This window comes from Myiozetetes cayanensis, unplaced genomic scaffold (assembly GCF_022539395.1).
Source record: "Myiozetetes cayanensis isolate MyiCay16 unplaced genomic scaffold, myiCay2020 scf19, whole genome shotgun sequence".
NCBI classification, from domain to species: domain Eukaryota; kingdom Metazoa; phylum Chordata; class Aves; order Passeriformes; family Tyrannidae; genus Myiozetetes; species Myiozetetes cayanensis.
This window is the reverse complement of record NW_026087400.1, coordinates 13018296-13160163: the sequence shown is the minus strand read 5'-3', so window position 1 is coordinate 13160163 and position 141868 is coordinate 13018296. Positions and strand designations below refer to the sequence as shown.

General features: G+C 51.6%; 2 protein-coding genes across 2 annotated transcripts; one reads left to right on the top strand and one right to left on the bottom strand.

The window, feature by feature from the left end:
- The first annotated feature begins 9770 nt into the window (after positions 1–9770).
- Positions 9771–20151, top strand: EIF2S2 (eukaryotic translation initiation factor 2 subunit beta). The gene is made up of 9 exons (XM_050314149.1): positions 9771–9937; positions 13670–13853; positions 14745–14848; positions 15756–15891; positions 16192–16292; positions 16682–16830; positions 17649–17705; positions 18096–18181; positions 19679–20151. The coding sequence occupies exons 1-9, from the start codon at positions 9923–9925 to the stop codon at positions 19852–19854; spliced, it is 1008 nt and encodes a 335-aa protein (XP_050170106.1). The 5' UTR covers positions 9771–9922; the 3' UTR covers positions 19855–20151.
- A 7825-nt stretch (positions 20152–27976) lies between these two features.
- RALY (RALY heterogeneous nuclear ribonucleoprotein) lies at positions 27977–135619 on the bottom strand. Its single transcript, XM_050314150.1, has 10 exons — positions 135491–135619; positions 95299–95387; positions 44604–44868; positions 38931–39003; positions 34207–34254; positions 33842–34002; positions 32564–32677; positions 31891–32036; positions 29918–29966; positions 27977–29680 (listed from the first exon to the last, which is right to left on the bottom strand). Exons 3-9 carry the CDS (start codon positions 44857–44859, stop codon positions 29922–29924), a joined length of 843 nt encoding a protein of 280 aa, XP_050170107.1. The 5' UTR covers positions 44860–44868; positions 95299–95387; positions 135491–135619; the 3' UTR covers positions 27977–29680; positions 29918–29921.
- Positions 135620–141868: the final 6249 nt, after the last annotated feature.

Genomic DNA, 141868 nt, shown 5'->3' with positions numbered 1-141868 from the left:
CTGTGCCATCAACACCTCAGAGTCTCAGTGTTTCCTTCTGGCTCCCCATTTCTAAAGGCCAAGGAGCCTTTGAGAGTTAGGATTGCCTGTGTGATATCAGCATTTGAAAATAAGATCAAAGAATCAAACATTACTTTGGGCTATTTGATTCTTAAATAATTCACAGTCTCTTAAATAAATCAATATATAAATGATATATTATTATACATTATATTATCATATATAAATATACAGACATAATAGATAATTAATATTACTATAATACAAATATAAATAATATCTACAATTAAAATATAATAAATATAGTAAGAATATAAATATAAATTATATCTATATAAATTATATATAGATATATAAAAATAACAATATCACAGTGAACCTTAAACAATTCACAGTATTCTTACTGCCAGACTGATGAAAAAGAAGTTCAGCAACTGAACTTCAGGGTGTTGGAGGCAACAGCAACTTTATAGCATTTCTACTATTTTTATGGCAGATTTATTGGATTGGGCCTAAAGTCAAGTGCTTAGAAATTTAGGTGACAGAAAGATAAGAGAAATATCTGCATTCACAGATCTGTGCCTGTGTGACAGGTTAGAAGTGGATCTAATTGCTTTTGCTTTCTTCAAGGACTTTTTTGGAATTCCAGAACCCTGATGCAATTTGGGTTTGTCAACACCAAAAACCTGCTGTTGATTCATACTTCCAGTTATCCAACAGGTGTGTGTCAACTTCCAGTTAAGGGGCTGCAATTAGAAAATTATCTACACATGTCCATGTGTATCCACTTGCTCCCTGTATTTGGCTGATCACAACTTGTGACAGAAGGTGGCATTTCCACCAGATCTGGAAAAGGTTGTTTAATGCTCTTGTATCATTCCCAGACTTATCTCTGACATTTTTATCCACGTGCCACTTTCTGAAATATAGACATGGAACGGAGTGTTTCCTGGCAACTAAGGTAGGATTTACTCCTTGTTTAAATAGATGAATTGAAATGTTGTGTACACATGGATCAAACCTATTGACAACGTTTCCAGAGTGAGACGCAATTAAAGAATTGCAGCAATGCCTTAAATTCCTTTGATCTCGATTAACCCTCAAGTGCAGGGAAGTCTGAAGTGAAAAAAAGTGATGCCTCTGCAAATGTGAGTCTTGCAGGCGGTTTCTGCACCTCTGTAAGAGGAGAAAGGGCTGGTGGAGACAGGGAATGTTGATCATGTGCAAAGGCAGAGTCCTCTGCTCCTGTGTGTGCAGGAGGAGCTGAACATGAACCATGTTCTCAGCTTTCAGGACCAAACCCACTTCCACCTGCTCTTTTTCAGCCACATGTAGAGCTTGTCCAGGGTGTGTCTTCATTTTCCTGCCTTTTTTAATACACAAACTTTTCCTCTCTTTCTCCTCCTCTCTTCCACCTATATTGAAAATGGTACCTATCAAAAGCTCTGTCTGCATATTGCTTTATTCTCAAATGGATTTTTCTGTGATTTTTGCCATGCAGTGCAATAGGAGGGACAGAATCAGTGACAATTTGTGGTTTAGGCCTCCAGGGAGCTCCCAGGCAGGCTCTGCATTGTGGTTACCACAGCAGGGAGGCAGAAATCTGGCTATAAAGCTAAGTGACAAGGGCTACACTTCCCAATCCAAGCATTTCTCTCACCCTGGACAGAGTGTTCACCTTAAAGGACACTCTGTGGGGTTATCCAGGGAGAAAGTTTGGAACACTGAGCTGTGACAGAGGGGAGGTGGGCTCTCTACACCCACAGCTTTGGGTGGATTTCGAGTACCTGGTTTGTTCAGTAACTGTTGAAAATGCCTGCAAACACCATGTTCAAAAGAGCAAAGAGTGGGAGACAGGCAGGAGAAGAACAAGGTCCTGCCTTACCCCCTTCCTCTAAAACAGTGTTTGAACTTTCCTTTGCATGGAATGCACACGCGGCTTCAACCCCAAACCTCTGCACCAGCTGCTGCTGGCAGACCTGAAGGGAGAGCTGCTCTGGAAAAAAAACCTGCCCTGAGCTCTACCACGAGCCGCTGTGCCCGCTCTTATCCCCTTTCCCAAAAGGGGTGCGGCACAAAGGGAAAACCCCGCTCCATCAGCCCACGGGTTCTGTGCCTGTGCCGCGGGGGATCCACGGGGAATCCACGGGGAATGTCGGGCACAGTGGGTTTCCCTGGCGGGACCCTCGCTCCAGGCCCCGCGGAATTCCCTGTGCCAGGATCCCCTGTGCCAGGATCCCCTGTCCCGGGATGTCCTTTCCCGGGATCGGGGCAGTCCCCTTGGAATTCCTGAGAGAGCGCGCGCCCTCTGGCGGCGCCGGCGGGGTCTGCGCCTTCCCTTGGGATTCCCCTATGGAACGGATGGATCGCCGGGATCGGGAGCGCTCCGAGGGAGGACACCCCGTCCCTTTGGCACTACGGGCTGTGCCCGTCTCTCTGGGGGCAGGGGCAGGGACTGTTGTGCTCGTGGCTCTTGCCATGCAGCCTCCTCACTGAACAACCCACAGGGATCACGGAATCCTAGAATGGTTTGGGTTGGAAGGGCATTTAAAGATCATTATCATTCCAACCCCCTGCCAAGGCAGGGACACCTTCCACTAGCCCAGGATGCTCCAAGCCCCGTCCAACCTGGCCTTGGACACTGCCAGGGATCCAGGAGCAGCCACAGCTTCCCTGGGCAACCTGTGCCAGCGCCTGCCCACCTTCACATCTAAGAATTCCTTCCCAATATCTCATCTAGTCCTGCCCTCTGGCAGTGGGAAGCCATTCCCTGTGTCCTGTCCCTCCACCCCTTGTCCCAAGTCCCTCTCCAGCTCTCCTGGAGCCCCTTTAGGCCCTGGAAGGGGCTCTCAGGTCTCCCTGGATCCTTCTCTCCTCCAGGTGAGCACCCCCAGCTCTCCCAGCCTGGCTCCAGAGCAGAGGAGCTCCAGCCCTTGGAGCATCTCCGTGGCCTCCTCTGGACTTGCTCCAGCAGCTCCATGCCCTTCTCACTGCGGGCCCCCAGAGCTGGAGGCAGCTCTACAGGTGGGGTCTCACAGGAGCTGGGTCGAGGAGGACAATCCCCTGCCCTGCCCTGCTGCCCCCTCTGCTCTGGATCCAGCCTGGAACATGTGTGGCTTTCAGGGCCGTGGGTGCACATTGCCAGGCCATGCCCAGCTTTTGGTCCACCAGAGTGGGGAGTTTCCAGAGCACTTGAAGCAGCTCTGGAGATGTGTTTTGTGAGACAAGACTTGTGCTCCAGCATCTGTGCTCTGATTACTTCAGGCCACCCAACCTTTCCAATCCCATAATAAACCTCAATACAACCCATCCTTTTGTTAATCTGTGCATGGAGATCATTGTCTGTGACACAAACAGCTGAGCAGATAGAAAAGCTCACATGCAAAAGGGTGATGGACATTTGGTGTTCAATGTGCAAGGGACATCCCAGCCCTCAGGGCATGAAGTGGAGGGAAGAGAACAATCATTGTATTTCCTGATTTACAGATTATTTGGAACTGGATACTGGAAAAGGTTCAGAGAATAACCCAGTCCAGGAAGAAAATGGTATGAAGTGGGAGTGATGATCACCTTGTTCTCTTTACAGATAACTGTAACTAGAGTTTTCTCCTGTAAGATCCCAGCCTTTGGCTTATTACTCTCCTGAGATGTTGACTGCCATGATGTTCAGCTTTGGGCTATAACTGCCACCCTTTTTTATGCTGCTTTTGTTTCTCTTTTTCTCCAATAGCCCCAAAGTGGCTATCTAATTTAAACCCATTGCTTAAAAATGTGCCATGAGGCTCAAACCTCTGACTTTGTGTGCATTTTCATGTCACTGCAGCCCATTGTAATATTCCCTTAATTGTTTTAGGTTGTTTGAGAGTGATTCTATTCTTTAATCTGGTTGGAAACAATGCAGGATCCTTTTTAGAGTGCAAAATGGATTTTTGGATGATTAATTATGGGACACTCCAGTTCCTGACACATAACTTAATGGTGCTCTGGGAGTCATTTTCCATTTTTCTCTCCAAACACTGGTGAACAATCTGTCTACAAAGAAAGTGAGTGCAGGATCTATTTTATTATTATTATTATTATTTAATAACAGAAATCTGGAAAAAGACAAAACCCAGCAGATAAATGGGGAAGGAGATAATGAGAGTGAATGGAGCACACCATAAGCACTGTGATGTTTTTGTGAGTATTGTGACAAAAAGGAGTCAGGATGGATTTGGAGGATGGGTTTGGAGTGATGAGGATTTCACATCCTGGGTGGATAAAAGCACGGGGAAAGGCAGGAAGAAGAAAACTTGCTCTGAGCCTGAATGATGCTGGACTGTGGGCTGGGAGAAGCCTCAAAACCAGGCCTTTTGACCACCTGCTGGATCCCTTTGGGAAGAGCTTTCCTCACTGTAGGAACACGCTGATTAAAATGCCAATTTGGCCTTTCAAAAAGCTGCGTTGTGGAAGCAAAACCACGGGGAGGGTGTGAAACCCTTGCAGCTGTTCCTGTTCTGCACAGGCAGAATTCCATCCCTCCTGCCCTTCCCAGCTGGGCTTTGGGCTGGGCAGGAGATCTCTGTCCTCACTGACAGGTCAGTCCAGCACCTCCTCACAGGGGTCTTGCTTGTCTGGGCCGCTTTTGCAGAAAGTCTCCTTTTCCAAACCACCACTTTCTTCTCCAAACCTACTTCACCCCTGCCCTGAGCTTCTCCAGCAGCTCAGATCGGTTTGCTCCTGATTTCATATGGGTCCTTGCTGCTGTTTCACTCTTTTCTGGTGGAAACAGGGCTACAATTCTCTCTTACAGATATTTAAGCAGAGGGCAGTGGTTAAATCTGTGTGAGGAGTTTACAGCCAGCTGTTGACACTGTTAATTCCACAGCAATCTTTAGGCTAAACATTTGACAATCAAATTACTGACTGGGAGCAGAATTCAGTGCAATGAATAGACTTTTATTTAAAACTAACTGATACCAAACTTTAAGCAAAATCTACTTTAAAACTCAGTGTTCATGTGCCTTACACCAACACTCCTGAAGAGTGAACATCACTCTGTGCACAAAGAGATGTTTGACCATCATCCAGAATGGAATCCTTCCTTTTGCTCCCCAGGAAATCCCACAAACACAGCTGAGATGGAACAGCCATGCACCATTCTATAATTTCATTTTATGTCATAGCTACTTAAGATAGATGTGAAGTCTTGAGGTTTTGGCACTGGGTGATGCTTCAGCACCACAGGGAGCTCTAGAACAGGGCTCAGAATTCAGCAAGGCAAATTCACCAGGTATTTGTCTGGAGGGCTGGGAATACTCAGAGGGAAGACACACTCAAAGCCTCCACAGGAGTGTTTCCCATGACTGTGATTTTCCCTGGGCCATTCCCCCAAATTCAAGGTTGCATTTGAAGTTTATTTATCCCAGGCTGTGATTGCTCATCCCTGGAACTTGGGTTACTGCACAACCCTTCCAGTGCACTCAAGTTCTGAGCTTTAAGGATCAGAGTTTTAGTTACTGAAGTTGAAATTCTACTTGACATGCTGCCACATATGCCTCTGCTTTAATATGTCACCATTGTTGCTCACCAACAAAACGAAGAAACCTTTTAATCTGGATGTTTCTGCAAGCTCTTCAACCCAGACTGTGCTTTTCTCACAAAAACTCACGTAGGGTTTTTTTTTCCCCCAAAGATACAAGTTTGGTCTCTGCCAAATGTCATTATCAACTAATGCACCAGCACCCTTCGGTTTCTGGAACTTGTTTAATTCACAAGGAGAGCACAGAAGAAAACAGAACAGGAAAGTTCTGCATCCTGAACAGTCTGTTAGCATAGGAGAGGGAAAAATTGATAAAAGGTGATGTCCCCAGCATGCCTTTGATGTTGTGTGTCTGTAGCCAGGAGCTTCAAAGACACTGTTTTGGTTTCTATTGGGACATCAGGTCATAAGTCCAGCACTTCTGGCAGCTCCCACCAGCTTTTTCACTGAGGTTTTCCAAACACTGTGTATCATGAACAACATTATTTGCCCAGGGGGAGGGAATCTCAGGGGCTTTGACCATTGAATATCTCAGGGTGTTTGTCACCGATAATACACATGGGCCCCAAGGATTACTGACAAAGAAAAGAGGGAAACTTGCTCTAGAATGTGTTAACAGGTGTGTTAAAAATGAGGCATTAGGGGAATTACCCAGTTCTGTTTGGTACTGCCCAGGATCTGATGAGAGTGCCCAAAACTGGGCACCAAACTGCAGGACTGGGTACAGAAGTGACTGAGGTGCAGGAGACAGCAATGCAAATGAGAACAAAAAGGTTGGAGGGGCTGGATTTACAGCTTTTGAGAAAGAAAGCTGGGGGACAAGACAAGAAGGGCACAGTGGTATTCCAAAGGCCTGTGGGTTACCACACAGGGAACAGTGAGCTTGTGTGTCCTCAGGGACAACCACAACAGGCACTGGGTTAAGTCACAGAGAGAAAGGTGAAGAAGTTTTGTTGTCAGGCACTTGCAGAGGGAATCTCTGTCCATGGTGGTTTTAAGAACAGTGTAGAAACACCGAATTGGGGATGATACAAAAATATCACTACAGCGTTTCAGGACAGGAGGCTGGGCAAAGTGAGCTCTGGGCAGTGGGGAGGGTGTCGTGGCAGTGCCAGCACAGCCATCAGCAATCCCTGTGCTCATGCCAGGGAAAAGTGTCCCAATGTGAACAGTCTCATGTGACAGGCAGAGCAAAGCAAACACCTGCAGCAAAAGAAGGAAGAAGAATTTGGTGGGAGACCGTTTTATGTATTACAGCAACACCCAACATTGAGTGTTGATCAACAGCTGATCAACAGCATCTTCTCGCTGGTGACCAGGAACAGGAGTCAAGGGAATGGCTGGAGCTGTGTCAGGGCAGGGTCAGGTTGGATCTCAGGAAAAGGTTCTTCCCCTAGAGGGCTGGGATTGCTGTTTGTTGGGTCCCCCCCTTGCTCGTGCTTGGCTTCCACCCCAGGTGTCTCCAAATGAACTCTGAGTAATTGCTGGGATAAGGAAAAGCTCCTTTCCCAATGAGCCTCCTCCAAATGGAAGAGGTTCCACGGCCATGACCTGGTGTAGCTCCTCTGCTGAGTTTCCCAGGGGTAGGGATGGACCTGTTGGGTCACAGACTCCACCAGGTTTCAGCTCTGACCAAGGAGTGCAGTTTGTGCTCTCGGCAGCCTTTTATTGCTGCGTTATCCTGGAGATGGGAACGTGCAGCAGAACCTACCCTGGCTGCTCACAGCCCAGCTCTCCTGCTGCTCTGAAGCTTTTACATTTAAACAGTGAGGAAATTGTTGAGGGAAGAGGGAATAAATAACTTTTCTTTGCCCCCCAGCTGCCCTGTGCCTGCCACAGCCCAGCTCTCTGGAGGGAACCTCCAGCTCTGCTCCCTGGCTGTGAGGAATGGAGTGCTCTTATTTACCTCCCATAAATGGTCCCCTGACTGACAGACAGTTCCTGCCATCAGCACAATGGCTTTGGAAAGCACATTTCTGCAGATGCACAGGTTGTTTGGTCATCTGTATCCCTGGGATTCGCAAGCTGAGCCCAAAAGTGGGAGAGGGTCAGAGGATGGGATCCATCTGTTTTTTAAAAGCACACAGCAAGGCAAGAACTCGAGCTATTACCTGTAAAACAGGCACAGCACAAGGCCTGCTGTGACTCAAAATTGTGATTACCTACATAGTTCCCTGAGCTGTTTGTGCTAAAAAATGCTCTGGAGAAAGCTGTGCTTGGATATGGGATTTCCATTTTCATGGGATGTTTGTAATTGAGCTGGTTGGGTCTGGGGAAGGACCAGAGTGTAGAAAGGGGGAGTTTGAAACTGTCCCTAGCCAAGGACATGGTTGGATGTGTCGTGTGCTTTGGATCTCAGGGAAAGGTTCTTCCCCCAGAGGGTGGTTGGCACTGAACAGGCTCCCCAGGGCAGTGGGCACAGCCCCAAGGCTGCCAGAGCTCCAGGAGGGTTTGGACAACGCTCTGAGGGACAGGGTGGGATTGCTGGGGTGTCTGTGCAGGGCCAGGAGTTGGACTGGATGGTAGGGGAAGACAAAGATAAATGATACAGTGTGAAGAAACTCCCACAAGTTTACACCATGTGATGGGAAGTTACGGCCTCCAAGAATCCAAAGGGTCTGGAAATATCAAAATGTAAAACACCCTGTAATAACAATGTTTGGGCCGATGGCTCTGCCCGCTTTAACACTAAATCTTGCATGAAATGGATGACCTTTAAATTTCACAGTTGGTTGGGAGGCAGGATTTTAACACTTTGTAGTAAATAACTCTTGTCGTCAGTGCCATATTTTTTTATTAGGAAGCAGTAGGGAAATGGAAGGAGGAAGGTGCCCCTGCCCATGGCAGGGGGTAGAAACTCGATGATTTTAAGGTGCCTTCCAACCCAAACCACTCTGTGATTGTATGGCTAAGGGACTGGAGTACCTGACTGAGAAGCTGAGAGAGCCTAGGTTGCTAAACCTAGAAAGAGGAGGCTCAGGGGAATCATGTTGATACATACAGAAGGGTTAAACAAGACAGAGCCAGGTTCTTCTGGGTGAAGGGAGAAGGGGCAGCAGACACAGGCAGAAACACAGGAAATTCTGCTTAAAAACAGAAAAAAGTTTTTTATTGTGAAGATAGAAGAAGTCACCCAAGGAGGTTGTGGTGTCCCCATCCTTGGAGATGCTCAAAACCCAGCAGAAGGTCCTGAGCAACCTGTTCCTTCTGCTCCTGTGGGCAAGGATGTTGGACCAGACACTTTCCAGAGTCCTTCCCTACTCCCACAGGTCCCCAGTCCTGGGGAAGGAAGGAAGATGTGATGTGCTGTTGCTTACCTACTTCTGCCTCAGTACTTTCTCTTTCTGTCACCTTTATCGCTTATGCACTGCAACACAGAGAAGTTTCAGAAGGTGCTTTTTGTTACAAGTTAGTTTAAGAATTTAGACAACTCAATTCCAATTAAACATTGATAAATTTATTAAGCAAGTGATAATAAAGCAAAGACAGCGCTGGGTGGCCTGGAGGGCAAGTGCCCTGCCCGAGACACACACTGAAATCTAGTAAATGTCCCTTTTATACATTTCGAAGTCCCAGGTTTTGAATGTAAATAAATCTGCTTTGTGGCTTGAGTTCATGGCTCCTTGCTGAGTGATCACCTGGGATTTGTCAAAGATGAAAGCTGCAGTCCTTACCAGTTGTAAATTCCACCGATACTGATACTTGTTTAGCAGGATGTCTGCAATTATTTTTACTGACACTTGCTTGATTAGCAAGCTGTCTGTGAAACTTATCTTGTTTAATTACAACAAAAAGTTTCTGACTCCCTCATACACATAAGATTTTATGAACAAAGTTAACCCTTCTATTACACACTGAACTGCAAAAATCCCCGTGTTTCAGAGCTTGGCCGGTGGCAAGCGCAGAGTGATGCGCTTCGCCTGGGGAGCCTGATGAGGGAGGGAGAAAGGCGGGCGATGCGACGGGCACAGAGGGCGAGCACGGCAGCCCCTGCGGCTCCGCGTCCCAGCGCGGGACACCGTGCCGGTGAGCACAGACGCTCGCATTAATGCCGCACCGCTGCACTCCCAGCCCGGTTTCCCCCCGGGGGCTGCGGGATGTGCGAGCAGGGTACGAGAGTCCCTCCATCCCGCCCTCCATCCCGCGCCCCCTCAGCGCCCCCTCAGCGTTCCCGCCGCCGCCGCCGCGCGTGCGCAGCGCGGGCCCCGCACACCCCACACACACACACACGGTCACGCACGCGCAGGCGCGGGCGGGCGGGGCGGGCGCGCGGCGCTGATGCAAGAGCCGAGCTCGGAGTGACCCCCGCGGAGCGACCGACAGACGGACAGACAGACAGACAGACCCGCCGACCGACCCCCGGCCTCCCTCACACACACACCACCCACCCCGGCCGCCGACATGTCCGGCGACGAGGTGAGAAGCCGCCCCGGGCCTGCGCCGCCGCAGCCGCCGCCACCGCCGCCATGTGGGCGCCGGGCCTGAGGCCTGAGCGGGCGCGGCCTCCGCCCCGAGCGGGGCCGGCACGGGGGTCCCACCGGGACGGGCGGAGGAACCGCGGCTGTGGGAAGGGGGCCGCGGGTGCTGGGAAGGCCTGGTGCTCCCCCGGGGGCCGCCCCTGGCGGGGGGAGGCCGGAGAGGGAGGCGGAGGGCCCCGCCAGCGCTGCTCGTTGTGTTCCGTGCCCTCCTGCCGTGTAGCCAGTTCACTTAGCCCCGTCTGTGGAGCTTTAAATCTCGGTCTTTAACCCAGAGAACTAAAAAGCTCCGTCGTAACAAGCGGTAACTTCAGGCTTTCCGGGTGTGCTGGTGCTGGCTCGGACACACTTCCAGGGGAGCTGATTCGTTTGTCTTTGAGAAATTCTTCAGGTGGTGTAGGTGCCGTGTGTTGGCACCTTCACTGGCCTCGTTTGCCTCGCGTTCGTGGGGAAAAGGCCCTTTTTACGTGTCTGAGGTGATGGGTGACTGTGTGGCCTGGGCTACCCTGGCTGGATCCATGAGATGGACTCATCCATGAGATGGATTCTGCTCCCGAGCTTGTGTCAGGAGCTTGGAGACAGGCGGGTCATAATTTGCCCTTCGTAATAAAGAAGAAAAATTACTAATACTTTTAAAAGGAGCCACGGCTGGCTTAGTCAGCTGCTTTAACATCCAGAATGAATATGGTGCGTTTCTGTGCCCCGTGTGTGGTTGGAGCTGCAGTTGTGATGGCTGGGCTGTGCTTTGCGCTCAACAATCCTTGCATCAGGTGCTTCCTGACTCAGGTGATCCCAGGACCACGGAGTTCATATGGAGTGCCCTGCTTTGGGTGCAGTTTAAGTGTCAGTAAGACTCTTTTTCTTGCATAACGAATTTTTTTTTGGCATTGAGGTGACTCCTGCGATCTGTAGGACAGTGAAGTTACCTCTGTGGGTCACTTTATGTGTCAGACTGACGGAAAATAAAGATTACAGCAGGTAACACAGTTGAACCTGAAGAACTCAGAGTTGGCAGTTCAGGTACTGTGAGTCCCTGTGCCTTCCCAAGCTTCTGCAGCTCTGGTTGTTGGGAGCAGGATGGTTTGGTATTGATGATAAGTTGGTGAAACTTTTTGAAGCCGACAAAGTTGAGGAGGGTGAAGACAAATCACCCTCCTTGGGAGGATTGGCACAAATTGGCACCTTGAACTGGTGTAGATGGTACAAACTTTGTAGTATTGAACTGTAGCTTAACATTTTCAGGGCTGTGAAGAAACGAAGCTCCCTGGCAGGAGCATCACTGGGTGCTGCCCAGAGCTGTGGCACAGCAGGGGCAGCACAGGCCTGGTCTGTGAGGGGAGTCACTCTGTTAACATCTGGTTTGGTTTATTAAAGATCCCCCAATGTGTATAATCCCAGCCAATAATGTTAAAGGTTGATGTGTTTTGAGAAGATTTAGGTGCTGATTGGGCTTAGTAATTTTGCATCTCATCGCAGACATACATCAGTGTAGTGTCAGGGTTCCTGAGCTCTCCTGAGCAGGGCAGGGTTGATGTTTGCTTCCCATGTCTGTGTTTTCTCAAAAGAGGAAATGGGATTAATTTGTGACTTCCCCAGCATTTGCCACTGTCACAGCAGTTCAGGGTAACCTCAGCTTCTGTCTTGACAATTGTATTTGGACTACGAATCTTTGATAATTTTCCCCCTCTGTTCTTTCACTTGCTGATTTCTGTCAGTTGGGGTTTTGACTGTAGGCATTTGAAATAAGGAGCAGGTACGTGGAGCTGGAAGTGAGAAAGAACCATTTGGTCTACAGGGGAGAAAACCCCAGATGGGAATTTGGCTCTGAGAGCAGAAACAGGATGGGAATTTAAAACCTTTTTGCACAGGAAGAGCATTGATGTTTGGTGTGTTTGGACTGGCGGCTGCAGTTCCTTCAGTAAGAAACCTCCAACTTAAATGGCGTCATAACTAACAAAACACACGGAGTAGAGAAAAGGAACAAAGAAAGTTCTGAACAATCCAGCTCAGAGAGCCCAGACATGGAGTGCCCTGGTTGTCAGGCCAGTTCATTTATATCATGACTTGTTTAAGCCTGTGTGACCTAAGGCTCTGCTTAGTACTAGTCAAAGCTCTTGATGAACAAAACATTTCAGGCACAGGCCTTGCATCCCTTTCCTGTGACAGGTGGCCTGTTACGAGTAAATCTTGGGTTTGCAGAAGCTTGGCTCGCCCTGGCTGGCGTGGCCCCTCAGAGCAGTGCCCTGCCCAAGGCCAGTGCCTGTTTTTAGTGCTGGAAAGCCACTCTCCTGCATCCAGGAGTCGTCCTTGAGTGTTGACTTGACTTTAGTGTGGTTGGGCTGAAGTCACAGTCTGTCTGTGCAGATACAAGAGATCCTTTGTGGTGGTTCAGGGTGAAACGTGTCTTTCCCTTCACAAAGGGAAGAGTGATTTGAGTTTCCTTCTTAGAAACTCTTACATCTGATCTTATGTTTGCTCCTCATGAGGAAACAAAAACCTCTTCAGTCTTGCAAAGCATCTTCATGGAAATGAGTCAGCCGTTGTGCCTGTTCCCAAAGCTGTGGGCTCTGCTGCTGGAGCAGCTTTCCTTGTGTCCCAGCAGGCTGGGGAGGTTGCAGACAGTGTAACCAGTTGGACATACTCAGCGATTTCTGTGCATTACATCAGCATGATTCACAGCAGTGTCTGAGGAAGCATCAGAGGAAAGCCCTCTGGCAGAACTCTTCAGAAGATCCTTCTAGCACAGTGTGTCCAACTGAAGACACTCTTGAGCAGCGTGAAAGCCTCGGTGTTCCATATATACAGACACTTCTGGGATGCTGTGCTTCACACACCCCTGTGTGCAGTTCCCTGCCTTTATGGAACATGTGCTTTGCAGAAATTTGGCAGAACTCTGGAGAAAGTCTTAACTTTAAGAGTGTCTAAAGTTGTCTGTTGTGTTAAATCCACATTGTGGTGTGACTGTATGGACAGATGTGAGTGACAGAGCTGGCCAACAGCTGTGATGTCAACTTGCACTGAGATGACAAAAGTTAGAAGCATTAATGTGTTACGTTAATTAAAGCAGGAATGGAAAACTGGAGAGCTGGTGTGTAAAACACCTCAGGTCTGCAGATGATGAATAGGTTAAAAGTGAATCTCTGAGGTCAGTGCCTTCCTCACAGTCAGACTAGGGGAATTAAGCTGCTTTGCTGGCTAAAGAGCTCATTGACAGCTTTTAATCCCTTGTGTCTGAGGTTCAGTCTCTCACTCTGGGGGGGAAGAGCTCAGACCTTTGCCATTCCATCGTGTTGGGAGCTGATGCAGGTCTGTGTCACCAGCCCCACGTAGGTTTGCCCCTAGGCCAGAGTGTTCTTGTTAGGAGAGTTATTGCCAGATCCTGCCTTTAATCAATCTGGAAGTGAACGTGTCTCCCACGTGGAAGTGACTCCTGATCAGACTCTGTGCTATAGATGGGCTTCAATCTAATACTGATAACTAAACTAGATGGCAGGAAACTTGGACTACAGGAAAAGTAGCAGAAGCTGTAAACTGTCTAGCAGGTCTTCCCTTGCAACTGATAAACAGCTGAGATTGAAGCCAAGGAACAGTTTGGGAAACTGAGGGAATCGTGAGAGAAATAAGTAGTGGGAGGTGATTATTGTGCAGCTAAGGAACTCTTTGACTTTTCCAGATGATTTTCGACCCTACTATGAGCAAGAAGAAGAAGAAAAAGAAGAAGCCCTTTATGTTGGATGAGGAAGGAGGAGGAGATACACAAACAGAGGAGACTCAGCAATCAGAAACAAAGGAAGTTGAACCAGAGCCAACAGAAGACAAAGATGTGGAAGCAGATGAAGAAGACAGCAGGAAGAAAGGTAAGATGAACTCTCCACGGTGACATTTTGAGACTACAAGCCCTGTGTCAAGAGTTTGGCGTCCCAGGGTGTAATTCCAGAGCCCTGGTTTGTTCTCAGTAATCTCTGCTACCTGTTTGGAGGGCACATTTCCCTCCTGCTTGAAGTCACGTTCACAGACATCCACCAAGCTCCCAGTGCTTATGTAATTTTCATTTTCCTGACTCAAACAGTCTTTTTGTGTGAGGCAATGAAAAGTGATTCTCCAAAATAGCCAGGGTGAAGTTTTAAATGGTCCACAAGCAGTAACTCCACAATTACGGTTCTTTCTCACTAGAACAATTAAGCAGTAGGGTGAATAACAGAAATGTGGTTTAAAAGGTTTCTGGTTTTTGGATAAGTGGGAATGTGATAACTGGAGTGTTCTTTGGAATCTTTCAGGAAATAAGTGTGTGATTGTGTACATAAGCTCACTTTTTAAATTGAGGCCAATGGCATTTCAAGATGACCCGATTCAGGGAGTTCTGTTCACTTATATCCAGTTTGTTGGTAAAATTGGCTCCTGCTGTAGACCAAAGAAACTATACCTTCCTCCTACAGTTTTCTTCTCGTTTTTTCCAAGCATCTGTAATGACAAAAGTGACTTAATTTCTCTTCTACAATAAAAAGAAAGATTAAACATTTACAAATCAGAATATGCAGTTAGAAGATGCAGAAACTGAAACAGTACTGAGGTATTTGGGGTCAGAGGGGAATGATCTCTTAGAAACCTGGAGGATATCCATACAGATCATTGCTCATGTCTTACTGGAATGTTTTAAAGATTTGGATATAAATTAGAAAACCTTAATGTCTGAACTGTTTCTTCAGTTATACCGTTTTAATCAATCTTTTGATTTTTTTTTTTTTCAGATACAACAGATGACTTGGATGACTTAAATTTCTTCAATCAAAAGAAAAAGAAGAAAAAAACAAAAAAGATATTTGATATAGATGAAGCAGAAGAAGGTGTAAAGGTTTGTTTCCATAGCTAGGCCATCCTGACTATTGTGAAAACTTTCTTGCTTTCATTTTCTCAGGGTTGGCAGTGCAGGAGTTGCTTCAAATCTGTTGTTTTCATGCTGGAGCTTTACCTATCTTTCACATCAGCAGGTTCTGATGAACATGTTGCTCAGCACCTGACTGCTCTGCACAATGAGCAGTAATTCTGCAGTCTATAGTAAGGGCTGATTTGCCTCCAGGTTGATTTTCTTTTGGGGTTAGAGGAGTAAATGGGTGTCAGAAGCCACGCACAGAACAGTGCTCCAAAGGCCAGCCCTGCAAATGAAGTGCACGTACCTGCCAAGAACTCTGCTTTCCCTCTGGTGTTGTCTTTAGGGAGGATTGGCTCCTGTGCCGTGTTCCAGAAGGTGTAGGAGATATTTTTACCCTTCTGGAGTTTTATTCCAAGTGGTGTTTTTGTATCACATGTCTGTCACTGGCAAGCCCGGAGAGGACAGAGCAATGTTACATGTGAACCTCCACTTCAGCTCCTGCCCTTTGGGGAAGCAAATGTCCTTCTCATCTGCCCCAGACAGACAAAATGCTTGCTCTGTGTTCTCCCCACTGTGGTAATAAGTTGGAGTAGCTGTGGGAAGCACAGCTTTGCCTGCTGTGGAGGATGTTTAGTTCCCTTGAACCCTCAAATGGCTGTTGCCTTGAAGTGTAGCATGACCTTGCCCTTGAGGTTAGACCAGAAGGTAAAAATCTGGCCCTGCTTGTGGTGGAAGTGCAGGACTGTCTTCAACACCCTTAATTCCATTGTTAGCTGTTGAGCTGCAGGGCTGTGGTGGATTTTACCAGTGTGCCCCTCGGGGTGTTTGTGGTGCTGTGCAGGGGGCATTGGTGATTAATACTCTGAACTGTGGTCCTGTTTCTTTGCAGGAATTGAAAATTGAAGGAGATGTGCCAGAGGCAGCAGAACCTGAAGATGATCTTGATATCATGCTGGGCAATAAAAAGAAGAAAAAGAAGAATGTGAAGTTTCCAGATGAAGATGAGATAATGGAGAAGGAGGAAGGTAGAAGTATAACCTAGCTCAGTGAGGTGCTGAAAGGGAGATGTGGTCCATCTTGTAGGTGAATAAGTTCTGTTCAAGTGCTTTTTTGTTCCAAAAGTCACTTTATTACCTTTACTATTTATCAGAAAAACTTCCTGTATGAGTTTCCTATAAGTGCTGGTGTCCCTTGTAGACAAACAGAGAAGATTGAGTCCACACCTTAGTGGAATCTTGGTTGATGTCCCTTTTAGAAATGTTGTAAGCACAAAGTTAAACAGTGTTTCTTTTGTTTTAATGAATCCCAAAAACCTTTCTTCACAGCATTTGAGGATGAAGACAGCAAAAAAGACGATGGAATTTCTTTCAGCCTTCAGTCAGGACCTGCGTGGGCAGGCTCAGAAAGGGACTACACATACGATGAGGTAACATTCCAAAGGCTTCTAAAAAACATCAGTGGAGCCACATTCTGCCTGTTTGTAACCTAAAGGACTTGTACTCAGGGGGTCAGGAACAGAAAAACAACAAAGCACCTGTTCTATCACAGTTAATTACCATCTGGGGCAATACTGGGGATAGTGCTGACACCTCTGCAGATGGGCTGAGGTTGCTGATAGTTGTGAAGCAAACCCTGGGGGACTCACTGTTCAGGTTTTGCATTTATCAGGGCACTTGAAGTGTGTTCCAGAGCACGTGATGGGCAGAGACAGCGAGATACTCACTGGGAATGCTGTTCTAGGGGGTTTTGGGAGCGAGGTGCTGCTTCACTTGAGAAATTCAGGCTGCTCATGGCTGTGAACCCCTTCTCTTGCAGCTGCTCAATAGAGTTTTTAACATCATGCGGGAAAAAAACCCGGACATGGTGGCTGGAGAAAAACGGAAATTTGTCATGAAGCCCCCCCAGGTTGTGAGAGTAGGGACCAAGAAAACATCTTTTGTCAACTTTACAGATATCTGCAAATTGTAAGTGTGCTCTTCGGGTTTCCCGGGAATAGCAGATGGATTCTGTGCTTGTGGCTGGGGTGTTGAAGGGATGTTTTCTGGCAAATCAGAAGTGAAGCTATTTTAGTCATTACCTCTGCATTTCTCTGGGAGAAGATATTTATGAAAATGATTACAGAGATAATTTCTTATTTTATACTTACATTAGGAAAGTGGCAGGGCTGCTACATGTAACTTTGGGAGTTCATTGGCCTTTATCAAGTCTGGTCACCAGTGATATTTATTTGCAAGTGTTGAGCAGGAGGGTGGGGAAAGTTCTTTCTAATTTGAGCTGACTACAAATACTCTTCTCTTGGTGAATGGTGTGGAGTCCAGTAATGTTTTCCCACTGTTTTCTGCAGCGCTTTCTATGTCTTAATTATGTCTTGTGAAGGCAGTTGTGTTCTTTGTGAGCACTTCTGGGCATGCAGCTCTGATTGGTTTCATGTGTGTGCCAGAAAACAGTCCTGCTGAAATCCCCCTGCAGATCTGGGCAGTGCACTAAAGGGGATTTTTAGTGCTAGCTACTAACACTTTTTTCAGGGGATGGGAGGGTAAGAATGGAAAATCTCAAACAGAAAACTTATTTTCAGTACTTGCTGTAATTGCTTTGGGGGGGAACGGTGGAGGGTTTCTTTGTGTGGACTGGTCAGGTTTCTTGTGTCCTTGGTCACTGCCTTTGGTGCAGACCCTCTGGCACTGCCCCCTTTTAGACCTGGTAATTTTCCCCTGCCATTCCTGTGTAAATACCAGATTCCTCTGAAGGGGGAAGGTTAAACCTACTCTTCCTTTATTTTCAGATTACATCGTCAGCCCAAACATCTCCTGGCATTTTTGTTGGCAGAATTGGGTACAAGGTAAGGCTGCTGGGCTGTGTTTTATAATGATATCTAACAAATGTCCATTTGATTGGGCTTTGGAGTCTCTGCTGCTCCAGATGACTTAAAAAATCAGAAACCAGAATGTGAAACAACATTCCACTTACTCCATTAGAATGTTTAGAAGATGATCTTCTGATTAGGAAGTTTAGCTATGCTGGGGTTTGCTTTTGCTTGGGGAAAACTTCCTGCAGGACTTTGAATGCCTTCACAATTGTGCATTTTCTTCCCCCAAAGTAATTCAGTCTCACTCTTCCCTTGAAGAGCAAACACACACTTATCTCGCTGGGTGTTCGTGACCTGTTTTGACACTTCACATCTTCTGCAAAACAACTGATTAATTTTTTTTTTTCTTTTCTTTAAAATTAGTGGCTCAATAGATGGTAACAACCAACTTGTAATCAAAGGAAGATTCCAGCAAAAACAGATAGAAAATGTCTTGAGAAGATATATCAGTAAGTAGAATTCCCTTTTCCACTGCAGATTTCTCTCAGGCCCACGTGGATGGGCACAGTGGACATTCCGGGCTGAGAAGCCACAACTTTGCTTTATGCAATATGGAATTATTTATGGAATAATTCAAATGCTGGTGGCTCTACCAGGGTTACAGTAACCACATGTGTCATACCCTGTCCTGCATTAAAACATGCCAAGGAAAACAGAGCGTTGCTTGTTTTCGTTTCTTGGCTGGGATGAGGACTATGGCAAACACCAGGGATTGTTAATTTACAAGTCTGCTGTGCACATTAATTAGCAGATGCAGACTGTGTGTCGCTGCTGGGCAGAGGACTCATGTCCAGATTACATGTTAAAAAATATTTAGTGCTGTGTCTGCCCCAGAGTTGCTGACACCTGGGAATGCTGCTCCAGCAGAGGAACTGAGGGAACAACAGTTTTAACAGCTTTAACTGGTTATTATTTTGAAAATGCCAGTGTGAGTGTGATGCCTTAAAACACATATAGACCTTTCAGCTACCCACCCTTTGTACCAAATTTTTGAAATACTGTTTAATATTTCCTGTCAAGGATTTCAGTAAAGATTTTCAGCAGGGCAGGGAACATCTTGTTTGTAGAGAATGTACCTAGAAAGGACACATTGCTTGATATAACCCAGTCAAAACTACTCAGAGAGGACCCAGAGGCCTTGAATAAGCAGCTACTGTTCTAAAATTGTAAGGCCTGTGCTGTGTGGGGGGCAATGTGTGTGTTGTGCCCTTAAGGAACTGCTCTTTGCCTTTCTATATTTAAAATTGTCCAGAGAATGTTTTCTTCACTTTAGGTAACAAGTGCATAATGTACCACATGAAACCTCATCTTAATTAACCTGGCAATTGGGGGGCAACTTTTAGGTTTTCATAGCAAGCCCTTCTGAATTAGCAGATACATTTGAAGTGTTTCAAGACAACTCTTCAAAGGCTGAAGAAGTGGTGACTTGTCTGCATTATCTTTTAATTGCTCTTTGCCTTTTTATACTCAAAACTGCTTTAATTGAAGAACTGCTCTTTACCTTTGTATACTCAAAACTGTCCAGAGAATTTTTTCTTAGAGTTTAGGTAACAAGTGCATCCCATGCCATATGAAACCTCATCTCTATTAACCTGGCAACTGGGGGGGGGCAACTTTTAGGTTTCCATAGCAAGCCCTTCTGACTTAGTAGATGGATTTGAACAGTGTTTCAAGACTAAAGGCTGAAGAAGTGGTGACTTGTCTGCATTAACTCTTCACTGCACTTTACCTTTCTCTACTCGAAATTGTGCAGAGAGATTTTTTTTTTCCCTTAGATTTTAGGTGACAATGAAACCTCATCTTAATTAATTTGGGAACTGGGGGGGAAGGGCAAGTTTTAGGCTTTCCCTTCTGAGTCAGCAGATGTGTTTGAACAGGGGCTTTGGGACTAAAGGCTCAGCAGGTGTGCAGGTGGTTTTAACTGCCCCTCTGTCCCTCCCCTGCAGAGGAGTACGTCACCTGCCACACGTGCCGCTCCCCAGACACCATCCTGCAGAAGGACACCAGGTTATACTTCCTGCAGTGCGAGACCTGCCACTCCCGCTGCTCCGTCGCCAGCATCAAAACAGGCTTCCAGGCTGTCACAGGCAAGAGAGCCCAGCTCCGTGCCAAAGCTAATTAGTCTGCTAATCACCACTGGATTGTGCGCAGCGTTCTGGGGAGGTGGCAGCTGGACAGGTTTCCAGGAGCGGATCAAGCGTTCGTGTTAAAACGAGATTGTAAAAACCGCGAGAAATTGGGCTTTTGGTTGGTTGGGCTGTGAAACCCTTACAAGATGCAGATCCTCAAGCTGTTCACATACATTTGCTCATTGAATATATTTTACCAACTGTAAGGAACGTGATGGGAAAGGAGGTGCTTTTTAATCCGTTCAGACTTCTGTAAAACACGAGATAAATTAAAGATACTATAACAGTGAGTGTCTTGGATTTGGATTTTTCCTTCAGTTTCCTCTCTAAACACTGGTGGGAATGGTTGGTTGTGTTGTTGTTCTGCAAGATCATGTCACTGAACTGTGTCCAAAACCCAGAATGAAGATTAAGGTAGAGGTTATTTTGCTTTTCCCTAACCAGCTGATTTTTAGTTAGGCTGTCATTAAACAGAGAAACCGGTCCCAGAGTCCCAGGGCTGTGCCAGCATGAGACCTGCTCGTGCTTTTACACCCATGGGTGTAAAAGACAGGCACAGCAGGACAGGGTACTGCTTCCTTAGGCAAAAAGTAGCTCTGGGAGGATTCAGACACCAGGTCGATGCTGAATCTTAACACAGAATCAGTAAACTGTACAATAAATTTTCATAGTGTCATAGTACTAAAGTTTGCAATTTCTAATAGAGAAATGTTTATATTTCTGAAGTCCTGCACTCTTCATCACTTTAAAATGAATCTAAATGCAGCAAAAAACCATAAAATGTAGGTCTAAATGTCATTGTGTGGTGGCTGCAACCCAGTCTTCTATAAATCTTGGATTTACAGAAGATGCTGCCAAGTAGTTTTTGAGTTCCAAATTAGCACATTTTGGATCATCCTGAGCACTTCCCTCTGCTCACAGTCTGTCAGGAATCTCGAGGGGACACACTCAGTGCTGTCCCTGCTGGTCTTCCCAGTGCTGTAGAAGTTTTGTCACAGCTGTCAAGTTCAAAGATGCACGTGGGGAGTGAAGTCCCTGCTGGGGACCTTAAGGGGGGTCAGTTGTCACTTGATTGCCAAAATACCACAGGGTGAGGGAAGGGTGTCACGGCTCAGGGCCCCGGGCAGGTGAGCACAGCAGCCTCCTCCCCAGGGAAAATGCTCATTCTGGATGCAATTCCTCCAAAATCAGGAACTTGAAGGGTTTGTACTAAGCTATAACCTTTGTTAATACAGAGCACAGCCTTGCTGGGAAGTCACTCACTTGCTATTTGAAAACTTGACAGCACTGTAAGGCAAAAATCAAGGGTTTATGGTTGGTTTCTTTAAAAGCATTTTGAATTTCAAGTGAGCTATAACAATGTTGGATGTATCTTAAAGTGAATAAAGCCAGGATCAGTGCCTCTTGTAACATTATTGTTGTATTCTTGTTTCTTCCTCTTGTTTCCACTCCTCCTGCTGGGAGTAACACTTTTTGGAGAAGTGCTAGCTGCCTCTTTGTTTTGGTGACTTGCTGTTGGGACACACTGAAATAGCAGAAGAAAAATGGTACTTTCTGTTTGTAATAACTTGCTTTTTCCTGGGTCAAATAACACACTTAAAAGCAGACACAGCGTGGCTGCTGTATTTTAGTGCACTAAATACAAAGTTTGACTTCAGTATAATTGGCTCAAAAAATCCAAGTTAACAAAGGAATAAATAATTGTTCAAACCCCTTACTTTTGAGCTCTGGCTTGCAAGGAGAGCTTTATAGATGCATTTTATACATGGATTTTGAGTCTGCATGAAATCCTGATGACTAACATTGGAGTGCAACACATTGAGTGCAGACTCTGGGATAACCAGGAAACGTCATTTCTAGGAGCAGATACCAGCTGGGCTTTATTTTTTATTAGAAAAACCTTCTTCCATTGTCCATTCCAAAAGTGGTGTGTGAACACAGATGCCTCTTGCTGCCTGGAAAGCTGATGTGAGCTTGAAGGGTGGAGGCAAAAAAAGGAGTTTGTGCTTGGGCCAGCTCAGAGAAAGCAGCTTAAGGATGGAGTTCTGTGGAGGGGGTGGCTGTGTTTGCCCCGGCTCTGCCTGCAGGCATCTTTTGGGAGGCACACAGACCTGTGTTCCTCCACTGGATTTTTTTCTCTGAGCTGGGAATTGGCTGTGAGGAGATGTGGGAGGCAGATTTTTAGGTACTGGGGTGCAGGATGTGTGAGCAGGGGGGCTCACAAAGGGCTGGGCTGCTTCTCTCCGTGACTTCTGCCACGCCCAGCTGTCCTGCACCTTACCCAGTTAGTCTGAGCTTTGTAGATCTGTTCCAGCAGTAAAAGTGAAACACATCTTCCAGTCCAGGACAGAGAAATCTGGGTCTTGTCAGTGGATTTCCCGGGAGAACTTCACAAAAGAAGTCTTGTTGTGGTCAGTCAGCCTCAATACCTGATACCCTTGTAAGAATAATCTCTATACACCCCCCTTCTGCCAGGTAAATGCTTTTGTCTGCCGTGGAGTCAGAGGGTTGTGACTCAGGGTCGGGGGGCCTTGCTCAGGTCACTGAAATAAGGGGTGAATGAAAACATTTCCTGGCCTGGTTCAGCACAAACAGTGGGATCAGCTGCCCTCCTGGGCCTCTGTCCCGCTGAAATAACTGCTGGATAGCACCAAAATAAGGGAGAACGAGCTTTTGCTGGAAGCTTCTGGCCACAGAGCAAGGATTTAATCAACCTCTAGAACCAGAAATGGTGTAAAGGAGGAGCGTTTTCCAAAATGTTTCCATTGAGGGCGGGGCATTCCTGGTGGTTCCCAGGCATTGTGTGCTGTGTCCTCCAGGCAGGGGCACCACACCCCGAGATCCCTGGCTTGTGTCAGCCGGGGGGAGCTTGTCAGGGAGGCTTGGGCACCCGGGAATGTGAGCAAGGAGAAGAACAAGCAGATTTTCTAGGCTGCTGCAACCAGGATGGGGTTTGTCGGGAATTGCAGGGGGTGTGATGGTGTCTGGGGGTGAGGGGGGACAGAAACAGAAACAGCAGGAAAGCTCTGAAAGTCCAGAAAATAAGAAGTTGAGTGTGATTCTGACAGCTAAAGATCATCAGAACTTACCTGTTACTCTTTCCCATAACATTTCTCCAGCTCTCTGTTCTGCCCCTCTGCTCAGTTTTTTTCCTAGAGGTTTATTCCAGATCACTGGAAGTGAGAGGCTGAGCTTTGAGACACAACTGAAAGCAGATGTTGAACAGAAAGCAGCAGCTGTACAAGAACTACCCGTTCAGAGACAGCAAACTGCAAAGCCACACCAGCTTCCAAAAGAATTGGTTTTGCTTTTCTTCCTCCTAAAGAGAAACATCTTCCCCCGAGACAAACAGGTTCAAGGGCTCTTGCTGATCTTTCACATGTACTATTTCATCTGTACAAGCCTTTGGCTTGAAGGGACCTCACCCAGCTCCAGTCCCTGGGCTAAAAAATCTTTGGTTATTTCAGCTGTTTTATTATTCATTATTGTGAATTATTTCAGCTTTTTCTTTATTTTAAGTATTCCAAAGGGGAAGACAGGGAAGTGCCTCCTGAGGCAGTTCAGCCAGCCTTAGTTTTTTTAGAAAGAGCTTGGGGAGACACTGCTCTTACTGTAACCACAGATGAATATAGATAAACTCTACATCCATATTCACACAGGTGTCACACACTGTCCTTTCTCATCTGATCTCTCTAAAACCACGGCTGAGCCTGTGCTGTCAGTGCCTGCCCCAAGCCCAAGGGAGCAGCCACAGCTCTTTATCCAGAAGTAGAAATTCCAGCTGCCCCTGGAAACAGGTTGCTGCCTGATAAACCAATAAAATTGGCTTTTCCTGGCAGGAGGAGAAATACTTTCTTCCCTTCCCTTCTGCTTGTGTCTCAGAGACCAGGCCCACTCCTTAATGCTCGTTGTTGCAAACAAGGGCATGGTTCTGAAATTATCAGTCATTGTTTTCCACCTGGGTTAATAGGCATTTTTCAATGGAATACCCAGCAGAAATGTGTGGAACCTGTTGCATGGGCTCTCTGGGCTCACAGGGCTTTTGGGCTTTGTAACAGAGGCAGCTTCCTTAGTTCTCCATTCTGCAGTAAAGCAAATTAGTTTGAAACCCTCTGTTTCTTCCCCCAGCCCTGCTTTGGGTAATTATCCCATTGTTTTCATGTATTTCTCTCTCCCACGTGGAAGCATTTCACTGGGGGTGGAGCAGGTCCTTGTGATTGTCACCAGTGTCAGGTGACATGGCTGGATCACAGAATCCCAAAATGGTTTGGGTTGGAAGGGACCTTAAAGCTCATCTCATTCCACCCCCTCCCATGGGCAGGGACACCTTCCACCAGCCCAGGTTGCTCCAAACCCCATCCAACCTGGCCTTGGACATTCCCAGGGATCCAGGGGCAGCCACAGCTTCTCTGGGCAACCTGTGCCAGGGCCTGCCCACCCTCCCAGGGAAGGATTCCTTCCCAATATCCCATCTAACCCTGCCCTCTGGCAGTGGGAAGCCATTCCCCCTTGTCCTGTCACTCCAGGCCATGTCCAAGGTCCCTCTCCAGTTTTCTTGCAGGATCTTGGTGCTTCCAACATGGCTTTACAGTCCTCTGCTGATAATACGAATTTTTATTTAGAAAGGAAAAGGGAGATTCCTTGCCTTCGTTACAGGGAGAGCAGTCAGATGTGAATAATTTTGAGAATTAGGCACAGAGGGCAAGTAAAGAATTTCCTGTTACTTTTTGTCTTGTGGACTGCAGTGCTTCTGTACTGCTCTCTGCCCCCAGAGCCTGTTCCAGGCCTTGTGCTGTGTTTTTGTTTGGCACTAAAATAACCTTTTTTCTTTTTTTTTTTCCACCACGCACGTGAAAAAATTAAAATGGAGCTTAAAACACTTTTCTTTGCTGCCTTGTCCCCACACTTCCCAACACCCTCAGACAGCAGAGGGAGGAGGAATTGCTTTCTCTGCTCCTCTGAAGGAGCTGTGCAGTCACCTCTGGGGGTGCTGATTTAGGCTTTGGGCTGTGGGTGCTGTTGAGGTTTCCCTGTTGGTTGGGCTCTTTGGGGCTGGCTGGCTGGGGGGTGGATCTCCAGTATGTTCTGTCCATGACTGTTTAGAATTCCAGGCCTTCTCCACTGTCCCAATCCATTTGAGCTGTGGCCACAGAGCTCCTCCCGAGCTGGCCAAAATCAAGGCTGCCTTGGCCTTTTGGGATGAAGTGGAATCTTCTGAGCAGGGGCTGAGCTGGAGCACAGGGTGAACATCAGGAGGGGATGTCCCAGCTGAGCTGCCAGGCCTGTCCTCCTGGCCCTGAGTGGCTCAGGATCATCCAGCAGGAGGGAGCTCCAGGCACACACACAGGGAGTGTTGCACCAGTGTGGCTCTGCCCCCCATCCTGCCTGGGCTGCCCCCCCTGCACCCTGAGCCTGGCACAGAAAATGATCCACCTGAAATGTCCCCTGCACCCTGAGCCTGGCACAGAAAATGATCCACCTGAAATGTCCCCTGCACCCTGAGCCTGGCACAGAAAATGATCCACCTGAAATGTCCCCCGTGAGAAGGTGCTGAACTGGAGTGTTATAAAGTGTTTTCTTGCTAAACTGGAGCAGCACAGCCATGGACTCCTGGCTGAGTCCTCTCAGCATCACTGGCCCTGTCCTGGGTGTGTTTTCCTGGCAGAGGACGGATGGACTCCACCAGGAGCCCTTGGGGTTCTCGACTGCATCTCTGAATGTTTCTGAAACTTTCTTGAGAAGAGGAAAAAGATGGAATTAAATTTCCTGCAGATAACAGAAGGACAATGCAGGAAGGATATAACCACTGTCCCAGAGACAGCAACTGGCTCTTACAAATTCCCCAGAGAATGGTCCTGTTTGAGCTGCAGTAACTGAAGTGTTTCCAAAGCACTTATGGACTGGAACTGTGATGCTTATTGAAGTCAATGGAAGTTATTAAACCAGTGGAAGCTTTTGTTACATCTCCTGGCTCAGACTGAATGATTACAGGCGTTCTGGCCCCACAGAGTGTCTTTCCATGTCCAGAAGCACATGAAAGGAGGATCTGGGGATGGAGTAACCCTGCTCTGTTGCTCTGAGAGCCCAGAGCAGCGTGTGAAAAGCAGAGCACCAAAGCTCCCTGCACATCTGCCCATCCCATCCAGAGCAGCACATCCAAGCCCAGAGTGTGCTGGCCACCCCAGACACTCCATGTTTCCTTTGCTGAGGTGCAGGAGTGGCAGTGGGGTTGGAGACTTTGAGTTTTGTTTCCAGCCAAGCCCACGCTGCTCCTGCCACCCAACACTGGTGGGACGGCGACGAGCAGAGCAGCAAACGTGGGACTCAGGAGAGGTCCAGGACACTTGGTAAGGGGATCTTCCCTCTGTGGGGTGCTGGAGAAAGCCTTTAACAAAGGCTGCTTTTTTTTTTTCCCCCAGTTCACCCCGTGGAAATGTGTGTATGTTCAGCTCTGCTGCTCCGTTCCTGTGGGTCGCTTTAATTCAGAATATGCAGATGTGGCATTGACTGCTGCCTGGGGGGATGTTCTGGGGAGAATGGACTGGCCCAACCCTTGTCTTCCCACACCCCAACAAGGCAGGGAGGATTACAGGGAGTGACTCTGTGGGGACACTGGCCCATAGAAAAGGAGGTTGGATGCAGATGGGGTGGGACCCCTTTACATGCCTTGAAGAGCTAATGGGATCTGACACATCCCTTTGTGCTGGGGATATTTAAAGGCCTTGGGGAGGACCACACATCTTTCTGTGGGCCAGGACAATCCTAAAGGCTCAGGAGCTGCCTGTCCCTATGTGCTAAAAGATGAGATGACGGGAAAGAAAACAGGCCTGGCTGAACATTTGGCTGGAACTGAGTTAAAAAGGAGATTTTTTGACCCTTGGAAAAAGGGCCAGGCAGCTCAGGAGGGCTACAAGGGTGTCTGGAGTTATGCAGGGACAAAATTAGAAGGGTCAACTAGAACTTAATCTGGTTACTGCCATAAAAGAACAAAAAATCCTGCTGTAAATACATCAGCAACAAAAGGAGGGCTGAGCATCTCCATCCTTTATGGGGTGCAGGTGGGGGATGGTCTCTTTTCCCAGATAACAAGAAAGAAAGAAAGAAAAAGAAAGAAAGAGAGGGAGGGAAGGAAGGAAGGAAGGAAGCTGATTCATGGCCTGAAGGTGTGAAGGGGGTGTGTGTGTGTCCCCTTTCCCACCCACTGCTGCACCCTCACATCCCATGTGGATCCCTCTGGATGGTACAGAACCCATGAGCACCAAAACCCCAGAACTCATTTCACTGAGGCTCCACCTACAGCCAAGTTAATGACCATAGGGGGGCTGCCTAGGAGCTTCCAAAGTCCCTTGCTCTCCCCCCAAAATAATTAACAACATCAATCCAGTTGTTCACTGGGAGACCTTGGCTCTAACAGCCTGAAGTTGGAGTGACCCAGCCCCAGCCTCCAGGCACTGCCCCACAACCACCCTGAGCTGGGCACCTGGCTCATCAGAGCTCAGGTAGGGCTGATTTTCATGTTCTTTAGAGCCATTTTGGCTTTTGTTTGTTTGTTTTTTCCTCCCTCCCCCATTTCCTCCTTCCCCTTGCAATGCTGCTGCTTTCCTCTTCTTGAAGTGAACTGGTGACTGAGGGCAGGATGGATGGACAGGTGGGTGGATGGAGGGATGGATGGACAGGTGGGTGGATGGAGGGATGATCAAACATCCTCAGACTCACCAGGATCTCCACAAGCTGCAATAGGCAGCTTTGCCCTCCAGTGCTGGGTGACAGCTCAGACCAGGCTCAGCAGAAAACCTTTTAGGACTCAAAACCTGCCTTGTGCAAACTGGAACAGCAGCCAGATTTTTCCAGTCTGTTATGGAGCTGGACCAGTGCAAAGTCCAGAGATTAAAGGCCTGGATTTGTCCCCTGCTCTGCTGCATCCAAGGAGTTCCTGAGCCTCCAGAGCCCTCATGGACCCAGATGTTTTGCTCAGCCCAGTGGGATATACCTTGTGTAGGGGAAAACAAATCCTGTGGGCAGAGCTGAGGCTTAGAAAGGAGAAGACTTGTCTGAAGTAGAAGAAAAAAAAGAGCGTTTGTGTGTGAGACAGAGAGAGAAGAGAGGGAAAGCAAATTAGATTTCTTTCTTTTATTATACAGGGTCGTATGTACAAGGTCACCTTTCTCCCAAACATCAGCATCACAGTCAGTTCATAGCAAAAACTGCAACTCATCTCTCCAGGCCTAGAAAACAGCTCTACAAGGCTCAGGACAACAGTGGAGACTGGACAGGAACCGGCACAGGGAGGGGACAGCTCTGTTATCCCTCTGATCCCTCACCAAACATTCCAAACTCAGGAACGCAACTCAAACCTTGTGCTTCGCTCCAGGGTGGCCCTGGTGGGGTGGTGGGGGTGTTGGGTGCTGCCCCCAGGCCTGTTTTCCCCTTCATCCTTCAGAGATGCCGTGGATGAGGTTGGAGCACTCGGAAGGACCCGGGGCCATGCGTGGTGTGGGAGGGTCTGACCCAGGAGAAGGGGTGGACACCGGGCTGGAGTCAAAGCACTGGGTGTGGGGGTGTGTTTTGGAAGGGAAGGAGGTGGGCAGGACACATCAGATCTGAATAAAGTGCTGCAGTGAGTTTCAGCCCCATCTACCCCAGGAAAACCGGGTAAGCCCAAGAAGGAGGAGGAGAAAGGCTGAGAGCTCTTGGGGTGCTGCGGCACGAGGGGGCTCCCCCCGAGGAGCCACCCGAGGGCCGTGCAGCCCCTGCTCACGGCCAGGGCACGGCTGGGGAGCAGCTGGATGGACTCTGGGGAGCAGGGGAGGTGCTTGCACACCCACGTGCACTGTGCTGTCCCCAGGGGCTGTCACACTGCACGGACCCCTCGGGCTGTGACAGAGCAGGAGCTGTTGGAGCTCTCCCGACGTGCCAGGTCGGTGTGAGATGGGGCAGGAGGAGCTGGGGGCTCCCCAGGGGAGGGGCTGATGTCTCTGGCACTGGGCTGCAGAAGTGGGTGCTCTCCATCCCTCCCAGGGAGCAGCTGGTCCAAGCAAAGGGTCTCACCCACATCCCCCCCCTCCCCTCACTCTGCAGAGACTCGCTCAGCCTTCACACGGTGCCTTCCCAGGGGAGAACGAGGACACCAAACCACTGAAGGTGACGTTGGCTTTGTTCCTCCTGCTGGGGATCACTTGCTTTCCTGCAGCTTCCTCTCCCCTTCCCTCTTCAAGCAGCTTCCAGAGCACAGCACGAGCTCCAGCTCCGACTCCTTCCCGCCTGGAAGTGCCTGTGGACCCACGGCGGTTCACGGGGCAAGAGAGCCGTGACAGGAGGGGACTGTTCTGGAGGACAGCTCACCCCACACCCTCCTCCTCACCAGGATCCCCAGTGCAAGAACACAAACCATCCACACTGAGACAGTACTTCTCCCTCAGTCAGGAAATGCTCTGGCTCTCACCTCACACGGGGAAAAACGTCTGCACTGGGCTGGGCTGAGCCCTCCCTGCTCTCCTGCAAACCCCTCGGACTCCCTGGGGACACAGCTCTCCTGTTCTCCAGTCTGGGGTGGCTCTGGGCTGTGCAGGTTTGGCTCCTGCCTCCTCTGGCTGCAGAGCTCCCAATCCATTGCAGGGGGAGTGGGGATTCGCTGGGATGATGAGATTTCCTTGTCTTTGCTTTACAGATGGATGGAAGATGTCGGGCCATGTTTCTCCTTTTGGATGCCAGGTAGAGATGACAGCAGCACTTCCGTTCAGCTTGCCTTGCTCAACGTGCCAGGACAGGGTTTAGCCTCGTGCTTTCCTCACACAGTTGCTCACTGCTGTTCTGAGAGGGCTGCAAGGAGAGAAGGGGGAGGGACATCATTGTCCTTGAACCCCAAAGATTTGGCATTTAGGACAGGGAGTGAGGGGCTGGCCAGTGACCCAGCTGAGCAGCCAAGCTCCCTGCTCCAAAAACACAGAGGATCAGTGGGAAAGAGCATCTTCTGAAGCAGCAACCCCCACCCCAACACGCACAGAACGAGAGCTCTTGCTCAGAACGAGCCCCCAGACAGCGGGGTGGGAGCTGTACCTGGTTACTGTAGTCTGGCATCCTCCACATCTGTGTAATGGCTGTTCTCCTGCAGGGAAAAGGGAACCAGAAACAGGCAGTCACCACCTGGGTGTGTTCTGGAGGGGAGGGAGGTGGGCAGGACACCTCAGATCTGAATAAAGCGCTGCCTGAGTTTCAGTCCCATCTATCCCAGGAAAAGGGGATAAACCCAGGAAGGAGGAACACTCTAAAGTGCTCCAATGCCTGAGCACCCTTTCAAGGAAGAAATTTTCCCTAATATCCCATCTAAACCTCCCCCTGGTGCAGCCTGAGGCTGTTTCCTCTCATCCTGTCCCTTGTTCCCAGGGAGCAGAGCCTGAGCCCCCCCAGCTCCCCCCTCCTGTCAGGGAGTTGCAGAGCCAGAAGGTCCCCCCTGAGCCTCCTTTTCTCCAGGCTGAGCCCCCCCAGCTCCTTCAGCCCCTCAGACTTGTGCTGCTAAGCCAAAACTGCACCAGCACAGCAGAAAATCTATGAATCAGCCACTTTATGCTGCACTTATCAACTATTTTCCACAACTAAATTCACTGCTGAGAGCTCAATATTTAACAAGTGCATTTGGATTGGTGGTCCAAAAAAAACCCTTTGGCTTTGAGGGGCAGGGGTGTTACAGGAGAGGAGTCAGAGGTCCCTCACACAGAGCTGATGGAGCAGAGCCAGAGGGATTTCAGGCACCCATGAGGGCACCATGGCCATGGACAGCAGGTGGTGATGGCCACAGGGATGTGTGTGAGCCAAAGAGGTGTGGGATAAGGGAGTCACTCCCCAGGAACTGGGAAGACTCCAGAGCTGTTGAGTGTTGTAAGGTCAGGAGCACACTCTAAAGGCTGGCTCTGGTGAGCTGCCTCTCAGTGACTGAGACCCTCACACGACCTGCACGCACTGACCTGCCCCAGGAGAGCACCTGGGAGCCTGTCTGATGTTGGCAGGGAAATATTTCTGGTCTCAAAGCCACTTCAGGACCAGAGAGTTACAGAAAACAGAGATGCAAGGGAGCTGAAACAGTCATCCTGTTCATCTCTTAATGAAGACCAGCTCTTCCCAAACCATTGCCAGCAGATGTCTGTCCACTGTTTTCTTATCCCAACAATGGCAGAGAAGTCCACATTTTTTGTTGACAGGCCGTGTGCTGCTTTATCATCATTAACATCAGCAAGTTACTCCTTAATTTCTCCCATCTGTTTCCCTTGATGTAATTCAAACCTGGCCTTCCTTATCCAACTGGCACAGAGCTTGTGCCTTTCTTCTTCCAGTGCCTGTCCTGATGTCTCCCTGTATGGCCCTGCCATACCCAAACATGGAATGACAGGACAAGGGGGAATGGCTTCCCACTGCCAGAGGGCAGGGTTTGATGGGATACTGGGAAGGAATCCTTCCCTGGGAGGGTGGGGAGGCCCTGGCACAGGTTGCTCAGAAAAGCTGTGGCTGTCCCTGGATCCCTGGAAGTGTCCAAGGCCAGGTTGGAGAGGGCTTGGAGCAACCTGGGCTGGTGGAAGGTGTCCCTGCCCGTGGCAGTGGGTGGAACTGGAGGGTCTTTCAGATCCCTCCTGTGATTCCATGGCTGTCTGGTCAGATGGAAGGGCACTGCAAATGCACACAGTCAGGAGAGTGCAGTTAATTTACCACGGTCTGTCTTTGCCACGTGTTTAAATCCACCCAAGAATTACTTGGGAGCAGAGCAATTTGGTTTAAACAATCACTACTTGTGAAATCAAGGATAAATGTGGTTTGAATCTCAAGAGCCAAGCATGTTTCTTCAGCATGTCCACACACATTTGCAAGGGCAGCAGAACAGTTTGGAGGAACGAGCTGAGAACAATCATGGGATTTACAGACACCAATTTCTTTTGAGGAAGGGAAAACTATTTTTCCTGGGGATTTAGCAAGTTCCAGTAAAACTGTGGTCCACTACAAACGCCTCTGGCTGGGAGGAGGCATCATCCAAGCCCTCTTACCAGTTCATCTTCACACTCATCCCGTGCAAGACCCTCCTCCTCCCCCTCGTCCCCGTTGAGCGGCTCCTCTGTGTTGGCCTCGGCCTCCGACGCCGTGTCCTCCTGGGACACTTCACTTTTGCTGCTCTCAGCCTTCTTCCGAACCTCTGAGGGGAAAAAAGCACTGGGATCAGGGGCTGGGGGCACTGCCAGAGCTTGGGCACATCAATGCAGAGGGATCAGGGGCTGGGGGCACTGCCAGAGCCTGGGCACATCAATGCAGAGGGCTCCCAAATTCCCTTGGTGGGGGGTAAATAATGAACTCAGGGTTTTTTCTGCAAATGGAAGTTTTGCTGATTTTGAGGAAACTGCCCCAGAGACCTTGGAAAGAGCAGAGCAGGTTCTACATCACTCCAGGGAGTGTGGGAGCCAGGTAGGATGGGATAGGCTAGGCTAAGACAGAGTAGAGTAGAACAGAATAATAGCAAAAAAAGAAAACTAAGCAAATACAAACCATACGACTAAAGAACAAAAAAGCCTCCTAATTTTAAACCCCAAGTCCATAATTTGGGGAATTTTGGTATGTAATTATGGCTTGTGCTTCTAGCCTGGATTCTTGGGGCTGCCCCTTCACTGATGCTCTGAGCTGTGCTGCTCAGGGCTGGCCCCACAGGCACCCCCACACCCCACTGACCTGCAGACAGCTTCTGTTCCTCTGCAATCTGCTCCAGCCGGCCCAGCAGAGCATCAATGTTGGACTTGATCTGTGTCAGCTCAGTTTTGATTGTCTGCAGCTCACTGCTCTTCACTTGGAGGGAGGAAGGGAGTTAAAAAAAAGGCCTTCAGTGCCCTGCAGAGCACCCGCAGAGCCCGCCCTCACCCCCTGGCCCAGGGTTACAGATGTGGAGGAACCACAACTGCTGAGCAGGGCAAAAACACGGGGGGGAACCCCACACTGGAGACATGCTCCTCAGTCCCTGCTGCCTGCTGGGGGTGCAGGGGGCTGTATGCACCCAAAAAAGCCTGTGAGTCTGCTGCCCAGGCAGCTTGTGGAGACTGACACCAGGCTTTGGCCTAACCCTTCCCCAGATTCTTTGGGGTGAAGGCTTTCCCTGGGAGCACCCTGCCCGTGGATGGGTGCCTGGGGCCAGGGGGTCCATGTGCACACCCACAGAATCTCAGAATCACACAATCAACCAGGTTGGAAAAGACCTCCGAGATCATCAAGTCCAACCCCAGCACCACCCTGACAATCAGCCCATGGCACTGATGCCACATCCAGTCTCTTCTTAAAAACTCCAGGGATGGTGAATCCACCTCTTCCCTGGGCGGCCCATTCCAATGGCTGAGCCCTCTCTGTAAAGGATTTCTTCCCAATATCCAACCTAAACCTCCCCTGGCACAGCTTAGACCGAGCCCTCTTGTCCTGCTGCTGGTTCCTGGGAGAAGAGACCAAACCCCCCTGGCTCCCCCCTCCTGTCAGGAGTTGCAGAGAGTGCTGAGGTCTCCCCTGAGCCTCCTCCTCTCCAGGCTCAACAACCCCAGCTCCCTCAGCCTCTCCTCACAGCACTTGTGCTCCAGTCCCTTCCCCAGCCTCGTTGCTCTTCTCTGCCCCTGCTCCAGCCCCTCCATGTCCTTCCTGAGCTGAGGGCCCAGAGCTGGACACAGCACTCCAGGGGTGGCCTCCCCAGCGCTGAGTGCAGGGCAAGAATCACTCCCTGCTCCTGCTGCCACTGATCCTGAGCCAGGCCAGGAGCCCTTGGCCCTCTTGGCCCCCTGGGCACACTCTGGCTCCTGTTCAGCTCCTGTCCCTCCACACTCCCAGCTCCCTTCCTGCCTGGCTGCTCTCCAGCCACTCTGTCCCAGCCCGGGGGGCTGCCGGGGGTTGTTGTGGCCAAAGGGCAGGACCTGGCACTTGGCCTGGTTGATCCCCACTCCTCTGGGGCATCTTCCATCCCCCTGCCACACTCACACTTGAGCTTGGCCGAGCTGTTGGCGATGGCGGCCGACCTGGCGAAGAGCTTGACGGGCAGCGAGGCCTTCACGCGCCGCACGAGCGGGATGGTGACCCGGGGCCTCTTCACAGGGACCACCCTGGGCACGGGGGACACTCTGCCCCGGTACTCGAAGAGCCTGGAGTTGGGGGGAAGGATGGAGGGGGTGAAGCAGCCCTGCGGCACCCCCAGCCCCGCCCCAACACCCAGCTGGTGGTGCTGGTGGACATCCAGGGCACAGCCTGGCCAGCAGACCCCACCCTGCACCCACCTCCCTCCCCAGACTGCAGGGAAGGTCTTACCCCACAGAACCCCCTCCCTGGGCTGACCCTCCCCTGCTCACCTGTCGTAGAAGTCGTCTCTGTAATAGTCGTAGTCGAAGTCGTAGCCGCTGCAGAGACAGTGAGGGGAGCACAGGTTCATTAATGCTGGGCATTCATCAGCACTGCTCCCTCACTGCCTGCTCAGCACCCCCAGCAACAGAAAGGATGACGAAATGGCTCCCCCTCCATAAAGGGGAGAGCAGAGACCTGGGCTGAGCCCAGGAGGAAGATTTAGGGGGGCTTAAGGCACTGGAGAGAGGGGTGATGGCAGCAGAGTGTTAATCTGGTTCTCTCAAGGTGTGCAGGGAGAGAAGTCAGGAAGGATATTAATTTAACATCTTTGCTTTCGAAGGTGTTTAAACCTCTCCTACCCCCAGCCAGATAATGCCCACAGCCAATTTTCTTAAATCTGAGCTGCATTTTAACCCAAAGTCCGCACATTTCCCACTCCCTGGACACCCAGTAGCTGGTTTTCCCTCCTGCTGCAGCTGTTTTTTTCCCAAGGCAGCACAGAGCAGGTGGTCTGAGCCGCTCTGGGGCTGTGGATGCCCCAGCTGCCCCATTTCCCTGCTGTGCTGAGGCTCTCAGTCAGCCTGGGCAGGTCAGGAGTGATGCTGACAGTTCCCCCTCGCAGCCCCTGAAAACAGACAGCCTGTCCTGCTTCCTGAAACTCCTTGAACTGGCTTGTGAAAACAATCTATTGGGAAGAGAGATTGATGGGAAAAAGGAAGGACTCTGAGCCAGGAGGATCTGGGATGGGCAGAGGGAAGGATGAGCACTCAGGTGTGTAGCTGAGAGTAAATTTGGTGTCCAGCATCTAAAGAAGAAGTGACAAGAAGAACATGTGGCTGGCTTGAAAGGCTGGTGGGAAGTGTGGCTTGGACCAGGAATTCCGGGCTAAACCCAAGGAGTCTGGGCTTCCCATCCACTGCTGAGTTTCAGGTAGTGGCTGATTTCTTAAATGGGATTTTTCCATGTTCCTTGGATGCTCCTTGGGTTCCCCAGACAGCTGTGGCACACGTGGAGACTCAGTGTGTGCCTCAGGGGGCCTTGAGCACAGTGTGGGTGGTTGGACACACCAGGGCTCCTCTGGGGCCCCCGAGCTGGTGTGAGGGGTTAAGGACGAGGCATGTGCACCTACTGCCTCCTCTGGGGTTTGCTGCCACCACCACAGCCTGCCAGGGACTCCTTACAGATCTGGACCTTCCCCCTGAGCAGCTGCTGCCCACGGCATTCATGGCTGGGGGGAGGGCAGATGTGACCATGGGGGTGTTATCACCACCACCCTTCCCAATCCAATTGAGTTTCTGATGACAAATAGCCATTTCTGACAGCCTTACAGGCAAAAATTTCAAATTCCTTTCAGTCTTGGTGCCCTCCCCTTCTGACCCGAGTCGGGGCCAACATTTCTGCTGGGCTCAGAGGAATACCCTGCAGCCTCAGTCCCGACCACTGCATGATGTTTGTTCATTCCCTCTTCTGAATTGCAAGGGGAAGGTTAATTCTCCTGCTGGGAAAAACCCCAGCTGTTTGTGTGGCTGAGGAGATGGGCAGCATGGAACGAGATGGGTCTTCATGAGGTTTCTGTGACCGGTAACCTGATTTTCTTTCTAACCTCGGATGAAACCTGGAGATACAGAAAATCTCCAAGAAAGCAGCCTGCCAATCTATCCTGATCACCAAAGATGTTTGGCTCCAGTCCTGTTTGAATCCAATAAACACAGAATACCATCAAAATAGGAAGTCATTTGACAGGAAAATTGAACCAGGATGGTTCTACATTGTCAGACTCCCTCTCTTCAATTTTTTCCCCCTCCTTAGAATCACTCAAACGAAATTGCTGCAATTTTGTAATATTTTCAATCCTGACAGGCTCTGGTGAAGTGTTTTTGACTTACTGCAGCAATGCCTTGGAGCCAATGTTCTCTGTAGCCACAGGCAAGAGAAAACAGTGGCATCTCTCCATAATCAGTGTCTTTATTCCCAGCAGAAACCCCTTCCCTGGGGAGTGGTTCATGTTAGGAAGTTCTCTGTGGCTTGGAGACCACGAGGCAGCTTTAGGGCATTTGTTCATAAACAGCACAAACCTTGGGGGATATTTGGCAAGATTCTGAAATGGCCACATTCCTTTCTCCTGACCCCATTCACACTCCAGGAGCTTTTCCTCCAAGTTTTTGCTCCCCAGGGAAGCCCCATCCTGGTTGGGAAACTCCAACCCCATCCCAGGGGCACTGCCCTGCTGCTGCCAGCGCTGTCCTGGGCAAAGCCTGGCATCTGGGAATGAGGAATGAAGCCCTGAACAGGGCAGACACCCTCCATCTCTCCATCACTGACCCTGCCCTGTGTTTGGGCACCTCCACCTCACTCCCAGGCTCAGCTCCAGCACCAACAGGATAAATCCTGGCCTCAAATACCTGCAGATCCAACCTGGTGTGGACTGGAGAAGGATGGAGAAGCCTGAAAGCTCAGGTGAACTCCCCAAGACTGGTCAAACAGCAGTTTGCTGGATGAAGTGGCCAATGAACCCTGTAAATGTTATTCCCTATTTCCATGGAGAATGTGGGACCAAAGAGGGCAGCCTTGCATTTTCCTGCTGGAATCACTCCTGGGCCAGCTCTGCAGTGTGTTTAGAGAGGCAGTGGAGGGGTCACCCCATGCCTGGACTGCAGAACATCTGGGGGTGCAAAGCACCAGGGTGGGAGGAACTGGCCTGAGTTTCTGTGGGATTGGAGACAATTCCACCTGCTTCAAAGGGAATTAGGGGCATAATTATCCTGGGGAGCTGGTCCTGACTTCCCAAAACACTGATCCCAGCCTCTGGCAGTCATGCTTCAGTACCTGCTGACCACGGGACAACCTTCAGGGAAGGCAGCAGGCTGGAATAAGGGAATAATAATAAGGGAGTAATAAGGGAATAAGTGTGTGGCTGTTTGACCCTGCTATAAAATCCCAGTCAGTCATGGTTTAACAGACAATGCCAGGGAGGCAGTGCCTGGATGCTTTAAGCTGCACCTTTGGAATCAGGCTTTGAGCACAGGGCAGCTCTTCCAGCACGAATCCAGGAAAACTCCCGTGCCGTGTTTAACACAGCATTTCTATAAATGATGCTGCTGTGATTTTTTTTTTTGAAGTCTAACATTTAGAAAAATGGATGGTGGTTCAGGAAGCTGTAACCACATCTCCCTGCAAACCTGCATTCCCTGCTTCCTGGGGGACATGGGAAGTTCTGCTAGTCCAGATGGCAAAGTTTAAATCTGACAGCCAGTCTGGGATGAAATATTGCTGGTGCTCAGAGCAGTGCAGTTCTCTGGCCCATCTTTTAGCATATCCATATTTGTGGGAGGGAACAAACATTCTCCTGCTTGCTCTCTCTCAGCAGCCTGGAAGTCTGGAATACTGGGCATTCCACAGACAGGGATTAGAGCTCCAGGCATGGGTGAGCAGGGAATGAAATGCTCGTTAGTACAAGATGGATGGAAGGAGCTGATGTGTGTTCTGGCCCAGCCCCACCTGAGCTGGGCATGTGCTGTACAAACAGCCAGATCTGTGTCACCTCTGTTTCCATCAGTGTGGGGAATGCACAGCCTCACTCCCCTCAGGTGGGAATCCAGAGGGCCACGTCCTGCTGAAGGTCCAAACTGGCCCAGGGTGGGAGGCAAAATGTCCCTGAAAGCTGCCAAGTCTCAGCTGAGACTTGTGGAAGGTCTCCACACCCTGTGGGTGGTGGGAGGGCTTCTGGGGCTCAGGAGGGTCTGTCTGTGCCAGAACAGTGTTGTCACCACCAAGGGTTGCCATTCCACAGCTCACCACATGGCTGAGTCTGAACTGTGGCTTCTCCTCATCCCTCTTTTTTTTTCCTCCTTTTTGTATAAAAAACCCTGCAGTTCTCTCATGATTTCCCTTTTTACTACACCCACCTATAACCCTGATACTAATTTTAATCTTTCCTTCCCAAAGTCACACCTTCTGCCTCCTGACTCAGCTCCCCAGTCTCCACACCACGAGGCTGGCATCAAAACAATGAGAATTTATAAATAAAGCACATTTGGGGATCTTGTTATTTGGTTTTGGGTTCTTGAACCTGCAGGGCACTCTTCAAATACCTTTTCAAGTTTTCCCCTCTGCAACCACAGGAGCAAAAAACTTAACGAGCTTCTCCCACACTCCCCTGACTCCAGTCTGGGGCTTAAATGAAAATCTTCACTTTTTGTGAAAATTGCGGTGAAGTCTCAAGAGCTGAAGGCTCATTTTGACATCTGTAATGTTCTACCTCCCCCACAGACCTGCTCCACGTCCCATTTGTGCCTCACATTCCCTTGATCCCTTGGTCACTGTTCCTCAATCCAGGCTCCCTTGGGGCTTCCCCTGGACACCTCAAGGGCTTCCCACTTTCTTCTTTTCTTCTCTTCCTTTCTCTGTCTTGGTGCTCCTCTTTCAAGGCCTCTGATGTGGGGAAAGCAGGTCCTGCCCACCCTTTCCAACCAGCTCCAGGACCCTGCCCAGGCAGAGTCCCAGCACACCACAAGGGTTGGCCAACCCTGGGGCAGCCACTGCTGCCTTGTGCTGGTTCTCCTCCCCTCAGCCAAGCCCTGAGGGCACTGCAAAGCACCAGGAGCACCTGGGAGGAGCCCTGGAGGAGCCCTGGATGTCCCAGGTGCTGGGATGGGGAGCAGGGAGCTCAGGGCAGGGGGCAAAGACCAACCTGGAGACTTTATCGAAGGGAGGTGATGTGGTGGAGACCTACCTGTACAAGGCAGAGGCTGCTCTCTTGAGCCCTTTGGGTCTGTTGGGTTTGGGTTCCCCAGCCATGTTGATATCTGCAAGGAAGGGACACACAGCTGTGACATGGCCCTGCTCACCTGCATCCACCCTGGCCACGCAGAGGCTCCTCCACACCTCCCACCCCATTTCCACCCGCTTTTTGGCACGTCTGGGGGCCTGCTGGACCTCCACAAGAAAGCAAAATCTTGCATTTGGAAAAACCTCCTCCTTTTCCTTCACAAAGCCAACGACCGGTCACTCTGCAGTCAAGGCCCTGCCCGTGCTCTGATCCACACCCAGGGTCAGAACAAGGTTCTGGGGAGAACTTGGTGCTGCTGTGATAAAGCACAGACAACATATAAACCTGCTGCACCTTGATGACTGCTGGCAACCCACCCCTGGCTCCTTCTGGAAGGACCAGGAAAGCTCAGCAGGAGCCAGGAGGGCACTGCTGGGGGTTGGGCTGTGGTGAAAGCTCATCTCAAAGGAGCATCTTCCACCAGAGGAGGGGAGAGTGAGCTCCTCTAATCCACTGAGGGCATTTCTCCCCTTGGTCTCAGAGCCAGACATTTCTGACATGAGAATAAACACGACAATAATTGGAGAGAGACATTTTACAAAGGTAAGGAGTGACAGGACAAGGGGGAATGGCTTCAAACTGAAAGAGAGTAGGTTTAGATTAGAGATTAGGAAGAAATTCTTTGCTGTGAGGGTGGTGAGGGACTTGGGTTGGAAGGGACCTTCTCCTAAAGCTCATCCAGTTCCACCCCCTGCCATGGGCAGGGACACCTTCCACCAGCCCAGGTTGCTCCAAGCCCCGTCCAACCTTGCCTTGGACACTTCCAAGGATCCAGGGGCAGCCACAGCTTCTCTGGGCAACCTGTGTCAGTGCCTGCCCACCCTCCCAGGGAAGTGTTTCTTCAGCAATCCTTGACTTCTGCCACCTGCAGCTTACGGAATATCCAAACAGCTTTTAGCACATCAGGCCATTTAAACTTCCTTTTTTTTCATGCTGCCTGGAGGCACTTTATGGAGAAATGTGGACAGGCTGGTCCACACACCAAAAATAAAGCCCCTGCAAAGTGATCCCAAGGAACATTCTTCTGACTTTTTGTTATTAACCAAGAAAATCACCTTCGGGAGCAGCAGGGAACTGCAGCACTGCTGGAACGAGCTGAGCAGGAGGAGGAGCACGGTGGGACACGGCTCTGGAGGAGCACAGACACGCTCCCACTGCCCAAATGCCTTGTGCAATTCCTTGGGCTGCCTGTCAGGGTCTGCCAAGAGACCACTGAGGCTGGAGCTCAGGCTGTTTCTGAGGCTGGAGCTCACACGGGGTGCTGGGGTGTCACTCAGCCCTCACACCGAGTGCTCCTCTGGGACGTTCTGCTCACAGTGTGTGTTTTCCTTGCTGCCCCTCTGTCCTTCCATCCTCCCATTCCCAGTGCTCAGGGGGGTGCAGGAGAGCTGAGCTGAACGCTGACAAGGCTGTACATGGCCCTGTACAGGGCAGGGCCATGGCCAACTGCTGCCAGTGTGACATCACACACACCATCACCTTCCCGAGCCTGCTGAGCCACACAGCGCTGCTGGCAGGGCTGTTTGCTGGGAGGGAGAGAGGAATGGAGTCTCCCTTCGTGCATCCCAGAACCCTGGCCAGCCCCAGCTCCCTGGCTGGGAACCCTTCCTGCTGTCAGGGTGCATCTTGCCAGCTGCCACTCACTTCTCTGGTGAGCTGGGGAGGTAATTACAGCACCAGGCTGATCAACACCTTCAGGGGAGAGGCAGTGAAAGCCCAAAGCTGCAGAAGGACAACTGCTGGTCCCCACTGCTGCCAAGAACCCTGTGGAGCCTTCACAGCCACTTGCAGCCAGAGCAGGGCACTCGTCCTCTCAGCTCTAGTGGTGATGGGCACTCAGATCCCCCAGGATTCCCCTGCTAGTGAAAAGGGAGAGACAAGAGCTCAGCCTTCACATCACCCAGGCCAGATTTTGCATACCATTCCCTTTCTGGTTCCCTCCTCTGCATCCCTGAATCCATCTGCCCACCCAAAGGCACTGCTGATCCCTCCTGCTCATATCCAGGCACTTGTTCCCACAGTAAATGGGGAGGTTGTGCTTTGTCCAGCCAGCGTGGCAGGCTGAGGGGATGGTGTGGGTCCAGCTCCCAGTGCAGAGCTCCCCCCAGCAATGGCACCTGCCTCCTGCAGTGACTGGGGGGTCTGGGAGCATCTGCAGAAGGCACAGAGGTCGCCAGGACCTGCCTGGCAGAGCAGTCCATGTCCCAGCACAGGAGGGGCTGCAGCTGTGGTTTCAAACACCCCCGTTTGTGATGCTTTCAGCAACTTGTCAACCCTTTAAAATGCAAGTTTGACTGCTTTGCTGGTGACAAAGGAAGAAGAGTAAGGAAAACCAAAGAATAAATGGCAGAACTGTTCCTAAAGCCCTGAGAGCTGCCCTGGGGAGATGTGAGCCAGGAGGAGGCTGCTTGCTCTGCTCATTCACTCTGGGCCGTGCTGGAAACTGTCACCTGAGGGACACGGGGTGGCACTGGGGACAGGTGACCTTGCACACCAACAAGCTGCTGCCCCTGTGCAGGTTGGGGATGCTTTGCCCCTACCCCAGGCCCTGGAGCCAGGCTGTCCCACTGTGGGGGCCACGATGCCCCCTGAGCCCCTGTCACACCAAATGCAGCCTGGCAGGGCAGGTTCCACAGTAACACGTGGCTGAAGCTCACCCTGCTCAACTCACTGGCTGGGGCTGCCAGGGCACGAAGTTCACCCTCCTGCTGCCCACCTGGGCAGGGGACTTTGACCATCACCTCAAAGGACCCCCAAACCCTGCCATGAACAGAAGCAGGGACAGCCTCTTCAGCCAGTCCCATCCTGTCCTCCCCCTCCATGCATGACCATCACTCCCCCTTTTGGGGGGAGACTTTCAACCCTGATTTTCCAGCCACACTGCTCAGCCCTTCTCTGCTGGGTTCTCCTGGAAGGGGAATATCCCAGTGTTTACACTCCCCCATGGGCAGCAAGGGGAAGCCTGCTGGGCTCTTCAGTGGCAAGAGTGGCCCATGAAGGGAAGGTAGATGAAAGGGAGCTGAATTTCCACCTTGTCCAGGACATGTAGAGGACACCCAGCTCTAATACAGTCCCTTGCCTTGGTATGCCAGAGCTCTGGGACCAGCACTGAGAGCAGAGAGAGGTTCCTATCACTGCAAACCTTTCATCTCTCTCTTCAGCTAAATGGGCAAGTGCTGCCTGTCTCCTGTACCTCTGTGGAGCATCACAAGGAGCTCCTTTTCCCCCCCAGGCCCTCCCCATCCTACCTACAGGCTGCACATGTGGGCACCACCCGGGCTGGCAGCATCCCTGGAGCTTGTGCTTGGCCTGGGCTGCAGCTCCACTCTCTGGACCATTAGAGAAGTGGAAAGAAGTTTCTCCTCTCCAGATAAACCCCAGCTGAGGCAGCACATTGTTTCACACATCAGCTCGAGCAGGAAACCTCTCATTTCAGACCGCTGTGCCAGAAGCAAGGTGGGAATGGGCTGCAAATTGCTTTCCCTGGTGCCCAGTGGCCACTGCCTGCTTGGAAATCACCTTTTTTCATTAAAAATATTGTCTCCAGTTCCAATTCTCAGCTTGGAGCTGGTGACAAGAGCTTCTCAGCATGAGACACGTCAGAGCAATATGCAAAGCAGGGTTGCAGCTGGGAGCAGCCCGGGGGCTTTGCTTGGTAGTTCTTATCCCACAGCAGTGCAGCGTGGGGGGAAGTTCTCTCATTTAACACCAGCTGGCTAAAGTTAGGCTGAGCTGGGCCCAGTCAGATTGTCACCTTCCTGACAGGCTAAGGGTAGGGCCTGGTCCAGGAAGGGAATCACTGAAACATGGAATGGTTTGGGTTGGAAGGGACCTTAAAAAACATCTCATTCCACCCCCTGCCATGGGCAGGGACAGCTTCCACCAGCCCAGGTGGCTCCAAGCCCTGTCCAACCTGGCCTTGGACACTTGCAGGGACCAGGGGCAGCCACAACTTCTCTGGGCAACCTGTGCCAGGGCCTGCCCACCCTCACAGGGGAAAATTTCTTCTTAATATCCCCTCTAACCCTCTACTGTCAGTTTGAAGCCATTCCCCTTGTCCTTTCTTTGATACCACGCAATGTCTTTTTCCCACCCATCAGTTCCAGGACAAGGACATGGGAAGATCCAGAACTGTGCTTTAGCTTCCACAATCACAGCTCACACACAACTTTTTGGGCCACAGTGTCAAAGCCCTGAGGGCCCTGATGTGCCTGACTGGTCATGAGTGGCTTCATTTCTGACCCCATTCCACACGGGAGCCTTTGGCCCCTGCCTGGGTGGTGGTTTTGGAGTGCTGGTCTCCAGCTCTGCCCCAGCCATGGATCCTGCTGGCCCTGCCCCAGACCTGCCTTGTCACCAGGGCCCTGCTCACCTCACTGGACACCATCTGCAGGTCCACGTCCAAGCTGGACCTGGGATGGCCATCCCTTGAGCACCCCCTGTGGAACTGGGGAACAGGATGTGCTACCCTGATATAGGCCTGGAGTCCAATCAGAGAATGCCAACAGTGCCAGCTCTCTGTGCTGAGTTACTGCTGGTGCCATGGGGCTGTTTTTGGCATTGACTCGTGCTAAGACCAGCCTGCTTCACCAAACTCCAAACACACACCCTGCTGCTTGAACTTGGATGTGACAGATCAGATGGTGGCTGGCCTGGAAGTTTGTGACTGGCAGTCAATCAGTTTATACCATAAAAGTCCAGTCCCCTGTCACACAGGCAGGTTCTTCCACCAGAGCCCTTCCTGGGGTGTGTGAGTGGAGATTCCTCCCTTGGGTGGGGATCCCCCCCAAGGACACTCCTCGAGGTTGAGAGAAAGGATCTCCCCAGAAACACTGGTCTGGGTGAGTTACATCAAATCCCCACTTAATAATTATTTCTGTTTGCCAGCTTTAATATAATTGCTTCAGTAATTGCTTCAATATAGTACACTGTCCTATCTTATCTTTCTACTGCTGGTTTTAGCTTTTATATCGTGTGGTAAATAATTCTGATCTTTTGTCTGATCACTTGTAATGATAAATGATTCATTTTATATAAATGCTCTCATTTTGCCAGTCATTAAAACCTGCGGGACAAAAGTGGTTCAATCCTATCTCTGTAATTCCTTAAATTCAAAATGTTGACGTAACTCTGCAACTCCCTGACAGGAGTTTGTAGCCAGGTGGGGGTGGGGCTCTGATCTCAGGCAACCAGCAGTAGGGCAAGAGGGCACAGCTTAAGCTGGGGGTTGGACATTAGGAAGAAGTTCTTTCCAGAGTGCTCAGCCATTGGAACGGGCTGCCCAGGGAGGGGGTGGATTCACCATCCCTGGAGGTGTTTAAGGTGAGACTGGACGTGCCATCAGTGCCATGGGCTGGGTGACAAGGCGGTGTCGGGTCAAAGGCTGGACTTGACGACCTCACAGAGGTCCTTTCCAACCCAGCTGATTCCGTGCTAAACCTGAGGCTGCGACTGCATCGCAACCACAGCCCGGCTCCTCTCCGGGAAGGAGCCCAGAACGCATTATTTCATCCACGGGACAACCCACCCACGCTGCCCACCCCGGGGCACCCCGAAGCGGGGGAAGGAGCTACTCACCCAGGGTCTGTCCGGCCAGGATGCGGCCGTTCTCGCCCAGCACGGCGGCGCGCGCGTGCCTCTCGTTGGAGTACTGCACGAAGGCGTAGCCCTTGTGCACGGAGCAGCCCACCACCCGCCCGTACTTGGAGAAGATGGTCTCCACGTCCGACTTCTTCACCACGGCCGTGTTGAGGTTGCCGATGAACACCCGCGAGTTGATGGACTTGGGGTCATTCTTGTTCGTGATGTTGCTCGTCTGCACCTTCAGGGACATCTTGGACGCCTGGAAGAGGGAGTTGGGGAGTCAGGGAGAGGCCGTGCCAAGGGAAGTGCCAGGGTCTCACAGAAAGGGGTGGGGGACAAATCTCTCAGTGAGTCTGGAGTGAGGGAGCCAGCTCCTCAACTTCAGCTGGTCTTCATCTAGCCTCAACTTCAACCAGCTCTTCAACAGCAGAGGGATCCCACCTCCAGGGAAATCCACCTCTGGGGGATCCCACCTCCAGGGGATCCCACCTCCAGGGGATCCCACCTCCAGGGAAATCCACCTCTGGGGGATCCCTCCTGGCACAGTCAGTTCTAAACTCTAGCTGGAAACCAGCTGATGAGGTTGACACCTGGCTGGTCCTGCGCAGGGCTAGGAGTTGGACCCCACTGCATCCCGTCCAGCTCAGGGTACTCTATGATTCTAAGGCTGTTTTTAGGGGAGAAAACAAGATTTAAATAAATTTTACCTCTTTAATGCCATTATACAAAAGCTTTTGCCTCCCTATACCGAATTACAATTCAAAGAGCTGCTCTTTTTGAAGCAGTTTGCATCCAGCACCTTGGTTCATGCCCACTTTTCCAGCCTTTCCCCTGCCACCACCTCCCAGTACGGCCCAACTCTCCCCACACACAGGCACAGCCTCGTCCCCACAGGTCCCCTCTTTACACCTGGAAGAGGTCTCGGGTTTTCTGGATGCAAACAAACAGATCAGAGCGGTGAAGCAGCCCCTGTGCTCCTGAGTGGTACCTGCACTGCACTGCCCGGGCTCTGAGCTGGGTTTTGTGCTTCAAACAGGAGGTGTCACTGTTAGCCTGGAAACCACCGAGCCATCAGCCAGATCAGCCGGGAGCCACTCCAACCCCCTCCCGTGGCTGCACGGCACAAACCTCCAAGTTTCTTGCCTCGAGTGGCTCACGGGCAGCCCCTGAGAACAGGTTTCCCCTCTGAGGACTGAGGACCAAGAGACAAGGCTGGCAGCTGTGTGGAACCAAAGCCAGGCTGGCTGCTCTCAGGCTGCCTGCCCCGACTCCTGCAGCAAAACCCACAGCTGGCCAAGGAGAGCAGCTTCATTTCCATCTTCCAGGCACAGGGGCACGCTTTGGGATCGCTGTTGTGCTGCAGACACGGCGTGTGGGATCTACTTGGGATCCAGGCAGGATGCACACGGAGGTGCTGCTCCTCCCCATCCCCTTCCAGCAGCACCCACCAAGGGCAACGCCACCAGGGTGCCCCCAACTTCTGGGGGTCCCCAAGCCTGGCACGGGGGATGCACTGCTACCACGGAGTGCCCTCCCTGGTGATCCCCAGCGTCTGCCCTGGCACTGGGCAGAGCTACAGCCCTGCCTGCCTTTGGGGTTTTGGCTCTGTGGGCTCAAAGCCCAAGTCTGAGCTGGGGACAGTGGCAGCTGCCTGACTGGATGGTGCAGCCCCTGTGGGCCCTGTCACCCTGTGCCTAAGCCCTGGCAAGCTCTGCTTGCCCACAGCCCAGCCTGCCCGAGGCACTGACACCACAAGTCAGTTAGTGCTGAGCCTAAACCAGAGTTACCTTTCCTATACTTCCCACCTGGCAGGCAGAGCCTGGGAAAGAGTCACGATATTCTGAGACTGCATCCAACACTTCCCAAAAACCCCAGCCCTCCTTCTTCCTTGTCCTCTCCTGCACAGACCTTCCCCACAGGATTTCTGTCTCCTCTTAAGCCTATTTGGGGGCAGAACATCATCAGGGCAGCCCCATTTCGGCTCCTCAGGCGATGGATGTTCTTCCTTGGGATACCCAGCAGGGGTTGCTCCTGCCCACAGTCCCGTTTTGCCCGAGGGCACCTGTACCCACCCAGACAAGCAGCAGCGTGTCTGGGCTCGGCACCTCTGGCTGTGTATTCCCGGAATTGGGAACTTCAGTCCAGGACAGAGACAAGGCAGGAGACTCCCCCACCCCACGGGCTTGGAGCCCACCTGGGGAGCCACAGGATGCTGTGACAGCAACTCCACCACTGAGCTCTGCACAGCCCAGATCCACGTGCACACCCCCACCTTTTCCATCTGGGAGCACAAAGACCTGGACACTCCATCCTTCTTATCCCTTAGAACCAGACCATCCAGAGCACTGGAGACACTTGGCAAGTCTGAGCCTCAGTGTGAGGATGAGACTCCACAATAAATCTCCTCTGGCTCCAGCCCGGGTGACTCCATTAACCTGCCACTGAGACTGGAAATAATCTTCCTGCTAAATCCAATCAAACAAAGAGTTAGGCTTTGTCTGAGTTCTGGCTTCTTGCATCTTCCCTTTTGCACTTATGGATTAGAAGAGCCAGAGACTTTTATTACTTTCAAAACAATTCCTGGCAGACAGAGTGTTCCTAAAAACACAGGGAAAAAGAGCCAAAGGACAGGACTTTTAAAGGAATCGAAGTGACTTCAACTCTCAACCTTTGGCAAGTGGTGCCCAACCTCTTCAGGTTGCTCCAACTTCCAAACCATAAATCCACCTTTGTTGAATGGTCTCTATTTTAATTTATTTAAGCCCAAATCCTTCCCAATGACTGATCAGGCCCAGCCAGGTGTCATCCACAGCTGCCTGAAGCTCTGCCCAGCTGTTTGCAGCTGCAAACTCCAGTTCCATCAGGGCTGAGCTCCTTAAGCCTGTGTGGGAGGGATGTGGGTTAAGCTGCCTCTGTGCATGGGACAGAACAGGCTGGCTGGAGGATTCAGGTAGGATGGGGGTATAAAAGTGTGTTTTCCCCCAGATCTGGTGGGCTGTGTGTCCCCTCTCAGTGGGTGCAGCATGAGCCAGCCCTGCAGCTGCCCATGGACAGGTTTGCTTTACAGACCCAGATGAACTTGAAGCGTTTCTCAGGTGGGCACGAAGGTACCAGATGGACCTTTGGATGCAGAAAGACATCTCCTAAGGCATCTCCCAAGGTAAAACCTTGGCTGCCATGGAGGTGTGGGGGGGGGGTGAAAGAGAACCTGCACCTCTCCAGGCCCCTGCTGCCCATCCCCACCTCCTTCTGGCTCCTGTGACCTTCCCACCTGCTCCCTGCAGCTGGACCGGAACATGCTGTGCTTGTTCCCTGGGTGGTCTTGCTACCCCAGGGACACAGCAGACCTGCTGTGACCCCCTGGCCATCCCTGCCCTGGGGGTTCAGGGGTGTCACAGCGAGTGTGGTGTCTCTCCTGTGCTGCCTCCACCTGGGATGCTCAGTCCCAACCATCCCATGAAAGCCTTTGAGGCTGGAGATGAGAGAAGTGACTTTCACCCCTGGTTGCAGGGAGGGGTGATGGGTTGGGAGATCAGCACCCCCTTCCTCAGCACAGCCCTCCCTTGGGAGCCCCGCTGGCTCCGGGGCCACGCCAGGACACGGCAGGAGCTGTGCCTGGGGCTGATGACGATGGGATGGGGCCACCAGATGGCAAAGCCAAGGTCAGGCAAGGTGAGGGCTGTGCTGCTGGGAAGGGCTTGGGAAGGAGCCAGTGGGAACCCGCCGCCTCTGCAGATGGGACGCTCTCCCAGGGCCATCTGCCCACACACTGCTGCCCCTGCACAGGCAGGGATTTGGCAGGCAGGGCTGGGAAGGCCAAGGCTGGGGCAGCTGGGGCTCTGGGTTTCCAGCACGGCACTGCTCTGAGCTTTTGGGGTCTCCCAGCTAACAAGTGCCTGCCCAAGTCTCACTTTGCACCTTATAAACCCCTCTGTGTTCAAACACCCTGTGCAAAGGGCTCTTCTGCTGCTCATGCCAGCCCAGCATTCCCTGGAGGAAACAGCCTCCCACTCATTTCTGATTCCTCTCACTCACAACACTCATTTTACACCACTTCTTGCCCCCCCACCGTAAAAACTGGAGAAGGACATTTTAATCATCACAGTTAACAGTTCATATTCCTCCCCACTGCATTCCAGGGCACTCTGTGCTGTGTCCAGATTAAATCCACCACCACTTAGTGTGCCCTCCATGGGAAACAGCCCAGCTCTCCAGCTGTGGAACAGTGTCCTCTCCAGCCATCAGAACTTTGATAGGCCATGGAAAAAGCTCATCTCATTCAATCCCCTGCCATGGGCAGGGACACCTTCCACCAGCCCAGGTTGCTCCAAGGCCTGTCCAACATGTCTTGGACACTTCCAGGGATCCAGGGGCAGCCACAGCTTCTCTGGACAAGCTGTTTTCTGACTGAAACAGTCCTCTGAGCTGAAAAAAGGCAGTTTTAAAGAGAAACATGTCCAGCTGCAAGACAGAGGGACTCCCCTGATGGCACTGCACAGCCCCACCGACAGCACAGAGCTGCACATGCACTCAGAATCACGGCTCCCAGCAGCTCCAGTGCCAATCATCTTCCCCCCAGAGAGCCCTGAGTAATTTGGTAGTGAGTCCCCAAACAGCAGAGCCGGGCTCTGAAGTGCTGGTTTAATAACCAACACAAACCCTGCAATCTTTTTAATAACTTCTGAGTCCCCGAGTCCTGCACGGACACCCGGAGGGCTCAGCCCTCCTCCCGGAGAGCAGGAGGACCCTGCTCACTGCTGAGCTTCAATAAATGGAGGAAAGTGGAAGAAAACCAGCTCTTGGCTTTTCTGGGGAGAACAGCTTCGATTCTACCAGACATGACTGTTAAAGGACCAGGAAGTTACTGAAAAAAGGGCACAGACAAAGATGTCACAATCACTAGGCTGGTTCTGCAGCACCAGGCCTGTCTTCTGGGGAAATCTCTGCTGTGCTGAGAGCTGGAGATGAGCTCAGCAGGAGCCAGACCAGCTGGGTCTGAAGCTGTGGGGTCCCTTGGCAAAGCTTGTTCCCCCTGTAAAGTGCAACCAGGCCCATCCCAGTGAGGGAGGATCCTTTCACTGCACAGAGTGGTCCTTGAGTGCTGTTTTGGGCTCTCCCCTCTCCCATCAGACAAGGGAGCTTCTTGGGCATGGACTGGGAATTTTTCCAAACACTTCCCAGGGCTCCACCTTGCAGATCACAGAATCATTAGGGTTGCAAAAGACCTCTAAGAACGCCAAGTCCAACCATAAACCCAGCACCACCCCCATGCTCACCACTAAACCGTGTTCCAGCTGCTAGTCCAACACTTCCAGCAATGGTGACTCTACCACTGCCCTGGGCAGCCTGTCCCAATGCTTGACAACCCTTTCCATCAGGAATTATTTCCTAACATCCAATCTAAGCCTTTCCTGGCACTACTTGAGGCCATGAGGCTCCCACCTGGCTAAGCCCAGGCGTGTCCCGGTTCAAGTTTCATCAGTTTTATCAGTTTTATCAGGTTTTATCAGGTTTTACCAGTCCCTGCAGAGGCCCCTCCCGAGCAGGCAGCTCACCTGAGCCCAGTTTCAGCCCAGTTTCCAGCCTGTTTTTTCCTTGGAAGAATGAAATCTTGTTAGCACCTGACCTGAAGGGAGATGCCAGCACTGTCACAGCCCACCAGGACAGAGGTAGCGGTGCCTCTGCACCCTCTGGGAGAACATCCAGACATTCCTGCCTTTGCAAACTCCTGTGGAACTGGGACTGTTTATAACTGACCTCAGTGCCTGCTCCACCGAGCACTCAGCTCCCAGTTCATGGGGTGAGTGAGGGGGGAGCTGCTCCCCACCCTGTTCCCCTTCCCCTGCTCGGGTGGAGGCTGCACCATCCCCTGCACTCAGGCTGCCTGTGAGCAGAACTGGCTCCCTCACAGTCCCCCCTCAGCTCTCCATCTCGCTGTGCAGAGTCTCCCCTCTTTAATTTTTGACTAAAACAAGTCATTTTGAACTGGAGAGATCCTGCCAATCCTTTGAAAACCTGGCTCTGGTTTCAATTTCAGTGCAGCTGAAATCCTTCATGAAGGAGCCATAAATAATCAATAGCTGTTGTAATAAGTATTTAATCAGCTGTTAAAGGTGCAATGGTCACAAAGTCTATCAGGTCAGCACATAGTTTATAGCTGTGGCTCGTTACCATCTGCCCAACATATTATCCATGCCTGCAGAAGCTTAAAAATCTATTCATTAGAGCTTTAAATCCTTCCTAATAAGTGTGATAAAGGGATGACCTAGAGCTGGACACTGAGATCCATCCAGGCAGCCCTTGGAGCAGCCCTGCTCCTCACCCTGTGTGTCTCCACAGATCTGGGGCTCCCTCCACCTGCTGCACAGCTCATGTGTGGGGTCATGCTGGAGCTGCTCCTCTACATCCCCTTTGGAGGTAGAGAATTATGGAATGGTTTGAGTTGGAAAGGACCTTTAAAGACTGACTTATTCCACCGTCTGCCACAGGCAGAGACACCTTCCACTAGCCCAGGCTGCTCCAAGCCCCACCCAACCTGGCCTTGGACATTTCCAGGGATGAGGAATCCACCACCTCCACCTGCTTGACAAGGCCAAAGTCTCTCTTTGGGCCACATCAGACCAACACTGTCCCAGCAGCAGAGCAAGGGGACAGTGAGGAGCACCCCAAGTCCCCCTGAGCCCCAGTCCTGCCCTGCAGCTCAGAGCTGAATCCCTCTGAAAACCAGGATGTCTGTCATCCCCTGATGAGGGTGCTCATGCAGGTGTCAACCTTGGGGGGTTCAATTTGTGTCTCCATTCCCACACTACCAAAACTGCATCTAAAACATGGGAGTCCTGACAGGATGTGAGGTCAAAAAAGAAACCCCACTGCCAGCACTGAGCTAGAAGCAAGAATTAAGGCATCTTTTGAAGCCTACAGGGATCAACTCCCTGGGCTTCACCCTGTGAGAAGGAGCTCCTCAGCAGTTCCTTGACTGTCTGCTTGAACATGGTCTCCCCACTCACACTGAACTCTTCTGGACTCTCCTCTTCCATGAAAACATATTTTAAATTAAGGTACTTTCCTCCTAAAAGCCCACCCCAACTAAGATCGTCCTCTGACTGCAACTGTGCAACAAGTGGAGTTTTCAGGAGTCTCTGCTTCGAATCGCCTCGGAAATCTCTCGTGAACAGACCAACATTCTTTTTGACAGCAGCAAAATAAATTTTAAAGGTCAATTGAATCAGATAAGCCCAGTCTGGCAGCCCTTTCAGATGCAGAATTCCACGGATAACATTTAGGTTATGTTCGAGAACAGAAACTGAATTCTTTGGAGGAAAGACTATTTAAAAGAAAAAAAGAAGAGAAGAGAATGAAAAGGAAGCAGCAATTAAATAGAATATCATCTGTACTCCCACTGGTGCAAAACCTGATGATTACCTACAGGGTGATGGACAATGCTACATGTATTAATCTAATTAAAGGCCTTTTTTACAGGCATCAGAAGCCAGCTCATTAGTGTGTTACTGAGATGCTCATTAATGGCTGGCCATGGCTAATTTCTTGAGAATTATTCTTTAATTCTTTATCATTCCCAGCCTAACAGGAAAACACAATGTTTCCATGCCCCCCCCCCCTACACAGTGGAGACAGGTTCTCATCAGCTGCCCATTGACTTGATGTTCCTTAATGAACAACCCTCCCCAGCAGCCCAATTGTTGTTCTAACAGCAAATGATTTATTTATGAGGAGAAACAAGTGAAGTTTCTGGGAACTTTCTCAGCTGTTATTAATGAACTGCCACTGTTCTGCTGCTTTCAGCATCTCCTGCAGGAGACAGGGAGGAGATGGAGGGGTGGGAGAGCAGGGCCACAGAGGGAGTGTGGCCACAGAGGAGCCTCCTGTGCTCTCCTCCCCATCCCAAAGCCCTCTGGCCGTGTCCAAGGGCCCTCCCAGGCTCCAGTGCTGGGCCATGTCCCACCTTACCCAGGGCACCACGCAGGGTCCCGTGGGAAGGACGTGTGGATCCCTTAGCACGGGGGCAACACTGAACTAGAGGGAAAATCTGGGCTCCAGGAGGGACCCCATTCCATGCTGCCAACCCACCAGCAGCTGATTTAATCCAGGGCTACCCAGCTCCTGAGGAGGAGCTGCTGCAGGTGGAGCTCTGCTGATGCAATTCTTACTGAGCTCTGCTGGTGTCTTAATGGATCACAGAACCACCAGGGTTGGACAAGACCTCAAAGATCATCGAGTCCAACCACCAGCAGTCCTGCTCTGGGATGCCACGGCTTCTTTAACACCCCAGTGCTGCTGTTCCCACCCAAACTGGAGCTGCTCATCCCCCAGGCTGGGTGGGGCCAGCCCTGCCTCTTCCAAGCCAGGAGGGCTCTGGCTGGTTCTTCTCAGTGACCTGAGCAGAAATCAGGATTTCCATGTCACCACTTGCTTCCTGCCCCCCGGGGATTTTAGCAAAGCCCCAACCACCAGGAGACCCAGGAAAATCATGAGCTGAGGATCCCAGGAGAGCACATCAAAGGGGTCCCTGGGACCCAGCCCAGAGACTGCTCCTCCAAGATGCTTGTCCATGTTTTCCAAACCACCTGACTGTCCTCTCACTTGCTAAAGGACTCCACATCATGGGTGTCACCAAAGCCAGGCACTCCCAGAGACCCGGCTGGTGGCAGCGGGAGCAGGACATGGGATGAGGAGCCTTAGGGAGCACAGCAAAGAGGAAGCTGCAGGTCCTCGGCACAGCAACCCTCAATTCTTCACCAGCTGAGGGGTTGGACATCCTCCTTTCCTCTCTTTGAGTTCATTATCAGCTGTTTGCCTCTCAGAATTATTTCAGACACATTCAGTAGGAGAATGACATAAAGGATTAAGACACAAATCCCTGCAGAGCTGTTGGGATGTGGCTCCCACTTCACTTGAGGTGGGATTTGCTGAGGTTTGGTGATCTGAATGCCACCTCTGAAGCACCTCAGATGGGGTGCAGCCCGCAGGGATGGGGGAGGGAGACCTGGAAAGCAGCTGAGCTGCTCCAGGTGCCAACTCAAGACCTGTGCTGGCAGCCATTCCTTTTCCTCCTGGAAAACAACAAATCCTGCTCCCCATCCACTGCTCTGTGCCTCTCCAGCTCTCTGTGGATGCAAGGACTAAAGGCAAGCCTGGCTTTGTGGAGGGCACAGCTGCTCCTGGGTGCTGTGCCACCCTCCAGACTGATGGTCTGGGGATTTCCCACCGACGTCAGCGGGCGCTGGCCCAAAGCCAGGGATGAAGGAACGTCATCTGTGCTCTCACTCTCCATCAGTATCATCCTGTCAGTCGTGCATACCGTGATGTGGGACGGCTCAGGACTGCCAGCACTCTTGGGACTCCCGTTTTCATCCCTTCACGCCCTGCCAGGCCTTCTGTGGGACAGCATCACCCTTCCCTTCCCACAAAAGGGGCTAAAGACACAGACCCCCTTTTTAACACAGCAAGATTGGTAGCCCATCACTGTTTGTTGATTATGGTCATGCTTTTCTGTAAATGAAGTTTAGAAGTCATTAAAAGATTTGTCAGCTGTGACTTATGAGCCCTTCTTGCCAGAGGGGGGTCAAGCAGTGACAAATCCCCTCCAGGGCCCTCTCATCTGTTAAGTGTGAGGAGTTGCCACATTCCAATCACCAGGGACCCACCTAATCCCTACACAAAAAGCAACTGAAATATCCCCACAGCTGCTGGAACCATCAGAGCTGGGGGGGGTCCCTGCCACAGCACCAGGCTGAGGGACACAGGGACAACAGACACTTTGCATGTGGCTTTATCCATGTTCATGAAGCCTTGGACCCACCTTTGGGGAGGAGGAGCATCTCCTGGCTGAAAGGGCTGCAGGAGCTGAGGGCTGGGGCCAGGGGACACGACCAGCCAGCATCCCCCCTCCTGAGGAGGAGGATGAAGCATGGAGAGCCCCCATTTGCCAGGAGAGCAGCTGGTGTTGTCCATGGCACCAGAGTCAGGGCCACCTTTGTCACCCCATCCAGCAGTGTTGCCATGGCCTGTTGGCTCTGCTCTGGGATGGGGGATGCTCCCCACGAGGCATCCACCTAGAGCCAAATTTTCCTGCCAGTGCTGGCCCCAAGCACTGCCTGGCTCTGTGAGGACCCTGCAGCTCCTCACCAACACAGGCTGCTCGACCTCGCCCTTCCCATGGGATGCTGAACAGCTTCCCTGCACCAGGCAGGCACTCCTTCTGCTCCCACTCACACCAGGCTCCCAAACACCCCAGGGAAGCCAGGCTACCAGCCCTGAGTCCTGGCTGGAAGGTGGAAGCTCTCCAGGCCTCTGCAGCACCCCCCCAGTGTGGGGGTTACAGCAAAGTGGGTGCCTCTCAGCATCTCCCAGGCTCTCCCACCCCTGGGGAAGGGCACACTCCACATGTCAGACTGCCTGGGGGATGTCAGGGGACACTGCAGAGCTGCTTGTTAACACAACAGCTTATAAAATCAATTAGATCACATTAAATGGCAATTTGGCCCTCATCACACGGCCTCCTCTGCGAGAGGGGTAATGGCCCATGGACATTTACTGCCTGTTTGGCCTTAATTTGTTGGGCCTGGTGGAGGGAGCGTTCACAGTGGCAAACCTTGCTTTTCCCAGACAACAAAATGTGTCACTAAAACCTTTGAGATCTTCTCTCCAAGCTTTCCTCTAGCAGAGCCCACTGAGGTGTCCTGGAGGAGCCACACCACAGCAGGGACGTGGCACTGCAGTCGTGGGGCTGCCACCCTGGACCAGATGGCTGTGTCAGGAGCTCCGTGTGCTGCATCTGGCAGTGGCCAACACCCCACCACTGCCTGGAACACCAGCAGAGGTGACAAAGAGCAGCCTTTGGGTCCCCTGTGTGTGCCTGACATCCTCATGCCCCGAGGCTGATTATCCTTCATTCCCCCTCACTGCCCATGCACAGGAAGCACTGAGGCATTAACCCTATTTTATCCTATTTAACCCCATCAAAGCTGATCTTTCATCAGTAAAAGTGGCTGCCTTGGGACTGTGCCTCCCACCACTGATCCACAGACCTTTGAGGCCTCCCCCAGGACTTACAGCTCTGTTTGCTTTCCTGGCTGTGAGCAGGACCAGACCTATCTGGAAACAGCTGCTCCACACTTATTCATTTTAACAGTAGCAGTCATTGGAAAAGCAAAAGAAGAAGAATGATTTCATTTTCATAACCTTGAGTTCCCCCTGCCCTGCTTGGATGAGTTTGCCTCCCTTATTTCCATCCCCCAGGAATGCAGACACCACGTTGCTCCAGAGCTCGCCGGGTGCTGGAGGCTTGGGCTCAGCTCTCAGGTGCCCAGGGCTTGTTCCAGTGTGATGGATGATGAACCTCACAGGGAATCTCCTCGTGACCCTCATGGAGCAACCCTGAGCAGCCATCCCACACTGGCCTCCCCTGTGAGTGCTCATCTGCAAGTGCTAAATGAGCTGCCCGTGAGCTGTGTCCTGCTGTCCCCTCCTCATCATAAATAACGAGGGGGCTCCTGGCACTGCTGTGCCCACAGCCCAGAGCCAGCACTGGCTCTCTCAGGAACGGGAGCTGAGGAAGCTGAATGGGGAATTTGAGGTGGTTTATGAAACTTTGTGGTTCACTGGGCTGGGGTTTCAGCCGTTCCCTCATCTTCCCCTTTGCCAGGGTGCTGGTTGTGCATGGGAACACACACTGATACAGCCCCAGCATGGCACCCACAAACCCCTGTGACCCACTGAATGCTCTGGTGAGAGTCTGGCCCTGGGAAAGGCAAGGAGGCTTTATAATGTTATGCATTTATATTTTATAAAGGAGTCAGACATGCCAACACCTCCCTACATCCCATGGTTATTGCTTAGGAGCTCACTACTGCACAACACCAACACCAGAGACAGAGAAAGCAAGGAAATTCCATTTTGAAGTGTTTCCCTAAGCCCCCTCCACCCACAAGACTTTGATTCTGTTAGGTCACAGTGCCAGCTGCTTGGTTCTTTGCAGGTGGAGCCTGTAGTGGCAGCATTTGGCACTCCCACTTAATGACTGTACTGGGAACCCCCGGGGGACCAGCACTTTCTCCTGGCACCAGGGGATGCTGTGAAACCCGTCTGGATTTTGCAAACCACAACTCCCACAGTGCCTCTGCAGTGGAGAACAGCAAAGGTCCCCCAAGCACTTTAGAATCTTAAAATCACAGAATTATTTGGGTTGGAAAAGCCCCCTAAGATCACTGAGTTCAATCCTTAACCCAACAGTGCCAAGTTCACCACTAAACCACGTCCCTCAGACGTGGCAGGGATAAAGAGAAAAGGATGTTTATTTTAAAAAATGCTCATTGTTTTAAAAAACAAACTAGTGAAGAGGGTGAGGGAGGGAAAGACCTGCTGAAAGAACTGCTGAGTTCATGGGGTTGGCCAGAACTCTCTCCCTCAGCTGGTGTGAGGCAGCTCTGGATTTCTGGAAGAGGCCAGATGGGTTCAGGAGACTCATCATCACCTACTGAATGTGTTGGCCCTGAGGGAACTGGTCCCCCAGAGAGACCCCCTGGCTGAAGATGTCCCACCCATGGGAACATCCTGCAGCTCCACGTGCTCAGTGCCCCGTGGGAGTGTTGGCCATTCAAAACATTTGCTTTCCAACGGGAGAATTCCCAAAGCTGTGTTTATCTTCCTGGTTTTGCAGAGGTGTTTCCCACGTGAGTGGGGAGGAGTAAATCTCCCCGCAGCCACTTCCTAAAAGTTATTTAATTTCTTGTCTCTGTGCCTCACACAGCTTTTGTCTCTGTGACTGGCTGCCAGTTTGGAAGCACAGCTGAGACTGGGAGGGCTCTGCATGAAGGGTGGTGATCCTGGAAACCCCACCCTTTGGGACACCTTACATGGGAACTCCGGGAGAAATCCCCTTTCTTTCACTATGACCTGCAACCTCCCCATGCCACAGCCCACAGGAGCTGCTTTTTGGGTTCAAGACAAAGTCACAAAGATTTCATGGCTGTGAATCACCCAAAAAGCCACCTGTAAACGCAGATGGTGACATTTTTTATCTGCTAAAGATAAAATCGGTAGGACCACTAAAGCCAGTCACCTCACACACACCTTGTGAAGTCAAGAGAGATCACTTTACAGTCAGACCCCAGGCTGGGTTTACAGAGGTAGTAAGATCATCAATAATCTTAAGACTCCTTTGAGATGTTTGACTTAGGGCACATGTTTTCACCACTGAATCTGAACAGTAAAACATCAGCTTGGAGGAAGACTGGGCTAAGGAGGGAAGTGCCCAGCCAGCCCCACCTGTGAGGCACCTGCTTTTGGGAAAGAGAAGCTCTGGAAAAAATACCAGAACTTCTGAGCAGAAGCTACGTGACTGAGCCATGGATGAGCCCATTCCTGCCACCCTCACATTTCAGGTCTTTCCTTTAGAGTTAGTTATCCACCTGGGCAACAAAACACCTCTGGAAATTGCACTGTTCTCTCTGTTGATCAGTTTGAGCCTCTGGGAAATGAGATGTAGCTGAAGGAGGAGGAGATGGGCAAAAACCAACATGAAATAGGTCCAGACGTAGAAATTGCAGCCAAGCCCAAATTTGGCCACCCTGATGCTCTGCACAGATTGTGCCTCGAGTTTGTCCCACGAAGTTTGTCACCTGCCAAGGGCAGCACGGCAGAACTGTCCCTGTCCCTGTCCCTGTCCCTGTCCCCTGTCCCTGTCCCTGGTGCTGTGCAGTGAAGGAGGCAGATGGTCCCTCCCAAATGTGCTGTGGTGGAGATGGCTAAAACCCCCAGAAGGTGGGAGAGGAAAGGGTTTAGAAAGAGATCCCTTTCTTCTTAACCAGCTTTCAGCTCATGGAACCGTTATCCCACCCTCTGGGCACTGCCCTGCCCTGATCTCCCTCCCTCAGCTGGGTAAAGTGTCACCTCGGAGTCACCCGGAGCACGGAGCAGGAGGGCATTACACAGGAATTTGGTGAGATCCCCACACCTTTACAAAGCTCCCTGCTGCCTGAACCTCTCCTGACTAGGAAGATTAAAGGGATTAGAAGCTTATAAATGATGAGGCAGGGAAGTGAGGGGCTTTAGAAAATACCGAGGTCTTAATTTACAACGGGTGTTTAAAAATGAATAGAGTGAGGATTTTTTTTCCTACAGAAAAGTGGGAAAATTTTATCCTGAAGCAAGGTGATTTGACCAGTAAAATGCTCAGCCCATCCCATGTGGAAGTACTAATATATATTTTAGATAGTGCAGAGACAAAGCATCTCTCCTCTGCTTCTTTGTAAATGAGGTGAAGAGAGTGAATGGGGGTATGAGGATGGCAGAGAACATGGTTTTATAAAATAAAATAAAATAAAGCACTGCTAGAGTAAAGCTGGGAAGAACGTTTCCAGATGAGTAGTTCATTGACTAAAAATTGTATTTTGGGGTAGGCTGAACACTACTCTCAAAGCATGCCAAAAGTCCCACTGGAGCTCTTGCAGAAGGAATAAAGTGCAGATATCTTGTTTTCACAGACATATGGGCAGTGTTTTAGTTCAGCACTGGCAACACCTGCCAAGCTCTCTCCTTCCTTCCTTTCACCCTCATCCCTGTCCCTGGGAGGGTTGTGCTTTTCCCACATTATCTGGTAGCTTGGGCCAGGTAAATATGCAGCCCTGGTTAACCCAAAATTTAACCGAGCCTGTAAAAAGCAAGTGGTGGGAAGAACTCTTGGAGACTTTCCAAAGTGGGGTTTACAAGTCAGGAATATGTTCCTCCCTCTCCATTCTCCTCAGGCACAGGGAAGGGGAGAGAAGGGCCCTGCACAGACACCCCAACAATCCCACCCTGTCCCTCAGAGCGTTGTCCAAACCCTCCTGGAGCTCTGGCAGCCTTGGGGCTGTGCCCACTGCCCTGGGGAGCCTGTTCAGTGCCAACCACCCTCTGGGGGAAGAACCTTTCCCTGAGATCCAACCTGAGCCTGCCCTGACACAGCTCCAGCCGTTCCCTGGGTGCTGTCCCTGCTCACAGGGAGCAGAGATTGGAGCTGCCCCTCAGGAGGAGCTGCAGCCCCCAGTGAGGTCTGACCTCAGCCTCCTCTCCTCCAGGCTGAACACATCAAGTGACCTCAGCTGCTCCTCATTTGGCCCCTCCAGAGCCCTCACCATCTCCGTGGGTTTTGTAGAGACCATCTCCAAATGCCCAGCAACACTGCACACACTGCAGCACCTCTGACAAGCCCCTCAGGCCAAGCACTGAAGGCAATTCACAGCCAGACCCCTCCCTGCAGCCCTGCTGAGACAGCCCCAACCTCTGGGGGCATCTGCTGTGCTTGTGCCTCATATGTCATAGAACCACACACTGGTTTGGGTTGGGAGGGACCCTAAAGCCCATCCAGTCCCACCCCTGCCATGGGCAGGGACACCTTCTCCTATCCCAGGTGGCTCCAAGCCCCGTCCAACCTGGCCTGGGACACTTGCAGGGATCCAGGGGCAGCCACAGCTTCTCTGGGCAACCTGTGCCATCCCTCACCACCCCTCAGTGCAGAGGGTGGTCACTTCTGCCAGGGACACTTCTGCCCAGGGTCCCAAGGGTGCTCCAGACATCCCTGACACCTTCTGGAGGGGCAGAAAGGGATGCTTTGAGTTGCTGTGTCCACCCTCACCCACGAGCACCACACCAGAGCACACCCAGCCTCCTCTGCACTGGACAGGCCAAACAAAGATGGTCAGAAGGAGATTCACACACCCAGGGCTGAAGGGACTTTCCTACAGGTGACTCCTTGTCCCTCTCGGGTCACCAAGGCAGTGATGTTGACACACATGGAAAGGAGGATGCACTCCTGTGAGGTGCCAAGTGGTTGGAAAGGAGGTTTGGGTGCATGAAGGGCTCTTCCCCTAATGCAGGGACTTCCCTGAGCCATGGAACAGATTGGTGCAACTGAACCTGGGCCAAGCTGGTGCCCCTGTGCCACAGAGCCCTGCAGTGATGGCACTGGGACCACCCATCAGCCCTGGAGCTCCTCTGAATTACTGCAAGGGCTGGATCAGGAGGAGGAGGGGTGTGTGATGGAAAACAGGTCCATGCCAGAGGGTCTGAACTGGAGTATTAAACCTGTTAACCTACTTACACTTCAAAACCCCCATGCAAAGCTAAATTAAGACAGATCAGGGCTCTAAATGGAATTCAGTGGTTTCAGATGTTTCAGTGAAATTCCAAAATCCCCCATGCAAAGCCGAGAAGGTGGCAGCAAGGATGCTCCACTGGAGTTTCCAGTTCCCAAAGCCTGACCGTGATCAGAAGGTCTCTGGAGCCAAGATTGTCCCTTGGATCACTCACACTGTGCCTTGCAGAGAGGGGCTGTACCTCCTAATCTGATCTGTGATTCACTCCTCCAGAAAAATCAATAGTCACTGTAATCATCCCTGTTAGTGCTCCTGGTCTGGCTCTCCCTCATTACCCTAATTTTGGAGGTGGTTAAGACTTTTTGCTGCTTTCTGTGAGTTGCTCCGGATTTATTCTTAGGGTTGTCACCAATTTATCAGCCACAGCGTGGCCAGGAGGACCAGGGCAGTGACCAACCCCCTGTGCTGGGCACTGGTGAGGCCCCCCCTCAAATCCTGGGGTCAGTTTTGGGTCCTTCATGACAGGAAGGACATTGAGGGGCTGGAGCATGTCCAGGGAAGGGAACAGAGCTGGGGAAGGGGCTGGGGTAGCAGGAGCAGCTGAGGGAGCTGGGGGGGCTCAGCCTGGAGAAAAGGAGGCTCAGGGGGGACCTCACTCCCCTGGGGGAGTCAGGGGGGGTCGGGCTCTGCTCCCATGGAACAAGGACAGGACCAGAGGGAACAGCCTCAAGCTGTGCCAGGGGAGGTTGAGGTTGGATACTGGGGAAAATTTCTTCATGGCAAGGGTGGTCAGGCACTGGCACAGGCTGCCCAGGGCAGTGGTAGAGTCACCATCTCTGGAGGGGTTCAGAAGGTGGGGAAATGGTTTAGGGGTGGCACTGGCCACGCTGGGGGAACAGTTGGACTCGATGGTTTTAGAGGTCTTTTCCAAACTAAACAATTCTGTGATTCCTTTGCTTTTCAACCACTCTCCAGCTGCCTCAGGAGTTGCTGGTGGCTCTGGGGAGCACGAGGGTTGAAGGCAGTGACCTCCACCCCAGGTGCCAGAGGGCTCTTGGCTGCAGAGGGGCAGCCCCTCCACCACACCACAAGTGACACCAACACGGGTGTCCCCACTCCAAGGGCTGGGTGGCACCGACCATCCCTGGCTGGGCACACAGAGTCCCCGGGGCCCTCGGGGGGCAAGCACTGGGAGTGGCTCTTGTGCCTCTCCGGTTCTAAAGGTGCCCAGGGTGTGTGCACAGATTGCACTCGGGGTCAGCAGTGCTCAGCCTTGCCCAGCCCGAGAACAGCTGGTGATTCAGAGAGGAGGATGAAACCCTCCTGCTTTGGGCTCCAGCAACCACGGCAGAGTGACTTGACAGAGCACCTGTAAAACTTTCCAGGCTCTGGGTGAGATTTACAGAGCACTGGGTGCAGGGCAGTATTTATTGTGGAGCAGTGACAGTGAGCCCAGAGAAGGCAGGACACGGGGAGGAAGCAGCACGATCCATCAGCAGGGGAAGGGCAAGACAACTTATCTGTTTGCTGCAATTCCACTTACAGCCAAGAAAAATGAGCCATCATAACAGGAATTATGTGTGGCAGGGAAGGACAAACTGCTCTAATCAAATCAACAGCAGTTCAGATAACTCCTGGAAGAACCCTGTCAGGGGCACCCAGCTCCATTTGGAGGGTGATGCTGGGCTGGGAGGATGCTCCTGGCAGGCCAAGGAGGCACAGACACTGCACACCCTCCCCTCCTCCAGGATGGATAAATAAGTACTCAGAAAGCAGGCAATGCACCTCTGGAATACTGATTGCCTGGTGCTAACATTTCCTGGCTCCCTGCTACAAAGCCAAGGCAATTTGATTTAAGCCAACACATAAATAAGAACTTCCCAACTGTAAGGTGAGGCGAGGCAGAGGAGGATGGTGGGCAGGAATATGGAAGAAAGGAAAGCTAAAGCTAATAATGCTGAGACTGAGTGTCTCCCAGGAATGCCTGAAATGGCCCCTGAAGGCAAAACTTTCATCTGGGTCTCCAGTGCTCTGCTTGTTTTCCTCAGGTGAGGTGTGAACCTCGGGGTCAACAGCGTCACCTTGAAGCTCCTCTCAAGTTTGCTGACTCCTGAGCAGCAAAGAACTCCTTTCTGCTGCTGTGGTGGCACAGATCAAACCCCAGACCCAGAAAAGTCTTTGTCCTCCAAGTTCTGGGGCCTCCAAGATAAGAAGGACGTGGATCTGCTGGAGCAAGGCCAGAGGAGGCCACAAAGATGCTTTGAGAGCTGGAGCCCCTCTGCTCTGGGGACAGGCTGGGAAAGTTTAGGTTGTCCAGCCTGGAGAAGAGAAGGCTCCAGGGAGACCTTAGAGCCCCAAGGTCAAAAAAATACCCTCACTCCAGGGGAAACAGGGCCATGAGGGCTTTAAAGTCCTGAGCAAGCACCTCGTGTCAGACCTGGGGCTGCAGGTCCTGTCCAAGGGTAGAACAAGCCTTGCTTTCCCCACAGAGGGTTTGCCAGAGCATCCCCTTCCCCAGGCAGGCAGCACTGGCTCTCCTCACAGCTCTCCCTGCTCCTGTGATGTATGACAGCTGGGAACTCTCATATATCCACTGGGCAGGCTCATTTATACACTGCTTGAAAAATAGATGGTGTATGAAGTGCAATTTGGTGTTGTAGCAGAGCTCTGTCCCCCTTGGGGTGTCAGGGCATTTGATTAAAGCCCTTTTATGGGAAATCAATATTTTCCTCATTTTAACTTTCATTCTCAGGCCTAAAAACTACTGAGATGGACTTGTAAGATGCTGCACTACATTCATGCACACACGGGTCTGTTCATTAGGGGAGGAATCCCACAGCAGTTCTTTTTCTTTCATAAGCACTGACAGAGGTAAATAAGCAGCGAGGGGATCTCTCTCTAATGGGGCACACACTGCCTGCAGCAGGGACGCTCTGTTTACTGCTGGATTAAAGAATCCCACTTAAAAAACCTGGCTCAGATCCTCCCAAGATCCCGGCTCCACCTGGGAATGCACACGGAGCACCAGCCCCTTGCCTGCATTCCCCACGGAGGGAAGGTGTCCAGGTCCCACCCTCCAGGCTGCACCACATCTCAGCAGCTCCCCACAGGGCTGGGGTTGCTCCACGTGCTGGGATGTGTTTGACAGGACCCTGGTTCTGCCACAAATCCAGCAGGGAAAAGCGACGGTGGGAATGACAAGTGATTTTCCAGGACAAACTGGGGCCAGAAGAGATGCTCTTAGCAGAGAACTGGATCATGTTTGGATGTAATTACAGAGTCACAGAACTACTTAGGCTGGAAAAGCCTTCTAAGAGCATTGATTCCAACCATTCCCCAAGGCCACCACTAACCATGTCCCCACGTGCCACCTCCACATGTAAATTAGGATAAAATTACGATAAACCCAATTTCCTTTCTGCTTAACACTGAGGAGTAGGATGGACTTGTCCAGCACTGCTGCTTTTTGTAATTTTATATTCAAAGCACCACGTTCCAGTTGACTGTTGGTTATTGATTGTGGTGCTTTTGGGAGCCACAATAAGGGATGTGAGGGCAAGGTGGCAAATGAGGCATAAGGAGAGGACAGGTCCTGTCTCAGAGGGCTGAGTGTCCCCATTCCAGCCCAGAGCTCCTCACCCTGTGCCACCTCCACTGGGGACTCACTTGGTCCTGCAGAGTAAACTTTACCACCCTCTGTTCAAAGCCACTCAGCCCACCAGCAGAGACAGCAGTGGCACAACAGGACAAACTTCTCACCAAGATAAAAGGAGCAAAGTGACTGAGATGGCAGAACGAAGGGACAGAGTCCCAGCATCAGCTGGGGAGGGAAACTGTCCTGGTTGGTTTGGGTTTTTTTATTTTTTTCTTTCAAAATAAAAAAAATTCATTAACATTTAAATGAATTCATAAACATTTAATTAAAGGACTGAATATTTACTGCCTGCTCCCCGAGGGTTGGGAAGCAGGAAGGGAAAGTCTGCAAACACTTCACAACTCTCCCATTGTTTATTCTTGGAAAAATGTCAGATGCTCAAAACATATCTGAGAGTTTTGTGCCCAAGCACACATGGATAATGATGCTGCTTTGCAGTGGGCTGTGAATGAGAAATGTCTCCATTTAGAGGAAATATCAGTGGGTTGGGGTTTTACACAGGATGAGTGGGATCAGACAAAGGGATTATTGAAGGGGACCCAGCTGGTTATCTGGGGACAATCTCCCTCTTGGTGAAAGCTGGCAGGGCTCAGATGGGTATCAGCTGCTGGAGGCAGCCAGCACCAGCCTGGATGGGATGTGATGTGATGTGATGCTCATCTGGGCTGTGTTATCTGCCACGGCACTTTGCTGAATCAGTCACACTCTCATAAAGCCCAAAAGAGGAACAGTTTGTCTGGGTAAAGACATCCAGACAAGAAACACAAAACAACACCGGGCACTGCTGCTCCAGGGGGGAGCAAACAACACCCCCAAAGACATCCCTCAGGTCAGCCCTCTCTTTGTGCCCACACCCAGGAGGGAATTCCTCCCCAGCACTGGGATGGCTCCTCAATTTACAGTCCCCATGGCCAAGGGTGCCCAGTGGCCTGTCCTCCAGGAGCAGGGCCACCCATCTCCCTAACATCCCCCTGCCAGGTACAGCAACCCCCTGGTGCCTCCTGACCCTGCACATGACCCTGGGGATCTGCACAGCCCTTCCTACACCCCCCTGCCCTAATAATTTTCGGATTTGCCACTGAGGGATTTTCATCATTTTGAGAAGCTTCGACCCCAGAAGGGAACCCTGCTGCTTCCCAGCACAGGCAGGATTTACAGGCAGGGGCACGGGAAGGAAACTTTATGAGATTTATGCACTTTTTTCCTTTGGAAAGTGTCATTTTCTATTTCCTGACCTGGTTCCCAGCCTCACTTTTGCTCAGGCACCCGGGGTGAGGATTAGTGGCAAGCAGGCAGTGCCTGTATTTGACTTTAAAGGTATTAGGAGTGAAAACAAATGTCTCTCCTGAGAGAGACAGGGGGGATATGCCCACCAGGGTGCCCACAGCACTTGGCACCAGGCCCATCCTGCTGAGGGCATCCCTCATGGCGGGGCAGCTCTTGCAGTGACAGTGGGAGATCAGGGGCACTCACGAGTGGGAAACCAACATCTGGTTCAAAGGAAACCCCCTCCTGATCCCAGCCCCTCCTGCAGACACCCCCTCTGCACTGGAGGGTCCCCAGGCAGTGGGAGATGTGTCTCTCCAGGGTCTCTGTGGGTTTCCAGGCACCTCCTCTCATCTCATATCTACTATATGGTGGTTCCCAGGACCACCTTCCAGCATTCCAGCATTCCTGTTCCCTGCTCTCCTGGGAGGGCTGCTCAAAGGAGGCACTCAGTTTATCTGCTTTCTCTGCATCCTCTGTTCTCAGAGCCCCTCTCCTTTTAATAACAGGCCCCATTATCCTCAGTGTCCCTCCTGTTATGGATGTATTTGGAAAAAGCCCTTCTTGTTGTCCTTGACTTCTTGGCCTCACGACAAGGATGAAATTCAGGACAGAAAGACGAGACTGGGACAGGCTGACAAACCTGAGAGCTGCTCATGCTCCTGCATCTTAAATGTAAACTCCTCCAAATTTCACAAAAACGAGTGGCTGGGAAGAGATCACACCCAAGAAGGTCTTGGATAAGACTCCAGCAGGAGCACAACCCTCTTTAGACATCAGAGGAGCTACAAGAAGGAGTGGGGGGTTCTCAACAACCCAGTTTGCAGAAAACCTCTCAGCCCCAAGTCCATTATCCAGGAGAAAATCCACGTCTCGCTCAGACATTTCCTCCCACCCAGAAGTCAATTAACTGTGAACCTCAGTGCAGCAGGATTAGCCCCTCAGGAAACACCAGGAGGACTTTATTGGGTTTTATTCACCCTCTGGAAAACACTGCCAGGTGACAACACTCAGTTAAGGAATTACTACAGCAGTAGCAGGGTTTACAAACCACCAAAGGATTTCTAAATCTCTGGATTTTCAGGGTGAGTGAAAACCATGGGGCCACGTTTGAGGCACCTTCTCCATAACTCCCTGTGACCCCAGGGTGGGCACAGCAGGGGGATTTGGGGTGAAACACGGCATCCTGGGACATATTGTATCTTACTGATGTTGTATTTGGATAAAAGAAGATTTTAAAGCTACAAAATGCCACAAAAGGTGGAATTCCACAAATTTCCACCAAAACCTGTGATTTAAAGCAGATGTCAAAATGGTTGCTCCTAATTCTGGAAACCTCTGAAGTTCCAGAGGGGATGAACAGAGTTAATAAACACCTTCCACTCTCAGCCAGTGCCGTGTTTTTCGGAGCAGACACAACCCCAACAACATTACATCAGGTTTGTTAGGAGCATCATCACATTTCTTTTGATTAGGTGTCAGGAATAAACTGTAGATGAATGATGGGAGTTTTTTTTAATGAGTTCAAAGTCCATGAAATCATTTTCTTCCCTGGATCAGTTAGAATTTCAAAGCCAAATTCCTGGGGGACCAATTTATTGGGAGTTGCAAAGAGGCTTTTGTTCTGCATTTCCCAGACACTCCACAGGCTGCCTGACCCTGTGTTTGCTTTGCTCTGATTTCCCTTACTCAGATAAGATGCTGAATGGCCCAGCTCAAAGCTCTGGGGAGCAGCTTTCTCCTTCTGCCTGATAATACAGATTTTGGAGCTATTGCTTACAAAGGAAAAAGATAAATGTCCTGCACTTCCCACCCACTCCTCAAACCACCCAGGGATTTTTGCAGGCACGGTGTGTAGGAAGAGTTGTTCAGTGTAAAGAGCTTTTCCTTCTTTATATGGGATCACTGCTGGAATACCTACAGAGAGGGGTCCAACTGAGCAGGTCACCCCACTGCCCTCCCAGTGTGAGATGGGACAGCACTGCACCCAAAGCACAGAGAGCACCCCCTGGGTCCAGGCCCAAATAATCCCAGGCAGGATGGCCAGAGAAGGTGGCCACAGGGGCAGGACCCACGTGCACAACCATCTCCCTGGGTTTCAGTGGGAACTCAGAGCTGCTGGGAGGCAGCCTTCAGCCCCACCAAAAATTCCACAAAAATTCCAAAACCTCCTAGAGGAACATGACATCTCCTTCTGGCACCAACAACCGCAGGAACATCCAAACTGCTGGCCCAGATCAAGGCAGAGATCCCCCCCAGCTGCCTGTGTGGCACATGGGGCAGGTGTGTGCAGGGTGACACCGAGTATAATTTAACAGAGGACCTGGGGAAACACAGCTGAGAAACATTCCCATCCCTGGAAGTGTCCAAGGCCAGGCTGGACAGGCCCTGACCAACCTGCTCTAGTGGAAGTGTCCCTGCCCACGGCAGGGGGGTGGATTTAGGTGAGCTTTAAGGTCCCTCCCAACCCAAAGCACCCTGTGGGGACATAAAACATGGCAAAGAAGGTGGGACAGGTGCCCTCAGCTCCCCTTTCTGCTGGCACTAAGCTTTTTGAGGGCCTTGGGCATCAGAACATGGGCTGGACTTCAATTTAACCACCTACAGCTGCTGCTCTGCCATATAATCCATCTGATCCCAAAAGAACACGGCATCATTTCTGCTAAATCCACTCCTGGCTCAGTAGGATGCTGTAAAAAATTAGGACACCCATTCTTCAAAAACTTCCCTGCATGTCAGCTCCTGCAACTTCCACAATAAAACACGGCCCCAGGCTCAGCCATAAAATAACACGTGGGCTCAAGGGCTGCTTGGTCCCAACCTCTCCTTGGTGGTGTGAATTCCCTGATTTCTGATTTTCCCCGCCAGGCTGAAGGGCTGGAGCCCCCCAGGTGGAGAACAGAAGTGGCTGACACCCCCACAGCTGCTGTTTGCAGCCTGGAGCGTTTAAATTGGCATCAATTCCCATGGTTTGAGCCCAGCAGCTGGGCAGTGCCACCAGCTCAGCCTGTGGCCTAATTCTGGTCTCAGAATATTCTGTGATTGAGCATCTCATCAGCTTCAGACCCCCCTCAGCTCCTCCAGTGGAACCAATAGGATGGGGTCTATTTGTGACTCTATAAGCTGACCCTTACTACCCACCAGATAATCCTGGTGGTCCTTCTGGATCCTGATGGATGTTCTGCCTCATCCACCCCTCCCAGCAGCACCTCCCAAAGCTCCCCTGTGTCCCACATGTGCTTTGCACCCAGCAAATGCACCAGTCACCTGCACTGTTACCCAAAGTACAGGAATTCTGGAAAACATTTCCACAAAACTTCTGTTAAAACCAAGACAGCTTTCATTTACTGCACCTTCCATGTCTCCCAAAGAGTGACAAAACTCATGGAACCCAGAAAGTGAGCATATTTATTAACTCCACTTGATAAATACAGGCTAACACATGCTCACACTTTTACTGTGATGATGCCAACCACTTAACACGGGTCACTGAGCACCCACCATGTGGTTGTGATGAAATTCAAGCCCCTCTGATCCAGGCTGGATCAAACTACAGCTCCCAGCAATGTGTGATGATGGGAACTGCTGACAAAGCCAAGGTGGGATCTCTGAGCTCACATCCTGCAGTCTCAGAGCAGGAGCTGAGGAAGGAGCAGGACACATTCCCTGGGAACACTGCTGAGGATTCTCAACTCGTTCTCCTTCTCTGTGAGCCAGCACAGCTGCAGGAAGGAACCACAGAACAACCATGGAATATCCTGAGCTGGAAGGGACCCACCAGGATCATCCAGTTCAACCCCTGGCCCTGCACAGACACCCCAGCAATCCCAACCTGTCCCTCAGAGCGTTGTCCAAACCCTCCTGCAGCTCTGGCAGCCTTGGGGCTGTGCCCACTGCCCTGGGGAGCCTGTTCAGTGCCAACCACCCTCTGGGGGAAGAACCTTTCCCTAAGATCCACCCTGAGCCTGCCCTGACACAGCTCCAGCCATTCCCTGGGGGCTGTCCCTGCTCACCAGAGCTCAGATCCATCCACAGGGAATGCTCTGCTCCACAACACGGAGAAGGGGCAGTTCAGAAGGTGCTCAGTACCCTGGTGCTGGTTGAGGCAATCAGTTAATTATTTGTTTAACACTGAGCACAAGAGCAGCCTAATTAGATGCACAGGGACACCCCTCCAGCTTAAGTGTTTTGCTGGACCAGCTCCACGATGGAAAGGATAAAGCCAGGGGCTCTGTGCAGAAGACAGAGGGATTTTGATGAAATTCTTCTGACAGGGAAGGAGGGAGGGAGAAATGTAGCCTTTCTTTAATGCCCTCCTCCCTTTACCATTTCTATTCCTCACGTTGCGAGCCGTGGTCTGAAGGCAGGGAGGAGGAGTGTGCTTGACCCCCAGCTCCCTCCTGCTCTGCCCACCACCCTGTGCTGCCAGGGAACTTAAAAAGGGATCAACCTTGTCCTGTCTTTTCAGTCAAAAAAGGAAAAAAATGGAAGGATTGTGTTCCCTCACAGGAGGGACAAGCCTGTGTGACTCGGGCTGATTTCGGATGCCCCAAAGGACCAAAAAAGCTGGTCCTTGAGCTGCTGCCTCCCAGGAGTAGCCCCTGCACCCCACTGAGCACGTCCAGGTGAGCAGAACCACCTCCTGATCGCCAGCAAAGCTCCCCTGGAGCAATGCAAAGCACACAGGACAGACACTGGGTGTGTAATGATGAGGGTTCTGCCCAATTTGGAGGGGCTGAGTTTGCCCAGCAGGCAGGATGGCAAAGGGGGATTATCCCAATCTACCAGCAACCCCCAGCTTCTCCCTCCCAACCCTCCTCATATGAATCAACATCCCAAAATCTGCCAGACAGACCTCACTTCCCAGCCACGTGCTTTTAATGACCACTTTATTTATCTTTTCTCAGCCTGCAGAGCTGCCAAGATTTCAGTAATGACCCCTCATCAGCACTGCGGCCAACCCTGCAGGGACTGCCCCAAAAACACGGGCTTTGCTGAAAGCCTCTGCAAACCCTGTGCCAAAAACTCCTCACTAATTCCCCAGAGATCACAGAATCACAGCATGGGCAGGGCTGGAAGGGACCTTCAAGCTCATCTCGTTCCAACCCCCTGCCATGGGCAGGGACACTTTCCACCACACCAGGTTGCTCCACAAGTCCCATCCAACCTGGCCTTGAAAATCAAGCTATGGAGACAAACACCCCAAACATCCAGTACAAACTGGAAAACACCCCAAACCAGCAGAGGCCAAGGCACCCCAAAGGACCAGGGAGGGTGGAGGGCACACGATGGCTCCTGCTGTGGTGGTGGGGCAGGGACATGCCACCTCCAGCCCTGGTACGAGCTCTTGGCTGTGCTGGAAACTCCCACAAGATGGCAACTTCCTCCTGCATGTTTCCACCAGCATTCCCATGGCCTTTTTTTACCAGCAGCTGGTTTGGCTGCTGCCTGCTTTGAACACACTGGCACTACGAGGGGCCAGTGCTGAACTGGGAACCCAGCTCTGCACAGCAACACTGCCATGTTTCCCCAAACTTGTCTGCTCTGAATTCATCTGTCTCCCAGTTCTTCATTCATCCCAAGCCACTTTCTGCATCATTTCACCTTGTTGTGGTTTAACTCAGCCCCACAAAGCCACTCACTTCCTTCCCTGGGTGGGAGGTGGGGGACAACTGGAAGGGTAGAAGTGAGAAAAACTGGGTTGGGATAAAGGCAGTTTAATAGGGAAAGCAAAAGCTGCACATACAAGCAAAGCAAAACAAGGAATTCACTCCCCACTTCCCCATGGGCAGGAAGGTTTTAGCCATCACAGAATCATCACTGAATGGGTTGGGTTGGAAGGGTCCTTAAAGCTCTTCTTGTTTCACCCCCCTGCCCCAGGTAGGGACACCTTCCATGGGCAGGGGCACCTTCCACTAGCCCAGGTTGCTCCAATCCCTGTTCAGTTAGGCCTTGAACACTTCCAGGACACCTCCAAGAAATCAGGACCCCATCACATCTAATGATGACTCGGGCAGACAAAGACCATCACTCCAAACGTCAGCACGGTCCTTCTTCCCCCAGCCCTCCATGCTGAGCATGATCCATATGGTCTGGAATATCCCTGGGGTCAGCTGGGATCAGCTGGCCTGGCTGTGTCCCCTCCCAACTCCTTACAGACCCCCAGCCCCCTTGCTGGGGTGAGGTGAGAAGCAGCAGAGACCCTGATTCTGTGTCAGCCCTGCCCAGCAGTAACTACAACTACCACACTTCCATCCCAAACCAGCACACATCCATCCCAGTCCATCCCAAACCAGCACACATCCATCCCAGTCCATCCCAAACCAGCACAAATCCATCCCAGTCCATCCCAAACCAGCACACGTGTCCCCCACTCATCCCTCCCAGAGCTCTGGAGGGTGTGGGTCCCCATGGGGGTCCTGCCTCACCACCCCCAGGGTCAGGACCAGCATCCTGGGGGCAGAGCCGGCTCTGGGAACAGCCAGAGGAGAACGTGGGATGTGCATCCAGGTCCTCCCTCAGCCACCAGCCTCACGTGCCACCCCAGGCAGGTATTTAACCTTTCCAGGGCCATCTATAAATGGAGCTAATGCAGCTGCCTCGTGTCCCTGCTAATTCATTAACCCTTGGTGGCTGCAGGGCACTGCCACCCCTGCACAGGGACAGCAGATCCTGCCCTGGGAGCTCAGCAAATGAACAGCAAAGCCACAGCAGGGGCTGCTCAGTGCTTGGTTTTCTCTTTTCTCTTGGCCACATTTCTTGTGCAGGTTTGTACCTTGTAACACACTGGCACCACTGGCCCTTTTAACACGTCCTTAAATTCTGGAACTGGGTGGAGAAGGACAGAAAGTGAGAATAAAAGGAGCAGTAACTGTTGTTCCCCACCAAAGCCACCTTTGAGCCTCTCTGCCTATGCACACACATGCACAGAGCTGCTCCCTGTGCTCTCAGCAATCCTCTGCCTCCAAACAGGGGAGAAATGTTCCTCACGAGCCAAGACAGCGAGGGGAGATGCTGATTAGACCAAGAAACCAATAAAAGGAAACCTTCCACAAGTGCCCAAGGCTGTGACTCAGAGGCAAAGCTAAGCTTTGGGATTATCCCACTTACAGCTTCAAGAAGCAAATTCAATTAAATTACAGTCTACCCTGATTGCCACCTTGGCTGGGATGCAATGGGCATACCAAGGAGGGCTGACTGAGACAAGGGGTGATTTGGGGAGAGCAGAGTGGGAAGGAAAAGTGTCCAGGGGTGGGAGGATGCACCACCCAGAGCAGATACCGGGGCAGCTGGGACATGCCAGGTGCAGGAGGCAATACAAAGTAAGGAATTACGAGATAGAGAAGGTAAATCCAGCAAAACAGAAGCAGAAATTCATTCCTTTCCAAACAGAGGGTCAGTCAGGGTTAGAGCAGCAAGTGGTCCCAGCAAGGTGGGCAGCACAGCCTGGCCTGGCAGCGTGCAGGGACACCCCACTTGAGCTGAGCAGCACTGGGAAGCAGCAAGCTGGAGAGTCAGTGATTCCAGCTGCCCTTGCTCAGGGATTTGGCCCCTGGGGATGTCTCTGTGCTGCTGGCACTGGGCTGGCACAAATGGGGGGCACAAACCCGAAGGAGTGACCCACCTGCAAACATCTCCCTAAGCCTCATTGTCCTGGAGGCCTCCCATCCCCCAGTCCTGCTGTCCCCTGGGAGCTCTGTGCCCTCTCTTTCTGACCCAGCAGCTGCTTCTCCCCAGGAAAGCTCATTCTGGAACATTCCCCTGCCTCCTCCTCCCAGCCTGGCTGTGCAGGGACCTCTCAGCCCTCCCATCCTGTGCTCCCTCTGCTCTCCTGGCTTGGTGGTTTCCCTCAGGGTTTGATGGCCAAGCAGAGCTGGCTGGAGGAGCTGCACATGCCAGAGACCAGGCTGGGGGTTTTTTGGCTGCACAGTGTCCTTGCTAAACACCCCAGAACTCCTTGGAGCAGAGGGTGTGATCCTCAGGGCCAGGTCCATCATGCCAGGAGGTGCCTGACTCCCACCTGGGAACCTGTGTGTGCATGGGGAGACTGGCTCTAAACACCCTGGCCCCTGACAGAGGGCTTTGTTATGCAAATACATGAAATATTCTATGAAATTTAAAAAAAAAAAACCAAGAGGCTACTGGAGCATCCGAGACAGAATTCCTGCTGATCGTTAAGTGCTGCCTGCTCACTGGACAGGCAGGCTTTATTAACCAACAACTGCTGCAGAGAACTCCAGTGACAACAGGGATCAAGAGAGCTAAAATAAACCTCAGGGACTGTCCCCAGCCAGTGTGGAAACACAAGGTTTGCAGCAGCCTGTGATCCAGGGGGTGGAGGGTGAGGGATGCTCAGAAAGTGGCTGGGCAAGCTGGAACTGCCCTGAACTGAGATCAGCTCAGCTTAGCAAAGCTCTACTCACCACCCAAGCCTTCAGAGTTAGACTTTCAATCAAGTGCTTAATTAACAGAGCCAGGGAAAGCAGGGTTCTGAAATTTAATGAGCCACTCAAGGCAGAGCTAAGTGCTTCAGATATCCAAGCTTTAAAAAAACATGAGAGAGTGATAAAAAAAAGTGAAGATTACGCAAATAAAACTCCCCCCTTGGGTCGACTGTAAGGTTTGCTGCAAGGAAATGAGGATGCACCAGCCCTGGAATGGCTCTGAGACAGTGACAGGAGTGTTTATTAAGGGGCTTGATCCTCAGTGAGCTCAGGGTCCCACAGCTTCTCTGATTTCAAGAGGATGCCCCAGATTTCCATCTGCACTGCTGGAGTGCTGCCTCCTGCAGGAAAAGGCTCCTCTCAGGGGATCCAGGCTGGAGGAGCAGGGAAGGGGCCAAGAGCTGTGGTAGAAACCTCAACAAAGTTTCAGAAAACTCAGCCACTTTGGGTCTGTTCTGTCCTCTCCTGCATATTCTGATAGAATAAGAGATAAAAACGCCCCAGCAGAGCTGGAGGTGCCCTCAGTGCTGGTGGCCCCGGGGGCACCAGAGACTCTGGTGGTGGCTCCAGCTCAGTGAGGGTTTGGGGTCCCACAGGCACTGCCCACCTGAACCCACCCCTGAACCACAGCACGTCCCCAGAACATCCCAGGGAAAGGTGTCGTGTCAGGAAAGCACCAGGGAACAACTTCACATCCATGTAAATGCCCCCCCCCCGTGCACTTGTCTTGCACCTGACCCCCAAGGGGTTAAAGAGACATGGCTGGAGGGTTTGGTGAGGCTGCAGATCAGCCTGCTGAGAACTGCTCTGTGCAGAGTCTCCCACTCCTCACCTGGAAGGCTGATGGGTGTGATCATGTGATTAATCACAAAATGAGTCCCAGGATGGTTTGGGTTGGAAGGGACCTTGAAGATCATCTCATCCCACCCCCTGCCATGGGCAGGGACACCTTCCATCAGCCCAGGGTGCTCCAAGCCCTGTCCAGCCTGGCCTTGGACACTTCCAGGGATGGGGCAGCCACAGCTTCTCTGGGCAACCTGTGCCAGGGCCTGCCCACCCTCATAGGGAACAATTCCTTCCCAATATCCCATCTAATCCTGCTCTCTGGCAGTGGGAAGCCACTCCCCCTTGTCCTGTCCCTCCATTCCTTGTCCCCAGTCCCTCTCCAGCTCTCCTGGAGCCCCTTTAGGCCCTGCAAGGGGCTCTCAGGTCTCCTTGGAGCCTTTTCTTCTCCAAGTGAACCCCCCCAGCTCTCCCAGCCTGGCTCCAGAGGGGCTCCACCCTTGGAGCATCTTCATGGGCTCCTCTGGACCTGCTCCCTGGAGGGTGAGGTCCAGAGCGTGGTCAGGTTTCACACTCAGGGCTTGAGGCTTGGCAGGACTTTGGCATTTGTGATTTGAAAACTGAAACACCCAATTCAACATCCAAATTTTACAGATTAAAAAAAAAAAAAAAAAAGAAAGTACAGCCACAAAGATGATTCCAGGGTTGAAGAAAGTGCTTGACAAAGAGAAAACTGAAGACTTTGTCCTGTTTAGCTTATCAAAAGGGATAGGGGAAGGTGATGTGATTTCTCTGGGTGAGAACTTCCATGTGCAGACAATACTGGATAGGAAGAAGCTCTTTAATCAAAAGGGTAAAGACAGAATAGGAATAAATGGCTGCAGGCTGAAACCCAACCAATTCCAATGAGATAAAGGGCACAAATTATAACAGGGAGATGATTAACCACTGGCACAAGTGACAAGGGGGACAGGGGAGCCTGACTGTTGACATCTTAACTGTGTGTGTTTGAAAGAGACACTTTAATCACACACAGGCTGAGCTGGGTTGGGCTCTGAGGGAACCCCAGGACGGTGGAGTGATTGTGAAGGGCTGATCTCAACACCCTGCAGACCCTCCAGGCTTCTTCTGAAGGAAATCCCTCCCCAGGGAAAGCTGCCCCTGGCTCAGAGCAGTGGGTTAACACTGCACTGATGGGAAATGCCAGCCTGCCCTGGGACCACAGGCTGGGGAATCCCAGCCCAGCCAGACTCCCCCTCCCTGCCCCGGGGCTCCACCACACACTCTGCAGAAGCTGTGAGGACCTGTCTGTGTAAAACTGCAGCACCAGGTGAAAGGTTCTATTTGCTGCCTTAAATCACCGCTCTGCTTTTTTTTTTTCCTTTTTTAAACTGCTCCAAACAGAAACGTCCAGGGCTCAGCTCGGTTATTTCCAGCACTTCACACCCAGAGAACGGATCCCAGCAATCCCTCCCGGTGCTGGCTTTTAAGTTCGGAGAGCAATTACACTCAACTGCTCTCATCAGCCACGTTAATGAGCCTCGTGGACACAGTTTGCTGGCAGCAGCTGCTGCACGTCACGTTACTGATCTGAGAGATGCAGGGTGGGCAAACCCTCCTGCTGAAACACAAGTGCCCTCCTTTGATGGAGGAACTGCAGAGTCAGCCCTGAGGAGCCCCTTCCCAGCACTGCTCCTCTCACCACCACACAAACTCCTGGTGGTCCTCAGCTGGAGCTCCAAGCAGCAACCCACTGAGGCCAGGGCATGGCCACCACCTGCTCTTGGAACTCCCTGCCCAGCACGGAGTGATGGAATCAGAAAGGTTGGAGAAGTCCTCTCCACCAACCCAGCGCCACCGCTGTGTCCACCACGTCCTCCAGGGCCACGTCCACACTGGGCACTTCAAGGGATGGGGACTCCACCAGCTTCCTGGGCAGCCTGTTTAAGGGCCTGGCAACCCTTTCCATGAAGAAATTTTAACTAAGATCCCCACTAAAGCACCTCTGGCTGAGATCCTGCAGGTGTGTGCCACCCTCCACCCACTGCTGTCCTGGCAAACCACAGACTGGCACAGGTGAGCGGCCCTGCACTGCCTGGGAGCCCCAGTTCAACCAGTGGGGAGTTTGTCCTGGGGATTCTCCCCTCTCCAGACCATTTCCAGGGGCAGTGCAGACCCAAGGGGTTATCTCTCAGCACCCACTGAGGGGCTGTGAGTGGTTCTGGGGGGAAACTGGGGAGCCCCACCTTCAGCTGGTGCCAGGGCTCCTCCCTGTCTCTGGAGTGCATTTACAGAGTCCCTGCTCCTCACTGCTCTAATAATATTTACCCACAGGCTGCCAGGTGCTTCTCACAGAGCAAATATTTGTGTTACACCCCGACAGTCCCACTAACTGAGAACACTGTCCTTGGGAGGTGGATCAATAGGGAGCTGCGTGTCTGAGGCTGCTCCTCAACAGCTCCAGCCCCAGCAAAGGCCAGCAGGTCTTTTTCCACGGGTGGGACAAGGGGGATGTGCCTGGGACACCTCAGGGTACCCTCCTGGGGGGCACCTGAGGCTGCTCCTCGCTGCCACATGGCTGGTCCTGAATGAAATGATGCTGCTGAGATTCCCTCAAATCCAGCCCTGAGGCAGAGAGGACACAACTAAGGTCTAACAACTCCCTTCTGGAAAAGCCCAGCTCAAAGTGAAAGTCTTTGTGTCGGCACAATCCCTGAAAGCTCCCGGGCAAGGCTCTGGTTGGCTTCTTGAAGCAGGAGACAGCAGGTTTTGGGGAGGTCTCCACTCAAGCCAGTTGTTCCCAGTGCTGGGAAGTGCCAGAGGGCACTGCTGGCAGTAGTGGAATCCATCCCTTTTCCCTGTGCCTGGAAGTGCTCCTGCTGATCCCACCCTGGGGGTTGGAGCTGCCAGAGCTGCTGGGTTTGGGCATCAGGGGCTGCCCCCCATCAGGCTCCTGCCCTGCCACAGGGACAGGAAAGCCCGTGCTTGGATCCAGGGAAAACTCCAGCCCAGCCACCCCAGAGACTGAGCAATTCCTGCTGATTAGGAGGTGGATATATAGGAAATGTTTGAGGAGGAAGGCTGTGGGGACATGGGCTGGCACTGAGGATGGAGGGGAAAGGGTGAACCATCCTTTTAAGGAGCCAAGGCCAACATTTTCAGCATCTTAAGGAGGGCATTTAATAAGTGATCTGCCAAAGAGCTGCGCCCTGGCTGTGTTTTATCCCAGCAAAAGCGTGAAAGGACCCAAGTTTATTCAAGGACCCAAGTTTATTCCCCACAGGCCAATTTGTCACCCTTATCTCCAGCAGCCCACGCTGCTCTGGCAGGGCTTGAAAGCAAATTTTGCCCTTGAGGAAGAAGCCTGTGCTGTGAAAGGAGGTCTGGCCAAATGAGATGCACGAGGGCTCGCAGGACTTTGGGAAGAGGGACACGGCACCCTGGGTTGGGATGAGCAGCTGTCACACAGAGGGGGCTTTGCTAAGGAATCCTCCCACTTCTATTAGCAAATCACCACCCCCTGCCTGGAGAGCAGCTGGAGAGGAAGGGGAAAGGGTTTTGTGTGAAATATGTGAAATGAGATGACAAAGCTCAGAGAAAAATGGATCAACCGTGGCCCTCTCCTCGGATTAAAACTCCAGGTTACAATTCACTGCTTCTAAGTAAATGTTACAGCTTTCATTCTTTTATTATAAAGGTGACAGTTCCAAAATAAGTTACTTTCTATGGCAATTGTCCCATCCCTGGAAGTGTCCAAGGCCAGGTTGGACGGGGCTTGGAGCAACCTGGGCTAGGGGAAGGTGTCCCTGCCCATGGCAGGGGGTGGGATGAAATGAGCTTTAAGGTCTCTTCCAGCCCAAACATTCTCTGATCTTTAAGGTCCCAATCAACCCAAACCACTCTGTGATTCTATGATTCTGTCAATTTGCACTGAAAAAGTAATTTTTAACCTAAAAAACTTGAACGAAAACTCACCCTTTTTATTTTTCTTCTGTAGAACAAACCCCCCCCCCCAGTGTTATTGCTCTGGAGAGCTATGACATCTATAAAAGGTGGCCTTCCCATCAAATTCTGGGATCGTGGCATTATTGATGTATCCCACCCCACAGGACTTCCCTGCAAAGAACCTCAAAAATGCTGATTATCTGGGACACTGGTCAGCAAACTGGGAAGTGATGGAGTGTTTGCTGTGCTGCTCCCCATGATAAATAAATAAATAAAAATGCTGCTTTGTCCTTTATACCATTCATTAGATCTGGGGAAAACAAAGAGGGGGAAAAAAAAAAAGTCACAGGAGGAACATCCAGTTGCTCCTCAATTAACTCTCAGCCCGGGGTGGAGGAAGGACTGTTAATTATGGTGTTTCCAAGTGGGTCTGAGTGTGGCTGCAGGGTCAGGGTCAAGTGTTTGTGTGGCAGCAGGGGATGCTCTGCCCTGGCACCAGGAGCAGGAACAGCTTGAAGGAGCAGGAAAACGGGGTCCAAAGACACAAACTGTCCCACAAGGTGGCAAAACCGAGTGAGCAAAAGCATCCCAGGAGCAATCCCCACTTCCATCACATGTGCCTCCTCTTTTGAGAGTGCCTGGTGGCCTCTGCCACCTTGGCCTTGGCACAGGACCCACCCAGAGAGATGGAACTTTGACTTTTCTACAGGTTGACCAAGCTACAGGTTCCCCAGAGAAGCTGTGGCTGCCCCTGGATCCCTGGAAGTGTCCAAGGCCAGGCTGGATGGGGCTTGGAGCCACCTGGGCTGGTGGAAGGTGTCCCTGCCCATGGCAGGGGGTTGCACAAGATGGCCTTTGAAGGTCCCTTCCAACCCCAACCAATCCATGATTCCAGAATTCTATCCTGCTCCAACACCACCATTCCTTCTGCAGTTCCAAGCCCTTAAACTGCAGCAGATCTGGAGAGCAGGGGCCACCACAGAGCCCTGGGGAGCTGCAGGGGGTGGGGTGGATCTGTCCTGCTGGCACTGCAAGACCCACAGCAGCTCAACGTGAGGGTCCCCACCCCAGCTTCACCTTCCCTGTCACCAGCTCAGGAGATGGTGATGGGGGTGCTGGCAGACACCTGATCTCCTGGTGCATTTAGCAGACCACAGGTGAGAGCATCTGCACTGCAGGGGGATGCAGTGGAGGCAGGAGGGGCAGGCAGGACCCACGTGGCTCACAGGAGGCTCTTGGTGAGGAGACACAAGGAGGCAACTGCTCTAGAGGGGACAGCAGCCTGAAATCCGTGTCCAACCATGACATCCACCCCTTGCCATGCTCTCCCACCCCATCCCTTGCCCTGCTCTTCCACCCATGCCCTCAGCATCTCCCTCCTCCTCCTCGCCAGTGGAAAATGATGACACCACACAGCCCTGATTTCCTTCTCCTCAAAGACATCCTGTGCCAGCTGTTGTGATTCATCACCAGCAAGAGCAGAGCCTTTCTTAGTCCAAATGTTGATCTTTAATCTCCAGAGGCTTCTGCCACCTGGAGTGTGACTTCTCTTCCAGTTAATGGTGTTAACAAACCTGTCTGCACTAAGAAGCTTCCAGAGGTGTTTTTCCAAGGGCTTGGTCAGAATGGCATCAGCATCACATTCCCTTCCTGAGGGAAACTACTCTGGAGGGCAGAGAGCACTGCCCTGTGCTCAGGCCCCTGCCTGTTTATTCCCTGGAGTTAGGGATATTCCATGGCATTCCATGGCTCTGGAGACCTCATCACCTTCCTCCAGCCTTCAGTTGGTGTCACAGCTTTGTCCTGTGCCCTCACCTTCCTCCAGGGGGGCAGGAAGCACAAGCTGCTTTAGGCAAAGGTGGTTTGGATTTTCCTTTGCTGGGGGAAATCCATTCAAGATGGGAGGGATCACTGCTTTCATTTACAGACCAGAGAGGCATCCTGGATAAGCAGGATAAGCCTTTCCCCTCTATTTTTCAGGAGAGATTCCAGAATCACAGAATGGTTTGGGTTGGAAGGGACCTTAAAGCCCATCTCATTCCACCCCCTGCCATGAGCAGGGACACCTTCCACCAGCCCAGGTGGCTCCAAGCCCCATCCAACCTGGCCTTGGACACTCCCAGGGATCCAGGGGCAGCCACAGCTTCTCTGGGTAACCTGTGCCAGGGCCTCCCCCCTCTCCCAGGGAAGGATTCCTTCCCAATATCCCATCTAACCCTGCCCTCTGGCAGCTTCAGGCCAGTAGATGAATCCCAAATCACCATCTGCAGCCAGAAACTTCCTCTGACTCAGTGGGTTTGCCCCACATTCCAGAAGGGAATGTGAAGTAGGGTCAAGCCACCTTAGCCTGGAAATATTCTTTCTTTTTGAGATCTGAACCCCTAAACCTGTTCCTGTCTCTGTCCACCCCACCACAGCCCACCCAAGTAAGCCAAGAGCAATCCCTGGGCCAAACTCCTTGTTAGTTTGAATTTTATGGAATATAGATCCATCTCCTTCCCAGCTCTGCACTTTGCTGACTCAGAGGAAAGGGATCTGTAATGATCCCCCAGACAGCTGCATTTTTCTTACCTAAGTGCTCACAAATTGCATCCTACGACCAATTATACAGACGGTCTCTCATTTTTTTCACAACAAACATAATTTGTAATTCCAAAATGTCAATAAAAGAGTCCTTCCTTCCTTTTTACATTCCACAGCATTTGCAACTCAGCTCGGTAATTTTGGAGTCAATAATTAAAAAAGGGGGCAATTAGGGTGTTAATTGGGAATCACCAAGTTACTCTGCAGAACATATTCCATATTTATGCATTGCCTGCTCTGCCCTCACTACTCTCACCACACTGAAAGCTGCTCCATCATCAGAGCTGGAGTTCTTAGAGCAACACATCCCTCCCTCCCAGCCCTTCATCTCAGCTGGGCTCCTGCCTATAAACACTGAGAGAGCTGGATCTGCTACAGGGCACAAGAATGAGGAGTCCTGGAGGGATGAGCAGGATTTAACTTGAACTGAGCTGTGTTTGCCGTTTGGAACAAGGTGGGGAAAAACCAGCCTGGTCACTGTGGAGAATTACAGTGAGAAAAAGAGCAGAGAGTTTTCTGAAGATGTCACAGTCCACCACAACCACAAGAGTTTCGTTTTATAAATTACACATTTTGTTTCCTGCCTCCTGTTCTGGGTTATTTTTAGAACTGAAAAAAAAAAACCCCAAAATACAAGCGGCCCAACAGAAAGCAGGTTCTTGGTACCACAAAAGCAGTGGTGTAGCTGCCACCCAAATGTCACTCCAGACATCCAGGCATCCCTTCCACTGTCTGCCCTGGACCACCTGAGCCCCCCCAAGCCAGGCAGGTTCCCCTGGGCCATGGCTTGTCTCACCCCAGGAAGGGGAGAAGATGGGTGTGGAATATGGAAGAGGGCAGAGCTCTCCCTGGCAGGGATCCTCCTGCTATCAGGAGGGATATTTCTGATATCAGAGTACTACTACAGCACCAGCTTGACATGGATTGGCAGCTCCCCACCTGCAGCATTAAGACTTCCATCAGCTGTCTTGTCACACAAAGAGCATTGTCTCCATGAAAACCTAAATCCTCCTGATTTTGCAAGTTTGGTATTAATGCCAGGGATAAGAAGGGAAATACAAGTCAGCTGAATGCAGGCAGTGCCATCCCAGTTGGGTGATGCTGCTGCCTGAGAACAACTTTGCTGCACCAGCACAGCAGCACTGCAGGAGAGGACACAGGGGATGCAAAAGGTGAAGGCAAAGAAGCCCAAAACTTGCCTGAGGGGCTGGGAGATTATTGCAGCCCCACAGAAACACTTCTGCAAGTGAAAAGAGCTGAGGCAGAGCATGGGGACTGAGGGACAGGGAAGTTCATCCATGAGGTCTCCCTGAACTCATCAGAAGTGGTTTGTGGGGCAGCAGGAAGTGCCCTATTCCTGTATCACGAGGCAATCCCCTTGTGGAAGGGGATTCTCCTCCTCTGCTCCCCTCTGGTGAGACCCCAACTGCAGAGCTGCCTCCAGCACTGGGATCCCCAACACAAGAAGGACGTGGAGCTGTCAGAACAAGTGGCAAGGAGGAATCTCTTCATGCCCAGGAGACCACAAAGATGCTCCCAGGGCTGGAGCCCCTGCTCTGGAGCCAGGCTGGGAGAGCTGGGGGGTTCACCAGAAGAGAAGGCTCCAGGGAGACCTGAGAGTCCCTTCCAGGGCCTAAAGGGGCTCCAGGAGAGCTGGAGAGGGACTGGGGACAAGGGGTGGAGGGACAGGACAAGGGGGAGTGGCTTCCTACTGCCAGAGGGCAGGATTAGATGGGATATTGGGGAGAAATTCTTCCCTGTGAGGGTGGGGAGGCCCTGGCACAGGTTGCCCAGAGAAGCTGTGGCTGCCCCTGGATCCCTGGAAGTGTCCAAGGCCAGGTTGGACAGGGCTTGGAGCGACCTGGGCTGGTGGAAGGTGTCCCTGCTCATGGCAGGGGTTGGCACTGGATGAGTTTTCAAGTCCTTTCCAACTCAAACCATCCATGATTCTGTGATCACAGACCTCATGAACCCCTTCAGCCCCACCAACCCCTCAGGGCTGCTGCAGCACCAGTCCTAACAGAGGCTTCCAGGGTGGAGGAACTTTGAGATCAGCCACCAGGGCTCTGGGTGGACTCACAGGAAGGGCCAGAGGCAGGAGCTCCATGTCCACTCCCCATCCTGCCTCCACAAATGATTGCCAGTGCAGACACCATGACCCTGGACAAAGGGCAGCCAAAGGACAGCCAGGCAGCAGCGAGTGGCTGGCAGAGATTCCCCTGCAGATTCCATGGATGCTGCTGAGTGATGGGGAAAGATTTTTGTGCCACAGGTGACTCCAAGGTGGAGCTCCTGAACTCTGGTTTACAACTTCCCAAAGAGACAGCTCTGGAGGAAAATGCTTATGAGGAGGAAATGCCACTGCTGCAACAAAAAACCCAAGGAAGCAGTTTCTGGGATCATTTCTCTTAGAAAAACAGTCCCCTAAAGTGACAGAACAGGTCTTAACTGAGTGCCAGGGACTTGGCTGCCAGCTCTGAGCAGGACAATCCCAATGGACTCATCCTGCAGGGTCACAGAATCATGGAATCATTAAGGTTGGAAAAGACCTCTCAGATCATCAAGTCCAATCATCCCCCAGCACTCCAAGGCCACCACTAACCCATGTCCCCAGGCACCACATCTACACACTTTTTGAACACCTCCAGGCATGGTGACTCCACCACTGCCCCAGGCAGGCTGTTCCAATGCCTGACCACCCTTGCCATGAAGAAATTTGCCCAATATTCCATGTAAACCTCCTCTGGTGTAACTTGAGGCTGTTCCCTCTCCTCCTGTCCCTTGTTCCCTGGGAGCAGAGCCTGATCTCCCCTGGCTCCCCCCTCCTGTCAGGGATTGCAGAGCCAGAAGGTCCCCCCTGAGCCTCCTTTTCTCCAGGCTGAGCCTCCCCAGCTGCTCCTGCTGCTCCAGCCCCTTCCCAGCTCCATTCCCTGCCCTGGACACGCTTCCCATGCTGAAGGTGCCCATGAGCTGCACCCACAGGGTGAGAACCCCATCATTTAGACTCTGCTTGTGAGCATGAGAAAGTAAAAGCCACTGCAAGGCTTGGCTGGTCCAGCCTAAAAACTCTCCATCCCTGGTATGCTTTTCCCTCAAATTGCAAAATGATATCAGCTGCTTTTACAGCACTGAAAAATAACCCTGGCACAAAGCAGCATCTCGGTGTGTTCCTCATTTCTGCCCAGCTCTGACTTCCAGCCTGCCCATTTTTGTTTACAAGGTACAAAGGCAAAGCTCCCAGAGCAGCTCTGCACCCCCTGCAAATACAGATATTGGTGTTTATTTATAGCTCCTTGTTTGCACAGAGCCCATGGAGAGGGGAAGAGATGTCATTCCCAGGGGAAGGCAGATGTATTGAATCAATCCCTACGTGGAGGGGCCTGGGGTGTTTTCACAAAAGAGCCACAATTCACAATAGAAGATAAATTATCTGAACAGATCCAAACACATCCCGGTCTGACAGTTATTGTCTCGCAACAAACTTCACAAAAAACGAAGCAGAAGCCCTTTTTTTTTTGGGGTCTAACAGCAAAGCACAGCTTTGTTCTCCAGGTTTTAGCTTTGCAGTGACAAAGGGAGTCTCGGTTTCAATCTCGAGCCTCCTTGGCCGTATCACTGACTGATCAAATGGTCTCCAGCACCTTTAAAAGTCTCCTTTGATACCTGGGAAACAAAATCTCTTCTGCCAAAGTGCTGTATCATGGAATCCCTGAATGGTTTGGGTTGGAAGGGACCTTTAGGATCATCAACTGCACCCCCCTGCCATGGGCAGGGACACTTTCCTCTAACCCAGGTTGCTCCAAGCCCCGTCCAACCTGGCCTTGGACACTTCCAGGGATCCAGGAACAGCCACAGCTTCTCTGGGCAACCTGTGCCAGGGCCTGCCCACCCTCCCAGGGAAGGATTCCTTCCCAATATCCCACCTAAATCCACCCTCCTCCAGCTTAAAGCCATTCCCAGCTCTTACACTGAGTTCCTCTTTTCTGTGTGAGTGCCATGGAACTCAGGCAGCTGCAGAAACAGAGCCCAGCCTTTGCAAGGCTGAGTCAATCCAAATTTCTTCCCAACATCCCTTCTAACCCTGCCCTCCTTCAGCTTAAAGCCGTTCCCCCCTGTCCTGTCACTCCATGCCTTTGTAAAATGCAGGGGAGGGTAAAGATGGGAAGCATGGGGGGGTTGCTCCTCTATTAATAAAGGATATTCCTGCATCTGTGAGTAGAGGGAGAAGGAAGCTGGTCTACTTTTCCCATGCATTGATAAACATTGTCAAAGATGGACAAGGAGAGCTTCTTAATTTGGAAAAAAAAGGTCAGCACCTGCCAGACACCTACAGATCTCCCTGCCAGCATCAGGGAACTGCCCTACCTTCAGAATTCATGGGTGATCCTACCGACCATACCAACCCCAAAGGAGGGAGGGAGAATGGAAAACAGGGAGAACTAAAATGATAAAAGAATAAAAGGTAATTAATAGAATAAAATCGAGTCCAACAACAGGCTGTGGCACTGAACTTGGGAGGGCTGCCTTTGGCTGGAGCTGAATTCCCAGGTTTCAGGGCCCATCCTACACCTCTGCTGAGTGTAGCAGTCCAACTCCTGGCCCTGCACAGACACCCCAACAATCCCACCCTGTCCCTCAGAGTGTTGTCCAAACCCTCCTGGAGCTCTGGCAGCCTTGGGGCTGTGCCCACTGCCCTGGGGAGCCTGTTCAGTGCCAACCACCCTCTGGGGGAAGAACCTTTCCCTGAGATCCAAAGCACACGACACATCCAACCATGTCCTTGGCTAGGGACAGTTTCAAACTCCCCCTTTCTACACTCTGGTCCTTCCCCAGACCCAACCAGCTCAATTACAAACATCCCATGAAAATGGAAATCCCATATCCAAGCACAGCTTTCTCCAGAGCATTTTTTAGCACAAACAGCTCAGGGAACTATGTAGGTAATCACAGTTTTGAGTCACAGCAGGCCTTGTGCTGTGCCTGTTTTACAGGTAATAGCTCGAGTTCTTGCCTTGCTGTGTGCTTTTAAAAAACAGATGGATCCCATCCTCTGACCCTCTCCCACTTTTGGGCTCAGCTTGCGAATCCCAGGGATACAGATGACCAAACAACCTGTGCATCTGCAGAAATGTGCTTTCCAAAGCCATTGTGCTGATGGCAGGAACTGTCTGTCAGTCAGGGGACCATTTATGGGAGGTAAATAAGAGCACTCCATTCCTCACAGCCAGGGAGCAGAGCTGGAGGTTCCCTCCGGAGAGCTGGGCTGTGGCAGGCACAGGGCAGCTGGGGGGCAAAGAAAAGTTATTTATTCCCTTTTCCCTTCCTCAATTTCCTCACTGTTTAAATGTAAAAGCTTCAGAGCAGCAGGAGAGCTGGGCTGTGAGCAGCCAGGGTAGGTTCTGCTGCACGTTCCCATCTCCAGGATAACGCAGCAATAAAAGGCTGCCGAGAGCACAAACTGCACTCCTTGGTCAGAGCTGAAACCTGGTGGAGTCTGTGACCCAACAGGTCCATCCCTACCCCTGGGAAACTCAGCAGAGGAGCTACACCAGGTCATGGCCGTGGAACCTCTTCCATTTGGAGGAGGCTCATTGGGAAAGGAGCTTTTCCTTATCCCAGCAATTACTCAGAGTTCATTTGGAGACACCTGGGGTGGAAGCCAAGCACGAGCAAGGGGGGGACCCAACAAGCAGCAATCCCAGCCCTGCTGGGCCAGGAATTACAAGGCAACAACATCACTAATGGGGGGAGGGAATTCATCCAAGCAGTTCTGAGGGGCAGGGAAGGGTAGGAGGCGATGGTGGAGAGCACAGGGTGAAATCAAACTGGAGAAATCAATAACAGGAGAGGACAGAGGGGGTGATGGGCCACAGGAAGGGAGAAATTAAAGGCTTGCCCAGGTGTTATGATGGCCAGTGAGCAATAAATTAAATCAAAGAGGGCAACAGGGACGAGCAAGGCAGTGTGAAAAATTAATTAAAAGGAAGGGAGGCATAACCAAGGCATAAAACATGGGTGCTGCTGGCAAGATTAGAGGACCCAGGCAATGAAGGGGCTTTGGAAAGTGTAATAAGAGCCAGGGCAGAGGCTGTAAAGGCTGTGAGGGTCAGATAAACAACACAGATGCATTTCCAGGACTCCAAGAACTAGGAAGCCATTGGGGAAGAAGGAGAGCATCTCACAGACAGAGGCAGCATTGCCAGAGCAGCCCCTCAGAAAGGACACAGAGGGTGTAGAACACACAGTTTGGGTTACACCCACACAGTGACAAACTGGTCCCAGCCCCTGGAACTGGGACAGGCCCAAAGGAGTGGACATGGGAGCTGCTGCAGGATGGAGGATTTTACCTGGGTATCTTCCATGTGTGTCTGCTGAGACACAGGGAAGGGGTGAACAGGTCAGACTGGAGCTGGCTGCCTCCCTCTGGCTCTCCAGAATGAACCCACAGGCTCCCTGCAGCCTTCCCTGCAGGCATCCCCACCTCCTGCTGCCCAGTTTAGCCCATCCTGGGGGTGGATGCCCCTTCTTCAGACTGGTGGGACATCAGGGGGGTGGGATGAGATCAACTTCAAGGTCCCTTCCAACCCAAATCGTTCTGTGATTCCGTGAAATGATTCCACAGAAATTTTTCTGGCCCTTCGAGTCACAGGGGGAGAGAAAGAACGGGCCAAGTCTGGCTCCCACCTGCCTTTCAAGCAGCTTTCTTTGGGATGAACAGGCTGCCTCAGTGCTAAGAAGATTATGAGCAGAGACACCTATGCCAGAGGAGGGAAGAAGGAATAACAAAAGCACTCAAAGCCTTGACAAGGAAACGAAAAATAAAAGAATGCGGCGAAATGTTGGGATGGGGCAGGAGGGGTACAAGGAACAGATTCAGAGCCACCCAACCAGAAGAAGCACAAGGACTTTCACAGGTCCCAGGGGACGCTGAGCAGGCAGGGGATGCTTGTAAAGGAAGCAGGACAAGAGGTAATGGATAATTAACAACATCAGAGAAAGCTCAGAGGCCCAAAAACCTCTCCCTGCCTCAACAAACTTCTCTTTGGCTTCTGAGCAGGACTGGAGGTAGCCAAGGGATGGTTCATAGTAGCCCACAAGGGAGCAGATACATTCTCATGGAAGTTGTAATGTAAAGAGAGGAAGAAAAGGGTGTATTTTTTATTGTTCTCTGCAACCCCTGAGAGGAGGGTGGAGCTGGAGGGGTGGGTGGTCTCTTTTCTCAGTAACAAGGGCAAGAGGAGACAGCCTCAAATTGTGCCAGGGGAGGTTTAGACTGGATATTAGGGGAAATCTCTTCACTGAAAGGGTGGTCAGGCACTGGCACAGCCTGCCCAGGGCAGTGGTGGAGTCACCATCCCTGGAAGTGCTCAAAAAACATGTGGATGTAGCAAGGGTTAGTGGTGGATCTGGCAGCGCTGGTCCACAGTTGGTCTCAATGATCTTAAAAGTCCATTCCAACCTTAAAGATTCCATGATTCTTTGGGGAGATAACAACCCATGGGAGGTGAACAGGGAGCAGGCACCACGTCCTGGTTCCCAGCACGGCAAACCCAGCCTTTTAGGGAAAGATATGGAGGGATGAAACAAGGTTTGATTATCAGGCTTTTCTCCAGGAAAAACAGGCAAGAGATCAAGGCTGTCACAGTCCCTGTTTGTCCCTGTCCTGTGAAGGGAGTGGGAACAGCCCACAACCAAGTGCTTGCCTCAAAAAATCATAGATCCTGAGCTGGAAGGGACCCACAGGATCATCCAGTCCAACTCCTGGCCCTGCACAGACACCCCAACAATCCCACCCTGTCCCTCAGAGCGTTGTCCAAACCCTCCTGGAGCTCTGGCAGCCTTGGGGCTGTGCCCACTGCCCTGGGGAGCCTCTGCAGAGTTCACCTACAGAGGAAAGCTGGGCACCCACACTGACCCTCCAAGGTTACCCAGCACATCCCTACGTCATCCTCACTGATCCACCAACCCTGCATTTTTAATTGAACCTCCACCCTCAGGAAGAAATGAAGAAGAAAGGATTTTAGCAGAAAAAAACCCCAACACTACCTGAGACAGCTCACCAGACACAGGGTGTGTGGCATCATCCCACATCCCGTGGATGTCACGGCACACAGGGAAAGGGATCCAGCCCAAGCTCTCCAGGCAGCACAAGGGCCCTCACATCACACACATCTCTTGTCACAGCACAGCCTGTGAAAGGTCAGTGCCTCAAGAAGCAGCACATCTGATAATGAAATGCTGCAGAAAGGGGATGGTAAAATAATGCAACTTTTTGGCTCGTTTCCTGAAATCTCCCGTTCAGGCCGAGCTGGAAGCAAATCTCGGGCCTGGATTTCTGTGGAGGAAGGAACGTGGCCACCTCTCTGTTTGCCTCCTCTGTGTTTCTTGCTAACCCTTCTTTGTCTCCTTAAAAAGCCAGTAACGAAATCCATGCTCACATGTCATATCTGATGCATCCAGAGCCAGCAGATCCCATCAGGCACGCGCCCATCCAGCCCCGCAAAGGGAGGCTGAGGGAAGACGTGCGAAGAGAGCTCTATTTTTGTATTTTCATTTTCAGGCTTCCCCCCTTGACTTCTGCTCTCTGACTCATGTTCCAGCTCCGGTGCTCAGGGATGCAGCCAGAGAGCAGGAGCTGGTCAGGAGAGGGCAGAGAGAAGGAGCAGCACTGAGGGGTCCCTTGTCCCCTGTGCCAGTGTCTTCATGGGCATAATGCCAGTTCAAGCTGGAGCAGAAGGGCTATTCCCTTTTGGGCTGAGAATTGAGAAACTGGGGGGAATTGCACCTGCTTTAGTGCTGGGTTAATAGTTGGACTTGATTCTGTGGTCATAAATCCAGGCCCTCAGCAGTGATTGGAAGCCTTTGACGGCTGAAGCCCAGCCAGTTGAACAGGGAATCTGGGAAATTATGGAGAGAACTTGAACCCTGAGGCAGACACTGAAACATGGCACAAAATCCTCTCCCCTGCCCTTCCCCTCCCCTTTACTACTTCAGTGGGCAGTGACTGGCTCTTGAGAGGAGAGGAGAAAACACCTTGCAGGTGATGGGGAAGACAAGACAAATGGTGAGGAGCTGATTGCTCATAAAGAGGTGAGAAGAACCCATCCTCATCCCCTCTGGCCACGAGCTTATTTCTTTAAGGATTTAAGTGATAAATACAACCCATCCCACTCCCACTTCCAGCATTCCTCGAGCTCCTCACAAACTCCCTCCAGGTGGGTTCCTATTCAATGAACAGGTGGGATGCTCCTGTGAGACACCATTAACACCCAGGGCAGCTCCAACCTTCCCTCTGGAGCAACTCAGAGACTTCTCAGGTTTCATTCTGCAAACATTTTCAGCCCGAGTTTGAGCCCAGGAATTATCCCCCACCAGGGCAGAGGGAAGGGCTCGTGTCATCAGCTGCCAGCTGGTGTTTACACAAGCAGGTATTTAGGAAAAGATCTGACACTTTCCATTCACACACTGCCTTAATCTGAATTAACCATCAAGTCTGGAGAAACAGATATTTCGAAAAGCAAATCCAGAAATGAAAAGATTAAAAAAAAAAAAAACCAAATCCCTCAATCAGATAATTTAAATCGACACCACATTTCAAGAAGATCGAGGTTTGCAGAAAAGTGAGTGTTCATTATGAATGGCTTGCTCAGCTCTTAAGAGAATCAAACATTTTGGTTGATCACAGGAAGCCAGCTCAGCTCTGCAGATGAATTGTTGGCTCAGGAAGGTGTTATTAACCCGTGGCTTTCTTTGAGTTGTGTTTTGATTGAATTTATAGGTTTAAAATCACCATGTGCTGGAGTGTTCCTGGTTTCTCGAGGTTTTACATCCCAAAGCAGGTACAGTGCAATGCCCAGGATCATGTTTGCTGTGTGAACACAGGTTTGATTTGCTGTTCAGCCTTGCTGACCTTAAATCACACCCAATACTCTGCTCTTCTCAGATACCAAGAGATACCTGAGTTCCACAGCTTTTTGCTCCCTCAGTGGGAAGGAAGGTCCTGAGCAGGAGGGTCTGGCCATGGCCTGTCCTGCATCCATCACTTGGCATCTTTCCTATTGCTTTGGCAGAACAGCTGAGAGCTTCAGGCAATTAATTTGCTTATTTAAAAGCCCAGGTCACCACAGGGACAGAGCCATGAGGCTGTTAATGAAGGGTTAATTAGCATCTCCTCTTCCACTCACTCACCCAGTGCCCACCTCTGAAGGCTCCAGTGTGAAGAATGGCAGTTCAGTGGGTCAGGACTTGGCTCTCACTGGAAAACCTGATCCCAGGTCAGAACTGCCTGGGTTCCCACGCCCAGCCAGCCAAGCTCAGCTCCCACAGGCAAAGGGAGGGGATGGCTCCATCACAGAGAACTTCAGAGCTGCTGACACAGCAGCTCAGCCTGCAGAGCCCACTGCTGCTGCTTGGAACTGCTAAATGACCCCTGATCATCCTCAGTCAAACAACCCCAGGCACGCTGGCAGTGTCCAAGGCCAGGCTGGATGGGGCTCTGAAAAACCTGGGCTAGTGGAAGGTGTCCCTGCCCATGGCAGGGGGTGGGACTGGAGGAGCTTTAAGGTCCCTTCCAACACAAGCCATTCCATGATTCCATGCTCTGCTTTCACAACAGACTTAGGGCTGAGAACATGGCTCTGCTAGCCCAAAACTCACCTGCTTCCCTGCTGGGAGCTCTGCGAGACTGGGGGCTCTGCATGAGGAGAGTGCTCCTCTCAGCCTGCATTTCCCAGCTGGGCTCTGCAGCCCACGCCCCCTGGGCAAGTGTGAAGCTGCTGTAGATAAAACCTGTTCCAGATGAACTAGATGCTTGGGAACATCCTCCAGCCAACCCCCTCAGAGGGCTGCACATTCCATTAGACTGCAGCCAGCACAGACATGGGTGATCCTTCCAGAGAGCTTAGAAAGGAGTTCTAACTGGCTCTTTGCATTTTTTTCACAGTAGATAAAGGTTGGGGAGCACTAGCTTTGCAGGGAATTTCTGTTAGTGTCCTCCACACCCTGACCTCTGATGGTTTCTGATGGTTCAGGACAACTGTGGAGCCCATGGAATGAATTCCAACCTGACATGAGCGATCCCACTGCCCATTCAGTGCCTTGGGAAAGGCCTCTGAGGCACAGAGGGCAACTCAGTCCCACAGTTTGGTAGGTTTAGAGTGGATCCTGACTCCTGTGAGGTCCATGTCCCCCAGCCTCCCCCATGCCAGACACTGCAGCCCTTGCCCAGCTCTGCCCTCCCTGGGCACTGACACCCGCGACCTCCCCCTGACCCGCCAGCTCCTCTAAATTAAGAACCTCTTACATCCTTCCTTGGCCCACGGGGTGCTAAGAAGGTCACCACAGATCGTGGCTTAAAGGGCCACCAAGTGCCACCCTAATCCTGGCAGGACAGGAACTGCTGGAGCTCATAAACCACCTGAGCAGGTGATTAGAGTCGGGATTTATTTGTGCTCAGACACGGTGACAGCCCCTCTGACACTGGGGTTTGTCTCACAGAAAACTTCAGCCATCCAGTGTTTGCTGAGGATGCTCCATGTCCTCTCGTTATGGGACACTTCCAACCCTGCGCTGATGGACTCAATAACAGGTATTTTCATGACCTTCCCCCTCATTTCTGGAATAATGGGCATTTTCATCAGCCTCCCTCCACTGCTCTCAGTGTTCTTCTCCAACTGCCTGAATGACAGGTATTTCCACAGTTTTTACTGCACCTCCCAGGAAATAGGGAGCTTCAACCTTTATTCTGTGTGCCACCAATAATTGGAGGGAAAAGTGAAAAAGTGAAAAGCAAATAATCAACCAGCACAGTGCTCGGAGTTCAGGAGTCCTGTGAAAGCAAAGAACTCACCAGATAAAAGACAGTTTCCTCCACTTCCAGCAAATCCCTGATACAAAAAGAAGGCTCCATAGTTTAAAGCCCTGTTTCATGTGCCAGCAGCCAAAACAAAACTTTTCAGAGTTTCTGGCAGTGTCCTTTGTAAAAATGCCGTCAATACTAAATAAATCATGTATTTCTTCAACACTGCTGAAACCCATAATTTCATTTGCTGAGTTAAATCCTGGTCTATGGAATTAGGGCACAGTAGTTGTCTTATTCAAGCAGAAAAGGGTTTTTAGCCAGTTCATTTGTTTAACATCTCTGTGTGCCAGAAATTTTTTGTCCTACTTTGTGTCAAAATACTCTCATTACCACTGTGGGCAGATTCACTAAGCTAGAGCAGGAAGTGGTTCCAGACAAATCAGAAGCAAACTCAAGTTCCTTTCCTCCCTCAACTGCCTGATCTTGCTTTGGAAAAAGTTCAGGTGAATCTTTACACCTCTGCTATTTGGAGTTTCTTAGACTAGACTTCCAAATAAAGCAGGAAGTGTAAAACTCTTGAATTACTGTACACAGTGTCTCTTGTCTTGTGATGAGAAGTTTTACCTGATCACACTTATATTTTCTTCCTCTTATATAAAAGTTCTCAAGGAAAAAAAAAAAAACCAACTGTGATACCAATTAAAACACCAGGACTGTAAAACCTGCTGAACTGGAAACTGAGGACTCCATCCCTGGAAGTGTCCAAGGTTGGACAGGGCTTTGAACAACCTGGGCTAGTGGAAGATGTCCCTGTTCCTCCCATGGCAGGAGGTGGAACTGGATGGGCTTTAAGGTCCCTTCCAATCCAAACCATTTTGTTAATCTATGATTCCTGTTTTTATCCATCTGCCTGGGAACTGGAAGGGAAAGTGCACTGCTGAAAACATTACACCACTCCATCTTCATGCCTGATATCTTCATTCACCCTCTGCTGAAGCAAACCCCAGGTTTTATTCACATGAAGTCCTGCTACTCAATTCTCCCCAAAACAAAACTCCCACCAGGGCAGATAAAGAGTTCCCACCTCTGGTCCTCATGGACCTCACTGCTCAGGAAGCACAGCAAGTTCCCAACAGCCACAGTCACTCTGGATCAGAATTTCCCAATACCCAGGTCATGCTGTCGCTGGAGCTGATCCCTAAATCCTCTCCCATCCTTCCACAAAACCTCTTCTTCACAGAGGTGCTTTCAGCTCAGCCTACCTGGCCAGCCTGGGTCTGGGGGATGTCCAAGCTTGTGTCCTGACTGTGCCATGTCTGTTGGCACCTGGGAGATGGTTCTCTTCCTAAACTGTGGCCTGAGGACGCTGCTGTACCCTCTGGGGATGGGCAACTCCTCTGTCCTGCCCACAGCACTAACAAACCCCAGTGTGCTGATGTCCAAGGAACCTGTCCCTGAGCCTGCTCCTGCCACCCCATGTGCTGCCCTGCTTGCCCTGTGCACAGACAGCACCAGGGCTTTGACCAAGCCCTTGGCACCCTCTTTCCCCCCACAGCAGCTCTGTGAGGTGTGTGCCTGCCCCAAGCACAACGTTCCCTGTGGGAAGCACTTCCACCCAGCTGCTCCTTGCAGCCGCTTGCTCTGGGACGTGCACAGGAAGGTCAGGCTGCTCAGAAGTCACACTCACATTCACCTTCACCACAGCAAACTGCAAAGGTAACTTTCAGAAGCAACACAAGCCGTGAATCAGAAATGCAACCACACCGAAACCCACCGTGCCCAGAACGAAACCAACCTGCCCTGCAGGGCGTAATTGAAGCAATCCTGTCTCTGTCACCAACAGCACTGAGGGGAATGGCAGGTTCCCAGCAAATCCAGCAACCTCTGGCTCCTCGAGCACCCAGAGCAGGCAGGATGAGCCCCCTGCCAGCAGGCTCGCAGGGACACACCTTCAGCCCAACTCCGGAACGAAGCCACTCGGACAATTCATCACCTCCTGCACGGTGTCTGTGCTGCCCCAAATCCCACTGCTGAGTCCCCCAGCCCCAAAACTGGGAATTGCAGGGATCTCCCCCGCCATTCCTCACATCTAAAAGTACATCAAGGCACATTTACTTACCGGGACTGGCTGGGCACTTGGGGTTTGTCAGTCCTCCCGTCGGCGCTGCGGGAGCAGGCGCACAACCCCTCGACGGTGTCAGCCTCACCCTGCAAGAACCAGGACACAGAGGGATGGTAAGAGGATAATCCAGTACTTTCTAACCCTCAGCAGAGCAGGGAGTGTGGTGTTGGAAAGCAAAGCAAAGCTGCTGGATGTCTGCAAGGATCAGAGCCGGGACTTTCCGAGCTAAGACTCTGAGCGGCTTAGCAGGGACCTGGAAGGGGAGCAGACAAGAGGTGGTTGTGTTTGCAGGGCTGAGCACTGGGAGAGCTGCTGGGGGGTGGTTCAGGGTGGCTTGGGCACCAGAAATCCCACAAAAAAACTGCTGCATCAGGTTAATGCTGGCAGAGAACATGGAAACCGGCGGATAGAGGCGGGCAGGAATTTTTGGTCACGATGGCTGGGATTTACACGGGAAAATAAAGAGTTTCCTCAAACTGAAATATCCCACAGGAAAAATGTTTCATGGTGTTACTTATTGTTTGGTTTTTTCTGCATGGAAAATGTGGTTTGGAACTGAAGGATTTGCTTTGGGTTGGACAAACTTGAACTGAAATGTTCTGTGGGTGGAATTGGGATTGTTCAGCCTGGAGAGGGAGAAGGCTCTGGAGTGACCTTATTGTGGCCTTTCAGTACCTACAGAGGCTCCAAGAGAGCTGGAGAGGGACTTGGGACAAGGGATGGAGGGACAGGACAAGGAGGAATGGTTACAAGCTGAAGGAGGGCGGGGTTTGTTGGATATTGAGGAGAAATTCTTCCCTGTCAGGGTGGGCAGGCCCTGGCACAGGTTGCCCAGAGAAGCTGTGGCTGCCCCTGGATCCCTGGAAGTGTCCAAGGCCAGGTTGGATGGAGCTTGGAGCAAGCTGGGCTATTGGAAGGTGTCCCTGCCCATGGCAGGGGGGTGCAGTTGATGATCCTGAAGGTCCCTTCCAACCCAAACCATTCTGGGATTATGATTCCATTTTATGATACTTGGATACACGGACTGCCTGATCCCAAGGGAGGGCAGGAGGGGCAGCCAGGGCTCCTGCAGACATCACAAACGTGGTGGTGAACAGTTACAGCTCCTCCCAGCCTGCCAGGAGAGACTCTCCAGCCTGAGAGGCTCAGTTCAGTCCCAGTTCTGCCACAGCACTGCAAAAGGTCAAACTGGAATGAAGCTTTTAATTAAAACTGAGGAAGTGCTAAAGAGACAGAAAATGCAGCCCTGGGCTCCAACCAACACCGAGGTCACAGGGATCCAGGGAGCCAATCAGTGGCTTCCACACTCCATGGATAATCCCTCCTGCACAGGGAGTCATGGAAAAGCCACCACAGTGACAGAGGTTAAAGCAGGGGATGCTGCCATGGGGCCACATTTCCCATCACCCAAGAACCCAGCAAAGCAGTTGAGATGGACAACTTCCCAGGGCTGTTTCCTCAGTTCCCCTCCACGTCAGTGGATCCATCACTTGTGTTTATTGAGCCTCTCCAGAGATCTGGCAGCATCTCTCAGAAGTTCCATTCAATGTGCAAAGTGCTGGAATCAAGGACTGCAGCAAAGCCCTGGGAATGGGCCTTCAAGCAGGAGAAATACAGGAGAGAGGAGGCCAAACGAGGTCTGAGCAGAGCCCTGGACACCAAAACTCTTCAAAAACACCCCAGGAATGAGGAAAAGCAAATGGCTTGTGGCCTGCTCTGACGACGCCTGCTGGAAATCTGAAGTTCTGATTTCCCATCTCCTCCCAAACTCACCCTGACACCTGGACTGAGGCCAAAGCGCTCATCTGGCTCCTAAAGCCTTCTGCTGGTGCAAAGAACAACCCAAGGGTGGAGGGGCAGAGGGATATCAAAGAGCATCAGAAGCTCCAAGGTCTGCTCTTGGCCCCACCTCTTTGAGACCAAGAGCCAAATCACTGCATGTCTTTGTGTCCCTGGGGATGCTCAGTTTGACCCAGGTGAGGTCTACAAAGCTGACTGATAACCTGAGGTGGAAGCAGTAAAGGGGTGGCTCAGAAAAACTTCACCATTAGCAGGATCAGGGGAGCTGAAAAAAAGGATGTGCACCTCTGCTGCTCCATAATCCCTCTTTTCCCAAAGGTTCAGCTACATGAAAGACCAAATTATCACAGAATCCCACAATAGTTTAGGTTGGAAGGGACCTTTAGGATCATCCAGTGCCACCCCCTACCATGGGCAGGGACACCTTCCACTGTCCCAGGTTGCTCCAAGCCCCGTCCAACCTGGCCTTGGACACTTCCAGGGATCCAGGGGCAGCCACAGCTTCTCTGGGCAACCTGTGCCAGGGCCTCCCCACCCTCCCAGGGAAGGATTCCTTCTCAATATCCCACCTAAATCCACCCTCCCCAGCTTAAAGCCATTCCCTGCTCTTACACCAAGATTCTCTTTAGTGTGTGAGTCCTGGGGAATTCAGGCAGCAGGAAAAGCAGAGTCCAGCCCTTGCAGGGCTGAGTCAATCAGCTGAGTGCCCTGTGGCCTGATTTTCCTAGAATCACTTCAACCCATGTTGCAAAAGTGAAGGAGAGTGGATGCAGGTCCCCTGCCAAAATACATCTTTGGAACTCGGTAACTGCACTAAAAGGTGCTGGTTTATTTTCTCTCTGGGCTCCCCAAGCCTTTCCCTTCCCTCCCCGAATGATAACGGGCATAAAAATTAAACAGAATTCCTCCAAGAAAAAGCAAAAGGCACTGAAGGGTCATAAATCACGGGGCTGGATGGCATTCAGAGGGAGCTGGGGGAGGGAATAAAGAGTGGAACAGTGCAGATACGGACTAAGATACATCAGAGACCCTTAAAAACACGAGACTCGTCCTCAGGGCAGGGGACTCCACACCATGGGTAAGTTCTGATGAAGCAGCAAAGGGAATGTGCCCAGCACAGCAGTGGGGTTGGTACATGGTGTCCACAGTCCCACTGGGCTCAGGGCACAGGGAGTATCCCCCCAGCACCACGTGGGGATGAAGACCCTGATGAAAACACCCTCTGATGTCCCTAAAGCCACAAGTCTGTACTGGTTGGCAACTGCTGAGGGCAGAAGACCTGCAAACAGATGGTCTTTCTGAGGGGTTTCCAAGAAGTGCCCTTCTTGCTCATCCAGGGGGCCTGTAGGGATGGACCCATGGGACCAGGGCTGCCTCACTGCCACCAGCAGTGGGATCAACTTCAGGAAAACTAAAGAGGAACCAACCCAGTGGTGCTGGATGTGGGGCTGGAGACATCTCCTGGATGGGATATTCCCTCACCTGCTGACCTGGGATCCTGACAGCAGCCTTCCACTCACCCGAAACACTCCCCAGGGCGCCACACGAGCCTGATATTTTGGAAACAATATGTATCAGCACTGATTTGCTGCTAATAAACAGGATCACCTGTAACTGTGCAGGCACCGTCTACTTCATTAAACCTACAGATCTTGCTCTCCCAGGGGTCTGCTCCTCAACAGGAGCAGGAAATGAAAAGACAGAAAGTGCAATTTAATTGGGGATGAAGCTCCATCTCTGCACTGTCTGTCATAATTACGTGTCATTTAAAACAAGTGTGGAGCAGGTGGGAAATGGCACCAGCTCCGGATGTGCATAAAAAAGCCCGTCCCAGATCGAATCAGATGGTACAACTGGAAACTCCTGTTCCCCTCAGGTTCTTCCTTCCTTTGTTTCATCAAACTTCTCTGAGAAACTCAGTTTTGAAACGGGTGAGAAGAAATGGCATCTCTGCAGAGCCAAGGGGTTTGAACAGAAGAGAAGGTTGTTCAGCATCACGTGCTGAGGCACAGCAAAGGTCCCTGAGAAATGTGGGAACACTCCCAGGCACCTGCTCTGGCTGCTTGGCTGGGCTGAGTGACTGCAGGGTCCTCCTGGAAAAGAGATGCCTGAAGTGAGAACCAAAGCAGAGATCTCTGCCCTTCCTGCTTTTCCAGATGTTATCAGTAACACACTGGATTCATTTAAATCTGTTTTTCTAACAAGTACCTTTTCTATACTTCTACCATGGGAGATCAAAGAGGAGGAACCCCATTTAACTAATGCCCTTTAATTAGTTGCCCATTGCTGTCAAAGCCCTGCTCTCATATTCTGATGCAAATTCTCAGCCTTTCATTCTAAGCAATACCTCAGTTTGCCTTCAGTCTTCCAGTGATCCTTAAATGTCATAATTTCTCCCCAGTGAATCAATATTCAGAGAATCACAGAATGGTTTGGGTCAGAAGGGACCTTAAGGGTCATCTCAGTCCAACCCCCTGCCACGAGCTGGATAATCAGACCCTCTAATTGCCACTGATCTGCTCATCCTGCCTTGGGCTGGGTTTCTTCAGCCACTGAGCACATCAGACACTTCTTCTGAGCAAACCTTCTGGCCAGGATGGTGCTCAGGGAGTGCTCAGGGGACCAGCTCTGCTCCCACCTCTCTCCCACACCATCCTGCTCCGCAACCCACGCAGCTCTGGGAGCAAAACGTGCCTTGCCCAAGGCAAACAGGGCCAGAGCATCTTCTGTGATGGAGGCATGAAACCCTAAACCACGTCCCAGCCCAGGATGGCTTTTCCTGGGCTTTTCCTGATCCTCTTCAAGGGGCACAGACACAGCTCCCCATCGTTCCTAATTTTGTCTCGTGACGTCTCCATCTCCTGCCTGTCAATCCTCCTGCTGTCAGAAGGTCACCAGGCCAGTTGGAAAGCCATTTTTCACACCCTTGCTAATCCAGAGGCACCTGGCTGCCTCCTCCCACTGGGAAATGCTGACAACAAAACTAATTAGTGGGCAGCAGGACTAGGGGTGGGAGAGGTGCTGCAGACAGACAGCACTGGCCTTTAGGGTACCAGCCAAGAATTCCAGGGATTCAGGAGCGGTTCCTGGCACTTCCCCACACTCCCTTCATGACCTTGGGCTTCAGCTCTGTGCTTACCTCCTCTCACTGAGGCTGATAACACTTCCCAAAGGTGGCCATGCAGATAAATTAATTCATGTTCAGGAAATAATCCAGTAGCTGAATGGGTGAAATCCAGAGAACAGTCCATGCACCATCACTCATTTTTAGGAATTTAGGAACTGCAGAGTGCCTTGCCCACCCCAAACACGAGCACAGGCATCCCCTGGGGCCCAGCTGCTCTCCCCCAGCACTGACACTGCCCATGGCTATGCCAGCCTCCAAACATCCCAGCTCCTGGGCAGCTGGGAAAGCCCCAGCTCGCAAAGAGAATGAAAAACATCTCAACACCCCTGGCCAGTGATGTTTTCACCCTTCTGTAAAACACAAAGGGGGGGGCTCAGGAGCCAGGGCAGTGCCTGCTGAAGCCCAGCACGCTGGGACACCTCAGTGGAAGGGCAGAGAAACCCCGAGCTGCCTGTCAGAACTTCAGCAGTGGAGATAATTGCTTTGTACACATTTCTCCCCACCCAATTATCAGCTCGGTTTAGTGTTTGATTTTACAAGACTCTGGTCCAGCAGAGCCGCTGCTGTTCCTGCTCCCTCTCCCTCATTCCTGTGGATATCACCCAGTCCCTAAATCATTTTTAATGGCTCCTCTGCCCACGTGCCCTCCCGGCTCGTTCCAGCCCCATCAGCACAAGGAGGCTGCAGATAGGAAGGAGCTGACATTTCTCTTTTGAGTAATTTGCAGTGGATTCCTTGCCCGTTTGATGTAGTCATTTTGTTCTCGGCGCTGATGTGACATTAATTATTGTTAAATATTCTTATCTGTTACACACAGTTCTGTTTAGATAAAGGTCAGTGCGTGAACCCCTGACAGTGCTCGTTGCTGCCACGCTCCAAAGCCAATTTGTCATCCTCTCCCTTCAGTACCTTCAGCTTCGTTTCAGTCCATTTTTTCCATTAATTCAGGCACAGCAGAGGGCCATTAAAAAATGCAAAAATCTCTTCAGCTGTTCATCTCGGCGCTGGGACGGGGAATTAGGAGCTTGGGGAGCACCAGTTGCACAGGGAGAACGGGTAATAACGCCCAGGAAAACCCAGCAGCAGCAGCAGCAGCCTCTGGTAAGGAGCTGTATGGCTGCCCCCCCCAAATATGCACCTATTTCTGCTTTAATGAAAATCAACTAAGCCTTGTGCAGCCCACACCAGCCTGGTGTGCAGTGGGATAACAGCATAATCCACAGACCCTGGCACAGGGTGCCCAGAGAAGCTGTGGCTGCCCCTGGATCCCTGCAAGTGTCCAAGGCCAGGTTGGATGGAGCTTGGAGCAACCTGGGCTGGTGGAAGGTGTCCCTGTCCATGGCAGGGGTGGGATAGGAGGAGTTTTAAGGTCTTTTCCAACCCAAATCATGGTGGGATTTATGATTTTATGCTAAGCCCACACCACCCTCTCTTGGCAGAGGACAAGAAGGGCAAGCTCGAGCCGTCCTTCCCAAACTTCCCAGAACTGCAGCACATGGCAGCCTGATCCATCCTCCCACAGGCCTGGGGAGCAGCTGGATGCACAGGAGCCTGCTCACAGTGAATAAAACCTGCACCTGCACCCGCTCTGTCTTGCTTTTCCTCTCTCTGACCGCAGAATTCCCACCCAGCCACCCTGGCATGTGCTTCCCGTGTGAGGTGGGGATGGGGATACACCTGCCTGGGACTCACTCCAGCTCCTCTGGTCCCTGCCTGCCCTGGGAGCCCTCTGTGAGGCAAAATAGCACCCCCACAGCATATCAGGAGCAGGGGTGTTGAGGTTTGCCAGCAGCCTGTGACCTTGGGTGGCTCTCCCTGGGTACAAGGTGGTCATGCAATCTTCCAGGGACACACATCAGCGTGGTGACAGCAGACCTTGGGACAGTCAGGCTGTCACAGGAGGGCACGGAGCCACCTCAATCCCAGAACAATCCCCAGCTCATCTTACACTGGGACAGGGACGGGGAGCAGGCCTGGCAGCCCCCAGGGCCTGAGCAAACCTGCTCTGCAGAAGCTTGTGGGCTTTTGTGCCCCCATCAGCAAAGTGCTTCACTCCAAGCACACAGACAGCCTGAATGCCAGCAGGGAGCCCTTCAGACACTTCCAACTGCAGTCCAGGCCTGAGGGAGCATCTGAGTGAGGACTTCAGAGCAGACAGAGGGAGTAAAGGGGATGAAGAGGAGCTGAGACAGAATCTCAGAATCACACGATCAAACAGGTTGGAAAAGACCTCTGAGGTCATCAAGTCCAGCCTTTGATCCAACACCACCTGGCCTACTACGCCATGGCACTGATGCCACATCCAGTCCCACCTTAAACACCTCCAGGCATAGAGAATCCACCCCTTCCCTGGGCAGCCCATTCCAATGGCTGAGCACTCTCTCTGGAAAGAACTTCCTAATATCCAACCAAATCCTCCCCTGGCACAGCTTAAGCTGTGCTCTCCTGTCCCACTGCTGGTTCCTGGGAGAAGAGACCAAACCCCCCTGGCTCCCCCCTCCTGTCAGGAGTTGCAGAAGAGTGCTGAGGTCTCCCCTGAGCCTCCTCCTCTCCAGGCTCAACAACCCCAGCTCCCTCAGCCTCTCCTCACAGCACTTGTGCTCCCCTCACCAGCCTTGTTGCCCTAGACAGTGACAGGGACCAGGGTGGGGGTGCTCACACGTGGCAGGAGGCTCCCAGAGCAGCACCAGGTTAACAGAAGGGCTCAGCTGGCTGGAAAGGTGGATTCTGCTGCACGAGTAGAGAAGGATGCAAAGGTGGGTTCAGCGTGACTGAAGTAGTGCACCAGGAATCATGTGCTCCTTCCAGCACTTGGCAAATGGAAGAACATCTGATCCTTTATTCAAAGTGACATTTAATTTTGCATTGTGCTAAATCATTCTGTACTTTTGAATAAAAGAGAATAAACTCCCAAACTCGTCCCCCTCGCAGTGAAGCACAAAGAAACTGTGCCTTGTGCTGAGTGTAATTGGGGAGGGTTTTTTCCCTTCACTTAAAATCACAGAATCATTAAGGTTGGAAAGATAATTGAGTCCAACCATTAACCCAGCACTGCCAAAGCCACCACTAAACCGTGTCCCTAAGCACCACATCCATGTGGTTTTTGAGCACTTTCAGGGATGGTGACTCCACCACTGCCCTGGGCTGCCTGTTCCAGTGTTTCACCATCCTTTCTGGGAAGAAATCTTTCCTAATATCCAATCTAAACCTCCCCTGGCACAACTTGAAGCCATTTCCTCTTGCCCTGTTGCTTGAGAGAAGAGACCAATCACCCCCTGGCTCCCCTGTCCTGGCAGGGAGTCACAGAGAGTGAGAATGTCCCCCCTTTACCTCCTCTTCTCCACACTAAATAACCATTTTATTCATCCCAACCATAAATAAGCTCCAGGACAAATGGATATTCACATCCCAGGCCCTCAGCCCGGCCACCCTGCTGCCCTCCCCTTGCTAAACTGGGAGCAGGGAAGGACGAGAGCTGGCTTCGCACGTCTGCAGAGGTATGAGAAACACAGCTCCTCTCCAGGCTTGGGGACAGGGTGTCCTGCAGCTAAAAATACAGAGACAAGCCAAAAAGTCAAGGCTAGCAAGAGGCATTGGTGGGGTGCCTGAAAACAGAGCCTGTTTATTTGTGCAGCCAGAGCCCATCCAGCAGCAGGGGCTGAGCACACATGGTGCCTGCGTGACGGACACGCTCCTGCAGCTGCAGGAGTCCAGTTCCTCACACACACACACACAGGGCTTCCCTCTGCCCTTCCCCCAGAGCAGGCTCACACCTTTCCTTCCACTATTTTTAGCTGCTGCACAAAGCAGGGTGACATGCAGGAGCAGAGGGAAATGGAAATCACCACCCTGGCAAAGCCTCTCCCCGTCCACCAACAACAGCGAGCTCAGGATCCAGGCACCATCAGGGGCTGTGCTCAAACCTGCCCAGAGTTTGTGGGATCCAAGATGGAAATACCTCCCAGGAGCTCTACCAGCAGCCTGAGCTGGGTGTGAGATGTGCAGTGGCTGGTGCAGAATTGGGCTGGTCTGTGCTCCCCACGGTGCTGCTCCCACTGCACCCTCCCCGGGGCTCCTGCCCTGCACCAGCCCTGGGCACCTGCCACGGGGGGTTTGGGCTCTTCTGGGATGGTGTCACTGCTCAGGACACCAATCTGGTGTAAATATTCAGCACTGCAAGCACCTCTGTATTTTGGGGGCTGATGTGGGTTCGGGAAGGGGGGGTCTGGCATCGCTCAGTGGAAGGTGAGGAACTGCATTGAGCATCACTTGCTTTTTTCCATTTTTTATTATCATTATTATTTGTCATTATTACTGTATTTTACTTTATTTTCAATTATTAAACACCTTCCACCAGACCAGCCTGGCCTTGGACACTTCCAGGGATGGGGCAGCCACAGCCTCTCTGGGCAGCCTGTTCCATGACTGGAGCTGACACCAAGGTGCAGCCACTCCAACACCATGGGAGCACCACGAGGAGCCTTTGGCACCAGGCACGTGCCAGGCTGAGCTTCCCACACAGGGCTCTTCAATTCCACTTGCCCTCCTTCATTAACCACCATGGACTGACAGCAGAGACCAGCACTGAGAGAAATCAATTATCTATCCATTTAACCTCACTGCCCTGCTATTATTCCCTCTGTCCCCTGTTTGACTCCCCTCTGACATCTGACAGGGATTTGGGCAGGACAGACTTCCAAGGTAAGGAAAGAGCTTCTCCTGCAAGTGTGACTTCAGCAACAAACTACTGCAAAAATATGGATAGAAAACTCCAGACCTGTAAGCACAGCTGTTCCCTCTGCAACCTGCACTCAACATGGATTAAGGTCCATGTCCTGCTGTAAGAAACATCTCCTTGTGACAGGAATGCTGCTGGAGCTCTTGGATAAGCAGGTAGTTGATTTTCAAGGCCATGCTTTGAGCAGCCTGGTCTGGAGGAAGGTGTCCCTGTCCATGGCTGGGGGGTTGGACCAGATCATCTTGAAGGTCCCTTCCAACCCAGACCATTCTGGGATTGCAGGCACAGCGTTAGAGCTGAAAGGAAGGACCAGCTGAGCAGGACATCAGTCAGCAGAGCCTGCTGAGCCACCTGGCACAGGCCAGCAGGGCTGGAGGCAGCTGCCTGCTCACTGCAGGGGTTATGTGCTTTCATCTCACTGCTGACGGCAGAGGCACCTCACGGGAACAGAGGATCTGAGAACTTTTCCCAGCCAGGCTTCCATCAGGCAGATGCTCTTGGCTCCAGCGCCGAAAGCCATGGAAAAAAAGATCTCCAGGGTGGGGTAATTCGATTTTTGTGCTGTTTTGTTCTCCAAGAGCACATCAGATCAGGTAGGGCTGGTATGACAGAGAAGGAAAGGTGCCTCTGCTGCTCTACCACCACGAAGCTTTGCCACAAAACCCACTAAATCCCAGTCCAGCAGCCACCTGGATGCTTGGCCATGGTCCCTCCAAGCTCTGGAGAGGTGGGGAGGGTCCTTTCTCACCCCATCATCACGGACCCCTCTTGAGATGCTCCTCCCAAAGGAGCCAGTGTTCCCAGTGCAGCCACAGGAGATTCCACAGCACCTCCCAGGGATGTCCAGCCCACCCAGCACCCACCCAGCTCCAGAGAGTGGATATTAATCCTGCACTCAATCGGGTGCTTTGTTGTGCACACGCAATTCCCTCCCTGTAATGAAATGGGTGTATCATCCCCATTAGGCACAGTCGTTACAGCCAGCCTTTAATTAGATCTGTGTAATTAGAAATTCACTGAGTTATTTCACACGGTGGCAAACAGCACTGCTTGGATGGGGGTTTATGAGACGGTGACAGATTTCTCTGTAGCTCCCAGAGCTGACTGATAACCTGAAACGAACGACATCCTCCGTTCCGGGGCCTTCGCAAGGTGTGCGGAATGCTGAACATCAGGCCCATTTTGCATGGCTAAAAAGCAGAAATCAGGCAAGAAATGTGGAAAATGTGACCGATGTTTTCATCTCCTGCCAACCAGCAGAGTCAGGAGGCTGATGCTGCAGCCCCTGGTGCTGCCCTGGAGGCGCCAGCCCCAAGCACCCAGCTGGGCTCAGGACCAGCAGATGGAACGGCCCCAAATCGCCACTACGGTTTGGACACAGGAATGGGGACATTCATCTTCCAAACGCAGAGAAAGTCATTTGGAGGATCCTAAGGGATCAGGAGGCTTTTACAAAAAGGCCAGACAGGCAGACCCACAGGACTCAGATCCAGCTCCACTGCTGCACCAGCTGGGAATTATCAAGTAAATTATCAGCGGGAAGTATCAAGGAAATTGGTTGCCCATTTTTGGCTACTTTATCCTAGAAATGAAATCTGAGAGGTGGCAGAGGCTGCTTTCCACAGGGAAAGCACCAGGTCAGATGGAAAATCATCTGAACTGAAGGAGAGACTGTCACCCAGAGACATCATGGAATGGTTTGGGTTGGAAGGAACTTTGAAGATCATCTCGTTCCAGGCTCACTGCCAAAGGCAGGGATGTCACCCACGAGACCAGGTTGCTCCAAGCCCTGTCCAGCCTGGCCTGACCAGCTTGCCAGCAGATGCTTTCACTCCAGCCAGGTGGGGCCACTGAAACCCAAAGCTGTTTTAATTCACCCCAAGGCAGGAAAGCATTCTGTGACACAGTGAGAGCAGAATCTGGACCCACCCCATGGCACTGCAGCTCCCAAAGGCTCCCTGAGCTGCTCCTCCTGTGAGAGCTGTCGGCACAGCACTGGTACCAGGCACCTGGAATGGGCTGAGTGCTCCCTGCACCCTCAGGAAAACACACAAAGCATCCAGGAAAGCAACAAGAAAATGCTCTCCTGAGAGACTTGAGCCTGAGTTTTTTTTCCATTAGACTATTTTTACAGATGGGGAAATGAAGCAGAGACAAGAAATGGCCCCCAGACGTGGAGTTATCTGCTGGTAAGTGAACAGCCAGCTTTACCATCACATTTACACGCTGCCTTACTACTCTGAGCAGTGTTTGCACCTTAAGTAACTCCTCCCACTTAAGCAGGACCAGTGGAGCACAACCCTCATGGCAAGGCTCAGCTTAGGGCCAAGGTGGCCACCCAAGGGGATGATCCACACCTTCCCTGGGCTGGGCCAAAGGGCCCAAGAGCTTCTGAGAAAGCAAAACCTCCCCTGGCTCAGCCCCAGCTGTCGCAAGTCATGGCAGGATTCGAAAAAAAAAGCTGGAAGAGATAAAAAACAGCAGCTCCACAAGTGGAGGTGACAACGCTCCAAAAATCATGGCTTCTCCTGAAGAGTTTTTTCCAATAAACTGCTTCTCCAGCAGCAGCACTGGCAGGTGGGAAAAAGGGGGGAGCAGTGCCACCAGCAGCTCACTCACAAGGATAAGAGCATTTAATTAAGGGGCACTTTAAAGGAGGTCCTTAACAAACATCCGAAGGACCCTAAGACATGTTTGCAGTCATGTCTGGAGCTAATTCAAACAAGGTGTTTAATTGCATGTGACAGTCACGTTATGTGCTTTGTTTTCTTCATCTTGCCCAGCTGTCCCTCAGGTACACGGTCCCTGCTGCTCAAATTTCTCCCAGAGCTCTGTGTGGAATAAAACTTCTGCTCCCTGCCTGCAGGGTGTCAGTGTGGAAATGCTCCTGTGCTCATTCCAATCTCAGCCCTGAGGGACCCTCAGGAACCCTCCAGCTTCTCAGGCCAATCACAAATGAGCAGCACAGCTCGAATTTCAAACACTTTTCCTGGCACATCTGTATTGTCCCAAACATTTCCAAAAATCGATGATAAAAAGTTAGTCTATGAAAAAGATCTCATTCAGGATCTCTTCTTACCTTGCAATGAGGAGTGAGCATTAATTTACCCAGAGGTGCTAAGTGGGTGGTGATTAGGAGAGAACAGCTTCTCACACCCTCTGGGACATGCAGGCTCCCAACACATCCCACAGGGCATGGAATGCCAGGGGACAGGACCACCAGAATAGGTCAGTCCCTGTCAAAAATCCTTGCCTGGTAAGGTCATCTTTTATTTATTGTTTTAGTGCACTCGGGAATTTAGTTTCCTTCATTTTTTCTTTCTTTTTTTTTTTTTTTTTTTTTTTTTTTTTTCTTTTTTTTTATTGCTGTGATGGAAACAAACAGTCCCAGATAATTCCCAGGGCTGCTGGGGAGCTCAGGTGGCTTCATCCCTCTCAGATTCGTCCATTTTTCCCAGTCACAGGATCCAGAATGATGGAGCTGCTGACCATCATCCAGCTGGGGTGAGCACTGTGAGTGTGGCTCTCTGCACTTCCACCGTGCTGGGTGAGGAGCCTCAGAGCTTTGGACGTGCTGCAGGGATGTCTGGGAGTGTTACTACACCCTAAAGGATGGGGAGAAGGGCTCAGAGGGAGGCTTTGGGAAGAAATCCTTGGAAAAATACCATTGGGGTAGGGATAGAGAACCCTGATGAGGAGGAATCCCAGGGGTCAAGCGGGAGGCAGCCCCTGAGAATGTGCTGGGAAACACCAGCCCAGCCAAGCCAGGACAACCAACCTACACCACCATTCCCAGGTCTCCCTCCAGTCCTGAAACACCTTCTTCAGCTTCTCCACTCAGAGACTGGATTAGGGATCTCCAAAGGCCCCCTCCCATCCAAACTGCTCCGTTCTGGGGCTCAGGAGAAATGTTTTGGGATGGCAGGACTTTCCTCTTGGCCATGGGATGCCTGAATCTGGAAAAGCTCTGGACAGTATTTGGGGCAGCACTGAGCTGATCCCATTCCCAAAATGGGGAGGGTCCAGCCTGAGTTAACATCTGCTGAGAGAGCTTCAAGATCCCAGGCTCTGAGCAAACAGCCTCCCAAATTCTGTATTTCAGACAGCCACCAATATTCTGCCTTTCCTGAAAGAACAGGTCTCATTTAGTCACTCCCCAGGCTGCAGAACAACAGGTAACCAGGCAGGGAATTGGAACAGCGTGGAGAGAAGTGGAAATGGTTTTGCTCAGGGGCAGTAACATCCCCTTTCCTCCTGAACATCCTTCTGCTGAAAGAGGGGAGTGACAGAGTGAAGGAAACCTCAGCCCTTCTTTCATCCCCCCACGTGTGCTGAGTGTAACACAAGCCCTGCTGCAGGAATCCCTGCAGCACCCCCCCTATCCCCCCTCCCCTGGCTCCTGCAACTCAAAACTTTCACAAAATCCCAGGCATGAGCTGCTTCCCAAGGCCCCCAGCTCCGTGTCCCAGGGTGCAGATGGGCAGGATTCAGGGCCCTGCTGTGAACCCTCCACTGTGCAGAGACCCCACACCCAGCCCTGCAGCCGGCTGGTCCCACAGGTGACCCCTGTCCCCGGGGAACGGGGTAGTGCAGGGGCACCCCACAGGTCAGCTGGGGTCAGCAGAGCCACGGGGCAGCTGAGCTGTCCCCTCCTGTCCCCCTGAGCTGTCCCCTCCTGGCTCACTTGACACCGGACACACGTGGCTCCTCCTTGCCAAGACAGATGGGGGCAGGTGGGCAGCCTGAGCACACCCCCAAATCTTTTGGGGAGGGTCCCCCTCGGGCAGCACCACCAACACGAGCTCCTCCCCCGTAACAAGTTATTTCCCACCACTTTGAAGGACTGAACTCAGGTCTTGAGCTGCCAAAGCAGCTCCAAACACCACCCCATTCACCACAACAGCCCCAGCCCCTTCCTCCCTGCTCTGCCAACACCCCAGTTACCCCCAAAACCCCCCATTCTGGGCACCCCTGCTTTGCAGACTCCTCCTCAGCACAAAACAAGGGATCACTGTGGTACCTCACACAGGGCTGTGGGTGAGAGCTTGGATCCTGGAAATATTCTGGGAGTGGGAAGGGAGAGAGGCAGCGCTGCGATGACAGCCCCGCTGTGTCCCCGCTGAGGTGGAGGTGCTGTGGATTAACAGGAACAGGTCATCCCCTGCTGGGTTCTGCTTCTGCAGCCACCAGAGGTGGAACACCAGCTCCATGGGGCCCTGACACAATTCCCTGCTCCTCCTGAGGACTCTGACTGTCCACCCCTGCCTCGTCTCCAGGGAATGAAAGGGATGTTAAGTCCCTGTCTGTGGGAACGGAAGGGTCACAGAAAGATGGGGAGGTGTAACATGGTGGCAATTTCCTTAGAGAAAGGTAATTACCCTGAGGGTAATTACAGGAGGAAGGTACCTTCCAGGGATGCACTCATGTCTGGCTCTGCTAATGGATCCTGCCAGCCAAAATCCCCTCTGGAATTACCCCTGCAGCGATGGGAAGACTCTCAGACTACAGTCACATCCATTTTCCTGGGCAGTCCTGCCCCAAGAGAGAGAACCTGACCATACCCAGTTCTGAGGACTGTGTCCATCCTCCAACAGCCCCAGACAGCAGTGGGATTTGGGTATCCCCCAAACACTGACCCACCCCACAGTCCCCAGACCAATGCCCTCATGGCCAGCTCTGTGCCAGGATGCCAGTGGAGGAGATACAAACACTTCCCTGATTTCAAAGAACGTCCTCCCTGGATTGATTTAGCCCAATTTGTCCTAAATTGATTTCCCATTCCCTTCTTAAGGGAAGAGGAAAACAGACTGGAATTTCTGTTATTTCTGATTCCTGCAGCCAAGTAGGTCTGTGCTGGTCAGAAAATGTAAAGGTCTTGTTGAGGTAGGAATATGAGTTTGGGATTCCTCCCTCTGTGTATGGAGAGGAGGCTTCACTGCCTTTGTTACCCTTCAGTGCCCCTGCTGTGCCCAGCATGGGAAGGACGTGGAGCCAATGGAGAGAGTCCAGAGGAGGCCCTGGAGATGCTCCCAGGGCTGGACCCCTCTGCTCTGGAGCCAGGCTGGGAGAGCTGGGGGAGTCACCTGGAGAAGAGAAGGATCCAGGGAGACCTGAGAGCCCCTGCTAGGGCCTAAAGGGGCTCCAGGAGAGCTGGAGAGGGACTGGGGACAAGGGATGGAGGGACAGGACAAGGGGAATGGTTTCTCACTGCCAGAGAGTAGGGATAGATGGGATATTGGGAAGGAATTCTTCCCTGTGAGGGTGGGGAGGCCCTGGCACAGGTTGCCCAGAGAAGCTGTGGCTGCCCTTGGAAGTGTCCAAGGCAAGGTTAGATGGGGCTTGGAGCAACCTGGGCTGGTGGAAGGTGTCCCTGCCCATGGCAGGGGGTGGAACTGGATGAGTTTTAATGTTCCTTCCAACCCAAACCATTCTGGGATTCTGTGATTCCCTGCCACTGTCAGGCCTGGCTTTTCAAAAACACCTGGGGAATGCAGGTGATCAAAGAGCCTTGGAATTCAAGAAGATGCAAGTGAGACACAAGTCAGTCAGAAACCTGGGCTCCTCTGAAAGCCTGGCTGTTCAACACTGCACATTAAATACCCAGCTAACACCTTCACATTATGCCTCTCATCTCAGAGGAGCCCAAACCCCCTGCCAGCTGACATGTGCTGCCCTGCCCTCCCCTGCAGAGCCACAGCTGGGCTGAGAAAGTCACAGCCCCCACAAGAGCCCGGCAGAACCTCCCCCAGAATCACAGCAGAGGTGCCACCACAACACCATCCCCATCGCTCCCCTGCTGTCTGTGTGGCCCCTCCTCTCGAAAAAACCAGCGTTGTCTTTCAACAAGAACAAGTTTGCAGCAGACATCGTGCCCAGCCAGGCTTCTCAGCCCATCTGTTCACTGGGCACAAAGTCCCTGCTACAAAAACCCAGCCCTGCAGCTCCAGATTCTTTTCTGGGGTGTTTCTAATGGGGTATAAGTTTTATTTATTTTAAAGATGAAGCGCGGGGACAATGAAAATATTAAAATCCATAGACCTGCTTCCCTCTTTTTCTGGTTTAAATGCCAGTCACTGGCCACATTCAAGCCATGCAATCCCAAATGTGGCAGCTCTTTGGCATCAGCACCCACCCTTGCCACGTGGGCCTGGCAAGATTGTTCTCTCTCATCCTGCAGAATAACTTTTAGTCTTTATAAGCTGTGGTGCCAGGTCAAAACTGGACAAAATCCAAATGCATCAGCTCTGGGCTGGGCTGCTCCAGAGATGAACCAGTGTCAGAGAGCAAAGAGGGTGAACTGGTGGGCACTGCTGTGCCCCCATCCTGGAGCCCAGGGCTCCCAGGAGTAGGGAAGAACAGACAAAAGCTTCACACATTTCCTCTGCCCGCTGATCTACATCTCCTCTATGACCTAGACAGGTCCACAGAGACCCTACCAGCTTCCCAGCACCTCAGCATTTTCCTTCTCTCTTCCCATTCATAGGGAAGATCCTTTCCACCTCACCTCTCTCACAGGAAAAACGTTGCTAAATTTGCCCTGGACCCTAAAGATCATCCAACAGGAAACATTTTTTTCACCCACACTGTGGCTGTAATGTCTCCTTAAAATCTGCAGTAAGAGCAGAGGATTCCTGGGGAGTTTTTGTGCCAGTCAAACCTCCCTGTGATCTTTGCCTGGCACTGCTCCCACTCCAGCCCATCAGCTCAGCAGTCTCCAGTGAGGACTTTCCCACCAGGGCAGATATCAAGTTGTGCAGATGAGCAGTTCCCTCACACCAGGAGCCTGCAGGTCCTCTGGGAGACCAGGAAAAGGCTTCCATGGGGCCCAGGCTGGTCACTGATAACGGGCCCAGGATAATGGGGTGATGCTGAACCACAGATGAATTGGTACCCACGTCAGAGATTCCTGGGACTGGCAATGCCACCTGCCTGGCTGCAGATGTAGAAGCCCAGTGTACAGCAAGAAGAGAAACAGAAGGTCTGGGGGGCAGAGGAGCCTGGCAGGGAGAGGGGAGGGAGCTGAGCAGGAGCAGAGCACACACACACACACACACACACACACACTGCAGCATCTCGGGGCCAGCCCTGCACAGACAGGGCACTTGCTTCTCTAGGCAGCCCCCTAAAGCAACCACTTCACAAGGAGACTCAGGGAACTGTGCTGAGAGATTTTGTCCCAGTGATCCAGCTGGTTTAGGGTGGATCTCAAGAAGAGGTTCTTCCCCCAGAGGGTGGCTGGCACTGAACAGGCTCCCCAGGGCAGTGGGCACGGCCCCAAGGCTGCCAGAGCTCCAGGAGGGTTTGGACAACGCTCTGAGGGACAGGGCGGGATTGCTGGGGTGTCTGTGCAGGGCCAGGAGCTGCACTCAATGATCCTGATGGGTCCCTTCTAAATTAGTATATTCTATGTTTCTCTGACTGTAAGAGCACAGGCTCCCAGCTCTCAAATCCACAGGCCCTCCCTCCTTCCTCCTCTCCCAGCTCAGTGGTGGTGCCAAGCAGAGCAGCCCTGCAAGGTCCTCGAGCTCCTGCCCTTAATCCACCCCAAACGCTGTAAGCTCAGCTGCCTCACACCCAGCCAGGCAGGAGTCAGCTCCCAAACCTACAATCTTCCAATTATCCTCGTCTTTCAACAGTGTTAAAGCCAGCTCAACACTTCAGATCATTAAATATCCCCCCACCGTGCCTTATGAAGGGGTCTGAGCAAAGCAGCCATGCCAGTGGAGCCAGGAGCATCACACCTGCCTCCCCAGGATGCTGCTGCAGGGAATCCACCTGGCAATCTCTCCAGAAAGAACTTCACCTCTCATTTTACCCAAAGGTGAAGGGATCCAATTCAAATCTGGCCTCCAGCAGCACAAGATCTTGTTTCCATCCGACCCAGACAGGCACCCCACGTGCACACAGAGCAGGGAAGAAACAAATGGTCCTACAAGCTGCATGTTCCTGCAAGACTCCCTGGTCTGTATGGAGGGTGAAGTGCTGGAGGAAATGTGAATCTCTCTGCAGAAGCAACCATGGTTTCTTCTCACAGATACCTCCTAGGATGAAAAATGTGGAACAGCTTAGACAGTGCTTACCCTAGTCCCAAACTGGGGTGGGGGGGCAGTATGAATTAACATCTGGGAGCTCCAAGATCCCAGGCTCTGAGCAAACAGCCTCCCAAATTTTGTCTTTGAGATAGCCACCAACATTTTGCCTCTCCTGAAAGAGCAGGTTTGATGTAGTCTCTCCTCAGCCACAGGCACCTCTGTGGATGAAGCCATCACTCACTTTGGTCCCAAAGTTCTTGCCCAGCATCCAGCTGCTTTCCCACAATCCAGTGCTGGGCTGTGCCCTGGAAGACAGCAAAGCCCAGCCCTCCCCCAGCTCCCTCAAAATACACCAAATTAATTGGGCTCTTGAATTTATGAGGTTAGAGCCAATTAGCTCCATTTGACCCAGATGCTTTAAGCAAGATTTTTCTAATACACTGGAGCTCATTATCACACAAATTCATCTTGGTGCCAGGTAAAAAAAAAAATGAGCTGTCTCACAGCAGGTGTGACCTGTGACCCTCTGGGATGAATTTTCATCCTTTCTGTGGGTGCCAACATGCTCAGCACAAAGAGCCAAGGAGGAGAGCCCAGCCTTGTGTTTGCAGCTCCTCCAGCCAGGAACAACCTGCTCAGAGATGAAATAAATGTACAGACACCCATCACCTCTTTCCACCCCACCTGCTCCTTGCCCAGGACACAACCTGAGTTTAGTGATGCCCTTTGCACACTGAGACCCCGAGCAGGGGCTGTTAAACCCGTGCATGTTAAATCCAGCAAAAGACCCAACCCAAATCATTCTGCACCATCCTGCTCTGTCCCTTTTCACTGGAAGAGTGAAACAACTGCACCTGAGTGATGCCAACCACAGAAAGCCCAAGTAGCAGCACCCAAATGTGCAGCAACCTCAGCAAACTGGGGTTTTACAGAAATGAAACTTCCCATTTCCCTGAAGGAAAACGTACCTTTAGAGGGGTTTTATTCTCCTGAGAAATGTGAAAGCAAAAAAAGGTTTGATATTTTCTTTTTTTTTTTCCTTTGAACCAGCATTTCAAAGCATCAAAATGAGCATCAAAACCACCCCCATTTTTACATGGCATTTTATTGACACTCCCAGCCACACGAATGATGCTGCAAAGCCCCTCACAGTGAAGTGGAAAAAACACCGAATTCTCCCAATTTGTTTTTTATTCTGTGAGTACAACTTTCAGTCTGTCAGATGTTCTTGTCAAGGTGTCATCTACTGAAGCACTGGAATCTCTTACAGATAATCTCCCACTTCCAGGAGCCCCCCCCCAGACAGCAGAGGGAGGGGCTGCTCATCACACCTTCCACCAGCACAGCTCAGGGCACCGCTCTGTGGAAGGGAAGAGCAGGGAGATGCCTTCAAAGGGATCCAGAAGAGATGAGACCAGAGGACATTCAGCCTCCAAATTCCTCTCTGCAGGTCCAGACAGTCTGGGTTCCTTAATGGTTGGGACACCACAAGCCCCATTGCTGGATCGTAACAAGAGGATCAGAGAATAATTTGGGTTGGAAAAGATCTCTAAGATCATTCCCCCAGCACTGCCAAGGCCACCACTAACCCATGTCCCCAGGAGCTGGGGCTGCCCCATGCCTGGGAGTGTCCAAGGCCAGGTTGGATGGGGTTTGGAGCAACCTGGGATAGTGGGAGGTGTCCCTGCCCATGGCAGGGGGTGGAATGAGATGGGCTTTAAGGTCCCTTCCAACCCAAACCATTCTGTGATTTATAACTCAAAAGGCACAACTCCTGCAGGGCTGAGATGGCTTTTTCCCCCTCTCACTAACCATAAAGACAAGATAGATGACAATAAATGCAGTCATTGAATAAGCACTCAGTCCTCAGAAGTGTTATGTAATCAACCATGAACCCCTCCTGCCTACCTTTGATTGAAAAAATGGATTTTATTTTAGTCATCTTCCCCTGACATTCCCTTATTATCACCACCAGGCCTAAGGAATGCAATTAAAGCTAAAAGTCTCTTAATTTCTTTCCCTTCTGAACAGGTTCCATTTATTTTTTTTTTTTAAAGCCCTTTAAGGGAACAGTGACTGAAGTCACAACTTGCACAAACAGAATTGGATAGGCAGGAACAAACCCCCAGCCTGAGGAGCCGTTCCTGCAGGATTCCCAAACACACAACCTCAAAGAGCAGGGAAATGGAGCTGGTTTGTGCACAAAGCTACAAAAATAAAAGTTAAATGCTCTGCTGGGCCAAGAAGAAAGCAAATTCACAGGGGAATGGTTCTTTCTGCCTCTCTTAGTTTGAGCAGGCTGAGGTACTTCCCACGAGCCACTAATCAGCCTAATTGGGAGGGGAGGGCTGGGGCACAGCAGCTGCTCAGAAAACTTTGGCATGATTTTTCAGGAGGTTCCAATTTTCCCTGCTGCCTTGGATTCACTCTGTCTCCCTGGATTCTGCTGGCCCCTGCTTTGTTTTTTTTCCTCTTCCTTCCTCCTCCTCCTCCTCTCTCTCTCTCTGCTCCTTTAATCACAACCCACAGGTCTGGCTACCAAAAAAGAGCCTTCACAAGCCCATCTTGCTCTGCCCTGAGTAAAGCAGCAGGACAGCACATTGTGCATCCCCAGGGGGTCCTCCGTGGCCCTGGGAATGGGTGACACAGGGCAGGGTGAGATGGGATATTGGGAAGGAATCCTTCCCTGGGAGGGTGGGCAGGCCCTGGCACAGGTTGCCCAGAGAAGCTGTGGCTGCCCCTGGATCCCTGGAAGTGTCCACGGCCAGGCTGGATAAAAGGAGCAACCTGGGCTAGTGGAAGGTGTCCCTGCCCGTGGCAGGGGGTGGAATGAGATGGTCTTTAAGGTCCTTTCCAACCCAAACCATTCTGGGATTCCATGATTATCAGGGCCAAATGTCCTGCTTTCACCACCTACAGACAAGGTCATGTTGGCTTCTGGTGATCAGGATGAGCCCAAAAGAGCTGATAGGCTGGGAAACACCCAGCTTGGCTCATGTGGTAGAACACCCTCAGGAATTGTCTCCCAAGGTTTCACATGGGCCATGGAAGAGATGGGCAAAATCCCCGGCAAGGATCACAGACTATCCTGAGCTGGAAGGGACCCACCAGGATCATCCAGTCCAACCCCTGGCCCTGCACAGACACCCCAACAATCCCACCCTGTCCCTCAGGGCGTTGTCCAAACCCTCCTGGAGCTCTGGCAGCCTTGGGGCTGTGCCCACTGCCCTGGGGAGCCTGTTCAGTGCCAGCCACCCTCTGGGGGAAGAACCTTTCCCTGAGATCCAACCCAAAGGCAGGGTGTTCCCGAGCTCAGGCCCTGCCTGGCTGGGCTCCAGCTCCACACGTGCCTGCGGACACTGCTCAGGAATTACACACTTCATCTTCTGTCATCTCCTCCCCCTGGAGGAAGCAAGGCTCTAAATTGAATTATCACAAAGAAATCAATTCCAGATCAAACCTCTGTGAAATTATAATTGCTTTAATGATCTGCAGGCTGGAATAGACAGGGCCCAGGGAAAGCATCACACGCTCTCCCTCTTCAGTTCACAAAGCTCCTCTAGGAATCAGCCTTTGTTCACAGGGAGCATTAGTGTTTTCTAATTATGTATTAATTTAATCTACTATTAATTTTCAATTATTGTTATTACACAGGAACTTCCTATTTCCCAAATGTGACTGCTGTGGAAGATGCTGAATTGCAAACAGCTCTGTGGTGAGCTGACAGGCAGCAGCTTAGCCTTTAAAAGGGGAAAAAAAAAAATCCCCATCTTTAACAACCAATTTTGATGAAGACATTCCAAGCAAACAAAAATATATATTAAAAAAAAAAAAAAAAGACACACACAAACCTTTCTGACTCATCTGAAAACGCTCCCAGCAGCCTGTTTAGCCTAAAGGCTTAAATCACTCAGGTACAGCGTGTCTGTGGAGATTTTCATTAGAATTGACATTTTGACAACTGCAAAAAAACTCTACAACAACCCCACTCACAACATGATGGGCAATTTAAAAATAATTATCAACCACAGGGCAAAGACACCCAGGGAAATGAAGTTTCACCAAGCTCTCTCCTCCTTGAAGATGAGGGTGAATATGATTTTAAAGAAAATAATCAACTCTTCTTCCTCGATTAATTGTAGATGCCAAAATAGCTCTGGATTTTCAGCATCAGCAGGAGCAGAAGGGACACAGCTTTGAGCAGAGCTGGTCTGGGTGGACACACAAGTGTCTGTGAATGTGGAGGGATTTAATTCTTGGATTTCACATTCCACAGACTCTGTTCCTCGGGAAGCTGCCGGTGCTGAGCGGGGCCCTCTTCCCTGTGGAGAAGATCCCAGGTGCCCAAGGGAAGAGGAGGCACCTGGGGAACTCAGCACACGTCAAACCCCGTCGGTTTGGTTGGTCCTGCCTTTTCCAGGGATGCTGGGGATGAGGCTTCCAGAGGGGAATGCAGAATTCCTGCTCATGGACTCGGGGCCAACCTGCACTGGCTTGGCAGACGATCCTCAAATTTTCCATAAACAGCCAGAGTCTCATCCAAGAACTAGTGAGAGGCATTCCAAAGGCTTCAACAGCTTTGGAGCAGAGGGACTCACACCCTTCCAGCGCATTCCAAACAAGGGATTAAATAATCCTGTGAAATAAAGGCTTGGGAAGTGCCGTTGCCTCTGCTGGTCCAACAGTGGGCAGGATGGCACTATCCCAGCAGAGACCAAGGAGCACCAGAGGGACAAGCAGAGCCCCTGCCAGGGCTGGGCTGCACAAACCCCATGGAAAAGCTGCCCCACAGCCCTGGGTGCCCAGCCTGGCACATCATCTCTGGGCTCCCTTTGCTGTCCCAGAGCTGGGAGCAGCCTCTCGCAGCCCAGGGAGGTGACAAAACCGGTAACCCCACAAGTTTTGGGCACATGGAACACCCCAGAAGTCTGGAGTTATCCAACCCCCTGAAATACATGGGCTGACACCACAGGGAAACCTTTGGACAAGTCTGCAGAGGAGGAAGAACAGGGGAAACCTGATTTTGTTTGCAGGAATAATAAAGCATTGAGGCTTCCTCCTGGGGTCAAGAAGGTTTCTTTTGAGCTGTGTGGTCCAGGTCTACTGCCTGCCAAAATCCTTGCCCCACAAAAGCCCTATTTATCACAGAACTCCATTCTTCTACTAATGTATATCAAAGCAGTGCAGTGAAACCTGAAGAATTACTCCCAATTCACCCCAGGGTATCAGCAAACCAAGTTCACCTCATCAGCTGTGAAAGTGTTTCGGCATAAAAAAGACACACAGTGAAAAACATCTTCTCATTCCTCGTCCTGTGTAACATCCCTGGCTCCCCACAGCAGCAGGACCTGACAGCAGCTGAGGTGGGCTCTGCCAGGAGGTCTCAGCCCCTTGGGGGTGGGCACAGGGCTCCCCAACATCTAAAACACACCCAGGGCAAGTGGAAGAGCAGTGCAGGGATCACAGCCTGCCCACGGTGCAGGCAAGGGATGGAGAGCACAGAGTCCCCCTGGGATACCAGGAGTTCTTGTCCAGCCACTCCAGCACATCAGAGAGAGGCAAGGGACACATCTGGTCTCGAGAGTGCTCTGCCACAGCAAAGAGATGCCACCATAAAGATCAGGAACTTGGCAAGTTTTGAAGACAAACTGGACTGTCAGAGAGATAAAGGCAACAACTCAGGACATCTTCAAAAACCAGCACCTTCCAGGGCCTAAAGGGGCTCCAAGAGAGCTGGAGAGGGACTGGGGACAAGGGATGGAGGGACAGGACAAGGGGCAATGAATTTCCATGGAAAGAAAGTAGGTTTGGATTAGATATCAAAGAGAAATCCTTCCCTGTGAGGGTGGGCAGGCCCTGGCACAGGTTGCCCAGAGAAGCTGTGGCTGCCCCATCCCTGGAAGTGTCCAAGGCCAGGTTGGACAGGGCTTGGAGCAACCTGGGCTGGTGGAAGGTGCCCCTGCCCGTGGCAGGGGGTGGAATGGGATGATCTTTAAGGTCCCTTGCAAACCAAACCATCCTGTGATCCTCTCATGGCCAGCACAGCCAAATCCAACTGGGAGCAGGGATATTCACTTCACACCAAAGCACAGACACACGTTGGTCCTGCAGAGTCCATGGCTGAGGATGCACCTCCACCACACCCCAAAGCTCCTCAAACTCTAGTTAGGAATTTTTTAATATCTCCCATCATCGTTTTCCCTTTACTGCCTTTCCAGGATCATTGCCAGTAAACAAGGATATAGAAATTAAAAAAAGCCCACACAAGAGAGGAGCCAGAAGGAACCTCAAGGATTTCATTGGCTTTTTGGGGCCTAATCCAGAATATAATTAAAAAAGGAGAAATTCCCAGGCCTTCACCAGGTGCAAAGGTGCAGCACAGCATTTTTAGAGAGACCAGCAGGAACCTGGAATTGCAAGAAGTTTTGGCAGTGTTTATTAGTGGGTTCTCGACCCTTGGGGCTCCCAAGGTCAAGCAAGGTGAAATCCTGAGGGTTTTGAGGGTTTTTTTCCCCCCCCATCCCAAGCCTGCTGCTGACCATCCTGCTGAAATAGCTGCAAGAATAAATCTCGAAAACAACATCCCTGGAGAAGTTCAGGCAGCAAAAGGCAGAGAGGAAAGAAAAGTGCAACACTCAAAAAAATAACACGGGATTTGAAATCATGAGACCACTTGGTATTTGGGGGAAATTTATCTTGGGACAGAAAAAGGGTAACAAAAGCCAGCAAGAATGTTGTGATGTGTCTGTGGAGAGCAGAGGTTTAATGAAAGGTATTTTAGTCAGGGAATACCACAAATAGGAAAAATGGTCTTCTGATTCAACTTTTTAGCTGGTTGTGCCAATTTATTACCTGGAAGAGTATGAAATTCCACCCAAGGGAAATGTGAAATAGTGACAGGTCAGTCCAGATGTGCAGAGCTCCTGCTGAAGGATCACACCTGACTTCTGAGCCCTCCTCAGTTTACACCACTCAGCCACCAGGAAACCATCCCGTGAAACCATCACCTCCCCCCTTTCCAAGGCATAAAATGTCACTTTTCTCATCTCCTGAGCCCCTTTCCAGTGAGGGCAGGGTGCCATACACAGCCACCAGCACTGACAGCTCCAGCCTGCGCTGGGGGAGCTCCTTTCTGTCCCTGTAACGTGGATAAACAGAAAGTTTGGTCAAATTGCTCAGGCTGGTGGGGTGGTTTGCCTTCCTTTAAACCAACTAACTCATGCTAATCTGCAGCTAAATCCCACCATCCCAGAGGCACTGCTGACATCAGCCAGGAAATAATTCCCATTCCAAGGGACAGATCAGATCCCACTGACAGCATCCAGTGTCACATTCTTGTCTCAGGGAGTCCCAGGCTCTGCTGATCACACAGGAGGCACCTTGTTTGGAGCATTATTTCAAGGCTGGTCAGATCTGAGCTGCTCACAGAGGACCAGGCTGGGCTTCCCAGTGTCATGTTTTATACATGGCCCAGCACTGCAGCTCCTGGAGCTTTAAGAAGAGTTATTGTTTATAGATGTGGGATTTTAATAAACTGCAGCAAGCAGGGGATGCAGGATTCCCAGCCCTTGTGGCACTCCCAGGTGACTGAAGATCAAAATAATCCGTGTGTGCATGGAGGCAAATCAAAGAACACCCTTGGTGGCAGCAGAGGGGATGGCAGAGCAACAGCACTGCCCACCCTGCACCAGGGATCAACTTCTGGGGGTTTATTATAGGATATTCTGTGATTCTGAGCTGGAAGGACCATCCACAAGGACCATCCAGTCCAACTCCTGGCCCTGCACAGACACCCCAACAACCCCAGCCTGTCCCTCAGAGCGTTGTCCAAACCCTCCTGGAGCTCTGGCAGCCTTGGGGCTGTGCCCACTGCCCTGGGGAGCCTGTTCAGTGCCCAACCACCCTCTGGGGGAAGAACCTTTCCCTGAGATCCAACCTGAGCCTGCCCTGACACAGCTCCAGCCATTCCCTGGGTGCTGTCACTGCTCACAGAGAGCAGAGATGGAGCTGCCCCTCAGGAGGAAGCTGTGGACAGTGTGAGCTCTCCCCTCAGCCTCCTCCTCTCCGGGGTGAACAAACCAAGTGTTTTTTTACACAAGTTAACGGGGACAACCTCACTGAACTCGGCCCAGGAAGGTTTGCTCCTGAATCAGCACCAGGGAGGTGTTGAGGTCCAGTGGAAAAGCTCTCCAGGCAGGAGGGGTGTGGAGCCCAACCCAGAGGGAGCCTCAGGGGCAGTTTCATCCCAGATCCCACCCAGCCTTGCCTGATTTGAATAAGGAGCATGTAGACAGAAAATAACTGCAGAAGGTTGATAAATTGCTCTCACAAACGGGCTGGAGGCTCTCAGGGTGGCTGGCAGGGGCAGAGACACAGGTTGGTAGACTTTTGACAGTCCTGGGACCTCTCTGGCCCTCGTGGCTCTTCCTGAGATGTCCTACTTGTTTGTCATGGAAATTATTCCAATGGCTCAAGGAGAGGACTGATTTAATTGTGGCTGTAAGGAGGGAGAGAACAAACAGGCTGCTGGGAGAAGCTTCCTAGTCCTGGTGAATGCACAGGCCCACCAAAAATCCTCTTGGCCTCCAAACTCTCAGGAGGGAAACCTCAAAGCACCTGAGCTCAGCCCATCTTCTCCCATCCAACTCTTGAGTTTACATCAAATCAATAAAGGCTTTGTCAAGCCTGAGAGGCTCAGCCAGGCACTCCCCTGAAGCACAAACATCACCCAGACCTTTCTCCGAGGGACTTACTGCCATAAAAATGTTCAAGATCACTCGTTTTGACCAAAACAGTCACTTCACTTCTGATGTAAATGCAGGGCAAGGACCAGCATTCTTCCTCCCTCCCTCCCTTATATATTCTCCAAAAATAAGGAGTTTATACACTGGTTTTAAAATCAAACCAGGACAAAACTGCAAAATGCTTGAGTAACTCTCTTTGCTTCAGAACCAGAAAAGCTGAGAGACACCCAACAGCTCAGGGGACCCCAGTTCTGAGCTCACCATCACTCAGAGCACGGCACAATTTGTGCCCTGCTCTGCTCTCTGCCTGTTTTAAACCACCCCTGTCCCCACCCCACCTCCACTCACCTTCTGCCCAAAAAGGAGCTGAACAGATTTCCCAGTGGGATTCCTGACTCACCAGCACATTTTCCTTGTAAAGGTCAAAACAAATATGTTGTGACAACAGGGATTTTCATTAGTTTCCTCTTAAGTTTCAGTTGATCAGCAGGGATTTAAGAGATTGGTTGCACTCTGGAGCTTCCCTAACAAGGCACTGTTCATCCTGTTAGGGAAGAAGGGAAGGAGCAGCCACGGGAAACGTCATCCCTGGATTTCCTGCTGAGCACAGCAACAGAGCAATTAGCAAGGTGGTCTCTCCAGCAGGAAGATCTGTACTGAGGTGTCCTCACACCCTCCCCTTCACACATTTATGCACTGAGAACCAGGATTCCAGCTGGAATTCTCACAGAATAGGTCAGACAATTTCCAATTATTCCAATTTCCCTTCAAGTGCCCCAGCAGTGCTCTTTTCCATGCAACTTTGTGCAGCTCTACGAAGCCCAGAATCCATTTCCCCCCACTGGAAAGCTGCCTCAGCCCATTCCCAGACCAATGCTCCTAAACCCACGGATCAGCCACAGACAAATCAGCCTTGGCTGCTCCACCCACTCCCATTTACTGCTCAAATCACCAGGATCTGCTCACTGCTGAGAGATCCCAAAGTGCTGGAGGCTCATCCTGCTGCTTCAGTCCAGAACCTCCCATCCCATTTGAAGTCTCCTGGGAGGCTGGCAGTGCTCAGACCATTCCTCTGCTGAAGGAAGAGCTCTGGGTGATGCTCATCTGCAGATGTTGATCGTTTGCTATAGGAGGAGGTGGCAGGTGGAGCCCTTCTTCTATTTCAAAGGTTCCTAATAGACTTTTGGAGCAGGCAGAGAGGTTTTAATACTAGAAATGTATCTCTCAGCCTGCACTGGGTTGCATAAGGACATCCATATATCCATCCTATCTGCTCTGATCCCCCTCTGCCACTGCTTCAAACGTGGTCAATTCCAAGGTCATCTCAGCTAAGGGAAAATAAGCCAATTCCCTCTTCAGCTTTGAAATAAACCCCAGATCCTCTGTTCATCTGTTTCTAATGGATGCTTAGGGACCCATTTTCAAGTTTTGCCTCCATAAAGCTCCTTCTGTGAGAAACCAAGTTCTCACACCAGCACAGAACTTCAGGACTGGAGACAAGGAAAATCTTCAACACCTAAAATCCAGCCAAACTGGTTTAGGTCCCCAGCTTCATGGACTGCAATCAAACTAAGGAGACCAGAGGACCCTGAGGAGTGGGTAATTAGCAGGAACCATACCTTTGATCCCCACTAGTTTCAGCTCAGTAGAGCATCTTCCACAGGACCAAACACATCTGGATCTGAGGCCACATCCATGGAGCAAAGGGAGACAGCTGCTTTAAAAGGTGTTAGATCAGGTCCCTAAATGGCTTCTGGGCAAGACACATTGTCTGTTCTCGGCTCATTTTATCCTCCACCACTGCCAGAGTCAGGAGAGGTCAAGAAATACCAGAACAGGATTGGCTGGGGAGGAGGAGAGGGGAGGGAGAACCATTTGCATTTTAAGGAATACAGCAACAGAAACACGGGCTTGAGAGACTAGGAGACAGGCTTTTTAGTCAGAGCAAAGCAAGAGGCAGCTGCTGGAAGAAGGGCAGGGAAGCATTTAGTATTTCCAGCTGCAAGACTGATGTGATGTGACACCGCATCAACCCCGGGCACGCAGCTCAGATAAATCTTTCACCAATAAAGCTCACTGTGACAAACCTGAAGCACATGATAAGGCCAACAAACTTCACCTGCACACGCAGCCCCCTCTGGGGTCCTGCCTCAGGACATTCCTGATGCAGCCAGCATGTGAATTTTGTGATCCTCCCTCGCTGGCTGCGGAGAGGAAACGCTGTCAAGTTTAGTCTTGGTAAAGAAGCAGCTCCACATGTGACCTACATAGAGCGCACAGATGTGAGGAGCCTCGCACACCACGCCACAGATTAGGGTTTGTGATGCAAAAAAAACATTAAACACCACCTGCTTTGCCTGGGAATGTGCAGGAACAGGAGGCAGCTGTGCACAGGAGTGCTGCACCAGGATCCAGAGGGCACTTGGAGCAGCATGCCCGTCTTTTTGTTTAAATACCCTTTCCAAGGTTGCCCAGGGAGGTTGTGGACCTCCCATCCCTGGAAGTGTTCAAGTTCAGGCTGGGCAGCAACCTGGCCCAGGGTGAAACAAGATGGTCTTTAAGGTCCCTTCCGACCCAAACTAATGTAGGATTCTGTGATTTTCAAGATTAAGACCCAGCTTTTGTTATCAGGCCTGTAACCTTGGGGAGAAGTGTGAAGGACTGACATCTGCCCCACCACCAGCACCACTGCAAACAGCCTCATTTCAAACAAGCTGCACACTCCTGCAGCAGCCAGGTGGCCTGTCAAAAGCCCAGGTCCATTTGGACAGGTTGGGGTTGGTCTCTTCTCCCAGGTACCAAGTGACAGGATGAAAGGAAACAGCCTCAAGTTGCACCAGGAGGGGTTTAGGTTGGATGCTGGGGAAAATTTCTTCCTTTGAAAGGGGGGTCAGGCACAGAACAGGTTGCCCAGGGCAGTGGTGGAGTCACCATCCCTGGAAGTGCTCAAAAAACGTGCGGATGTGGCACCTGGGGACACAGGTTAGTGGTGAACACGGTGATGGGTTAATGGCTGGACTTGATGATCTTAAAGGCCTTCTCCAACCTCAATGACAAGAAAACCCCACAGTTCAACCCTGAGACAAAAAAAAAAGCAGGAAAATCAGTGGATGCAGCAATAGGAAACAAAATCCAGGCGCTCCAGGAAGGTGCTCAGAGAGGGGTCATCTCCTCCCAAGCCATCACACCAAGCCTTGCAAAAACGGCTGCTATGTGGCTGCTCCGAGGTGAGGATCACATGCCAGGCATTCCCCAGAGTCCAGTCCCTCTGGGAACATCAGCTGTGACAGGGTAAAGCCCCCTGGAATGGGATGGGAATGGCAGGGAATGGCAGCAGGGGCCGTCACCCCCCTCAGCCACGGGTCAGGGCTCTGCAGGCAGGTCTGGAGGGAGGAGAGAGCGCAGGGAACCCACGTCACAGAGTGGGAACCGGGAGCCCTGGCCTTATTCCCAGCTCTGCTGCTGCCCAAGGTCAGGCCCAGTCAGTCACATGCCCTCCTACCTGTTATATATTTAGAGCTGAAACTCCAGAGACACGAGTGCTGCTCACCAGCTGCGAGCTCAGAGCTCCAGCACCGTCACGCTGCAAGGAGAAGTGTCAGGATGGGCTAGAAAGTCCTCCAGGTTGTTCATACTTGTTAAAAAACAGATTTTTTTATTTTATTTTATTTTTTTTTTTCAGGGAGAGGACAAAAAGCAGGGTGGGAAGACTTAGCAATACCTCCTGATCACCTTTAGTCTAACTAGAAAACTTCCAACAGACAAAATTCAAGGGATAAACAAGAATTCAGGGAAATTATGACAGGGACAGGGTGGGATTGTTGGGGTGTCCTGTTCAGGGCCAGAGCTGGACTGGGTGATCCTTGTGGGTCCCTTCCATCTCAGGGTATTTTATATTTCTAATAAACTAAATTAATGGGTTTGTATCAATTTTACCACCTGCCAGAGATTCCACTTGCTCATGACTGTGAGGCTCTGAAAGGGAAATAAAAAGTTGACAAACTTCAGGGTAAAAAAAAAAAAACCACCTCCAACCTCCTTGCTTGGTTTGATCTGGAAATTTATGGAGCAGCCCCCCAGCTGCACCAACCCTCACTCCCTGCATTTGGGGACGAGCACCTGCTCAGCCTGAGCAGCCTCCTAAAACTGTGGTTCAGCCTCTTTTTTGGGACCTGGGGAGAAAAGGCTTTGTGTAAACATGCAATATTTACTCCCCAACACGCTGCAGTTTGGCAACCCAGCTGTGCAGACTTGGGGCCAGCCATAAATTACCCACATGACTGAGTGGGTAAAAGCCTCTGACTTGCTCAGCCAGAATCCCGTGCATCGATACGTCTCAACAAAAATACAGATGTTTATGCTACATATATTGCTAAAATCTACTTATTCTGAGGTCACAAACACTGATTTCCCCCCTCAAAGCAGGATTTGAAAAGGCACAAACCATCAGCACACAGAACTGGTGAGAGGGAATCTGCAAATTGAACATCAGGAGGAGACTGGAACTAGATGAGCTTTAAGGTCCCTTTCACCCCAAAGCAGTCTGGGATTCTATGATATGGTAAATGATAATAAAAGCAATGAATGCAGACAGAGGCCAGCCTGGATCACAAATGCACACACAGCTCAGGCTGCTGCACCCCCTTCACCGAGCACAGCTCTGCATCCCAAGCTCTCTAGGACCTCTTGTCACCAGGCACAGGGATCATTGTGCACCTAAATAACTAATCAGTGATGTTCTGCCTTCCAGGTCAGCTTGGGGAAGAGGTCAGTGGGAGCTGCCACCGTCAAAGTGTCCACAAAAAGAAGTCTGTGCATAAAGCAGCACCAGAAACGCTCTACATATGGTTTATTAAACCTTCCTTCCTGCTCAGCTGTAGCTCCTGGGCTTTTCTGTGCTGAATTAGCCACCTCTGCTTGTTTTACACAGAATAAATGTTCTGCTGTTATGGGGGGTTTTCCCCCCAGATCTCAGTGCTCAGATGGGAAAAGAAGAAAGAGATCCAAAGTTTCTTTTTCCAGCAGCTGCCAGTGCCAGGCATCAGCATCACCACACACCCCTCCCAGCCCTTCCCTGGGGAGCAGAGAGAACAAAAGATCCCCCTGCTGCAACAAAGGGGAGAGAAAGTCATCTTTCAACCAGGATCCTGCTCCCCAAATGGAGCACTGGTAGATTCTGCCTCGAAATTAAGTCACCCTTTGGCTTTTATCTTTCCTGGAATCCCTGCTGCTCTGCAGACTGGGCTGGAAGGCAGATCTGGGAGAACTGGGAGCAAACCCGGGAGCAGCTGATTTCTCCTTGGGCCAGGAGAGCTTTAATTCTCCCAGACCATCCACACAGCCCGTTCATTTAGGGGAAAAGAGGTAATTTAAAATCTCTTTCCTAATGTCTGCTGGCAGAACACAGATGAGGGACTGTAAGAGGTGATCAATATTTAAGCCCATCATCAAAGCGATTTGGGGGAGCTGCTGAAGATGAACAGGCAATTGGGGCCCAGGAGCCAGAGGAGAAGCTGACAGAGAAATTGCTTTCTTTTTCCAAGGCAAACAGAAGGCAAGTGATGGCTCAGTTCAGAGAGGCTGCGCTCGCTCCTCTCCTCACACCAGCAGGGCCAGAGCCCAAATTTAATTTCTCCCTCACAACAACTTTAATTAAAACCATCTAAGCCCTTCCTGCCTCTCTCCTGCCACGAGGTGTGGTTGTGCTCACAGGAGGCATTAACAAAGCCCTGTTTATCACCGTGCCCTCCCTGGAAATGCTGTTTGTGCTGCAGTCAAAGGGCTGGGGAGCTCCACTGCAGGAGGGACTGGGCTCCTCCTGAGGAGGAAAACACACAAAGCCCACCTTTGATGTGGAGTCACTGCCCGTGTGCTGGAGATGCTCCACAGCACAATCCATCCAGGGGATTTTACCATGGCAAGTTTTTCTTGGTCATCACCAAGATGCCACCAGGGGTAAAGGATGGGCAGGGGCTACAGGAGGAGAGCTGGAGCAAGGATTTTTCGGTAGTTTTATAAGTCATGTGGGGAGGTCTGTCCTGAACATGGGTACCAGGTTAAGGGAGAACATGAGACCCTCTGGGGTCCCCAGCACAGGAAGGACGTGGAGCTGCTGGAGTGAGTCCAGAGGAGGCCACAAAGATGCTCCAAGGGCTGGAGCCCCTCTGCTCTGGAGCCAGGCTGGGAGAGCTGGGGGTGTCACCTGGAAAAGAGAAGGATCCAGGGAGACCTGAGAGCTCCTTCCAGGGCCTAAAGGGGCTCCAAGAGAACTGGAGAGGGACTTTGGACACGGGATGGAGGGACAGGGCAAGGGGAATGAAAGCTGAAAACAAAGTAGGTTTAGATTGGGTATTAGGAAGAAATGCTTCTTTCTGAGGGTGGGGAGGCCCTGGCACAGAGTGCCCAGAGAAGCTGTGGCTGCCCCTGGATCCCTGGAAGTGTCCAAGGCCAGGTTGGACAGGGCTTGGAGCAAACTGGGGCTAGTAGAAGGTGTCCCTGCTCATGGCAGGGGGTGGGACAAGATGAGCTTTAAGGTCCCTCCCAAACCATTCTGTGATTCCTAAAAATCCAAAGAGGTTTTACTCACCTCTTGAAATGTGTGTTGAACTTTGGAGCAAAAGTTAAAAAATGTAAATAATAAAAAAATTAACCTTAAGTTACTAGAGGAGCCCAAGAGGATTTTTGCAGATCTTGTAGCTCTTACCACTCCAGAGTTCCAGAAGCTGTCAGACCTCCAAGCATTGCAGGTTGCTGCAGTACCTGCAGTCACAGGTAACACCTGTTTTACGAGCAGATCCAGCTCCAGGGACAGAAACCAGGAGCTGTTGAACCGCCAAGTGCTGTCCCTCAGCAGGAACACACCCAGTCAGGCCAGGCAGCACCACCAGCTCTGCAACCTCTGTCCCAGACAGAGCAACCACAGAAGGTTTTCTAGATTTCAAAAAACAGTTAAGTTTGAGCAGCAGCCACCTGCAACCTGCTACACCTGGGCCACATCTCAGGCCAGAGAAATCACCTCGGAGTCCTGGCAAGTCTAGGAGCAGCTGAAGGGCAATTGAAAGGCACCACAGACACTGAGGACACCAAGAGAGCTGACTGTCACAGCACAGCCACAGCAGCAGCTGTCCCCGTGAAGCTGCACGTGGTTGAGGTCCAAATCTCTTCACTGGAGCACCAAATCATCCCTATTTCTTCAAGGCTGGGCTTCATCCACAAGTTGGGTTGAAGCCCTCTGTGCCTGTGCAGGAGAGCTGACAGAGCCAGCGCTCCCCACGTCCTTCTAAAGGAACCATTTCTCCCAGAAACGCTCCCTAGACACTTGTCCAAAAAAACCCAGTTTGCTAAAGAAAGACAGAAGGAAAGCACAAGATTTAGACTAATAAAGACACCAAGAGGCCAGGTGGGGAAGATCTGCAACCACCTTCTCTGTCCCCCTCGTGTCCTTTGCCAGCCTAGTCCCGAACTCAGAATTCACACATTAAAATGAGCAGCAGGGATTCCAGATGAGTCTCCAATGCCACCATTCCCACACCACCTTCTCCTGCACAAACTGGCTGTGCCACTGCCATGTTCAAGTGCCAGCAGGCAGACCCCCAGCTGAAGGATGTTCTCCCTCCAGGGAAGGTGGGACACAGCAGGAGCCACTTAATCCTGCCACAGCAGGAGAAGGAGCTGCACTGCCTCGGTTATTGCTCCTGCTCATACATTTAACCTGCCCATTCTTTTTCTGCTTGTAGTAGCAATCAGAAAATGAGTTCACATTTATCCCCACTGTGGCTGTGTTTGGTGCAATTTAAGCCGCTTGCAAAAGCATCAGATAAAGCTGTGGCTCTTCTCAGCACCTTTTGTTTGGTACCATCACTCAGCACATCGAGGTGATGCTGCAGACATCACCTGGGAACCACTGAATTCACACACACACAGCCCAGGGGTGTTGTTCATCTATTTACCTCAGTCTTGTTAGGGGGAAAAAAAAAAAATCAACCTGGCATTATGTTCTCTATTTTAAAACCAGACTTTTTTGGAACAAATAAAAAAAGGACAGTTGGGCAGCATCACCAGCCAAGTCTGTGGATGTTCAGTAAAGGAAATCCTCTGCTGCAGGTGCAGAGATGCTGCTGGCACAGAGCTGGGCATCCTGCTGGGCACACCCTGCCGTGCAGCTCCAGCAGCAGAGGAGAAGCAAAAGCTCAGAAGGCCTTAAATCAATCAGGGACCTGCCCTGCAAAGGCAAGGCCAAGTCTTGCCTCAGAGGCTCCTCCCCAGCACAACTTGCTCTACATCAGGATTTGGTTGCAACATTTGCTTTAAAAAAATAAACTATCATGATTGTGAGGTGCCAGTGTGAGACCTGCAGGATCCATCTGCTTGGAAAGCAGCTCAGCAGGTCCCCCTCTCAGTAAGAGAGGGTCCATCCACTCTTCCAGCTCCTCGTGTTGGGCAATACAGGCAGCAGAACAAACAGGATTGTTTGTGTGCGACAGTGTTAGACGTGAGCCAAAAACATGACTCACACTGCCCTTATAGCCCTTCCCAGGTTATCCAGGGCCATGCCAGGACAAGGAGGCAGCTGGTTCCCAGGGCGAGGTGAGCCCCAGGGACACCTCCTGCCCAGGTGACGCAGCTCTGGGCACTAACGCAGCCAGCGCTGCTTTGAGATGGTCACGTTTTAAAACGGACAGACTAAAACTGTTCTCATCTTATTCAAGACAAAGAAGTCTTTACAGCACTCCCAGGATTTCACCTCTCTAACAAGGAGGACCTGGCTGGCAGCTCACCCCAGCACAGATTGCAGGCAACACACTTTTCCACATCCATGCTCCAGCATCATCTGCTCCATCCTGCCCAGTATCTGCCAGCTCGGGCTCTGCAGAACCAGCTCCTCCTGTTTGCCCAACAGCCTGGCAACCCCAGGATACTCCTTCTGATCGTTTTAAGCTGCAAGAAACATGAGAAGCCCCAAGAAAAGCTTTAGATTCACTGTGTGCACGCAGGCTTGTCTCTTTGCAAGCCAAGGATTGCCTGAGACATGCCAAGGGAAACAGCCTTTGCTCATGGTTACAAGCCTTGGCTTTGATAGTTCCAGCATCTTAAATCTTAAAAACCGGACACAGACCGACGTAAATTCGGCAGAACACCCACCTAAGTCAATCCCTGCCCCGGTGTCACCTCAATTCTGCCTTTTATAAAGCACACACAATTAATTTTATATTGGAGATGGAGCCAGCAGACACCTGACCTTCTAATTAAACACACACTTCCAGGTTAGACCCCGCTGTGTGATGTTACTTGAATTAAACAGGTACACCAGGACTGGTGGCAAACACAAAAATAGCCCCAGTTCTCACAGCGCAGGGGAAGGCAGAGCATTCTGTGCACAACAGCAAAATCAACTTAATCACAAATGACAACTTCTGAAAGCCTTTACTTTGGATTCATCCTTGGCATTTTTCTAGGCCAGCTTGAAAACAAAAGCTTTGTCCTCTTAAAATGCAATTGCCTGAGGCACCTCTAAAAAAAGTGACATAACTCAGGTTTGAAAAATGCCTCCTGGGTTTCAGATCCTCCTAAGAGCCTCTTTACTATTCAGCTTGATTCAGATTACCCAGATCAGCATGAACTCTGCAGATTTAGCCCCAGCTACCAGCACAGGTATAAAAAGCACACATTTAGGATTATTTTTTAAAACTGTATGATTAAAGCTCTACAGTTACAAAAAAAAAGAACTTGTTATTGATCTGAATGGTTCCTCCCTCCCGTTTCTCCAGCAGGTTTATAAACACTCTCTGATGACAGTTCATTCTGAATTTCACTCTGTTCAGCTTGTTCAGATATTTTTTTCTAGCCTGTTTTTCTTGCTGGGCGTTTTCAACCTTTCCATCACAAACCTCAAGCTGTGAGAAGAATGAGTGACTTGTTTTGGAATCAAAACTTGAGCCTAAAATTTGATTCCTATTTCTTCTCCCCTCCACAAACCTACTTTATTTCAGTAATTCTGCAAGCAGTGCCTTGGTGCTTTTGCAAATCCAGGAGCACAGCCCTGTGCCAGGCAAGGCAGGGACTTCATGGGAGGGGGCAAGGAAGGAAAAGCTGCAATTCTCCCAGACAGACACAGCTCCTTCCACTGCCTGTAATTAACACCTTGGATAACTCCACAGCACCTTCAGCATATCACAGATTTTTATAGCCATAAGCCATTTTTTTGGGGCAGATGGAAGTTTACTTCTCTGTTGAAAACTCCTTATTCAGCCACCGACAATTCAAATCAAAAGAAGTTCTGTTGCTTTTATCGAATAATTTGGGACAAGGAGAGCTGAAAGCTCTCTTGGGGATGGGAACATATTAAGAGTCTTCTTTTTCTGAATGATCAAGTCTCATCACTTACTCCACATAAACTGTTCTCTGTCAAGAGCTTTAATCCTCCCTTTTCAATCCCTAAATAAAACATCCTTCCAGAACTCGCTGTCTGTTATCTGCCTTTTCTAAAGAAAGTGGTTCTTAAGAGGCCCACCTTGGTCTGCTTTGCCATTCCCCTGAAATCTGTCAAGATAATACTGGAGATGGAAGTAAAACCCCAGCAATGCTCCAGGGCTCAGTGAACTGATGGAGTGTGGCTGCACACCCACCCCTCCTGGAGGAAGGTTTCACACATGGCCAAGCGCTCACTGAGGACGAGAGTCACAAAAAGGCTTCCAGGACCGCGAGCAATAAACCTGGCGACAATTGTCACCAAGGGTCACACCGCTGTGGCTCAGCCTGGGTTTTGCTCATGGCACAGGTTCTTTACCTCCCCAGAACCCGCAGTTCTTCCATTTACACCCCATCACTGCATGCTCCTCATGCTGGAGCTCTGCTTCGCTTGGAAACCAAGCTCCTTCCCTGTCCTTTAGAAGAAAATCATGTCAAGAGCCCAAATCCCAACAAACTGCAGAATAAAGGACAGGGCAAAACGAAAGGGAAAGCACCATCTCCCCCCTAACTGCCAAAGGGAGACCAAGAGTGGAGGCTCCTGTGGAAGAACACAGCCCTTCTCCTCCTCCCAACAGGGACAACCAGGAGGGTCCTGTGACACAGACCACCCCTTCCACACCGTGACAGCTCCTCTGATGACACAGCCAAAGAAAACAGGATCCGCCTGGGCGCTGGGATCCACAGCACATGCCAGGCTGAAGGCTTGTGCTGCCCCTGCCAGCTTGGGGAGAGCCAGCAGCGCTGCCACCCCGGCTCCCTCAGTGCCCAGCCAACGTTGGCACCAGCCATCGCTCACCCTGGTATTTGTGGGCAGGGGAAAGACAACTATTTCCTTAATATGAAATAAGAGAGTCTTGTTTTTTCTGGCCTTAAAAGTAAGTCCAAGTCAGTTGTGCTGCTATTGACTTCAGCCTCCTCAAAATCCCAAGAATCCAGAGACCTGAGCGGCGACTGGAGCGTGGGAAGGCCCCGGAGCCACAGCTCAGCGTGGGCTGGTTCCCAGCTCAGCCCCACAGCCCAGCCCTGCCCCACACCAAAGGCATCCAGAAATTATCCTCAGAAGTGGTGGAGTCATCATTCCTAGAGGGATTTAAAAGATGTGTAGATATGGCACTTGGGGACACGGGTTAGTGGTGGGCTTGGCAGTGCCGGGGGAACAGCTGGATTTGGTGATCTTGGAGAGCTTCTCCAACCTCAGTGATTCCAGGGCTCTATGCTGAAGCACTGCAGCAACCAGGGCTGAGCTGGGTCGTTCCTGCAGGTGGGTTCTTGCTCTTCAGGAGCAAGTCAGGAAAACAAAAGTGCACATCCACACTGTTCTCCATCCCGGCAGTTTGTGTCCCAGCCTTCGGGCTGTCTAACGAGAGGAATCAGTCGCTGGACACCCTCCCAAAGGCACAGCCAAATCTGACACTTTCACATCCACCAGAGCCGTTCTGGTGGAGCCGGGACTAAGACCTGGAGTTTCACACATCACCCCAAATCCCAGAATCATTTAGGGTTGGAAAAGATCTCCCAGACCATCAAGTCCAATCTCTGACCGAGTGTCCCCATGCCCACTAAGCCGCATCGCCAAGTGCCACATCCATTCCTTTTTAATAATTCCAGGGATGATGACTCCGACACTTCCCAGGGGAGCCCCAACACAGATACCGACAGAAACCAGCAGCCTAAACATAATAATCCCTACAGCGAAGGCTCCGCAGGCTCCAGCAGCGCTCGCAGGCTCCGCACGGACCCGCGGGGAGCGGGACTGAGCCCGGGCACCACCCGCGCCGGTCGGGGCGGCTCATCCCGCCGCTCGGGCTCGATATTCCGCCTGTTTTATCCCTCTGCAGCCGCTCCCGGCCCCTCTCGCAAAGCCCCGGAGCATCTCCGGGTGGCAGGAGACACAAAGTAAGTCGCGACCGCGGACATCCCTCCCCGGCACCGCCGTCATCAGTGTGCGGGACCCGCGGGGCTCAGCCCCGGAGCCGCCCCCGGCCCCGGCCGGACGGGACCCACCGGCAGCCGCTCCCACGCCTTCTCCATCCCGCGGGCGCCGGCATCCCCGCGCTCCTCCCCGCCGCCCGCTAAACGCGCCTCAGGATGGGGGGGAAAACCGAGCCGAACACAAGAAAACAGGCGGAAGAAGAGAAAACTGAAAATGAAAATTAATCACTACACGCGGCGGTAATTCGCTGGCGGGGGGCGGGGAGGGGGGGACACCCGCGCTGCCAGCGGGACCGCACGGCAAGGAGCGCGGGGGAGCAGCCGGGGGACGGGACAGAGCACTCACCGGGCCGGCTCGGTGCCGGGATGCGGTGCGGGGGACGCGGCGCGGAGCGAGCGGAGCGGACGGAGGGCCCGGCCCGTCCCGCGTCGCCCGCGGGAGCCGCCGGCTCAGTGCCGCGCACCGCCCCGCACCGCGGCTCCTTCCCGCCGACCGTACCACGGCCCCGCGCCGGGGGGGGCGCGGGGCAGCGACGGAGAACGCCCGCACAGCCCCCGCCGCGCCCGCCGCGCCCCCGCGGCGCGTCCCGCACCGAGCGGTCTGTGCGGGGCCGTGCGGGGCCGGGCAGCGCCGGCGGGGCTCGGCGGGGGCAGCGCCGCGGATCCCGCGGTTCCCGATCCCTCCCGCTCGGCGGGCGGAGCGGTGGAAGAGTCCAGAGCGGGGAAGGGCCGGGCGGGGCCGGAGCGCGGGGATGCTCCGGGCGGCGGGTCCCGCTGCGGGTCCCGCTGCGGGGCTCTCGGCGGGTCCCGGGGCCGGTGACGGCGGGGCTCGGTCCCGCGGCGCGCCCCGGAGCTGCAGAGCAGCCGCTCGCACCGCTCGCACCGGCGCCGCTCGCGTTTTCCCTACCCCCGCTTCGCCGGAGCCGCAGCCGAAGTTCGCTCCCGCAGCGTCCCCGCGGAGCCGAGCGGGGGGTCCAGCCGCGGTGCTCACGGTGACAGAGCGATCCTCGGCTCTGCGCTCGCTCCTCCGCGCTCACCGGGAAGAGAACCGTTCTCTTGGGAATCTGATGTTTCCCGACCAGAATGAACGTGCAGCATTTCGTCACTCCATAAACGCGTGGGAAGCCTGCGCTAGGAGCGCTGGCACCGGGGGGACGGGCACAGGCAGAGGGGTTCAGGGAGTAGCGCGGGCACAGCATCCCTTGGAGGTGGCACACGCGTTCCAGAAGCTCCCGCGGGGCGGTCCCGGCTCACGGGAATGGTGTTCAGGTCACCGAGACATTTACTGCAAATAATTTGGTGCAACCGCTGTCTGAGGTGTGTTAGTGAACAGCAGGAGTGACCCATCACAGTGCACACAGTCATAAAATCATGGGATCACAGGATCAGTAAGGTTGGAAAAGCCCTCTAAGATCGTTGAGTCCAACTGTTCCCCCATCACTAAACCATGTCCCCAAGTGCCACATCCACACACCTTTTAAATCCCTCCAGGGTTGGTGACTCCACCACTGCCCTGGGCAGCTGTGCCAACACTGGACAACCTTTTCCACAAAGAATTTTTTTTTCCCATTACAACAGTTCTGGGATGAAAACCACAGCACAGATGATTAACTGACAATTGAGGCAGAGACAAATCCGCCTTGAAGTTTTCCCCACAGATCCCAGTAGAACTTTGATGGTGTTTAAGTGCTCAGTTACACAAAACTACCCATCCTGGGGGTTGTTCCTGGGGAGACTGGTGGGAGTGATGAGGTGCTCAGAAGATACCTCTGAAGGTTGGGTTGGTCACTCAGGTTTGGTTTCCCAGGATAAATTCCCCCTCAGAGTAGGGGAGGCAGGGCATCACAACAGTGCTGAGTTCAGGGTATCATATCCTGGGCAAGGCAGTCTCCTGGTTCCCTTCCAGAAGGAGGATCAAAGGGCCTCCAAATTCTAATTCCTATGGAGCTGTGCTACAGCATTTCAGAATCATTTAGTGATATTTTTCCAGTGTTGGGACATTCAGAGCTTTCACCAAAATTCTCCACCCACCAAAGCCCCAGGAATGTCTATAAATTTGTGCAACAGCAGGTGCTTCTCTTATTAGTCCAGAATTCAGTTTCCATCAAACCCTGATTTTCTTTAAAGTCTTATTTATTATTGCTTAAAAATCACTTGAAAGTCTACGGTTGGGAAGCAATACAAAAGCATCTTTCATTATTCATTAAGGACAAGTGATGCAGGGCTTTTGGAAGGGAATAGAAAGTACACAGACTTTTCTGCATTTAAAACAATTATTTCTTATTAATAACCCTGCAGAAAGGTGCCCCGTGGAGATGTGCAGTTTGGGTGTTTTGAAGTTAAGTCTCTTGATCACGAAAAGAATTTTTCTTCCCCTGTGACACTCCTCAGCAGAGATGCTGGGAAATGTTTTGCCATTTTTGTTTTCAAAAAAATATTTAGACTATTATTTTGGAGGTTGTCCCCTTCATGGGATGGAAAATAACACACTGATAGTGGTGGAGATCGAGACCTGTCATGAGAATAAAAAGCTGCAGCTATGGAGCAAACCTGCAGCGTGTTTGGGAAGAGGGATGGGGAGCCACAGGGTCCCTGGAGAGCTCAGGTTGGAAGGATCCCTGAGGATCTCATTTTGAGGTGCAGTTTGTCCCCTTCTCAGGTCATTGCTACGGATATTAGGACAGGTCTCAGGAAAAAACTCCTGAGGGGTCTTTCCCACTGTAAAGGGAGGTCTTGCCCCTTGTCACTGGCATGCAGGTAGAGTCCAACCCACCCCTGATCTCCCTGGAGCCCAGGTATCCAGCTGGTCTTTCACAGCTTTCCAAAGCCACCCCTCTGGGCTGTGATGCCCTGATTTGGATGCCGGGGTGCTGTGGGAGCCAAAGCCCTTGGCAGCACCAAGGCACCTGGGGTGGTGTGGGATTCCAGGTAAGGAACCACCAACGATGCTTCTTGTCCACCTCCATCACCAGGACGATGTTCCTTGTCCACCTCATCCCAGGATAGGGTGGGTGGGAGCTCCAGCCTGCAGAGCTGAGGTTGCCCATGGTGTGTGTGCCCTGGACAGCAGTCACAGGCTGCTGGTGAGGCTGGAGGACTACACAGGGCAATTTTGTCGTGGTTCCAGTGGTGAGAAAGGGCTCCAAGGCATGGCCCAGCTCCTCTGGCTGTGCCTTCCCTTAGGATCTGTCCCTCCAGACATGAAAAGGTCTCCTTGAGGCTGCCAACTGGGAAGTTCAGCCGGCCCTGGAAGAAGCCCAGAGTGTGCACAGCTGCCTGCAGAGCCTCCCCTTACCAACACCACTGCCCACGGGGAGCCCAGTGGAGCATCTGTGTGGTGGAGAGCTGGTCCTGGGGTCCCACTGCTGCAGAGCCTGTCCCTGCCTCAGTTTCCCTGAGCTTGTCCTCTCCCCACCACCTCCTGCCCCTGCCCCCCTGCTTGGAGAAACGGGACAAGGAAGTCTGTGGGAACTCGGGGCCATGTGGGGATTGTGGGTGCCAACCTGTCAGGAACAGGGGTGATGGGGAACTGCCAGGCCTGCAGGCTCTGCAGGGGGAGCCCACAAGGAGTGGCTGAGGGCACCTGGCTGGTTCAGCTGCACAAGAGGAGGCTGAGGTCAGACCTCATCGGGGGCTGCAGCTTCCTAAGAGAGGCAGAGGAGGGGCAGCTGCAACCTCTGCTCTCTGTGAGCAGTGACAGGACCCAGGGAACAGCTGGAGCTGTGTCAGGGCAGGCTCAGGGTGGATCTCAGGGAAAGGTTCTTCCCCCAGAGGGTGGTTGGCACTGAACAGGCTCCCCAGGGCAGTGGGCACGGCCCCAAGGCTGCCAGAGCTCCAGGAGGGTTTGGACAACGCTCTGAGGGACAGGGTGGGATTGTTGGGGTGTCTGTGCAGGGCCAGGAGTTGGACTGGATGATCCTTGTGGGTCCCTTCCAGCTCAGGAAATCCTATTCTGTGATTCTGTGAGAGCAGTGCCAAAGGCAGAGCCCCCTCCTTGGGGAGCTCCCTGGGCTCCCCCATGTGCTCCCAGGGCTCCTCCAAGGCGTCCCTGCCTGCTGAAACATCCCCAAGAAAGCCAATCCTCCTGTGAGACCCTTTCCTGGCTCCTAATTTGATAAGTGGGACCCTGTGAAGGAGATGACAGGTCCTTTTTATTGGCCTGTTTGTCCAGGACACTGCATGTGTGGCTGTGAATCCTTCAGACCTTTAACCCTCTCACCCTTCTCTCCCCATCACCCTGATTTCAATCTTAAACATTTGATTTTTGTGCTGGGAGATAACGAAATACCAGTGGGGTTTTTTTTCTCCTCTTTTTTTTTTTTTCCTCTCTGTTTTTAATGAATTTTTCATTTTTTTTTCCACTGGTACAGAAAGAATAACAAGGAAGCAATAGTGCCAACACAGAATTTTCTCCAAAGTCACAGCGTGGCAAACTGCAGCAGCAATAATAGATTTTGTGAATCCCACTGAAGAGAATCATCAATGGAGGGGGTGGGGGAGCGTCTCAAAGGCTCTGAACTTCTTTGTGCTTTCCACACCACAAAGCCCTGATGTAAGGAGCTGGTTATAGAACAAGAGGGGAAAAAAAGAACATTCTGTAAGAGCAGATTTCTAATAGCAGAGGAACAAGAAATACACAGGTGCTTTGGGAGCTTTTGAAGGAAAGGAGTTGCCTAAAAAGGCCGATTTCATGTGCGTGCTGTGGGAGATGGGCAGGATGCTGCAGGGGTGGGACCACAGCTGGGCTGAACAGGGGGTGGAATTGGAGTGGATTTGCTGTCCTGCCAGACCCAATAATGGGTCTGCTTCCCAGTGTGAGAGCAAGGTTCTCTTTCTATATTTGTTGTTCTTTCCAGGAGGTGTTAACACCAATTTCTGAGCTCAGTGGGATGACAGAGCTGGGTGAGCAGCACTGACCTTGGATCTCACCTCTCTCAGATTTCTTTTCCTGCCCTCTCTCAAAGTCAGTCTAAAAGCAATAAAAGGATGTTGGAGGGGGGGAGCCAGGGCTCATCCACTTCACATTTAAGGAGAAAAGCTCAGGGGACATGATCCCAGAAGCAGATGCTGTAAGGTGGCCGTGCTGGATCCACACCGCTGTTATCTCGGGAAGGGTTTCCTGCTGCTTCCCTGAGTGCAGAAACACCTGTTAGGGAATCACAGAATCACGGAACAGAATATCCTGAGCTGGAAGGGACCCACAAGGGTCATCCAGTCCAACTCCTGGCCCTGCACAGACACAACAATAATCCCACCCTGTCCCTCAGAGCGTTGTCCAAACCCTCCTGGGGCCGTGCCCACTGCCTTGTGTGTATCCAGCTGCCATTTCTTCCAGGAAATACACATTACTTGCAGCTGAACATGGGCTGAAAAAAAAACCCCTCTGCTTATTTTCTGCTGCTGTTAAAGTGAGGAAATCAAAGATTCACTCTCAAAAACTCCCTCCCACCTCACCAGGATACACAGCAACTCACCAGGCTGTGAGGGAGCACAAACAGGATTCTCTGCAATAAGAAAGAAAAACAATTAACATGATGGTGAGGAGGAAGCAAATAAAGATTATTACTTCCAGGGATCATTCAAAATGAACCTCTTTGTCTGAATTCTGGTGGGTAAGCAGCCCTGGCACAGGTTGCCCAGGGAAGCTGTGGCTGCCCCAGCCCTGGAAGTGTCCAAGGCCAGGTTGGATGGGGCTTGGAGCAACCTGGGCTCGTAGAAGGTGTCCCTGCCTGTGCAGGTTGATGAGATGATCTTTAAGGTCCCTCCCAACCCAAACATTCTGTGATTCTGTGATTTTATTATTCCTGTAAAGTTTCTTTTTGGCTCAGAAACACTGCCCAGCTCCAGCAGTGACACTGTTTATCAGCTCTCAAGTGAAGGTGGTTGCTTTCAATGACTGTCCTGAGGGAAGGGAGCAGAGATGCTGATCCCACCAGGCAACACCTGCCCAGGGAGCTCCTCCTTGCACAAATAGTGCCTGGGCACAAGCACCAATAAATCTGCTGCTGCCTGGGTATCAACAGCATTACACAGATCGACATTTCCTCTGTTTGGTTCGAGTGCTTGACAAATGAAGGAAGCACGAGAACAATAAAGACTAAATCTTATCTTAATAGTCTTTCATTATTAACTGTCTCCAGATTTATTCATCACTCAGGGAGGGACAGAGTGAGCCAGACAGCACTGCTGTGAACCCAGGGGAAGCTTCCGACTTTCCCAAGCTCTCTGATTCCCACCAGTGAGATCTGGCCCTGTGGTTTGTTTCTCTTTCAATTCTGACAATCAGGCAACACTGCCCACATGCTGCTCCCGCTGTCTGATGGCTCTGGGCCTTCAGGTCCTTCTCCTGTCCGTGGATCCCCCTGGGATGGCATCCCCGTGGGGTGGCAGAGGCAGGGACCAGCCTCTTCCCTCTGTGCTGCGGGAGGGAGAAGTGGGAGCACTGCTGCTGTGCAGGGAGCAGCTGCAAAAGAAGAACATTGAAAAGCTGGATAATCCTATTCCCCACCAGCTTCTTACTGCCATTGCCACGCTCCAGGAAAGGAATGTGCATGTGCTTGATGGATGCTTTTGTTTCACAGCCCTTCACTGCCTTCCTGTGCCATCAGACCTGCCCAGTGAAACCTGATGTTTCCAAGGATTTGTTTCCCAAGAAAGCCAACAGTGTCCTGCTCACTGGCCGTTCCCAAATGGATCCAGCACATGGGAGGTGCTGAGGAGTGGG

Bases quoted from the DNA above. Each gene is read 5' to 3' on its own strand.
- EIF2S2 (XM_050314149.1), top strand. The intron at 14,849-15,755 runs GTTTGTTTCCAT...GTTTCTTTGCAG, and splicing joins AAGCAGAAGAAGGTGTAAAG to GAATTGAAAATTGAAGGAGA. The intron at 16,831-17,648 runs GTAAGTGTGCTC...CTTTATTTTCAG, and splicing joins TTTACAGATATCTGCAAATT to ATTACATCGTCAGCCCAAAC.
- RALY (XM_050314150.1), bottom strand. From the start codon at position 44,859: ATGTCCCTGAAGGTGCAGACGAGCAACATCACGAACAAGAATGACCCC. The intron at 39,004-44,603 runs GTGAGTAGCTCC...CCTTCCTTGCAG, and splicing joins CCTGGCCGGACAGACCCTGG to ATATCAACATGGCTGGGGAA. The intron at 32,037-32,563 runs GTCAGTGGGGTG...TTTTCCCCTCAG, and splicing joins GGAACAGAAGCTGTCTGCAG to AGGTTCGGAAGAAGGCTGAG.